A 130,258-nucleotide genomic window follows, 5' to 3' on the forward strand; every position below is an offset into this window, starting at 1 on the left:
GACATTCAGCTTAAGTCCAGAGCGCATGACCAGTTCTGGAACTTACTCGCAGAGGGAAAATACTCAAACATGAGAAAATGTGCTACCTCCTTGACTGTATTATTCGGCTCTACTTATTTATGTGAGCAAGTCACATAAAGATCATTAAGTCCAAGTACCGTTTCACGATGACTGATGATCATTTGGCAATGTGATTGAGGCTATCTGGCAGCCGACTTCTAGACTATGCATCCCTGGCTCATTCAATTCAGTGCAAGTCACCAGAGTAAACTCAGGTAAAGACAAAATATGTACATAGTTAATTGTGTTGTGTTATGCAATATGGACTCATGAGGTGAAGCAAGGCACATAAACATACATTGTACATATAAAGAATTCTCAGTGAATTTATGAATATAATAAATGAATATGTTTTGCATTTTCGTAGTTGGAAGATCATTTTGACTTGATCATTTTGTAAGTAGCTCGCATGCTGAGAAGTGCGAGCACCTCTGGTCTACACGTATATTGAGCCTCCAGTCAATCCCCGCTGACCACAGTCCAAGGACAGGAAAGGCTTCCTGTTAGATAGAGAGCGCTGAACATCCGGGATGGCAGATTTGGTTTGGTTAAAATGTATATTTTATTTGATCTCCCTTTGACCCATTTTAAAGTTGTTTCAGTTAAAAAAAAAAAAGCAAAAGTACACGTGGATTAAGCCCTGGTGAATCCCCTTTGACCATAGAGAGACCGGGGGTCTGATTGGCCTTGCGCTCGTCCAACGTATATTGGAAAGTGGATTACTGCAGGTGCAGTTCGGTTAAAATTTAACACTTTATCATTTGATCTCCCTTTGACCTATTTAAAATTTGTTCTAGTTTTTAATATTTTCTGCTTTCTTTGCAATGGAGTTTTCCCCCCTGGTTTTGTTATTGTTTTTGTCATTTAAAAAATATTTTTGTGTATATGAAATCCAGGATAGGTAAATCTAGAGAGACACTAATTGGACTAATGGTTTCTTGGGGGTGTGGCAGGGAAGGTTGGGGGGAAATGGGGAGCTAATAATGAATATAAGAAAAAATGTTGTAAAACGGATCATAGTGATGGCTGTACAACTCTTTAATATGACTGAACTACTGAACTGTATGATATGTGAATTACATGCCAATAAATTTTTTTTTTAAAGAATCAAAACGGAGTTAAGGCGCCTGCTTAGAGGGCAGTTTTACATAAAGTGCTTTAGAATATATGCTCCTATACAAAAGTAAAAACCAAAAGAGAAGAAATTTTACTCCACCACAAATGGAACCCCAGAAACAGGCATGATTAAAACAAACTATTTGAAGCGCAGGTTCCCAGAAAACATTGCTCTGCCATTGTCTTGAGGCCCTTGTGTAACAAACTGAACAGCACACAGGCCTACAGGTGTGTGCCCTCCATCAGCTAAGTAATCCCACACGTGTGCTAACTACTGTCTGCCAGCCAACTCTGAGTTTGTAACTTTTAGTTCCTGCTTCAACTGCACGAGAAGGCTTGTTTATTCCTTGTCCGATGGGATGGCCACCTTCACTTTGTGAATTTAGACATCTTCCTGGCATGTATTATCTCTGAACTTCAAATAAATCTCTTAATTTTACATTTACAGCGTGTATTCTCAGAGTAAGGCAGATTACGCCTCAACATAATGAAAACTGAAATCTTCACAACTGGGCCAATAAGCAACATCATGATACACAGAGAAAATATTAAAGGTGTCAAGGATTTAATGTTACTTGGATCCACAATTAATGCACAAGGAAGAAGCAGTCAAGAAGTCGGGTGATGTATTGCATGGTGCAAATTTGTTGCAGAAGACAACTTTCATGTGTCAAAAAGCAAAAGACATCTTTCATGTGGCAAAAAGCCAAGATGTCACTTTGAGAATTAGGGTTGGCCTGACCTTAGAGATGACATTTTCAATGGCCTCATATGCATGTGAAAGGCAAACAATGAATAAGAAAGACCAAAGGACTATTGCTTTTGCATTGCAGTGTTGGCTAGGAGTACGGACTAGACCATGCATGGGAGAAAAATGAATAAATCTGTCTGGAAGAAACACACCTGAAATGCTCATGAGAAACAAGGACTGATAGACGTTATCTCACATCTTTTGGACATGTTCTCTGGAGGGACTGGTCCTTGGAGAAATAAAATCCTGCGTGGTAAAGTAGAAGACGAGCAAGACAGGAAGGCCCTCAGCAAAAGGCTTTCGTTAGAGGCTGGAGCAGTGGGTTCAAACAGTGCAATGACTGTGAGGCTGGTTAAGGGCGGGGCAGTGATTCACTGGGTCACTATGAATTGGATCTGACCCAATGGCATAACCATAAAATTCTGAAGTGATACAGCCTGGCCCACGAGGCCGTGAGGATGATGTCCCTGAGTAGAGCAGCCAGTCCACAGAGAGAACAACATGGCTGGCCCCACTATGAGAAATGATGCCAATCAGTGACTAAGGGCGATACAGGGGACTGCACCGGAGACATAGTGTGGGAATTGCACCTGACCTGATCCCACCACACCGAGGCAAAGCACTGGGGGAGTGCAGTGGAACAGCAAGGAATGGAGTGGCAAGATCCCCAGGGAATGCTGAAAGTGGACTTTGGGGCCAGGGCATGGTGCCCCAACAGACTGGACTGGAAAACGCTCCTAAGGGCCAGCAAACGATCCTTGAACGAACTACAAGCCTTTCTTTTGTGAAGTGTTTTGTTTTGTTCTTTGTCAGTGGTTTGTTTTTGGTGTTTTATTGTCTGGTTGTATACTGTTGCTTTGTTTTCCTCTGTCTTGTTTTCGTGCATGTTAGTGTCTCCACACGTCTGTCTCAATAGGACAGGCTGGATGAACTATCTGGAGGAAAAACAATAGGACAGACAGTTCCGGGGGGACAGACAGATCCAGGTGGGGGAGGGGGAGGAGGGTAAGGAAGTGGTGTTAATAAACACAGGGACAAGGGAACATGGGACCCAAAATGGTAGTGAGGGGGGAGTGACAGGCCTGATGGGGAACGATCAAGGGTAAGGCTGCGTAGAGAAGAGGTATAGCTGTAGCTCAGGTGGGGATGGAGCATGGTGGTGGGGCAGGAGGAAAGTCAAGGGAGAGGGAGGAAGGAGCTGGGAGTCAAGGGGCATTTATGGAGGTCTAGACAAAGACGTGTACATGCAAACATATATATGAGGATGGGGAAATAGAGCTAATTGTCTACATTTATAGGTTTAATATTAAGGTGGCGGAAGGACCTTGGGCCTCTACTCAAGCACTCCCTCAATGCATGAATACTTTCGTTTATTAAATTGGTACTCTATGATGCTCACTCTCCCGACACAACTACTGAAGCCAAAGTGGGTGACCAAGTAAATGTGGTGAAGAAAGCTGATGGTGCCCGGCTATCAAAAGAGATAGTGACTGGGGTCTTAAAGGCTTGAAGATAAACAAGCGGCCATCTAGCTCAGAAGCAACAAAGCCCACATGGAAGAACACACCAGCCTGAGTGAGCGAGTGATCCCAAAGGGATCAGTTATCAGGCATCAAAGAACAAAAAATCATCATATCATTGGCTGCACACCTCCATGATAGGATCGCTGAAGACAAATGGGTGCATAAGCAAATGTGGCGAAGAAAGCTGATGATGCCCGGCTATCAAAAGAGATAGTGTCTGGGGTCTTAAAGGCTTGAAGATAAACAAGCGGCCTTCTAGCTCAGAAGCAAAAAAGCCCACATGGAAGAAGCACACCAGCCAGTGCGATCACGAGGTGCCAAAGGGACCAGGTATAAGGCATCATGCAAAAAAAAAAAAAGAATATGCGTGTGTGTGTGTGTGTATATATATATATATATATATATATATATATATATACCACATTGAAAGAAGGGGGAAGTGCAGAGTGGAGACCCAAGGCCCAAGTGTCGGCCACTGGAGATCCCCTCATAGAGGGGTTTAGGAGAGGAGATGGGTCAGTCAGGGTGCAAGGTAGTACCGACGAAGAGCACAGCTTTCCCCTAGATCTTGGATGCTTCCTCCCCCCAACTACCATGATCCAAATTCTACCTTGCAGGGCTGGATAGGGCAGAGGTTGTACACTGGTGCATATGAAGGCTGGAGGCACAGGGAATCCAGGGTGGATGATACCTTCAGGACCAAGGGTGTGAGGGGCGATGCTGGGAGAGTGGAGGGTGAGTGGGTTGGAAAGGGGGAACTGATTACAGGGATCCACATGTGACCTCCTCCCTGGGAGAGGGTCGGCAGAGAAGGGGGGAAGGGAGACTCCGGATAGGGCAAGATATGATAAAATAACAATGTATAAATTACCAAGGGCACATGAGGGAAGGGGGAGCGGGGAGGGAGGGGAAAAAAAAAGAGGACCTGATGCAAAGGGCTTAAGTGGAGAGCAAATGCTTTGAGAATGATTGGGGCAGGGAATGTCTGGATGTGCTTTATACAATTGATGTATGTATATGTATGGACTGTGATAAGAGTTGTATGAGCCCCTAATAAAACGTTTAAAACAAAACAAAAAACAACAACAAAAAAGAAGTAATTGTCTAGGAAAGAATGATGGCAACATGTGTACAAATATGCCAGAACCAATCAATGTATGGATTATAATAAGATTTGTAAGAACCCTCAATAAAGTGATCTTTTAATAAAACTAAAAAAGAGAAAAAAAATTCTGAAGTGATAAATTAAACTGTAACTTATTAATAAAGAAGTCATGAAGCATTTACCCTGAACTAATTAGACTTAATTTTTCTGATGTTTGCAAAGTGAGGCTTACAATAGAAATGGACTTGAGCTATAGAAAATAAAGTTATAATTCAGGCATGCCTATCTTTGAACCAGGAAATTGGAATGTTGTGTGTGTGTTTGTAGCAAATATAAATATATCCATTAAATTTAAAAAGTAGCTCTCTTCAACAGGGTGGGATTGGAGAAAGGAAAATGATAATTTTTTTCTTTATACAACTCTGTATTTTACATGTTACTATATGCACATGAGCGCTGTATGCATTTAAACAGTAAAGATGATATTTATAATTATGTATATACTTAGAAACATGGATAGTATCTATGGTATAAGAGTAGGAAATCAGAATATAAGATATGTATATTACATATCTTGTATGTGAGAAAAGACTCACTGGGAGTACTCTACTGAAAATAGTTCTTCAAATTCACTGACTCATTCATATTATACAGATGTTTGCTGAACACCTATTATGGATAAGCTAACAGTCCTAGACACAGCAGGGAGTCAAACAGTCAAATGTGTCTCCCCTCGTAGAACTTGTACAAGTGTGTATCAGCGGAGACAGCGAGCAAATGGCAAATATAATGTCTTTTAAAACAATTCACTGCCACTGAATTGATTCTAAATCATAGTCCCCTTATATGTAAGATTTCCAAGGCTGTAAATCTTAATAGAAGCAGATACCTTCATGTTTCTACCAAGGAGTGACTGGTGGGTTTGAACTAATCTCGCAGTTAGCAAGGTGACCCAAATGTACCAGCAGAGAACCTTAATAAATATGTTCTGAGGTGAAAAATGAGCCCTACATGGGAAAACCACCCTTGTCTGTGAGTTTGTCACACTGCCGTGGCTTTTTGTGTTGCTGGGATGCTGGGAGCTATGTCACTGGTATTCCAAATGCCAGCAGGGTTGCCCAGAGTGAACAAGTTTCAGCAGAGCTTTCAGACTATGAACAGACAATGCAGAAAGACTCAGCTCCCCACTTCGAAGGAAAGACCCTCTGAAAATTGCATGCATAACTTTGAAACACTGTCAGATGGAAACAGAAAATTGTCAGAGACAGTGTTGGAGGATGGGCACCCGGATTGTGACTGAGGAGGAGTTGATTTCTAGGAGCGGAGTCTACCATGATGACATGCCAGTTAAAGCCTGGGGAGTGGAGTCATTGGGATCTTCATTTGTTAATGGGGCACAACTCATTTGCTAATGATTGGAACATGGAATGTGCAAAGTATGAATCTAGGAAAATTGGAAGTCATAAAAAATGAAATGGAACACATAAAGATTGATATCTTAGGTGTTAATGAGCTGAAATGGACTGGTACTGGCCATTTTGAATCAGAAAACGATCTGATTTACCATGCCGGGAATTACACAATCAAGAGGAATGGCATACCATTCATTATCAAAAAGAACATTGCAAAATCCATCATGAAGTATAATCCTGTCAATACAACTATTACTCAACTTTATGCACCAAGCACAAAAGCTAGTGATGAAGAAATTGAAGAATTTTACCAACATCTTCAGTCTGAAATTGATCAAATGCAATCAAGATGCATTGATAATTATTGGTGATTTGAATACAAAAGTTGGAAACAAAGAGGAAGGAACAGTAGTTGGAAAAGATGGTCTTGGTGATAGAAACAAAGCCAGAGACAGCATTACAGAATTTTGCAAGAACAATTACTTCCTCAACAATGGATATATTCATTATATTCTAAGTGGACTACATAGAAATATAATTGATTACATCTGTGGGAAGAGATTATGGAGTAGCCCAATATTAACACCTAAAATCAGGGCAGGGGCTGACTGTGGAACAGACCATCAATTGTTCATATGTAACTTCAAACTAAAACTGAAGAAAGTGAAATAAATCCACTAGAGCCCAAATATGGCCTTGAGCTTATCCCACCTGAGTTTTGAGAACATCTCAAGAATAGATTTGATGCACTGCACAGTAACAACAATGGGAGGACATTAAAACCATCACTTATGAAGGAAGCAAAAGCATTAAAATGGTAGGAAAGATCAAAGTGGCTATCAGAAGAGACTCTGGAACTTACTCTTAATAATAGAGTAGCTAAAGTAATGTAAGAAAGGATGAGGTAAAAAGCTGAACAGGAAATTTCAAAGGGCAGCTCAAGAAGACAAGACCAAATATTATAATGAAATGTAAAGCCCTAGAATTAGAAAACCAAAAGAACATGCTCAGCATATCTGAAATGAAAAGAACTCAAGAGTAAGCTCAAGGCTTGAGTTACAATCTTGAAAGAGTCTATGGGCAAAATATTGAATGATGCAGGAAACTTCGAGAAGATGGAAAAAATACACAGCGTCACTGTACCAAAATGAGCGAGTCAACAGTCTGCCATTTGAGCAAGAACCAATGGTGATGAAGGAAGAAGTTCAAGTGGCACTGAATGCATTAGTGTGGGAAACAGAAGGATTTCTCCCAAGCTGCCTTCCCCAAATATGTGCCAAACTTAGCTGCTTGCGAATGACTACACACTTGGAGGTCATCAGGAGTAGATCAGGGGTCATTCTCCCTAAGAGCTGTCAGCCATCTAGAGGAAGCAGATACCACTGTTTATGCCACAACAAATAGAGCCCACTCCCTTCTGATAAGCATAGTAGTTGTCTGTTTCCTTGTAGGAGACCCCAAGGATGACTAAGGCTAGGCTGCCATTATGAACTAGGGTCCGCCCATCTTGTCACATGTATACCCCTAGACCTTCCCATTCCTATGGGCACACCCCTAGCTTATCCCCTTCCTGTCACATTTATGCCTATCATACATCCCCTTCCTATGATGTGTATGTCTATTGTACTGCCCCTTCCTGTGATGTGTGGTTACCTGTAATCATGCCCCACCCTGAAGGAGATATAGCCCTTGGTTAGCAATAAGCGGGGTGCTCTAGCCTCACGTTTGGATCTTCAACCTCCTGCTAAGTCCTCCAGCCTCCTGCCAGGTCTCCACCCCACCTCCCCTTGGCCCACACTGTGTGTGGACTTGGCTGGTAACATCATGGCCATCCAGGAGGTGAGCATGCTACCATGAATTGTGTCTGAATCCATTATTTGACTCTTCTATCTCTCATGCTCTCAATGACTTTAATATAATATTTATATGTACCAACCGTACAATTGTGCTTATTGAACCCATGATTAGTGGTAGGAGGCTGGCACCCCAACTCATACCACACATTAGCCAAAACACGAGGCTTCAGGCATGGATGGAATACCAATTGAGATACCTGTACATTTGGAAAACAACTATTGGGCCAACTGATTGGTGTAAGGTAGTCAAGAGGCGCCAGAGACCAAATCAGTTGAATTAGAGCAAACAGGCTATATTGGGGAGAAAAACCCAGCCTGGGCGAAGTCCCACAATCCATAGTGTCCGGGCCGAGGGAGTCGCACTCCAGATTACAGGAGGGGTGTTTATATAGCTGGGGAAAAAGTGAGTGGGCTGTCTTGAGTCCATATAACATAGTCCGGGATTGAAAGATGCAGGTATGTCTGGGTTTCTGGAATGTAAGGTGTCTTTCTGGTTTTGGGTATATTCATTTAGGGGTGCAGAGCGGTGGGTCGAGAACAAAGCAGGCACTGAGCCAAACGGGCCATGAGTAAAATACAGAAAAAAAACGTGTAAAGCTGCTGACAGGTTACATAGTCAGCTCAGGTCAGCTCTGCAGGGGTGTGTGGGAGAGTCAAGGCTACTTGCTGGTAGTGTTTCAGCCAGCTCTGGTCAGTTCTGCACGGGTGGGGGAGAGTCAAGGTCACTTGCTGCTAGAAGCCAGCCTGGTATTGATCCGGCCATATAATTGGAAGAGATCCATTTGTGCCCATTCCAATAAAAAGCGACCCAGCAGAATACTCAAAGTATAGAGCAATATCATTGATATCACATGCAAGTAAAATTTTACTGAAGATCATCGAAAAACAATTGCAGCAGTACATTGACAGGGAATTGTCAGAATTCCGGAAACAAGGGTTATCATTGTTGATGTCAGATAGGTCTTGGGTCGCAGCAGAGTACCAGAAGGATGCTGTGTTTTATTGACTGTGCAAAGGCACTTGACTGCCTGGATTACAACAAACTGGATACACTTGAGAAGAGAAATTCCTGAGCACTTCACAGTGCTCATGAAGAACTTGTCTATGGATCAAGAGGCAGTTATGAAAACAGGATGAGGACATACTGCACCGTGTAAAATCAGGAAAGGTGTGTGTCAGGGTTGTGTCCTCTCATCATACTGAACAAATCATCAGAGAAGCTGGATTATATGAAGAGGAATGTGGCATCAGTATTGGAGGAAGTCTAATTAACCACCTTCGGTAGGCAAATTATCCAACTTTGCATGCTGAAAATGAGGAGGACTTGAAACACTTGCTGATGAAGGTCAAGGATTGCAGCCTTCAGCATGGATTACAACTCAATGTACAGAAGACCAAAACCCTCCCACCTGGACCAATAGGTGACATCATGGTGACTGGAGAAAAGGATGAAGTTGCCAAGGCTTTTGTCTTGCTTGGATCCGCAATCAATGCGCATGCAAGCAGCAGTCAAGAGATCAAAAGGTATGGTGCATTAGGTAAATATGCTGCACAAGAGCTTTTTCGGAGTATTGAAAAGCAAGAATGTGACTTTGAGGACTATAATGTGCTTTACCCAAGCCATTGTATTCCCATTGCCTCACATGCATGTGAAAGTTGTACATTAAATAAGGAAGACAGAAGAATCAATGCATTTGAGTTGTGATGCTGGAGAAGAATATTGAAAGCACCATGCATGGACTACTAAGAAAATGCGGGAAGTAATACCAGAGGGCTATAGAGGCAAGTATAGCAGACTTTGTCTTACATACTTTGGACATATTGTGTGGAGAGACTAGTCCTTTGGAGAAGGACATGGTTGGTCAAGTGGAGGGGCAGCAAAAAAGAGGAAAGTCCTCAAAGAGATGGACTGACACAGTGGCTGCAACAATGGGCCCAGTCATAGGAACAATTGTGAGGATGGTGTTTCCTTCTGTTGTGCACAGGGTTGCTATGGGTCATAAACCACTCAAATGGCACCTCATACAACAATAGGGGGGTGGTGGAACAAGATTAACAGAGACTAGCAGTGCTGGGGGCCAGGGAATAGATTTAAATAGGTTGGTCAGAGAATACCTAATGAGAAAGTTAACATTTGAGCAAAGATTTGGAGGGACTCATGCAAATATCAGGGAGTAGAGCTTTTTGTTAGGGAACAGCCTTAACAGAATTTTAAGTAACAATAATGAGGGCATTGGGTCTAGAGGAGAGTACGCAAATAAGATAGGGGTAATGAGGCAGGTCCGTGCTGGGTTCCATAGGGTATTTTAAGAATATGGCTTTCCCGCCCCAGCAAATTCAGGAACCACGATGGGATTCTGAGCAGAGAACCGACAGGATTTCCCGGGCTGTTGTGTGGAGACTAGGCTACCAGTTGGCGATGAGGGAAAGGTATTGATTGACCCTGGTTGTGCAGATGAGGGATGGAAGAGTCAATAGGTTTTCTTGATAGGCGGGGTGAAGGGTGTGCTGCAAAGAGCAGTCAAGGCTGGCTTCTGGGTTCTTGGCTTGAGCAAATGAGGTAATGAAGGCAAACGAAGATAGGTATTTGTTTGGTGGACTGGTTACATTTGAGCAAAGTTGCAACATAAATTTGACTTTCTTTTAAAAATGTTTCTAATTTTGTGGTAACTTTTTCAGCTGGGGTTGCCGGGTGGGTAGTGGTGTGTGGTGGGGGAATGGGATCTTTTCAAGACTGTTACATTCTGGAGAACCAAAAGTTTCCAAGTTGGGAGTGTTCTGGAGAAGCCACATTGAGAGTTAAGTCAGAGCGAAGTTCAGGTTCCAGTATTCACAGAAGGTGGGGGAAACACAACCTGTAACTGTCCAGAGTCCTGGCAAGGGACTAGAATATGTCACTGAAGATATGGCATTTAAACTCCACACATTAGGGGTGGCTCTCCTTGGATTTAACCTGAACTCAAGAGCAAGTTATTCCAATAGGGCAGATTTAGATAGAACAATCAAAGCATTTTTGGAACTTCGGAGTTCAATGTGAAGGCGTGGTAAAGATTTCTTTTTGAGGAAACAAGGGGCCAGAGCAGTTCTAGAGATGGGCTCTGGTGCCAGACACTGGATTCAAGACCTGTGGGTATTACGCTAATAGCTGTAAAGTATTTAGCACAACTCAGAATATATACTTATTCAAGGGCTATTCTGGGTAGAAAGAACACTCATTTCATGAGCAGCCTCACCCTCTCTCGTTTTAAACCCGAGGAAAATGGGCGTCATTCCGGACTGACAAGAAAGCAAAACAAAAAGCGAGGAACAAATTAATTTCTCCCAGTATTGCTACACAGCGCTCTCAGTACAGGGACGGTAAGTACAGCTCGCGTGCTTTCTTACGGGCTGTTTCCAGCCCTTCCTAGAATTGCCCCCCACCCGACCCAGGTCGTTGCTAGGCGACCTCAGGGCAGAGGGAAAGAGGCTGGGCGGCTCAGTAGGCTCCGCCCCACATGAGGGCCGGCGACACCGCCCGCCGCGCCGCACCCCGCCTTCAGGTCCTGCTCCCGCGTCAACACGGGCGACGAGCGGAGGCCCGACGCGCATGCGCTCTTCTTCCCGCGCGGCTACACCGCGCCGCGCTCCGCCCCTTCTCGCGCCCACCTTCCTTCTCCCCCAGGCCTCGGTCTGCCCCCACGGCACCCTAAGTCCCGTGACCAGTGACTACAGACCGACTGCATGCCCTCCAGACACTCCGCCCGTCTGCTCGTAGTGGCGGCGATGCAGGGCGGGAGCGTGCGGCCGGGGACCGCGACTGGACGCAGGGAGCTGACAGCTGCTGCAGGCTCACTTCCGGGCGGCTGGCGGAAGTGGCTGCGGTGGATGGTGGGAGGGGAAAGGGAGCGAGAGGGGAGGGCCGGGCCGCCGGGGGTCGAGGGGGTGGGGCCTAGGCCGGTGGTGGGGACCCGGCCTGGGCACCGGACTCGGACCTGGGCTCGGGGGCCAAGGCTCCTAGCGGAAAGGTGGCGGGCGGGATCCAGGTAACGACCCCAGCGCGGACTGGGTGGTGGTTGTCCGTGCCGTGGAGGGGTGCGAGTAGAAGTCTAGTAGGGAGGGTCGGAGTGTCACCCCCTTTCTCGTGAACTCACAGCTCTAGGTTTGAGGGAGAAGGGTGGGAGGAGTTAAATTTTTACGGAGTTGGGGTGGGGGGTGTCATCATGTACACACCACGCCCCTACAGGAAGTGTGTGTGTGTGTGTGTGTATGTGTGTGTGAATAAACTTAGTGGGGAGGGGGAGTCAACAAAGGTGGGCGCCTGAACTGAGAAACTGGAACACTGGGTCCACTACAGGCAGACTCGGGCCTCGTGCATTCCAGGAGAGTGCTCTCGGGAGTGGCCTTGGGAAGGAGTTTGACAGGGATTGGGAATTACATCCCTGGCATAGTTTGGGGAGCAGAGGAGGTGAGGGCTGAAGGATTGGGAGCGAGCAATGAGTGCAGAAGGTGCCAATATCTCGGTCCAGAATAGCTTCAGTTGAGTTGGAGCGAGCTTGGGTATTTAAAACCCTGTATACATTAAGAAGCTTGGAAGATGTAGGGTGATCAGTAGGTGGGTCGCTAGACAGGAGGACTTTCTTTTCTATGTTTCTTAGAAGAGACTCCATACATAATTAGTGGTCCTGGCTACTTTTTTTAGTGGAATTATACACGATCCTTTTTAAAATCCGGAGCCCTATATGTATATATCAATATTTGAATGAAGCAGGTATATTATTACCTTGAGTGTTTAGTGAAGGATTTTGTTATTACTTGTTTTTTACTGCTAGGTAAGAGTAAAGGTGTGTAATTGAGACAGGAGAAGAACTTGAAAGTCTTAGGCACCTTTTTGGGTGTCTACAAGAATGGAGAATGCCATAATGTTTAAATTTCCACAGGTTAACAGAAACCAGCCTCCTGGGCCATGCCGGTTTTAAGGCCTGCTTTTCATGATCCTGAGCAGAAGATAGAAAGACCAGTTCCAACAGTGGATGACTGCCCCTCTCTGAGCAGGAGATGGGGTAGCACTTGAGATCGGTCCACCACCAGACTTCAGGCTTAATTTGCCAGTTGAATGAAGGGATGTAACAGAGGCCTGGGAGCGACACTAAAGCTTGCAGCAGGGGGGGGAGGGGCCTGGATACACCCCTTCCCCCCCCAGACTCCTCCTCCGTCACGGCCCACTCATGGACTTTGGACCAGTATTACAGGAGATAACTGCATTTCCTTTTGTGGATCTAATTTGGAACGCTGAGCGTTGGAAATGGAGTCGGCATAGGAGTTTGATGATCTCCAGGGGGCAACTGAGAGGAGAGGAGCAAGGTAAGGCATCTATCTCCTTTCCCACTTGTTGTCTTGATGTTCCTGTGTAGAAAGTGCTGGGTGTGGCAAAGTCAGGAGAGATTGTCCTTCAGGTCAGGGTATCTCCCGTGTCCTGATAAGATAAACATGCACAAGGCTTCACTACCACATTGTTCTCTCAGTTCCCAACCTCTCCTTACCAAGGAAAGCGAGGTACCCTGTAAGGAGAAAATGAAACAAAGTTAGGCTTTTGAAGGGAGGTTGGATTAGTTACCTCTAAGAGCTTTTCTAACACTGAGATAATAGGCTTCGAAGTCATTTTGTACTAAAACCCTGGGATGGATTACCCATGCAAAGGCAGGCTGCTCTATTTTGGGTAGCAAACTGAATAGGGTTGTCAGGTGGGGAGGGTAAAAGATGATTTAGATAACTTCCCAAGTTCTCTCTCCTCCTCCTTCCCCTCTAAGGGAGCTTAGGCCCTGAAACCTCCTGGAAAGAATGAGAAACAGAACAAACACAGGTTTAGGAATCATAGGATGTGTGTTCCAGCTCTGACTTTCTTAGATAATTGACAACTCTAGATACTGTTGATGAACCCCTGCTGTGGTCCCTTCAGACACAAAATGGGATAACTAGCCTTTGCCAGCCCCCTCAAAGGTCGTTGAAAGGAACAAACACAATAATGAGGGACTTTGAAAAGGGGCATGTATATCTCGAACAATATGATTGATGTTATGTGCTTAATTGTTACATAGCAGAAAGTTCTGAATTCAGAATCCAGTTCTTTTATTGAATTACTGTGCTTGCTTAAGCTCTCAGCTCTAGAGCACCTAGAGCCTAGAAGATGTCCTTAACTAAAAGCCTGCCTGAATTTCCTGCTGCTGCTTAAATCCTAACTGGGCTTGCCAAATTGTAGGAGGTGAACTGGCCTCAAGGAAAAGTGACACTGCTGCATTGGCTTCTGTGTTGTCTTGGGGACTGTTGTGAAGTTGACAGTGTGACGCTGTAGGGTAGCTGATGAAAGAGGGGTGAGGGAAGTTTGGGGCCCTGATGATGCTATGTTCACAGAACTTGGCCTTCTAACCTAAAGGTCGGTGCTTCAGCTCTAACAGCTACTTCTCATGATGTCACAGCCTGCTCTTAGGGATTTATGCTTTGGAAATACTTAGGGCCGTTCTACTCTGTTAGGGGCTGCTGAGTAGATGGTGACCTCGTGTAACAGAGGAGAACTGTGCCCCAGGGGTTTCTTGGATGTAATCTTTATGGAGACTGATTGTCTGCACTTTAAGATGACAGGGTTTTTTGTCTTGTTCATGCTGACATCTACTGTTGTGTGCTGACAAGTTCATTCCAACTCATAAAGAGCCTATAGGACAGAGTAGAACTGTCCCCTGGTGTTGCCTAAGCTGTAATCATATGGGAGTAGATCACCAAGCCTTTTCACTTCTCTTAACCTTTTATATTTTCACAGGCTGAATTCCCCAAGCGAAACAGACTTGTTGTTGGGTATCTTCTCACTTCCTGCCAACTCCTTTGCACCCCATTTTACTTATGTCAAAATACCTGCTTTTCTCAGTGGCCACAATGGGTGGAGCATAGTGTTAGGAATTTAGAGATGTAGAGGATATGCCTTCTGAATGATATCTTCACCTCTCACCAGCTGACTAACACCTGGATCCCTGGAAGCTGGTAATAAGGACTGAGGTCATTTGCAAGCCCCAAATCCCGTATCTGCGACTCGGCTCTTCCCTTCACCTTCCTTGTCAGGAGTTTTAAGATTGGCAGGCAGGCCGGGACGTAGTCACCTGTCTAGAGCTTTTCCTCCTTCTGTGGTGCTGATGCCTGGGAAGCCCCTTTGAGGCCAGGCCGCTGCTTTAGAAGGTCGTTTTCTGGGTGAGAATGTCATTTGCTGAGGCAGAGGTTGTGTGCAGTACCCTGGTGCCGCCTCAGCCATCTGGGGGAGCCCACACTGTGTCAGAGGCTTTCCTCATTGGACCTTGGAGCATGCTGTAACGCAAGTGTCTAGGAATACTTCTAAGCACTCCAAGTACCAAAGAGTTGAGTTAGAGTTGTGTAGTGCTTATATTATGTAAAGAGAGCGGCCGTTGTGCCAGTTTTCCTTCATGGCATTGTTTTGAGGACAGAGCAGAGATTATTTCCCCCAGTTTGATAGGAGTGTGGAGTGGCCGATGTTGTCATCGCTTGTCTAGTACTGTTGTGCTTCAAGGCGTATTTAGATTCTGCTGCAAATTTCACAAGAGAGGAACTCGTTGCCCTGTGGAAAAGCCTCTCTGGTAAGATGTCTCTCCCTTATTGTGGGGCATTCCTTTCCCCTGGAACTTCCCCTGGAAGCCTTAGTTCTCTCCTGTGCTTGCCTCATCCACAAGACAGTCCTCTTTAGACAGACCCCAGTCCTTCTCACAGAGAGGCATGGATCCCACGGCACTGTCCTCTGGACTCTGCCCAGACACCATACAGTTTGTGGTGGTGAAGTCACTTAATGAGGACCAACGATGGACTTAACCAAAAGTTGTGTGGGCATTTTAACTGACGTTGTTTACACCCTTCTTTCTCCCCAGAGGAATAGTAAGTGACTAACCAAGTTACATTTCCCAGGCATTGTGTCCCTCAGGGATCACTGTGTCACCCTTTTCTTCTTTCTTTGACCTTGCTGAGCTGAACTTTTGGGTCTCTCTGGATGTGAAGAACGGTAGGGGTAGGGGAGGGCTAGGGGAAAATAGAACACTGATTTTAAACTTTGCTGGTTTTCTCCTACTGATGGTTTCAAGCCAATATCTCTTAAAGTTCAGAGCATGATTCTTTTCCAAATTATAAAAAAAGAAAAAAGAAAATCATGATGTGTTGGGCATGGTTACAGGTGTGACATTTTCTGGGACAATTTTCACTTCTTTTCCGCCCTCCTTTGAGTGGTTATAGGGTGGGCAAGATGAAGTGTTGCCGCTTCTACTTCTCTCTCATCCTGTGACCCGATTCTTATATTTCTTCCACTTTTATGCAGTCCAATCACAGCCTCCCACCAAGCATCTGGTACCTGGTTTCTTTCTCCACACTGAAACCTATATGACCGGAACTCTGGACCTGTTTTTCTAATTGGCACTCGTTACCCCAACTTCTTGCTTCTCATAACTGCTCTTTTCCCGTGCTTCCATCCAGTCATTCGGTCCGTCACCATTCTCTTAACAGGCTCCTTCTTGGGACAGCTCTTGGACCCAGGGACTGTTTACTCTTAGGTCTTCCTGTTAGCCTTGGTACGTAGAGCCCTACCAAGTAAACAAAGGATTATAGAAATGAGCTGGGCCTATGATGCCCAGAGATTTCCTTCTCCTGTTCTACCACTGACCTGCCTTCATTGGAGAAGGGTGACTGTTAGGGCTGGGAGGCATCGCACATCTCTTCATATGATGGTTGGACCACCCTTACCTTTCAGCACCCCGTCATGCCCTTCCTCCTGGAGGGTGATCGAAGCTCTTGGTACCTTAAATGTCCACCCCAGTGTTTCCTCACTTTTAGGAAATGTTATCATTTTCCCTCTTGCCTTGACACTGAGTGTGTGCATGTAAGAGACCCACAATCCCCAACTCCCTTCATAAGAAAGCAGAGAGAGGGGGGAGAGGTGCAGAGACACTAGCTGCTGGCTGGCACATGTGCGTGGGCTGCAGTTTCTCATCACTGTCTATGCAGTCAGCTGAGTTGGAGAGTTTGGAGACACACATACACATGGAGCGTACATGCAGCGTGCGCGCGCACACACACACACACACACACACACACACACACACACTTCAGCTCCACTGATGCGTCAGCGCAGGCATTTCTCTCTCATCCTCCAGCGCTGGGTTCCCCTGCTGCTTCTGCCCCACTGGGCATCTGTTGTGCTGGACACACAGCACTATCCCTGAGGGCACTTGTGCTCAGGAGCCCAAGAGGGAATAAATACCAGCTTGGGAGTCAGGAAGAGTTGAGTTGAAAACCTGACCATACCCCTTGCTAGGTTGGGGACTTCAGCCAGGTCTCTGCTGTTGAATGGGATGCTCTTGTACTCTGCAGAGCTGTCTGGAGGCTTAATGGAGAGGTTGTGGGAAGGGGGTCTGACATGTAGAGGCTTGTGCCTGGTAGCCCCTTCCTCAAACTCATTGCCATTGAGTCATTTTGATTCAGTGACCCTATAGGACATGATAGAACTGCCTCTGAGTTTCTAAGCCTGTGACTCTTTAAGGAAGTAGAAATCCCCGTCTTTCTCCCTCAGAACCTATAGGACAGGGTACAACTTCCCCGGTGGATTTTTGAGACAAAATCGTTACAGGAGCAGAAAGCCTCATCCTTCTTTCTCAGAGTGGCTTTTCCAACTGGTGACCTTGTGCATTATCCACACTACCACCAGAACACCTTCTGCAATTAATCTGGTTTTAGCACCTCACCTCCATGTCCTTTATGACATGCTTCACCTTTGTTTCTCTAGAACACAGCACAATTCCTGGTTTCAGGTAGAAATGGGTTAGCAGCCAAAGTCCATCAGTTCAGGCTGCTGTGGGGCTCTGGAACACAGGGTGGGATGGGATGTGAACTGGGGAACGTGTGTGTCCTGATCACATCATGGCCCTGGCCTCAAATCCTTAAGCAGACAGTAGTTTCTCAGCTTTCCACCCTCACTTCTCAGGTCAGCAAGTGAGAGGGCTAGGTGGTGGGTGGTAGGTGAGGCTTTTGCAGAGTTGGGTAGAAGAGGGACGTGGTGAAAGGAAGCGGGGCTGGCGATGCAGATAGTAGGTGGAGAATAGCAAGCACTTCTGTGAGCCAGCAAATGGCTCATCCTCTAGCATTTATCTGGCCTTCACTGAGTGGCCTAAGGAAACCTGTTTCTACCTCTGGATCTGGTGCTGCAACACCCCCCCAGTCCCATCCCAACCCCCAGTCAGGGCTCCTAGCCGCTGGCCTTCTGTGTTTCCCACCTGCCCTCTCATACTCTGCTCAAGATTCAGGTCACAAGCATTTTCTCTGTTGCACAGATGCCTCTCTCAACCACGCGGATCCCGAATCAAACCTCCCTCTCCTCCCACAACTGACTTCCTCCCTCAGGTTTCTTCTCTCTTCCGCCCCTAAGTACCTAGCAGCAAGTGTTCAAAGCCCTTCCCCCACCCCACCCCAAGGTTACCATTGATTCCTTTCCTCCTCAGGCCTGGTGGGTCTGCACCTGGGGGAGCGTGTGCTCCCCACCACCCGAAGAGAGAGTTTTCATTTTATTTAAAGAAAGAAAAGAAACAACAGCTGGCCTTCGGCTGGTTCTGGCAGCAGGTGTTTCCTCTCTGGCTCTCCTTTGGGCACCCGGTTTCTGTTCTCGTTCCCTGCACCACGGCCCCTGGGTGCCCTCCACTCCGCGGCTTCCTGCTGGCAGCCTGGCCTGTGCTGAGCGGCTGGTCTCCAGCCTCGACCGCGTAGCTGGTGAACGCCCCCCCCCCCTCCTTTAGGCCCAGGGCAGCGGACTTGGGGAGGGGAGCCCCGGGGGCCTAATCTGGCTCGGCGGGATGAGGGGTGAAGGTGTGTCTCGGAGGGAGGGAACGGCCTTCGGCGTTGCCTCTGGGAGTTGGTATGGGACCGAGGGCATCAGCCGCGGCCAGGAGCCGCTCCAAGTTGGGCGCCCTCGGGGAAACTGTTGGGAACGGGTTGGAGCGGCTGGGAGAGGAGCTGGTGCCCGCAGGAGGGGGCGGGAGGTGTGTCTTGAGTGGCAGGGCGGGCGGAGGGCCCCGGGCCCGGCTGGGACTAGAGGGTGGGCGCCCGGCCGGCCCCGCCCCTCGGCCCGCCCTCGCCCCGCCTCTGGGGAGGGCCAAGTTGTCCGCCGGCGGCTGGGCAGCCACGGTGCAGAAACGGTCGGCCGGGCGGAAGGCGTCGGCGCTCGCGGGCCCCTGGAGCGTGCGGAGCTGAGCACCGGGCTCGTGCCCCGCGCCCCGGCGGGCGGGCGGGCCAAGTTCAGGAGCGGGGAAGTTGGGAGAACCTGGTGAGTTGGGTTCAGGAACGCCCACAGCCGACAGTTCGGGGACTTGTCCCCGAGAGGGAGGCCCCGCGGGTGCGGAGAGGAGAGGGCGCCACGGATGCCCTGAGCCCGGGCTTGCCACTTTTCCAGCCTTTCGGGTGCCCAGCAAGTTCTGGTGCCCGTGAGCCCGAGCGTGAGGGGGTTGGCTTGGGCCGGTTGGCGCCCCAGCTGCGCTTCCTTCCCCCTGCGAGGAAGTAGGAACTTGGCGTTCTGCTTTGGGATCCCGGGCCTCCAGCTGTTGGAAGAGGGGCGGGCTTCCGCGATGGGGAGGCAGTTGTGAAACTCGGCCTCTCAGCAAAAGTTTGCGTGGGCCCGGGAGGCGATGGGATCGCGGGGGAGGGTTTGTGGGGCGGAAATAGGAGATGGAGGTACCCCAAGTTCCTTTTCTCCTCGTCCACGAGGGTAAAATTGACTCAATACTTAAATGTGTAAATTGACCAGAAACTTTTGATTGTTTGCGCGCGCGTGTGTGTGTGTGTGTGTGTGTGTGTGTGTGTGTGAAGCAAGGGACTCCTGAGACAGTGTGAGATGTACAGACTGTCTTAATACACTGAAACTTCCAGATATTTCTCAGAGAACTGAGTTAGTTAAGGTTGACCCTCGCCTCTGTGATGTGTTCACAGTCATGGCTCTATTTTGTTTGTAATATTTTCAGGCTATGTATCCTTCGGCCCAACTTGCTCCCATTTTCCAGAATTTGCCTCCTGGCGTGAGTCAGTGCTACCGCACCTTTCCATTACTGAAACCGTGGAGCTCACTCCCCAGGCTCTCTCCATCTGGGTCTTAGCGGTATCCTTCTCCAGGAGAGAGAAAGAGAGAGAGGGGGAGAGGGAGAGATAGAGATTATCGGGGTGTTGCGGTGCTGCCCACCGTCGAGGAACCCACCAGCTGCTCTGCAGAAGAGACTTGGACCTGCGCCCATAAAGATTTCGCTTTAGGAAACCCTGTTGGGGCAGTCCTATGCTGTCCTACAGGGTTGCTACCAGTGGCATTCCTAAAATAGACGGAAAATGGATTTAAAAGATAATGGGATTTTCCACAAACTTTTTGAAGCCTCCTTGTCCAAGTCAGACTTGCCTCTACGGCACACAACTGCAACAACAGCAATCTTGGAGATGATCCAGATCAACCCCTCTGATGTCCTTACGGATGAGGGAGTAGAGGCTCAAGAGATCAGGCACCTTGTTCAGAGTTACCTGACTGGCTAGTGCTAGTTTGCCAGGATCCCAGGCCCTTGGGCTCTCCTTTTCCAGAGGGAAGAACCTCATTCCTTTCTGCCTAAGTCTTATTCTCTAAGCGCTTGAATTATTTAGTGTAGCCTCTGACTCCTTTTCAGTTCTTCCATCCTTCTGAAATTGTGGAACCTAGTACTTGATACAGGTCTAATGATGGATAAGAAAGTAATTCAGTTAGTTCTAAGCAAGACATAGATCAAAGGAAACGCCTGTCAACATTCCTACCAGTCTCAAACTTAATTTTAAAGCTGGATACGCCTTCCCCAGAAGCCCTGGGGACGTAGTGGGTTACGTGCTGGGCTGCTAACCACAAGGTCAGCAGGTGAAAATCACAAGCTGCTCCCTGGGAGCTTTTCTGCTCCCATAAAGCCTTTCGGTCTCAGAAACCACAGGGGCAGTTCTACCCTGCCCTGTAGAATCACTATGAGTTGGAATTGACTTGATGGCAGTGAGTATGACTTCCCCATTATTGTTCCCAGTTGGCTATTTGGTGTTTACTTGCTGTGTAAGGAGGATCCCCTGGTTGTGTAGTGGTTACAATTTGGCCCAGTAACGACAAGGTCAGCAGTTCCAAACCACCTGCTGCTCTGAGCAAGAAAGATGGCTCTTTCTACTCCCGTGAAGAGTTACAGTGTAAGATACAGCAAAGTAATAATGATTTATAAAGTTTCAAGGGTTCATCAGGGAGGGTAGCGGGGAGGGAGAAGAAAAATGAGCTGATACCAAGGGATCAAGCAGAAAGCAAATTTTCTTAGAATGATGGTGGCAACAGATGTGCTTGACAACAACGTATGTACGTATGGATTGTGATAAGAGTTGTACGAGCCCCCATAAGATGATTTAAAAAAAAAAGAGTTACAGTCTCAGAAACACACATGGGTACTGCTACCCTGTCCTATGAGGTCAGTATGAGTCAGCACAGATGGCATTGAGTTTGTTTTCTGTGTAATTGCCTGTGGGCACAGCTGTCCTGATTAAGGAACTGTGTATCTGGAGTCATTCCTGTTCCGTCCAAGTATCCTGAGCCTAATCTGTAACCTGTTACTCCCCTAGTACACACCATGGTTGTGAGTGGGGTCAGTGAGTTCTTTGTGGCCCTGCAATGAATTGTAGACCCCAGTCCTGCTGTTGGCTGCTGCCACCAGCAGTTTCAGTCGCAGCAACAGCAACGGACAGCTGTGGTGATGAGAACGGCAGGAAGTAGGCTTCCATAAGGTTTTAATCCGGTGCTCACACAACATCTACGTCAGGTAATGTCATCTTTCACAGAATAAATGACACATGCCTGTATAGTTATCCGTCATTTAACACCAATGCACAGTACGTTTTAACTGTCTGTATTCCTATTCTGTTATTTGATCCAAAAGTGTCTTTACGGGATAGGCATGTATTTGTGAAACTGTCACCACAGTCAAGATGTCCCCTAGTGCCTTTTGAAAACATCTCCCTCCTCCCTGGCCCTCTCCCCGTGCCCCAGGATGTTTTTGTTTTCCACTATAGATTAGTTTGTATATTCTAGAGTTGTATACAAATGGAAGCATGCTCTAGGCATTCCTTTTGGTCTGGTGGCTTTTTTCATTCCACATAATTATGTTGAGATTTCATCCATGTGTTGGGTGTATCATAGTTTATTTCCCTTTATTGCTTAATCATATTCCATTCTATAGATAAACTACAATTTAGTTCTGCATTTGCCTGTTTTATAGGCCTTTATGTTGTTTCCAGTTTTTCATGATTGTGAATGAAGTTGCTATCAACAGTCCCATAAAGGTCTTTATGAACACATATTTTTATTTCTCTTGGGTGCATACCTAGGAATGGCCTTGCTGGGTCCTACAGTAGCTCCATGTAGCATTTTGACATCCTGTCAACTATTGTAAAACATCTGACCTGTATTTCACATCATCTGCAGAAACTACCATGACAGACTTAATGGAAAAGTGGAAACGATATAGGTTATAGAAGAAAACATGGGTAAAGGTCTTTTTGACCCCGAGTTAGGCAGAGATTTCGTATGTGCAATGTGTGTTGCTACTCTGTCCCTCGTGGTGGGGCTTCCGCCTCTGCTGCCTTGCTCACCACTTCAGGCAGGGACCACACATGTGCTCAGCTGATGGTGGTTCTTTCTTGATGGTTTTCCAATCCCTGTACCTGCTTCTGAGCTAGCTCGCCAGCTTACCTAGTGGAATGGCAAAAGTGACCAATTCCCAAGTAGCCTCCTCTGCTCTTTATTTCCATGCTCCTCCCTGTCACTGCGAGCAAGTTTCAAAAGACTATGGAAAGAAGAGCGACATTAAGCAGTCGCATTGCATCACACATGTCAAACATCCACGAGACAGAGAAAAACCCTAACACACTTGATAATTGAATGTCATTAAAATTAAGAACTTCTGCTCTTCAATAGACACTTAAGCAAATAGAAGGGCAAGATTGTGTTTTTTCCCTGCTAGTCTGATGAGTGATACATGGTATCTCGATTGGTTTAATTTGCATTTCTCTTGTTATGAGTGAAGGTGAACATCCCTTCATAGTCCTAAAGGCTGTTTTGACGTACTCTTGTTCTTTTGCCCAGTTTCCTATAGAATTTTGGGCCCCCAATTATGTTAACTACCACCTTTATCATATACTAGCTTTCTGTGTGTAGCTGGGCTTATTTCTGGACTTTTATTTTACTGGATTGTCTATTTATGTAAGTTGGGGGCTGACTTGATGGCAGTTAACAATAACAACAACTGCCACGCAGTTTAATTATAGAGATGTAGTATGCAGTGCTCCAATATGTGGTATTAGTCTCCCTTTATGACTCATTTTTATTATTTTCCTAGATACGCTTACATTCTTAGTTAGTCACTTTAAGGTCAATTTTTCCAGCTACATTAAAAAACCTATTGTTAGTGGGATTGCATCTGACATCCTAATGGAAGAACAAGGATGTTCAAGTCTTCTATTGTAACTTCTAGGAATTATCGCTTTTATAAAGGGCTGTTAGGCTGGGTTCTCTAGAGAAGCAAGACCATATATATATATATGTATATATGTATATGTATATATACACCTATATATATAGCTCTCTCTATATGTGTGTATATATATATATATAATTAAAAAAATGGCACACACACTTGTAGATAAATCCAGTCTGGTTCTAGTCTGTGGATCGTGTTAAGCAAGAGGCTTTTCCTAACTCCCTTAGTTGTGGGAAGCTAACAAACCAGGAAGCAGAAAGATGAAGCAGGAAGAGTACAAGCTGATGGATGTGGAGGCAGGTGAATCTAGAGTCACCAGGTCAGGCTTATGGCTGTAGTCCAGTGAATCCAAGGTTGACAAGTCTTAGATGGCAGACTGCTGATGGCTCTCAGGGTTGGCAAGCAATGACAAACTGTTGGCTCCAGTCCAAAGAACCTGAGGTCAATAAGCCAGATGGAGAATCCAGACAAGCGAGAAGCAAGCAAGTGTCCCCACAAGATTCACTTATATAGGAACTGGGCCACACCCCCAAGGAAGCTTCCTTTCTATTGTGCCAAGGGGTTGAATAAGGGAGTGCATTCCAGCTTGATCATCTTAAAATTTATTGGCAGCTCACAGCAGATCCTGTTATGGAGTTGATTACACTATGTTAGTAACGTCATGGAATATTACTAGGTCTTAACTGTCAAACCACTGAGAATCTTGACCTAGCCAAGTTGACACAAAAATCACCACAAAAGCTTTGGAATGTTTCCTGATAAGTTTATTCCTAAGTGTTTTATTGATTTTGTCGTGGTGTCTGAAAGCAAGGTTTCTTCATCTCTTAGGAGAACAGTGGGTTCTTATTTGTGCATAGGAAGGATAATGGTTTTTTTTGTTTTGCGCCCCGGCTAATGGTTTTCTAATGTTAATTTTTACTGATACTTTGGTCAGTTCTTTGATTGTATGGGCTGGCCTTATCCTTGCTTATCTAGAATTTTTTAGGCATGTTCTTATAGCAGCAGCAAATAAAGATAGTTTTGTATTTTTTCCACTTCTGCCTGTAATTGTTTTCTCTTGTGCCATTGCTTTGGCTGATATTTCTAGCAGAGTGTTAAATAGTAGTGGAGATAGTGGGCATCTGGCTTTGTTCATCACATTAGTGGGGGTGCTTTCAGTGTTTCCTTGTTAAATAGAGTGCTGGCTTTGGTACTGAGATGTGCTACTGGGTTTTTTAAAAACATGTAATTTTAGGGCAGTTTGATATAAGGAATGGGAAACAAATTTTCTAGCTCTCCTGCCCCCACCACCTTTGAGCTCCCAATGGAAGATGGGAACTGAAATCTGCCAGGTGGGGAAGGGAGAGTTCTGTTCCTGCGTTCCCTCCCCTTCCATCAGCATCCCTCCCTCCTTCCCTCTCAAACATGCATTGCTTTGATGAGTCACAGTATCACTCCTGGAGAGGTAGAGCATGTCTGTTCTCCCATGTATGTCTGCTCTCCCATGCCGATTAGCCCCTTGGTTAGAGGAAAGGCAGCTGGTTATTCTAAGAAGGCTGGAGTCAACCTCCTGGTCTCCCTGTCCCACATGTTCCCCTGTCCCTGCCCCACTCCCACGGGTGTGCAGTCACGTGCCCCTGTTGTGACAGTTCTCTCTTTCCTCTCCTTAGGTACATGGCTGCTTCCTGATTCTGAAGGCCAGCGGGAGCTTCCCTAGAAGGGTGATCGAGAAGTGAACGAGGCATACAGAGGGCAGCCTAGAGCCCTGTCTTTGCCCCCCACCCTCCCTTGTGGGGGCCAGGATGCTGAAGAAGCAGTCTGCAGGGATTGTGCTGTGGGGCGCTATCCTCTTTGTGGCTTGGAACGCCCTGCTCCTCCTCTTCTTCTGGACACGCCCGGCACCTGGCAGGTTGCCCGCAGACAGTGCTCTTGATGATGACCCTGCCAGTCTTACCCATGAGGTGATCCGTCTGGCCCAGGAAGCTGAGGTGGAATTGGAGCGACAGCGGGGGCTGTTGCAGCAGATCAAGCAGCACCATGTTCAATGGCGGCAGCAGTTGAAGGTGCCCACTGTGGCGCCTCCCGCACAGCGTGTGCCTGTGACCCCACTGCCAGCAGTTATCCCCATCCTGGTCATTGCCTGTGACCGTAGCACCGTCCGGCGCTGCCTGGACAAGTTGCTGCATTACCGGCCCTCCGCCGAGCGCTTCCCCATCATTGTCAGCCAGGACTGTGGTCATGAGGAAACTGCCCAGGTGATTGCCTCCTACGGCAGCGCCATCACACATATCCGGCAGCCTGACCTGAGCAACATTGCTGTGCCACCTGACCACCGCAAATTCCAAGGCTACTACAAGATTGCCCGGCATTACCGCTGGGCGCTGGGCCAGATCTTCCATCGATTCAAGTTCTCAGCAGCTGTCGTGGTTGAGGATGACCTGGAGGTGGCACCAGACTTCTTCGAGTACTTCCAGGCCACCTACCCGATGCTGAGGGCTGACCCCTCACTCTGGTGTGTGTCTGCCTGGAATGACAATGGCAAGGAACAGATGGTGGACTCGAATAAGCCCGAGCTCCTGTACCGCACGGACTTTTTCCCTGGCTTGGGCTGGCTGCTGCTGGCTGAGCTCTGGGCCGAACTGGAGCCCAAGTGGCCCAAGGCCTTCTGGGATGACTGGATGCGCCGGCCAGAACAACGACAGGGAAGAGCCTGTGTGCGGCCTGAAATCTCAAGAACGATGACCTTTGGCCGCAAGGGTGTCAGCCATGGGCAGTTCTTTGACCAGCACCTCAAGTTCATTAAGTTGAACCAGCAGTTTGTGCCCTTCACCCAACTGGACCTGTCTTACCTGCAGCGGGAGACCTATGACCGGGACTTCATTGCGCGTGTCTATGGTGCTCCCCAGCTCCAGGTGGAGAATGTGAGGACCAATGAGAGGAAGGAGCTGGGAGAGGTGCGGGTGCAGTACACGAGCAAGGACAGCTTCAAAGCCTTCGCCAAGGCCCTGGGTGTTATGGATGACCTCAAGTCAGGGGTCCCCAGGGCTGGCTATCGGGGCATTGTGAGTTTCCAGTTCAGGGGCCGCCGCGTCCACCTGGCGCCCCCGCAGAGCTGGAGTGGCTATGACCCCAGCTGGAATTAGTCTGCCTCCCTGCCCCTCCTTAGCCCTGCCCTTGCCATATCATAGGTGGAGGCAGGGCCACAGTCCTCAGGCTGCGTCCACCTGTCTGTTTCCCTCTTGGGTCCTTTTATTTTCTTTTTAGAGTGGCATCTGAGGGCAAGATGATAGGGCAAGGGCGCTCCCTCCTCCCGAGGGGGCAGGCCGGGAGAATGTTTCTGGGGTATGTTGGGAGGTATTTGTCGAGAAACCACTGTGTGGTAGAGGGAAGCTTGGGTTTCTACATCCAGTGTTCAACCAGGGCGTCTGTAGAGAGGCTGATGACTTTAGTTCGCATGACCAGGCCCCTTTACCCCTGATCTGGCTCTTTTGTCATCCCTCCCCACCCTTTCCTCATCTTTCACCAGGATTTGTGTGTGTGTGTGTGTGTGTGTGTGTGTGTGTGTGTGTGTGTGAGGGCGGTCACTGGATTGTGTGAGAAAGGCGATGTACCTGCGGCCAAAACAAGACTAACCAAAGGGATTTCACCATCGGGTTGGAGTGGAGTTGTTTTTGTCAGGATTGACTGCCACCTCCTCTTGTTTCTTCCACTGGGGTGCTTTTCCTTTCTCTTCCCATCCCTGTGGCCTCGGTTCTCTCCCAGCACCCTGCAGTTTGTGGTTCTAGGATGAAAAGCTGCAGGGGAACAGCCAGACCTCACTCAGCTCTTCACCAGCTGTGTGAAGTGAGCGTGGGGAAGAGAGAGCCTCAGCTGTGCTGGGACAGCCTACTCCTCATCTTTTCTCAAAGAGACAGACTAGTCTCCTGCAGCCCCTGCCCCAGACATCGATGCCTTCCCTGTTCCTAGGAAGGTTCAGCGCCGGCTTGTTGAAAGCGATCATTCGCTCCTCTTATACCTTCTTCCCTTAGGATTTGGTGCACAAGCTCCTCCGTGAGGTCTTTGGCTTCTGGTGTCTTCCTCAGTGCGAGGCATCAGAGTCAAGAACAGGACCACTCCAGCTCTGGTGCCAGGGCTGGCTTTCATGCCCCCCAACCCCACATTTCCTTATCCTAACGGGTTAGGACGCAGGTGGCAGGTTGGAGAGGAATGTGTGTGCTGTTGTTTCTTGCCTGACCTCAATTTCATGTAAGAAAGTTGAAGCTACAGAATTATTTTCAAAAATAAAGTAAAGGCTGTATTGTCTGAAAAACAGTTGTGTGTGTATATGTCTTTGAAAAAAGGCGAGGTTGGAAAACGCTGTGAAAGGTTGTGGGAAGAGAAAGGAAAGGAAAAGGCTACTCAGGGAAAAGACTGGAAAAGCAAGAGGCAAGTTGAATGAGCAAGGAAGGAGTGGAAAGGGGCAAAAGCTATTGGCAGCCGAGGGAAGGTGAAAGAAAGGCCATGCTTGAAGACAGAGGGGAGAGAGCCCGCGATGACTATTCCCTAGAGGTGAGTATATGCGAACCTCAGCAGAATAGTCATTGAGCCCCCTTAGGGGTTCTAAACCGGAGTAACCCTCACAGGGATGAGCACCTTTGCTGACCACCCGCTGCAAGGTTAAGTAGTAGTTATCGGACACTTGTGAGTGCCAAATAATCTGGTAACTAGGTTGACCATGGCAGTGGGCATTCCATTTCCCGTGTTTCTGGTGAAAATGCCTTTTGTTATTGTCATCCAGAACACACACTAACCATGTAACAAGCAAATGTTCCAGAAGCTACCATGTCGTGTACAGGGCATTCTGATAGTTTTCATTCTACTGATTTTTCTTTAACTATACCTTGCAGCATGAACTTGATTTCATGAGGGTCTTTGGAAAACGTTGATTGTTTGCTAGTTGTGGTAGCAGACCTAGCTCCGTACCTTTGAAGCATTTTTGTGGAGCTACATTGGGAAGTATGGGGGTTCCAGAACACTTCGCTGTGCTCTTGCAGGTCCTGTACAAACCTGCGCACAGACCAAGAGGCAGGCATTTGAACACAACAGAGGGACATAGGTTTTAAAATCATGAAAGGTGTGCGCCAGGTTGTAGCTTCACAATACTTCCTGCATCTGTATGCTCCGCAAATCCCAGAAGCAGGGCTCTGTGAAGAATGTGGCATCAAGATTGGAGGAAGGCTTGTTGGGAAAAGGCCAAACGCAGAGGGCACCACTCTGCTCACTGGAAAGTGAGGATGACTCGAAGCACTTACCTATGAAGATCAGAAACGACACCTTTTGATATGGATTACAACTCTGTAAAGAAAACCCAAATCTTCACCACTGGGTCAATAAATAACATCCTCATAAACAAAAGTTTAAAGTGGTCAGATAAGTCATTTTCCTGGAAGTCCGTGCACTCACTGCCATCTGGTGGGGGAAGACAGCACGTCGTGCCCCTCCAGCAGCAGAAAGCCCATCTTTCTCTCAGTCTCTGGTGGTTCGGAACTGCTGAGTCAGTATTAGCAGACCAACCTGTAACCACTACACCACTAGGGCTGGGATCAGCTGTCACGAAATAATGACATACTGTGCTGGGCAGATTAGCTGCAAGATTTTTTTTTTAAGATTTCTTTAAAGTGTTAAAAAGCGAAGGTGACATTTTGAAGCCTCAGATGTGTCTGACCCAAGCCATGGCATTTTCAGTCATCTCATATGCATGGAAAGACGGGACGATAATAAATGCCCAAGAACTGATGCCTTTGAATGATGGCTTTGGAGATAAAAAACCACAGACTGCTAGAGAATGAAGAAATATGTCTTGGAAGAAAAACAGCCTGAATGCTCTTTAGAAGCAGAGATGGCAAGACTTCATTTCATGTGCTTTTGAGAGACCAGTCTCTGGAGAACATCATGCTTGGTAAAACAGAGGGTCAGCTAAATAGGGCATCATGCTCGATAAAGACAAAGCTAAAAAGCGAAAGATCCTCAACAAGATGGATTGACACAGTGGCTACACATTGGGAATGACAGGACGGAGCATTGGACAGTTTCCTAACAATTTACCTTCCCTTCTTGCTTGTAGAGATTATGTGTGCTTGCATGTAGGGAGTTATGGTCCATAATTTTCAGAACAGGAAGTAGGCCTAGAGAAGCATGGGTCAGCGTTCCTGACCACCGCATGAAGAGTACTTGGCCTGCCAGATTGCATGCTCTTAGCTTTTTATTTAACTATCGCCAAGTGCCAGGAATTGTTCCGAGTGTTCTACAATTGATATTGACACCAACTCATTTACTCCTCAAAGCAATCCTGGAAGGTAAGTATTATGACTGCGACTGGTTTACAAGTGAGGAAGTGAGGTTCCCTTGCCCAACGTCACAACACTGCTTAGGGCAGAGCTAGAATTTGACTCTAGACCCTTTGATCCTTCAGTCCATGTTGTTAAATACAATGTGTTGCTCTAAGACAATAGTCTAGGAACACTGATGGTGCAGCAGTGAATTGCACATTGAGCTGCCAACCACCAGGTCAGCTGTTCAAGACCACCAGTCTCTCAATGGGAGAAAGATGAGGCTGTTTACTCCCGTAAATATTTAAAATCTTAGAAATCCTTTCCTATAGGTTTGCCATGAGTCATAATTGGCTCGATGGCAGCAAGTTAGAGCTCAGACAAAGTCTGTCCAGCCCTTTGTCCATGGTACCTTGCCCCCAGCCTCACTTTGACCTCTGGGCTCCCTTTCCTCGGTGTCCAGAACCTCGATGCTACATTCTGAGACCAAGCAGTAGAGCGAAACTGCAGCTTGAGTGGCAGGCTGGGCTGGGCACCCGCGAGAGGTGGTGGAGGAGGAATCCTGTGGGATTTGGGAAACTGTTAGAGGCCAGAGGACATTCTTAGATGATAGAAATCTGGCTGCTCAGATTTCACCTGAAGTGAGAAGCACTTCCAAGAGTCGGCATCTTTTACTGTGTGTTCCTAGAAAGGGCTCATTCAGCAAGTAAGGCACCCTTGGGTGCTGCTCTGTGTGTGACCACTGCTGCCACTTAGGGACCAGGGATCTTCTGTGGGTAGGAAAGCAAGCAGAAATAAAAAGACCAAGTGTAAAAGCATTAAGCATTGCAGAATCCCGCTAAACTTGAGCTCAGAGATTTAAAGATAATTCCAAAGAGGTCAATCAGGTTACTACCACGTCTTTGTTATTTGGAGGCTAACAGAAACAGTCCTTTGCCCACTGGCATGTATCTGTCAGGCTGCAAGCCTATCAGTGTGTGTGTCTCGGGGGAAGGGGGTGAGGGTGGGGACTCAGCGGCCCCATGGGGAATCCAGTGTTCTTGTGGGCACAGCAGTGACTGTCTCTGCTTCTGCTGCTGTGTGTGTGTTTTTGCTTCTAGAGATGACAAATGTTTTCCTCATCCGTCTCCCATTCATCACCTGCCTCCCCTGTGTCACCACCCCATCTCCCTTGTTTCTGCAGGATTCAAGATGGCTATTTTTGCCTCTCTTCCTGGAATCTCTTGAGCTTTGTCATACTCTCTTATCTGGGTCACTGGTGGGATCTCATTTGGAGGGTGAATCATTCCTGAGTAATGCAATGGGTCACTAACCACAAGATCAGCAGTTTGAAACCACCAGGAGACCCTTGGGGGAAGATGAGGTTTTCTACTCCCATAGAGGTGGTCTCAGAAACCCACAGGGGCAGTTCTACTCTGTCCTGTAGAGTCTCTAGAGTCAGAATTAACTCAATGACGGTGAGTGACTAACATTCAGGTATACATATCTTAGCCTGGTTTCTCCAGACAAGGAAAGCTAGTCATGCACATATAGCAATATAGAGAAGTCTACTTCAAGGTAATGACTCATACAAAATGTGGGTGCTGGCAAGACCCAAATCTATGAGTCAATTAACAGGCTGACAACCTCTGCTAGTTCACCTGGCTGAAGGAACTGATGAAGCCGAACTTTGTGGATCAGGTGGCAAGCCACAGGTGTCTGCTGGCCCACAGGGATTCGGGGCATTGATGAAGCTATAGCTTCAGTGGTAGACCAGAGACGTCTGCAGGTCTTACATCTTGAGAACCTGAGTTCAGAAAACAAGAGTACTGAGTTGAGAAAATGAGAATCAGCTTTGGCAGAACAGCTATTTATAAATTGGAGGCAGGCCACATTTTAAAGGAAACTACCCTTTCCAACTGATTGGTTGCTCACACTAGAACACAAACTAGAAGATGATTACACAGCGTCTGTCAAACATCTGAGAATTACAGCCTAGCCGAATTGACACACCAATCATCACAATATATGACGATTTTTGTGAAATATTTATATATGCCCTATATATGTGTGGGGCTGCTAACCACAAGCTCAGCAGTTCGAAACCACTAGCCACTGTACAGGAGAAGGGTTTTTCTCTCCTCCTGTAAAGACTTACAACCTTGGAAACTCACTGAGTCAGTTCTACCCTGTCATATTAGGTCACTATGACTCGGTATTGATTTGATGGTGGTGAATTTGTTTTTGGGAATTAGATCTATGTAACACTTTTACTGGCATTTTACATATCATACAATTCAATAGTTAAATCACATCAAGAAGAGTTGTACAATCAGTTTTAGAACATTTTCTTCATTCTTGTACTTATTGACTCCTATTTCCCCCAAACTCTCCTGCCACCCCTCCCCCAAGGATCCACTAATCCACTCACTGTCTCTATCGATTTACTTATCCTGGATTTCATGTACAGGAAAACATATCAAAGAAAACAAAGTAAAAATTAACAATAACAAAGTCAAACAGAATCTTCAGTTGCAAAGAGCAGAAAATATGAAAAACTAGAACAAATTTATAATGGATTCAAAAGGAGATCAAATGCTCAGGTGTGAAATTTTAACCTAACTGCATCTGCACTAATCTCCTTTCCAGTGTATTCTGCAGGATAGCCGGGCTAGTCACACTCCTGGTCTGTGGTCAGCAGGGGTGTGATCTTCATGTAGTTCCTCTTCACTTCTTTTTAAGAACTTTAAAATGGGTCAAAACACAGATCAATATATATTACTTTATAACGACGTTTTTCCCTTAATGTCAAATATTCATCTTTAACATTCTTTAAATCATTTTTCCTTTATCTTAAATATCTTTTGTACACTATGTTTTAAACTTCCTGATGGGCTCTCCATAGAGATCACAAGAACCTGATCCGTGTTCCCCACGGCCTGTTCTCTACACATGTGCCATTTGGCCAGCGCGAGACTCACAGCAAGTTTATACTTACAGGTCTGGGACCCTGTGCTATGAGGGGCTGGCATGACGTCTCCTGTACAAGAATACAGAGACCAGATCCATGGTGGGCCAGATCATATGGCATACAGAAGTCGAACAGAACCTGGACCACTGCCTACATGTCTGACTCTGAGCCGGTCACTTGTCCTTTCAGAACTTCTCCCTGTGCATTGGGGACAGCACTACCTCCTCCTGGGGTCATTGTGTGAGAGCAATTTGAACCCTTCAAAGTCCTCTCTTTTTCCCGGGTGCTCACTTTTGATCCTGCCCCACCTATGTTCCTCTCATAGGAGTCCAGAGCGAGCAGGACATGTGTTGTTATCAGTGTTGGGTAGAAGGAGGCCAGGCAGTAGGGACACTGTTACATCTATCCCTACCACGGCCTCCCTTGGCTTACATAGAACTTGCCTATATTAGATAAGACAGTGTGTCAGAATTAGATTCAGCTGCAAAACAGCAGAAAATGTGGACTGGCATGGATTGCCAGGAACCCAGATGCCTGCTGATTTCCTGTTTCACATCCTCAGAATGAGATCTCTATCCTGGTGTTATTCATCCCTTCATTATTGCTAGAGCTCAAGCCTTTGTGTTTATGTTTTAGGCAAACAAAGAAAGGGCCAAGAGGTGGGTGCCAGCTGCCTAAGCTTCCTTCCTGGAAACTCATAGATGGTCTGGGTCCAACTCACTGGCCAGAACTTAATCACACAGACACTCCTATCTGCAAGACAGGCTGGGAAAAGGTGGTTGTTTTTAGCTGAATCAAATTAATTTTTCAGCGGAATCTCTTACTAAGGAACAAAGGTGCGTGTGCAGGCAACTGTAGACATCTCTGCCACATGGCAGACCTGGGACTCCAAACTTGTGACGGTGGTGAGGGGGATTTGGAGGGGCAGGATGGTGGGGAGCTGTGGGGGACTGGGACCAGGCATCCTTTGCTTGATCACCATGCAGCATTATTAGTCTTCTTACCCTTTCTTTGGGATTCTGACTTGGAGAGGGGTAGAATTACGCTCCATATGGTCCCCTAGACCCAGTTGAGTATATGAGAAACATGTGTCCTTGTGTTCAGGGGGAACAGTTTTCTTTACGGTCAGACATGACAGCCTTACAATGTCTTAAAGGCCCCAACCAGCCCTAGACATGTTGATTGATAAGGAAAACTTATTTTTTTCCATCTTAAATATTTTCAGTGTACATATCCCATTTGCTCCCTGGCTTTTTGGCCTGCAGATCCCATTTGTTAAGAGGGTTAAATCCAAAATTCCCTTCACGGGGCTTGGCACCCTCTGGGTGATCCCTGCGCAGCATTATTCTCCTCGTTCTTTTCTTCCTGCGGGAAGGAGAAGGGGCTTACATGGTCAGGGTCAGTGCCTTAAGTCAGGTAGCCCTTCCAAACAGGTACACTATACAGCCATATTAAAAGATCACTATCTTGACCTGAAAATACTCTCAACTTGTTTAGCTGTCACAGAGACCCAACATGACTGTAGTCCTAACAAAATGGCTACTTTCTCCCTCAAAATTCCAGGTAGATATTTCAGTTTAGTACTGCAGATCCATACCCGCAAGGGATTTGGTCTTCTATTTGGTTATTAAAAAATAGTTTTATTACCCCTTCATCCACATCATAAAATTTAATAGTTCAATCAGATCAAGAAGGGTTGTATAATGATGACCACAACCAATTGTAAAACATTTCCTTCTTCCTTGTATTCATTGTTATTAGTGTGATTATTCTAATTCTGGCAAAAACATATTCCACACATCCTCCAATCCAGCACCTTCTGCCTGTGTCACCCAGTGCCATTGCCATGCTTTTCCTGTTGTTTCCGTTTTGTTACTCTGTCCCTGTACCTTCTTCAACACCTGGCTCCCAGAATGTGGTCCAAGATGGTGCTCAAGATTTGGCAACCAGAGGGAAAGAGGAAGAGGGAAGGCAAGCGTCTTTCTTCTTAAGAATGAAATCAAGATTTTGTGTCTGCCACCGTCCCGCATCTTTCATTGACCAGAACACAGTCACCTGCTTCTCTTAGTTGCAGGAAAGACAGAACTGTAGTCTCAGCATGGCAGTTGTGTGTTCAGTTCAAACTTCTCTTACTAAGGAACCAATGGATATTAAGGGCCAGTCTTCCTTGAGAATGGATAAAGAGGCAGGTATGTTTTGTGTCAACTTGGCTGGGCTAGAATTCTCAGTGGCTGGCAGTAGAGACCTTCCTCATGGTGGCATCTCATATAATACTGTAACCAACTGTTGGAATCTGTTGTGAGCATCAAAGCAGTTGTGAGAGGATGAGGGAGGAGAGCGGCCCCCTCTCTCAGATCACTGTCCAGCTGCAATTGAAAGAAAGGTTTCCCCAGGGGTGTGACCTACTTAAGGAGACTCCATGGGAAGGCTTGCCCTCTTCATGCTGGTGTGGATTCTGCATCTGTTGCATCAATCCCTGGTTCTGTGGATTTGAGCCAATAGTCCAACATATTGTCTGTTGACCCTACCTGCCATGTTGCCTGCTGATCCTAGATTCATTGGCCACAAGCCTGACTTGCTGACCTGGATTCATCCATTCTTCCTCTACCAACCTGTGGGTCAGCCTGCTTCCTGATTTCTGGTTTGTGAGCCCTGGAAGCTACTCAAATAGCTAATCCTTCAGACTAACATCCGACCCATAGCCTTGAACCAGACTGGACTTAACCGCTTCTGCAATGGTGTGAACTAATTTCTTGGTATAAACTTCTTCAGCCAAACATAGGCATCATTGCGTAGTGTGGCAAAAAAAAAAAATTCCACCTGGAAATTTTGCTTATTTTTAAAAATTTCTGTTTAGGAAAAATGCTCAAGATCCCAAGTGAGGCAGGTGAGCAGTGATGGGGCTTCACCTAAAGTCCTTAATTCCCTCCCTGAGGAAAGCAATAAATAAGCACACCACAGTGGAGACAGCTGCGTAGGCCCCACACGGAGTCATGCAGAGAGGCTGAGACTGTGCGCCCCTGAAGGCTATGTCCTAAAAGGGGAAGCAACTTATATCTCACTTGCCAAAACACCCATGTTTGTAGTTTCGTGTCAGCCCCTAACAAATTATCACAGACACGGCAGGCACAATTGTACAGCTATCATATGTAAAGATTACAGTCAAGTCATAGAGAATAAGAGAGATAAGAGAGAAAGGAAAATGAAGGAGTCAGATGCATTTCAGGATGGCATGCTCACCTCAGCCCCTCTTGGTGGTCCACGTGGGGATGTGGGAGGTGGGAATGGCAGGAAACCGAGAGTGATTTCTTTCTAACCAAGGCTTATATATCTTCGGGGGCATACAAGCCCCTGATTACAGGTAAATACATATGGCACCAGAAGGGGTTGTACTACAGGTAATACAGTAACCAGAGGAGTAAATCTCAGGGGTAAATACAGGCAATAGGAAGGGGAGGGATTGGGGGTATGCATATGACAAGATGGGCGGATCCTAGATTCAGTAGCCTAACTTTGGATGTCACTGAGCAGGGTTGACCTGTTCTAAGCTCTCCAGGGAAACAATCACTATCCTATCAATGGGGCCCCACCTATAGTGGACCAGACAGGAGTCTGATTGCTCTGGATGGCTGAATGCCTTCAGGGCGAACATCTCTAAGCATCTGACCTCCCACCACATACTGGCAAACAGCCTCTTAGGTTTGGCATAGCTTTGGGGGAGACAAAGCTGGAGAAAAGTCTTTTTATATCCCACAGTTGCAGGTTGTCATAGCTTCATGCAAGAAGGCAGACTACCAAAGTCTACCTTGCTGGAGCGCAGCAGCCAACAGCCAGCTTCATCTGCCAGCGCTTGATCTCCAGTTCTGGGGAGCCCGAGAGAGTTGCAGCCCCTGCAAGCAGCTGCCTGGGACTGCACGAGACCCACGCAACAGCCGCCCAGCATGGCCCCTCTGAAATCTCTGGCTCACAAATCATCAGCCAAAGAAAGTGATGGTTTTAAGTGGCTCAAGTTAAGCTGTCATAATGACAGAAACATTCGGACAGTGTGTTTTGTCATTGAGATGGTAGAGGTTTCATATCACCAAAATGGAATGTTTGAAGAAATATTTTGAAAATAAGAAAATTTAAGCACTTTCTCATCAATACCCAGGGGTGGGCATATGTAGGAGACTAGTTCTATAATTTAGGTAGAAATGGTCCTTGGCTTAGTGGCTGCGGGCCCTTTTTTTAAATTTCCTCTGAAAACTTTTTCAGTTTTATACTGAAAGCATCCCTCAATTTTATTATGAAGGATTTCACAGCTGTGGAGGGATTCAAGCACTAGTACCATGAAGGACCTAGTCCTTCAACTGAGATAATTTAATAATTAATGTGTCCCCCATATGACAAATGGTATAATTTTTGGGACCATTAAGCAGAAAGTTATAGAATAAAGATCTTATTTTTCAAAGAAATTCTTTTTCTGATGATAGAAGTAATATAAGCTCAAAGCGGAGATACTGGAAAATATGTGGGGTTGGAGGAGTTGGGGCGGGGAGGAGGGGGGGGTCGTGCAATTTGCTTTCTGAGCTGCATTTGGTTTTCATTAGGCAGGGGTGCCCTCCACTGGCAGCTACGTGAATTGTCAAGCACTGAGGTTTTTCGCTGAGGGTTTGGGTTGAAATGTTTGCTCTCTTGTCTGTCAGTCAAGAAAGCGGAGTTTCAGAAACGGAAGACCAGAAACGTATGTTTTCACACCTGGGGATCTTGACAAAGTTACCTTGGAGTAGCTAGTCTGATTGGACTCTCTTAGCCAGTTTGTTCCCAGGCTCAAGTCCATCTGGTACCCCTGGATGGCAGACACGTGGGGCTACAGTCGCTCTCTTCCACAGCTCTCTTCCAGAGATTCTTACTTTCTCCCTCCGGTTCATTCTTCTCCCTTTTCTCCAAACACACCCGGTCTGGTTTACTTTCTTTTGGTGTAAATTCATTTCGCCCGTGTTCATTTTTTAAAAAAAATCTATGAACTCATTGAAAAGGAGCACATTCAAGTAACCACATCTACATATTAAAGTGTCTATACTATTTATGAAAAGAATCCCCCCCACGAATATTAGGAATAACGAGAAAGACTGCAGTTGCATTTCGATAAAGCGATAGTTTCTGAGGACATGGGGTAGGAGGTCTCATTCTCCCAGCAGTTAAATAAATAATTTAAAAAAAAGAAACACACCCCAAAACCCTTTTATTTGTGAATGAAGTGAAGGTTTACAGAGCGGAGCTTTCAACACGTCTACACATTCTGATTACTCCGCTGCATAGCGATCCCTCCATGTTACTGCTCTCATTCCTTCCCCGCATTGCCTGTTGGCTTCCCTCCTCCTTTTCTAGCCCACGGATCTTTGTTCCTGGGTCAATGCTGCACTTTTTATTTAAATGGTTGGCTGTTCTAATACAGCGGTGAGTCCAGTTCCAGACCGGAAAGGTCAGGGCCATAGTCTTGGGGGTCTCACTATCTTCACCTGACTGGTAAGCCCAGCACGCAGGATTCTGACTGTTTCTTTGTGGTTGTTATTGCTAGGTGCTGTGGCGTGTCCTCAGACCCCTAGTGGCCCTACGTCCTGCAGAAGGAAACACTGTGTGGTCCGGTGCTGTCCTCACTACTATAGTTATGTGTGAGTCCATTTTACTAGCCACTCCGTCAATCCATTTTGTTGAAGGTCTCCCTTTTTCGCTGACCTATTGCCAAGCATAATATCCTTTCCAGGGACTAACGGATCCCTCTTGATAACAAAGAATGCGAGACAAAGTCTCATCATGTTTACATCCGAGGAGCAGTCTGACTGTAGTTCTTTCAAGACTACAGATCTCTTTGTTCTTCTGGCAATCCATGACCCTTTGGGTTCTCTTCCCAATTATCAAAATTCAAATGCAACAATTGTTCCCTGGTTTCAATGATTAATCATCCAACTTTCATTTGCATATGAGGGAGCTGTAAATACTATGGTTTGTGTCTCACTTTAGTTATCAAAGTGACATATTTAATCTTTAGGCGGTGCAGTAGATTTGCCCAATAAAATACATCATTTGGTGTCTTGACTGCTGCTTCTATGAAGCACTGATTGTGCATCCAAACAAAATGAAAAGGCTGACAACTTCACTTTCCTTCTGTACTTTATGATGTCGTCTATCGGTCCAGATGTCACTGTGGTGTGTTTATTTACATTGAGCTGCAGCCATTGATCTTGACCAGCCAGTGCTCCTCACTTGCAGCAGCAAGCTTGCGTCATGGGATATCCCAGGTTCATATAGAAAGCCTGCCTCCAATGCAGATGCTGAATGCTTCCTACAGTCCAGCTTCTCTGATTATTGGGTCAGTATACAGACTGAATAAGCATGGTGAAAGACTACAACCCCGACACACATTTTTTCCTGATTTTAAGCAATGCAGCATCCTATTTTCTGTACAAATGGCTGCCTCTTGATTCGTATGAGACCAACGAAGTGTTCTGGAGTTTCCATTCTTCTCTTTCAAGTTCATGATGATCACAAACTCGAATATCTTCCCATAGTCAAGAAAACCCAAGTAACCATCTTTCTGGTATTTCCCTTTTTCCAGCCAAGGTCCATCTGCTACCAGTAATGATAACTTTCATGCCACCATTGTGCCACGCCTTCTTTTGAGTCCAGACTGAGTTTCTGAGCATTCCCTCTGATGCACTGCTCCCGCTATTGTGGGGTTACTGTCAGCAAAAGGTTACTTGTAAGATTTTTACCAAATTCTGCATATGCTAAAGCTAATGGAAGAAAGGATAAAGTCAAAGAATTGAGCAGATAATTTAAAAGTGCGGCTCAAGGAAACAAAGCATTAAAATGAAATGTTCAAAGACCCCATAGTTTGAAAACCAAAAAGGTACATGCTCAGCATGTCTTGAGCTGAATGACTTGAAGTTAAAATTCAAGACTCAAGGTACAATATTGAAGGAGATTTTGTGCTAAATAATGAACTGTACATGGTGCATCAAAGGAAGATGGAAGGAATACACAGAGTCATTGTACCAAAAGGAACCAGGCAATTTTCAACCATTTCAAAAGTAATACATTGACAAGAACCAATGGTATGGAAGAAAAAAAATCCCAGCTACAGTGAAGGCATTAGCAATAAATGCAGCTCCAGGAGTTGATGGAATGTCAGTTAAAATGTTTCCACAAGTTGATGAAGCCTTGAGAGCACTCACTTGTGCATTCCAAGAAACTTGGAAGAAAGCTCTCTGGCCGGCCAACAGACTGGAAAAGATCCATATTTGTGCCCATTCCAAAGACAGGTGATCCAACAGAAAGCCAAAATTATTGAACAGTATCATTATACCATATGCATGTGAAATTTTGCTGAAGATAATTTTTTTAAAGTTGCAGTACTGCATTGACAATGGGTTGCTAGAAAATCAAGCCAGATTCAGAATAGAGTACGGCACAAGGGATATGATTGCTGATATCAGATGGATCTTGGCTGAAAACAGAGAATACCATGAAGCTGTCTTTTATTAATTATGTAAAAATATTAGTCTATGAGGATCATACCAAACTATTAATACCATTTTGAGAAGAATGAGGAATCCACACCACTTTATTATGTGGACCTGTACATTGACCAAGAGGCCTTCATTCCAACAGAGTAAGGGGATATTGCATGGTTTAAAACCAGGAAAGATGTCCATCAGGGTTGCATCCTTTCATCACACTTATTCAATCTGTATGTTGAGCAAAGAATCTGAGAAGCTGGACAGATAAGCATCTGGATTGGAGGAAGACTTATTAGCAACCTTTAACACGCTGCTGACACACACTTGAAGTTGAGCTAAAAGTGAAGGGAAGTTGAAGCACTTGCTGATGAAAATAAATGTGGATTGTAACTCACTGTAGAGAAATCCAAAGTCCTCATAACTAGACCAATAAACAAATTTATGATACTCATACTCATTTCCCTGCCATAGAGTTGATTCTGACTCACAGTGCCTATAGCACAGAGTAGAACTGCCTCTGAGTTTCCTAGATCACCGCTTTTTAGGGGAGCAGAAAGCCTAATCTTTTCCCCAAACATCATATTAGATGAAGAAAATATGGGAGTTGTCAATCATTTCATTTTGCTTGCATTCCAAAATAAACACTTCATAGAAATGATAGTGAAGAAATAAAATAACATACTACATTGGACAAATCTGTGCACAAGGCCTCTTTAAAGTGTCAAAGAACAAGGATGTCACTTTGACGACTAAGGTTTGGCCCTTCCAAGCCATGGTGTTTTCAGTCACCTCAAATTCATGTGAAATTTTGGACAATAAAAAAGGAAGACTTCTTATCTCACTATCATGCTCAGTCCCCACCAGAGTTTCAGCAATTCCTCTTTGTTACAGGGGGAAAGTAAAAGGAAATAGAGGAAAGAGCTGGGAGGCAAAGGGCATTTATAGAGGTCTGGATAAAGATACGTATATATGCAAATATATTTATATATGAGGATGGGGAAATATATCTATGTGCATATATTTATAGGTTTAGTATTAAGGTAGCAGAAGAACATTGGGCTTCCACTCAAGTACTCCCTCAATGCAAGAATACTTTCTTCTATTAAATTGGCATTCTATGATGCTCACCTTCCCGACACAACCACTGAAGACAAAGTGGGTACATAAGCAAATGTGGTGAGGAAAGCTGATGGTACCCGGCTATCAAAAGATATAGCATCTGGGGTCTTAAAGGCTTGAAGGTAAACAAGTGGTCATCTAGCTCAGAAGCAACAAAGCCCACATGGAAGAAGCACACCAGCCTGTGCGAGCACGTGGTGTTGAAGGGATCAGGTTATAAGGCATCATCAGAACAAAAAAATCTTACCATAGTGAATGACCCGGGGAGTATGGAGTGGAGACTCAAAGCCCATTTGTAGACCACTGGAGATCCCTTGCAGAGGGGTCTCGGGGAGGAGACAAGACAGAGAGGGTGCGATGTAGCAACAATGAAAAATACAACTTTCCTCTAGTTCCTAAATACTTCCTCCCGCCCGTCCCCCCCCCCACCACCCCCCACCCCCACTATCATGATCCCAATTCTAACTTGCAAGTCTGGCTAGACTAGAGAATGTGGATACCGATAGGAACCAGAAACACAGGGAATCCAGGGCGGATGATCCCTTCAGGACCAGTGGTGAGAGTGGCAATACTGGGAGGGTGGAGGGAGGGTGGGTTGGCAAGGGGGAACTGATTACAAGGATCTACATGTGACCTCCTCCATGGGGGATGGACAATAGAAAAGTGGGTGAAGGGAGAATTCGGACAGGACAAGATATGACAAAATAATAATTTATAAATTTTTAAGGGTTCATGAGGGAGGGGGGAGGGGGAGCGGGGAGGGAGGGGAAAGTGTGAGGACCTGATGCCAGGGGCTTCAGTGGAGAGTAAATGTTTTGAGAATGATGAGGGCAATGAATGTACAGATATGCTTTACACAATCGATGTATGTATGGATTGTGATAAGAGTTGTATGAGCCCCTAATAAAATGATTTTCAAAAAAAGGAAGACTTGAGCAAAATTGATATATTTGGATTATGATGTTGTTGAAGGATATTGAAAGTACCATGGACTGCGAGAAAAACAAACTACACTGGCTTGGAAGAAGTGCCACCAGAATGCTACTGAGAAGCAAGGATAGGGAAACACGTACTGCGCGCTTTGGATTTATTCTCAAGAGAGACCTAGAGAAGGACATGATGCTTTGACAAATAGAAGGTCGGTGAACAAGAGGTATCTCCTCAAGGATATGACTTGACACAGTGGCTGAAACAAGGGTCTCAAATTCAACAATTGTGGGGATGCTCAGATTCAGGCAGTGTTTCATTCTGTAGTGCACAGTCACTATGAGTCAGAACTGAACTGCTGGAATTTAACAATAGCCATTATACTGATGAGACAAAAGAACCTGTTAAAAATATCATAATCGTGGTGATTAAGATTTCTCCTTGTTTAGTCAACATGTTAATGGAGGTTTTAAGTGTTTCATCAATAATAGAAGTAATAAGGAAATGAGAAGATTACACTGCCCTGATTTTCAGATCATTGCATCTTTATATGTGTTACCCAAGAGATAACACATCTTTTTTTTTTTTAATAAAAAAGCACTGGAACAAATAAGACACCCAAGCAAGAAATTTTTAGTTAAAAAACCAACAGATAAAAAAAAGTTTTTTCTTAAATATCAATAATAGTCATGTATAAAATGTTACGAGACAAAGTAAGAAACCAATGCTGAAAATTTTTAAAAAATCATTTTACTGGGGGCTCTTATTACAATTGATACACACATCCATTGTGTCAGGCACATTTGTACGTTTGTTGGCATCATTATTTTCAAAGCATTTTCTTTCTACTTGAGCCCCTGCTATCAGCTCCTCATTTTCCCTTCCATCTCCCACCTCACCTCCCTCATTAACCCTTGATAAATTATTATCATTTTCATATCTTACATCATATGCTGTCTCCCTTCACTTAATTTTTTGTGTTGTTTGTTCCTCTGGGTGTGTGTGTGTTTATATGTCCACCACTGTGATGGGTTCCTCCTTTCTCTCCATAACTTCCCTATACCCTCGTGGTATTGATACTTTCATTGTTGTTCCTGAGGGGTTTATCTGTCCTGGATTCCCTGTGTTTCAAGCTCTTATCTGTACCAGCATACATGCTTTGGTCTAGCTGGATTTATAAGGTAGAATTGGGGTCATGATAGGGGTGGGGGTGGGGGAAGCATTAAAGAAGTAGGGGAAAGTTATATGTTTCATTGGTGCTTTACTGAACCTTGACTGGCTCATGTCTACCTTGTGACCCTTCTGTAATCAGATGTCCAATTGTCTACAGATGGGTTTTGGATCTCCACTCCACCCTCCCCCTCATTCTCATCGATATAAATTTTTGTTCTGGGTCTTTTGATGCCTGATACCTGATCCCATCGACACCTCATGACCATACAGGCTGGTGTGCTTCTTCCATGTAGGCTTGGTTGTTTCCCAGCTAGATGGCTGCTTGTTTATCTTCAAGTCTTTAAGACCCCAGATGCCATATCTTTTGATAGCCAGGCACCATCAGCTGTCTTCACCACATATGCTTATGTACCCACTTTATCTTCAGCGATTGTGTAGGGAAGGTGAGCATCATGGAATGCCAGGTTAATAGAACAAAGTTTTCTTACTTCTGTAGAGGCCCAATGTCCATTTGCTACCTTACTACTAAACCTATAAATATTTGTACATAGCTTTATTTTCCCATAGTCATATATAAATCTACTTACATATGTACATGCCTGTATTTAGACCTCTATAAATGCCCATTTGCCTCCTAGTTCTTTCTTCTATGTCCTTTTGCTTTCTTCTTGTGTCCCACTATAATGTTCAACTTTCATTCTGGTTTTAGTAATTCCTTTTGGTTACATTGCCCTTGATCAAGTCCCACCAAGCCTGTTAGGAGAGATGTTCAATGTGCACCACAAACACACTATAACATACATTACACAATATTTTTTGGTAAAGTACAAATGCCTTCATAAAAAATAAAAATATACGTGACTAGATAACTCTAGAAGAAAATGGAAGTCAATAAAGGTGAATTGAAAAGGTGAATGACCTCATGAAATTCAAATTAAAATGACAGTGGAATATAATTTCATATCCCTCTGAATACCAGACATTTAAAGATTTTTATAAAGATAGAAACAAGACAAGCTAGTAAAGAACAATTTGGCAATATCTTTTAATGCCAGGGATCCTCATTCCCTATGACTCAAGAATTCTATTCAGTGATAAAAGGTTTAGAAACATTGCTGTACACAGGAATACGGGCTAAGTATAATTACATTTTCTGTATAATCATTTGCATTATTTGAAGTAGGAAAATAATTGAGACAACACAGTAGTTCCTCGGGAAAAAAAAGATTCTACAATGATATTTTATGCCATGGAATTCTATGTCACAATGGAAATGAAGGAACTCTTCAAATTTTCTATTAGTGGAGAACCATTTCGAGAGGCTAGTGACAGTCATCTTAATTTATTGTCAATTTTTTTCATATTAATACCTCATTGCTGTCTATTTTTAATAGGGTGAATGGAAAATATAATCATACTTGGAATCAAAGGAATTTTATTTCTATTTTTCTTCTTTTAGCTTTCCATCAGAGTCCAACTCATAGCCTGACTATAGGATTGCATAGAACAGTCCTGGAGAGTTTCAAGGCTGTGTATCTTTATGGCAGTGCGGCTCAGCTGGTGTGTTCAAATATAGAGCTTTGTGTCAATCGCTGTGCTGGTGCAAATACCAGTCTTCCACTGAGTGGCCTGTCAGAGGAATCACCCATCCCCCAGTCTGGGAGCAAGATGGTGAGGCACAGATGGAATATTCCTTCCCAAATCAGATCCCCTTGTGCAGGAGTTCCTAGTCTGTTCTGGACCATTCAAAACTGAAGACACCTTCAAAGTAGTTGGCCATCCATAATCACAGCTGCTATTGCCGATGGCTTGCTTACCTGTTGGTACTCTTAACAACTACATGGTATTGCCTCTTAAGGCTCTTCTCCTGTAAAATGAGCTAGTTCTTTTACAATTTTCCTTTTTGCTGAGCCCCACAATGTGAGGCTTAATTTATTTGTATCAATTGCTCCATCTTCCTCAGGCTAATCAATATTATTAATACTTACAAATTATAAATATCTCAAAGCCTAGTTATAATGAAACAGACACAATAACCCTTTGTTTATGAAATATTTAAACCAATTATAGTCATTATATAAATTTGTATATGATGTGACCTTTGTGGCTATTTATAGGTAAAATCATGTTGAACAATATTTCTGGAAATTCTTAATTCACAGACCTTCTTGCTTTATCCTTTTCCCTCTCATATTTGCAAGTAAAAATTTTAAGAAATCTATTTGTTAATGGCCAATAGATAACTGAAGCTATTTGAAAATTTCAGAGCCCATGGGTTGAATGCTCTCTGGAAAAAAAGGCTGAGAACACAACTTTTTGGTTCCCTATCTCCCCAGTAGATTTCCCAACCCAATTCTCTAGCCCTTTATAACTACTCTCTTCTTTTCTCCACACTGTTTTATGCCATACGAGACTGACCTGTGTTTTAGGGTACAAAAGAGAGCCCATATCAAATATAATTTATTAAATCTTAAAGAAGACAAAGACACAGACATATCATCCAGATGAGGGAGGCCAGTAGATCAACACAAGGTTAAAATGGTGTCCGTGAACTCACAGTGGGGAAGCAAGATAAATAGGGCATTGGAAGGCAAAGTAAACGATCATAAAAACATGATTAGTGGCAGATTAGCACATCACAATTATAGGTGGGAAGCACAAGTACAGGTGGGACCAAGATTGGGACACGTACGCTGTTAGATAGAAGGGCTTACAAGATTTTTCCAGGGCTTCTAACCAAGGCAGTCAGGGCAAGCTTGATAAAACATGACTCATAACCATGTGACCACCTGTACCATACACAGTATGGTGAGCTCCATCACATCTAGGCAAGCCCTTAAGAGAGAGACTGACCCTCTGTGGGCTGGCGGGAGAGAGGTAGAGGCAATCTACTCTCTAAGGCATTGGCCTGAGGGCAAGATGATCCATATCCTTGATTAATGATCAAAAAGCAGTCAATGAAGGTTTGATTCATGTGGGCACCCTACAAATGGATCCCCACATTAGGGCTGCTACAGCCATCATTTGTCTTTTGCCAATCAGGGTGCTCATAATTTAAACTCTAACACTGATGTATGGACTGTTTACATGAGATCCCCTGCTTTCTGTCTTCCAGTTGGTTTCAATCAGTGAGAAGACCAGCAAGTGACTGAATTTGGATGAAAAGATGTCAGGATTCACTTTACACTTGCTGTGCCCCTCCAAACAAAGTCTCTGTTCTTGCCAAGTATTCATCTCCTGCAGCTTTCTTTCAGTTCTGGTAGATTCTCCCTCCTCTGTGCTTTCAGGCCTCCCACTATTGATAGGCCCAGTGAAATCCACCATCCATTGGTGGTTTCCCCATCCTGCCCATATACCTTATATCCCCGATTCTGGGTGTATTTATTGCTGGAACACCAACGTGTACACCAACTCCACCAGAGGAATAGAAACAGCCCACATGGATATGATACAGTCTACTTTGGTTTTGTGTTTCTTTGCCTTTGTACCTTCTCAAACCAAGCATACTGGTAAATCCTCCTGAATATATTTGGCACCAAAATAATTGCACCCTTATGCAATTACCCACTTTCCAGCTTTGCCTCAGGTTTGACTATTTCCTATTATTATTATGTTTAGTGTCACAGACTAAGAGTGTGCACCAAGGACTGTGCTCTCCTCTTAGGACACAGACTACATTTCCCAGTGCTGGAAAATTGCATATGGGCATATGTCTGAGTTTGTCTGAAGAGATGTGGGCAGAAGTGATGTGAGCTACTTCCAGATCTGATTTATCAATTCTTACAGGACTGGTGCTTACTCTACTTCTCACCTGTCAATAGATTAAAGAGAACCTACGAATGAGAAGAGTGATGACAAGGAAGGACTCTGGGTCATGAGTGGAAGGATAGAAGAAAGTCTTCACTGACCTATGAGGGGTATCCAAGAGAAATGGGGTGGGGAGGGGAAACTCCGCTGGATGGAGCTTTTGTAGTTTGAATTCCCCTCCCTATGCAAGGGAGGAGAATTCAAATAACTTGCTCTGAGTTAGTGCACCCAATGGCATGGCCCGGGAAATTTCTCTGATCACAGTGAATTTTTTCATAAAAGCAATTTTGTTCAAACCTCATTTTTTTTTTTGGTGGCTGATTTAACAGAACAGCGTGCAGCTGTGAAATTTGTTTCCTGCTTGGGAAAAATGCCACAGAAATGGTTGTGATATTGAACACAGCTTACAAGGACAGTGTTATGGGAAAAACTCAAATGTATGTGTGGTTTTCTCCTTTCAAAAAGGGTGAAATGTCAATTGATGACAAATCTTATTCTGGACTTCTGTCAACTTCCTGAACGGACAGAAATGTTGACAAAATTTTGCACTTGTGCTTGAAGACTCACAACAGACCTTTGAAAAGACAGGGAAATTATCAGAGCTATCTTGGAACTTGGTTCATTACATTTTAACAGATAATTTAGGAATGAGAAAGATCACTGGGAAATTTGTGCCTCAGGTTCTGACTGACCAGGAAAAAAAAAAGAGTCGAGTGAAAACATGCCACGTGTTGTTTTGCTTAAATTTTTGGAATATGTTACTCCACTCTCTCCTCTTCTTCCTAGTTTCTGCTGATAGGCCTGAGCATATTCTTATTTGGGAACCTTTATATGTGATTGCTTGTTTTTCCCTAGTTGCTCTCATGATTTTCTCCTTTTCCTCAACGTTGGATAGTTTAACTATTATTTGCCTTGGTGACTTCTTCTTGGGTTGGTGTTCTTTAAGCCTCCTGAATGGTTGCCTGGTTTTCATTCATTAAGTTGGGGAAGTTTTCCTCCAAGAATTCTCTCACTATTGTTGCAGATGACTTCTTTGTTGTGTCTTCCTCCGGTAAGCCAATAATTTTAATGTTGTTCCACTTCATAGCATCAGACATAGCTCTTATGTTTTCTTCAGCTTCTCTGATGATCTTATTAGATTTTTGTTCCCATTTGTTAAAGTCTGCTTGGCTGTCCTCCACATCACTGATGCGGTTCTCTGATTCCTCCAACCGATTCTCAAGGTCTGTGTTTCTGCTACTGGTTTTTGTTATCTCCTCCCTAAGCTCCTGTATTTCCCTTTGGTGTATGGCCTTTATCTCGTCTATCATTTCATCCTTTTTCTGTATTGTTTCCCTCATAGCCTGTATGACTCCAAGCAGCATTCTGAAAATTTCTTTCTGTGGCAACTCAATGTCTACTTCTTCTATGTTTGTTGTTATTTTCAGGACATCTGCCATTGCCTTTTGTTTCTCCTGTTTTTTTGACATCGTTGGGGCTGATGACTGTGTTGCGTTCTTTTAGAAGGAAAACAACACAAACACAAGAATACTCTACCCAGCCAAATTATTGATCAAGATAGATGGAGAAGTAAGAGTCTTCCCAGACAAGGAAAAATCCAAAGAATATGTTAGAAGTAACCCAGCCCTAAAAAAGATCTTTGCCGACCCAGTATGGGCAGAAGAACAACACTCACCAAGCATAAATAAGAGACCACCACGTAGAACAATCTCACCTAGAGGGCAACAAAGAGAAAACAGACCCCAAGATAGCATTGGCTTAAGGATGGAAAGAATCCAAGAATGATACAAACACACACACACATGCAAAACACAATAATGAGAAAGGAAAGTAGGAAAACTCCCAACACAAAAGGTATAAGATGACATCACAGAGTCCACAGATGGAGATAATAACCTTGAATATCAATGGCCTGAGCTCAGGCATTAAAAGACTGAGACTAACAGACTGGCTAAGCAAACACAACCCATCAATCTGCTGCCTACAGGAGACACATCTGAAAAGATAAAATAGGCTGAGAATCAAAGGCTAGAGAAAGTCATATCCAGTAAACAGCAATACAATAAAAGCATGGGTTCCAATCCTAATCTCAGATAAAATTTTTTAAAATTTTAAACGTTTTATTAGGGGCGCATACAACTAAGGATAAAATTGACCTCAAAGTGAAAACCATAAAAAGAGATAAGGAGGGACACTCTATAATGCTGAAGGGAATGGTAGACAAAGAACCACTAAGCATTGTAAACATATATTCCCTGAGAACCCCGCTGAATATGTCAACCAAACACTCCAAAATATTAAAAATGAAAGCACAGCCTCAACAATTATAGTGGGCGACTTCAACACACCACTCTCTGGGAAAGATAGATCACAGGGAAAGAAACTCAACAAGGGGGCTATAGATCTAAACACCACAATTAGACAATTTGACCTGATAGATATTTACAGAGCATTTCATTCAAATACAAAAAACTTCACTTTCTTTTCAAATCCATATGGCACATATTCGAAGATAGACCACATGCAGGGGCATAAGGTGAATCTCCATAAATTTAAGTACATTGAAATAATACAGACCTCTCTATCTGACCACTGTGCCTTAAGGCTGGAATTCAACAAAACGAAGACAAAGAAAACAAGAGCAAACAATTGGAGGATGAGTAACTCTCTAATGCAAAAGGAGTGCATACTGGTACAGATCAGAGATGAAATTAGGAAATTTCTAGAAACCAATGAGAATGAGCGCACGATGTACCCAAACTTATGGGACACAGCAAAGGCAGTTATAAGAGGAAGTTTCATAGCAATACATGCACACCTGAGAAAGGAAGAGACTCATGATTGATATGCTGGCACAAAATTTACAAAAACTAGAGCAGAGTCAGCAGGACAATCCTACTAATAGCAAAAGAAAAGTTATTATAAAAATCAGGGCTGAGATTCAGGAGAGGGAAAATAAGAAAACTATGGAAAAAATAATACTGCTAAAAGTTGGTTCTTTGAAAGAACAAATAGAATCGATAGACCATTGACAAACCTAACCAAAGAAAGAAGGGAACAAATTTCAATAGCAAGAATAAGGGATGAAAGAGGGGTCATTACAACAGACCCTACTGAAATCAAAAGGATAGTTACACAGTACTATGAAGGATTGTACTCCAATGAATTCAGCAATTTGGAAGACATGGACAAATTCCTGGAAAAACAATCCCTCCCTAGACTATCCTCGGTGGACATCAAGAATCTCAACAAACCCATAGCAATAGAAGAAATAGAAAAGGTTATCAAGGGATTACCAACAACCCCCCCACCCCCGCCTCCCCGGAGAGATGGCTTCACTCGAAAATTCTACCAAGCATTTAGTGAAGAACTAACACCAATCCTACACAAACTCTTCAAGAACATATAAAAAGATGGCAAACTCCTGAACTCCTTCTATGAAGCCAGTATAACTCTGATACCAAAACCGGGCAAGGATCCCACAAGAATAGAGAACTACAGACCAATATTCCTAATGAATATCAATGCAAAAATCCTTAACAGAATACAAAAGTATATAAAATAAATAATTCACCACGACCAAGTGGGATACATATCAGGTATGCAGGGATAGTTCCACATATGAAAGACCATTAGTATCATTCGCCACTTTGACATGAAAAACTATAAGAACCACATGATAATATCCATAGATGCAGAAAAAGCATTCAACAACATCCAACACCAATTCCTGTTTAAGACACTAGCGAAGATAGGAATGGAAGGAAAGTTCCTCAAGACAATACAAGCTATATATGAAAAACCAACAGCCAAAGTGGTAGTCAATGGAGAAAAGACTAACACAATCCCACTGAAAAAGGGGACCAGACAAGGATGCCCCTTGCCCCCACTCTTATTTAATATCATGCTGGAGGTTTTAGCCAACAGCATAAGGCAAAGAGAAGACATCAAAAGTATTCGTCTGGGGAAGGAAGAGGTGAAACTATCGTTATTTGCAGATGACATGATTTTATATATGGAAAATCCCAAAATTTCCACAAAGGAGTCCTGGAAGCAATAAAGGTGTTTGGCAGAGTAGCAGGATACAAAATCAACAAACAGAAGACCATTGGACTGTTATACACATTGGATAAGACCACAGAAAAGGAGATAAAAAAGGTGGTTCCCTTCACAATAGCCAAATTCAAATATCTGGGGATATGTCTCACTAAAAGAACAAAAGATCTACATGGGGAAAACTACAGAACACCATTACAAGAAACCAAGAGCGACCTCAACAAATGGAAGAATGTTCCATGCTTGTGGATTGGAAGACTCAAGATGTCAAGATATCAGTTCTGGCAATGGCACTATGTAAGTTTAATGCAATCCTGATACAATTACCCTCATCTTTCTTCAAAGAAATGGAAAAACTGATTACCAACTTCATATGGAGAGGGGAGACGCCCAGAATTAGCAGAACTCCTCAAGAAGGACACAGTTGGAGGGCTTGCTTTACCTGACCTTAGCACATATTATACAGTCACAGTAGTCAAAACCGCACAGTATTGGTACAACGACAGATATGCAGACGAATGGAAAAGAACTGACACCCCAGAAATAAAATCATCAGCATACAGACAACTGATCTTTGAGAAGGCCCAAAATATATCCAATGGGAAGCAGATGCCCTCTTTAACAAGTAGCGCTGGGAAAAATGGATACCTACCTGCAGAAAAATGAAGCAAGACCCTTATCTCACTCCATGCAGAAGAATAAACTCAAGGTGGCTCACAGACCTTGAAGTTAAACCCCAAACTATTAGGGCCATCAATGAGGGAATTGGGAACAAATTGAGAACTTTGACACAGGGAATACATAGGCTATCAGAAATAGGGAAGGACACAAACACAGAGGAGGCACAAATTGACAAATGATATATACTGAAGATAAAACACATGTCTACATTGAAAGAATTCACCAAGAGAGTAATAAGAGAGTTCACGGACTAGGAAAACATCTTTAGCAATGACACATCAGACAAAGGCCTTATTACTGAAATCAACAATACTCTGTTAGCTTTCAAAAAGAAAAAAACTAATTACCTACTTGAGAGTGGGTTAAGGACTTGAAAAGAAGTTTCACAGGGGCAGAAATCCAAATGGCCAGCAAATATATGAGAAAATGCTCCCGATCTTTAGCTAGAAGAGAAATGCAAATTAAAACACCAATGAGGTATCACCTAACAACCTCAAAGGTAGCCCAATTCAAAAAATCAGAAAGCAACAAGTGTTGGAGGGGCTGTAGGGAGACAGGAACTCTCATCCACTACTGGTGGACTTGTAAGTCTGTACGACCACTATGGAAATCAATCTGGTGATATCTAAAACAGATGGAAATAGAATTACCATATGACCCAGCAATCCCCCTACTGGGCATATACCCAGAAGAGGCAAGAAACAAACCAATACCAGACATCTGTGTGCCAATGTTCATTGCGACACAGTTCACAATTGCAAGGAGTTGGAAGCAACCCAAATTTCCATCAACTGACGATTGGTTTAAAAAACTGTGGTATATACATACAATGGAGTACTATGCCTCGCTAAAAAGCAGTGATGAATGTATGAAGCACATTGCGGCATGGGAAGATCTGGAGGAAATCATGCTAAGCGGAGTAAGTCAGGCACAAAAGGACAAGTATGTGAATCCGCTGAGGTAAGAATTTAAAAAAAGAATGCAAAAGAGGCATAGGGAAAAAGCTTCTGTATACAAACATTCTTGGTGCGAAGACGGTTTAGTATGGCAGGGACCAGATTAAATGCAGGGATGCACATGGTAGACAACTGGGGAGGAGTAAAGGAAAAAAATGTTGAAAATAAGGAAGAAATAGGTAGCGGGGTACGGGGCGCTAACCCACCCAAGGGGGAGGGTATTGTTTATATCTCCACAGGGAAAGAGGGACCAGACTTCAACCCAGTGCCCCAGTGTGTGAATGCATCATTCCAGCGTGGAGTAGGGAACCAGTGGAGAGGTCTGCGGGGCTGGCCCCAGACCCAACTACTGAGTGGATGCCTTCCCCTCCCCCCAGAAGAATTTATTTCAAAGGACGGCATTGAATCTGCAGCTCCCAGAGAGGGACATATCTGATCAGAGCACACAGGAGCAGATGAAGGGGGAGTAGGAGAGAGTGGAGCACATCCTGGCCCAGCAGGCCTTGAGGAAGATGACCCCAATTAGAGCAGCCAGTCCACAGAGAGGACCACATGGCCAGCCCCACTATGAGACATTTTGCCCCTCAGTGACCCATGGACCTGTGGGGGACAGCACCAGAGACACAGTGTGGGAATTGCGCCCGACCTGATCCCACCATATGGAGGCAAAGCACTGGGGGAGTGCAGCGGAACAGCAAGGAAATGGAGTGGCAAGGTCCCCAGGGAATGGTGAAGGTGGACTTTGGGGCCAAGGTGTGGTACCCCAACAGACTGCATTGGAAACCACTCCTAAAGGCCAGCAAATGATCCTTGAACTAACTACAAGCTTTTCTTTCTTGTTGTGTTTTGTTTTGTTCTTTGTCAGTGGTTTGTTGTTGTTTTGTATATTGTTGCTTGGTTTTGCTCTGTCTTGTTTTTGTGCATGTTATTATCCCTGCAGGTCTGTCTAAATAAGATAGGCTGGATGAACAATCTGGAGGAGAAAACAATGGGACCAACAGTTCTGAGGGGCCATGGGGTTGGGGGATGTGGGGGGAAAGGAAGTGGTGTTAACAATCCCAGGGACAAGGGAACAAGTGATGCAAATTGGTTGTGAGGTGGGTGTGTTTGGCCTGGTAAGGCATGATCAACGGTAATGTAATGAAGAGGTGTTGCTGAAACCCAGGTGGGGACAGAGCATGGTAGTGGGACAGGAGGAAAGTCAAAGGAAATGGAGGAAAGAGCTGGAAGGCAAAGGGCATTTATAGAGGTCAAGATAAAGATATGTACATATGCAAATATATTTATATATGAGGATGTGGAAATAGCTCTAGGTGCTTATATTTATAGGTTTAGTATTAAGATAGTAGGAGGACATTGGGCCTCCACTTAAGTACTCCCACAATGCAGGAATACTTTCTTCTATTAAATTGGCATTCTATGGTGCTCACCCTCTGGACACAACCGCTGGAGACAAAGCGGATGAATAAGCAAATGTGGTGAAGAAAGCTGATGGTGCCCGGCTATTAAAAGGTATAGCATCTGGGGTCTTAAAGGCTTGAAGGTAAACAAGTGGTCATCTAGCTCAGAAGCAACAAAGCCCACATGGAAGAAGCACACCAGCCTGTGCGAGCACGTGGTGTCGAAGGGATCAGGTAAAAGTCATCATCAGAACAAAAAAATATTACCATAGTGAATGAAGGCGGGAGTGCAGAGTGGAGACCCAAAGTCCATTTGTAGACCACTGAAGATCTCCTTGCAGAGGGATCTAGGGGAGGAGACAAGCCAGTCAAGGTGATGTAGCACCGATGAAAAATACAACTTTCCTCTTGTTCCTAAATGCTTCCCACTCCTCCCCCCACCCACTATCCTGGTCATAACTCTACCTTGCAAGCCTGGATAGACCAGAGGATGTACACTGGTACAGATAGGAACTGGAAACACAGGGAATCCAGGGTAGATGATCCCTTCAGGACCAGTGAGTGGTATGAGTGGCGATACTCAGAGGGTAGAGGGAGAGTGGGTTGGAAAGAGGGAACCGATTACAAGGATCTACATGTGACCTCCTCCTTGGGGGACAGACAACAGAAAAGTGGGTGAAGGGAGAGGTCAGACAGGGCAAGATATGACAAAATAATAATTTATAAATTATCAAGGGCTCATGAGGGAGGGGGAATGGGAAGGGAGGGGAAAAATGAGGACCCGATGCCAAGGGCTTAAGTGGAGAGCAAATAGTTTGAGACTGATGAGGGCAATGAATGTACAGATGTGCTTTACACAATTGATGCATGTATGGATTATGATAAGAGTTTTGTGAGCCCCTAATAAAATGATTTTTTTTAAAAGACAACATGCCATGCTTTGAAGAACAGCTCCAAAGTGACCCAGACTTTTCCACCCAAGGTCATTACAGGTGAGGAGATACAATGCTATTCTTACAACCCCCAAAGCAAACCTCAATCAAGCCAGTGGAAGATGTCATCATTGCCTCAACCCCAAAAGTTCATCAAGTGAAATAAAAAATCAAGATGATGCTCATTTTCTTTTAATCTTTCATCTATCAACTTTCTGTACCTTACACTTGTCAGAGGAGGGAAAGAAAAATGATAGTGTCTCAGTGAATTTGGAGTTCATTCCACCAGATCAGATTGTTAATCAAGCTTTCTTGACTTAGTGGTTCTGATAAGATTGTGTAACAGTGTGCAACAAAAAAGGCCAGACTTGTGGCAGACAGGGGACTGGTTTTACCACCACGACAATGCATTTGCTCATGCAGCAATGTGTCATATTTTTCCCCCCTTCACACCAACAAAAGAGTATGCCTTTATTGCTTCATACACCTGACTCACCTGACCTGGCTCTGTGTGACTTCGTTTTGTTTCCTTGAATGAAGCATGGGACATAAAAGGACAGCAACTTGACTATGTAGAAGATGAAGGAAAAAAATGTGGGAGGTGCTGTCAGCCATCCAAACAGAGGAGTTTGAGAAACGTTTCCAAGAATGGAATCCCAGATTTGAGAAATGTATTAAGTGTAATGGAGAATATTTTGAAGATGATAAGATTGTCATATAAAAAATTAACTACATAGCTTTGAAAAAAATCCAGCATTTTTTAGGTACCCCTTCATATATTGAACTGAAATCAGAATGAGAAATCCAGTTTCATGGGATTAAGGCCCCGAGAGTTGTGGAGTTTCTTTTATGCAGTTTGTTTCATTTATTAACACCTTCTATTTGTCACATAGAACTCTCTTGCCCAGTTTTCCTAATTTCCTCACCCCGCACCGCCTCCATTTCATTATGCAATCCTTTCGGCACTGGCAGCTCCATTGGGATTTCCTATTTATATAACTGGTGTGTGGGGAGGCTGTGTCAGTAGCACTCAGAGTGAGTTCTCCCTCATGTGTGCTGTTGCATTAAGGAACCAAGGCCACCTTCTCAATGTCTCTAAGCTTCTCTTGCACTTGTCAGAGAGGGAAGGAAAGCTGATAGTGTCTCAGGCCTAGAGGTTCTCTTGTTGTTAGGAAAAGAAGACTCCAGTGGACAGATTCTGACTGGTTGATTTTGATCTCACACATGGTGTTAGATATCCAGGCTGTGTGGCTAAGATACATCTTAGGGGAAGAAAACATAGCAAGGGTCCTCTCAGATCTTGGAATTTATGATTGCTTGGCTTTACTTGTTCTTTCTAGAAAGGAAGCACAACGATTTGAATGATTAGAAGACTTCAATCTTAGTCCTGGCTTTTCTTCTGCTTTTTGGAAGCTTTGAGTAGTTCATGAATTATTTGTAATTACATTTCATCAGGAATTTAGTCATATGTGATCAACCCACTCTAGGAAGGTGTAGCATGTGGGAAACAGGACCAGAAAGAGAGTGTAGGCAGACATATTCTCTATGCTCATCATAAAGGGTCTGGAAGGCCAAGCCTCTGGTGGAGGAAAGCCTTTGTGAGTTGGAGATGAATCCCAGTCACATTCTCCTTACTAAAAATCATCCTCACAAACACCTCCCCCCCAAATAATAGTGCTACTTTTAAGATGACTCTTACAAGCCCAAGGCTGCTTACTATGTGCCTTGAGGCTATCTTCTGTTAGAGCAATCAGGTTCAGTTGTCTCCGCCCCCAATGCAAGCCCAATGCAGTATCCCTCCTGATACTCCGCCCCCAATGCAGTATCCCTCCTGATACTGCTCATAGATTCTCCCCTGGAGGGAGCTCAGGGACATCCAAGATTAAACCACCATTTTAGCTCTAGTATCTGCCCACCGTGTTATGTATGTACTCACCAGGGCTTGCTAGCCCTAAGACTGTATAAGAATGCTAGAGAATACCATCACTTTTTCTCATTCCTGCTTCATAGAAAGGTGAGTACCTTGCATGTTTCGTCAGTCTTACTATTTTCCCTCAATTGCATGGCCACTCTTCAGGACCCTCTCTGTTGTAATGCTGGACCTTACAGTAGCAGAGGGGCCACAAGGACAGTTGAGGAGGAATTTCAAGTGTCCACTATGAACTTCCTCACTCACCCCAAGCTTATAGAGGATGGGAAAGTAGAGAAATAGAATCTGTAAATATAATTACCATTTTTTAAAAAAAGATTTGTGCCGAGAATTTCATTTTCCCAAAGGCAGAGAAGAGCATTAATGCAACCACTTTCAGAATCTGAGTTTGTGCATAGTTGGAGGATAGAGAGGATTGGAAGAGAAAATATGAGTCGCTATAATGTGATAGGCTTGAACTCAAAGGATTTGCCCAGGTAAAGTGGACAAAAGCAAAACAAAACAAAACTTACTGCCATCGAGGCAATTCCAACTCAGTGACCCTGTTAGACAGGATAGAGCTTCCCCATGGAGTTTCCAAGGCTTTACATTTTTTATGGGAGTAGACAGCCTCATATTTCCCTCGTGGAGCTTCTAGTGGGTTCTCACTGCAGGCCTTGTGGTCAGCAGCTCACTGTGCGCCCACGCACATCCAGACCTCCCTGGGTGTTTTCTAGACATCAGATAACAATGGTATTTGAAGGAGTTTTCTAAGTGGCTCTCCTAGAAGGGTGACACAGGCCTCTGTAGAGGAGAATCTGCCGGGAACGGACATATTTCTAAGGACTGAGGAGGAAGAACACTATAAGGCTTTTCTGCATCAAAAGAGTATTGGGTGCAGATCATCAGTGGTGGAGCACTCTTGAAGGAAAATGAAAACAAAGGTCAGATTTAATCAATAATCCATCAATTCTTTTCAGGAGAGGGTTATCCTACTTCCCTTCCCTTGCCTTGCAATGCCTCTTCTGCCCTGGAGGGGTCAGAGCCTACATCACAGAGGGGAGGTAAAAGGAGACAGAATAATGAAGAGAAGAAAGCCCTCTTTCATTTTACCAATTGACAGTGTTTGCTAGACAGAGAAAAACCAAACCAAACGTGCTGTCATTGAATCAATAGTGACGCAGAAACCCCTTGTGGGTTTCTGAGACTGTAACTGGGGAGTATAAAGCCCAATCTTTCTCCCATGGAGCTACTGGTGCTTTCGGACTGCTGACCGTGAGGATTGTAGCCCACCTCATGACCACTACACCACCACACCACCTGGGGTTCTAGACAGAGAAGGGCAAGGGGAGAAGTGAAGATGTTAGTAGCCTTAGAAAAGAGAGGTAGAGACATGTTTCTGTATATACCGCTCCAGCACAAAGAAAGGTTAAAGGCAGGTAAAACACATTTCCCAATCAGCAGATGTGTTAGTCTGGGTCCTTTAGAGAAACAAATCCATAGAAACCCATGTATTAGAGAGAGTTTTATATATATAAAGGTTAAGTGCACATCAAGAAAACATCCCAACCCAGTGCTGCCCAAGCCCACAAGTCCAACATTAACCCATTAACCCACATGTCCAACACCAATCCACAAAGTCCTCTTCTCACAAAATACACACTATGACACCGACTGCAGAAGGAAAGCCGAGTCAATGAAGGTGTAAGCATCTCAGCGCTGGCAGGGGTCTCCTAATAGCAGCTCCAGCACCCAGAGCTGCATCAGGGTAGGTCCATGTGGCTTCTCCTTAGGGATGTCTTGCAAGAAGTGAGCCTTTCCAGCTGAAGCAGGGAACTGGCTAAGGCAGCTGCACTCTGGTCCAACTGTCACAAAGCAAGAGACCCAAGAACTAGAAAGGTGAGGCTCACTGAGCCATTTATCTCTTTGCACTTCAATTAACCTCATGTGTGTTTATCAGCCAGGTTGGCACAATAAACTTTATCAGCGTATGAGACAGGAGATAGCTAAAAAGCTGGGTGGAGAAAGAATGTTCACATTACTGCCACAATGACTGCATTTGGGATCAGGAGACCAGAGCACAACATGACGTCTGGCATGCAGTGGTGCAGGGACATATGTACCTGGCAAGAGAAGGTGCACTATAGAAAACTAGCTAATACAACTGGACATCCCCTTACAGAAGGGTCTCAGGGAGGAGACGAGCCACTCAGGGTGCTGTGTAGCAATAAGGAAACATACAACTTTCCTCTGGTTCCTAAATGCTTCCCTTCCCACCCACTATCATGATCCTAATTCTACCTTGCAAATCTGACTAGACCAGAGGATGTACACTGGTACAGATAGGAACTGGAAACACAGGGAATCCAGGACGGATGATCCTTTCAGGACCAGTGGTGTGAATTGTGATACTGGGAGGGTGGGGTAGAGAGGGGGAACCAATTATAAGGATCTACATATAACTTCCTTCCTGGGGGATGAACAACAGAAAAGTGGGTGAAGGAGATGTCAGGCAGGGCAAGATATGACAAAATAATAATTTATAAATTATCAAGGGTTCATGAGGGAAGAGGAGCGGGGAGGGAGGAGGAAAAATGAGGAGCTGATGCCAGGGGATTACGTGGAGAGTAAAAGTTTTGAGAATGATGAGGGTAACGAACGTACAAATATGCTTTATATAATTTATGTATGGATGGATTGTGATAAGAGTTGTATGAGCCCCCAATAAAATGATAAAAAATGAAAGAAAATTAGCCAATAGCAGAAGCCCCATCGGGAAGTCAGGCAATGAAAGGTCCAGCTCTACAGTCCACCAGAGCTTTTAGACTAGCCAAGGGCCTTTTAAAAGACACCCCAGTGGCAGTGTTCTGAGTTGAGGGACTGAGCACGAGATTAGCCGTTGGAAACCACCAGCCAATTCCGTGGAAGAAAACTCAGGCATTCTACTCCCCAACTCCAGTATCGAGTTGTCGTCTGAGAACTGACTCGATGGCAGTAGGTTTGGTTTGGTGTAAATGCAATCTGAGCCTGATCAAGGTTTAAGTTTGAGTGAGTGAAGGATCATTACCACCCACATGTTAACTTTTAAGGCAAAGAGTTGGAAACTCACAAGGGCAGTTCTACCCTGACCTATAAGGTGTCTGCATCTGTTAGGTTTCTGGAGTGGGTAATATGTTGATTCTTGGATCCACACTATGTGCATTGTGAACTAAAAATCCATAATTTGAATCTGTGTACAGAGCTAATTTTTTTTCTCTGGTAGCTCGAGGCCCTGTGACAAAGCTTCAGCCTGGGGTCAAAATCCTTGGGGGCAAGGGATTGGTTTCAATGACCTTGCTGAGGGAAACAATGGCATAACCAGCCCTGCCCGCTCCATTGGTCACAAAACTGCGACCATCAGAGAACCAGACCCAGTAAGCTACAGCATGCGGTTGGTCTTTAAAGTCTGGGCAAGGCAGCTTATTAGTAGACAGTAGCTCAAATCAAGAATGGAGGGGCTCAGAGTCCACCCCACGGTCGTCAAGGAGTAATATAACTGGATTGAGGGTTCTATTAGTCTGGACAGTGACATCAGGGTTCTCTATAAGAAGGATTTGGTACTTGAATAGGTGGCTACAGAAAGCCTTTAGCTTGTAACACTTCGGAGAGCCTATGGTCAGTCAGGACCTCTAAAGTTGCTCCTATGGTAATCTTAACTGCTTCTCTGACTATGAGTGCCATGGCCACTATTGCACGGAGGCAAGCTGGCTATCATAAAGAACATTTGGAAAGAGATAGTGGGACTAGAATAAGGCATATGGCCATGTAGGTGTGAAGCTTTGGGAATACATCTCAGCCTAGAAGGGCATTGGACATTCAGGGACTATGAGAAGGATATGGGAGAGGTAAAAGTTGTCCCAGAGGCAACTTAAGGGTTCCATAAAGTGTTGTACTACAGGCTTTCATGACACTTCCATGATGGTGCAAGTGCATGGTGCCAGGGGTCTGGGGAAGAAGGTAAGGACAGAGTAGGCAGCCCTGTATCTAGGAGGAAACTTACTGGCCTACCAGCCATATTTATGTTTACCTGAGGCTATAGACTCCTAATGGCCATCTCCTGCTGCTGGGCCATCTGGGGCGGGTGGTTTCAATCCTCAGTTAGCAGCTGCACAATAGCTAGGAGGCTCCTCCCCTCATGGGTGTCTCGTAGGACAGAGCTCTGCCCAATGGCCAGTTTGTTTTCAGTCGTAACATGGCTTCCGTGGAGGCCTATTCTGGTTAGGGCAATCCCTTGCTCAGTGAACCAGGCAGTGGCACACATGAAACTTGGTGCCTTGTTCAGGGGTCTTGGAAATCTGGGCGGCAATAATGGGCTTTGGTTAGCTATGGCGGCCAGTACCTGCGCATGCCTAACGTTCTCCTTTCTCTCCTTTACCTGAGCCTGTTCTCCCCCCTCTTTGTCACTATTGTAAAAGGTTGCATAGTGTCCAGCTCTTCTAGTGTAACTACTTCAGACTTTTGCACTAACTTCTGGATGTATTTCCAAATACCTGGTGTGGCCTTGTGCAGAATTTCTCTTTGCGTAGGACATTCCCTTTATATATGTCCATGTTTACCGTGGTGTGATTCCCCAGAGCTTCTCTCAGCTGTTCTAAGAAACTTACAGGGTTTTCATTAGGCCCTTGGTTAGCCTCCCTGGTGGTCTGATTATGTCAGTAATTTTGTTAATTGAAGAGCAGAGAGATAAATGGCTCAGCGAGCCTCGCCTTTCTTGTCTCTTGCTCTTTGATCATCTGACCAGTGTGCGGCTGCCTTGCTTTTTCTGTGCCTCAATGTACCGGTTACACTACCTGTGGGACACCTAACCCATGGACTGTGTCGTTGTAATTTGAGGTTCCTTAAGGGACTTCTCTGCAGTGTAATCCTGAGTGTGGCTCAGGGTTACCGCTTCTGACAGTGAACATTTACCCCAAGCCACACTCACAATTGCCGCCAGGGAGGTTAATAGCTGTCACTTTGTGCAGTTGATGACCTTTTGCCACCCTGACTTGTTTTTATACACTCTAGAAAATGTTCCCATTCCCATTTGTCATTGGGATCATTATAATCTCAGGGGGGGGGGTTGTCAGTTGGAGGCACAGCTGGTTCTTCTATTGGATACTTATCAGTCATCAAATGTAAACCTTCTGCAAACTTCCTAGCTCCCTTCATCACTCACTCTTTCTCAAAGTCAGCCATAGTCTGTCCCCAAATGATCATTACATCCTTCCAAGGCAAGTCATTGGCTAGGGTTAAGTACTGAAAGGCCTCTATGCACTGTTCTGGACTGTCTGAATAACTGCTTAGTTCACTCTTAATTTGCCTAAATTCCATTAAAGTGAAAGGCTTGTGACTTACCTGGGGATCAAATTCCCCAGCTGCCTCTATCAAGGGTAGGACTTTGACAGGACCACCTTCCGCCCCCCCCCCCCCCCCGCTTCTACAGGTTCAGGGACTGAGGGTGGTGTGGCCGGGCTGGGGGTAGAGTAGCCTTCAGCTTCTGGGCCCCTTACGGGGTCCTTGCTACACTGGAAACAAAGGTCTCTACTGCGTCTCCAAAGGAAAAATGCTTCAATGCAGGGAACTCTGCCCACTTCCCCAGCCCTTTGCAGAAACATTCTAGCTGAATCAGGGTCAGCAGGGAAAGTGTGCTGTTCTTTGGCAAGGAGTCCCCCTCACCTAGAACGTACTGAGGCCAGATGGTGTTGCCGAAAGAAATTAGCGTCTGTTACTCTAGTGTCTGTGGGTCACATCTATGCCAATGCAATATGACACAATGTAATACCACACCCTTGGGGACAGATCCTTCATTGCCCATCTAGAAAACAAAACAGTAGGAATATTAGCGAGCCCAGCGCCCCAGGGTCATAATCTGAAGTCCCAGCATGTGCCGCACCTAAGGCCCTGCGAGATGTGAGCTTGAACAGATTGTTCAAGGGCGTGTGCTCAGTCTCTGCTGGCAAACTGGGCCCCGAACATTTTCTAGACAGCATGCAAAGGATTTGTGGGCCACCGGCTTGGGTGACCTTACAGGGCTGACGAGGGAATTACTGGCATGAATAATTCACTGGGACGTCCGAAGGTGGGACCACTGCTTAGAGTGGCCTTAAAATTGCCTTCCAAGGTGACAACTGGCTTATGAGTGGCCTTTCCACAACCTTCGAAGGGGACAAGAGCCCTGTCAATATCCTCAGTGTACATTCAGCCACTCTAGGGAAATTGGGATCCTTGGATGTAGACATACTGCCGCAGGGGAACTGTAACAGGAATGTAAATGGCCGGGAGGCCAGAGGCCCATGGCAGGGGCGCAGGTGGGCTTAAAAGCCTTCGAGGAAACAGCAGGGTTAGCAGTTACTCGGTGGCCTTCTTTCAGCTCCTCTTGTCAAGACTTGGACAAAGGGAAAACCAACCAGCAGGAGAACCAAAAGAACAAATGAGCAGACAACCAAGGCCAAACACCGAAACAGGACCAAGCTACTTGTTTGTGAGCATGAGGAAACAGTCGCGGGGCATCTGTGGGAAAACCTGGGGGAACTGGGTGGGGCCAAAACCTGTGAGAACTGGGTGGGGATGGCCACAAAGTCCCCATCCTCCACTTGGTTGGAGCACTGGATACCATATTGGTGAGGTCCTTGGAAGACCATGGCTCAGTTGCCCTGAAACAAAAGGCAGACACTGGGGGATGCCACCTTGGTGAGGTCGGCGAGTCACATGTTCGGCTCCCCTGCAGGAGAGAGCAGGGGGAACACGCATCCTGCAGAGTAAGGGATTCACTCATGCAGCAGTTTGCTGGCAGGAACACAGAGCGAACCATGGGAAAGCATAAAGACTTTGGGGACCAGAGTTCTCCCAAACTGTAGGCTGCAGTCTTCTGACCACATCACAGGAAGGGGGGCTTCTGGAAACCTGGAGGCAAGGATTGCAGAGGAGAGCAGAGAGGCAGACACGCAGGGGGACGGGAAGGGACTCCAGCAGCCATACATTACACCAGGCCCCAGGGCAGGCTGCAGGGGAGTTGGCTCTCCGATAGCAACAGATTCAAAAGGCAAGATGGAATCCTGTAAAATCCACAGTGGATTCTGAGAGGAGGAGAAGGCTCCATTTCCCTTACAGAGGCCGGTGTTTTTCAAACTGTGCACCTTGGAGGTGAAAATCTGACACTTAAGATGTTCAACCCAGCAGCCTGAGTTTCTTAGTCTCTCAGAGGTGGTGAGGTGACGTCTGAAAGGTGCTCCAAAAGAGACAGTGAGGCAGAGATGGGTGCCCTCGCCAGGGAGAGAAATGTGTCCCGAGATGGGCTTCCCTTAAAGGTGTAGTCCAAAGATTTTCATCTGACTCACAGGGCAGCACAATATTGTGTCTCAAGTGGGTAATACTTTGGTTCTTGGCTTTGCATGATGGAAGAATTCACGCCAAAGCCCGTTTTGTGATCCAAGAGGGTTTTGATGAAGGACGGGACACGTTTCAGGTTTTACAGTCACAAAGGGGTTCATTACTGGGCCTGAACAACCTCTTGGAAGGAGCACCCACAAGTGCAGAATTGGGGTGGGGGGATCCCAGGGACTGAAGGGTTGAGAGAGCAAGAGGAAAGAAGGCAGAGAGGCCAGAGAGCCAGGGGGCCAGAGTGGCTGTGAGCACCTGAGTAGGCTAGAGCTAGTGCATATGGGCCCCAAGCAGACCAGGAGTGGGCTCTGAGGGGACACACTCAGGTGGTGCATGTGCACCCCTAACCTCCGACCTGCCACTGACCAGGAACAGGGAGAGAGAGAGTAAGAGTAGGGTTAGAGCAGACGAATGTGCGCTTGTGTGGGAGAGGGAGCCCTGAGCAGCCTTCCCACAGCCAGCATCTTTCAAACCTCTGGCTGGGGAGGCATGGTTCATGGTATTGGTTGGTCCCATTGGCTGGGTGGAGCTCACCTGGGTGATGTCATCAGCCTGGACCTAGTTTGGCCTGCCCAGGTGTACCTCCCACCTGGCTCAGAGGCTTGAGTGTGAGCATGCTCAGTTTGGAGACTTCATAGGTGTCTAATGGTTGCCGAATTTCTTTCCAACCTCCTCTATGGGGCCTTTGCAGACACGGGTGGGACAATCACCTGTCCCTAAACTAGCTACCTCACACATGCACCTAATGGCAATGAGTTTGTTTGCTTGTTTGTTTTTAGTTCTTTTGGACTCCCACCCACCAAAATATCCCCCTCAATAAGCTCACTCTTTTTCAACAGGTTTTCTCTGACCCTGGTCTGAATTTTGCCCCTCACCTGAAACCTCTTTTAGGAAGGAGACAATAACAGAGGAGTGGAGAGGTGGCCTTCTTGCAAAAGGACCTTTCTGAAGATAAAGGGGAAAAGATTTACTTATGAGTGAAGTGGCAATCATTGATTATTACGTGAGACTGGAGAATTTAAATACTCACTCGAAAGAGTTTCAGGACCTTGGAATGACTACAGGTTTTTACCATCTAAAAGTGATAGGACAAAAGGTGTGAAGCTGCCTAATCTCAGGCAAGGGGAAGGACCATTCCCCTTGACCAGGGTTAGAGCGATAGTGAAACACAAACATAAATTTGACTTAATAGTTATAATCTGAGTTCCAGTCAATCAATGCTCTCATTACTAATGCATTTCAATGTAGACAAATAGGCAATCCATATTTTCATATGAACTCTACTGATTTCTAAATTTCTGGAAAATAACTCCAATAAAAAAACATCCTTTCAGGTGGCTGCCAGTTTGTGACTTCTGAATACCAAGTTATAACTCTCTTTCATCTTCTGAACTCCTCTTCCTCCTCCTCCTCCTTCTTCTTCTCTCTATAGTAAAATTGAAATGGCATGTGGGGTGATGGTGATAGCCCCTGGAGAAATGTAGTTAAATTTAGCCTCTTATTTTTTCATGTGCTTGACACAATGGATGGATGTATGGATTGTGATAAGAGCTATACGAGACCCCAATATGATTTAGAAAAAATGTGTATTTTTATTAATTTTTGATTATGATTAACAAAGAACAGGGTATGTGCATAAAAACTTCCAATCAGGTCTTCAGAGCAGTATCATTCACAATAGTCGAAAGGTATAAATAGTCTAAATATCCATTAACAGGTGGATGGATGAACAAAATGGAGTACATACTTTCAATGGAATATTTTCTATTTTTCATAAAAAGAAGTAAAGTTCTGACACATATTGCAGCATGGATATACCTTGAAAACCTTATAGTAAGGGAAAGCTCACTGCCTGTAAGTCAATGCTGATTCATAGTCACTGTCTGGATTAATTTTTTTTGTTTCTGTTTTGTTTTTAACAGCTTTATTGGCACATAATTTAAATAGGATACACTTCAGTGGTTCAGCATTCAATCATATCAAGGAAAATTGTATAATCATCATCCTATCAATTATAGAACATTCCCCCAACCCATGGTTAAATAGCTTTTTAAAATCAGTTCTAGTACTCCCTCCCTCCCCACCCTCATTTCCCACTCCTGAAATCCCTCTTCCCTCCCTATCACCCACTCCCACCCCTGCATCCCCTATCAACCCTGTATCAGTTAGTATCACTATGCATCCATTCCTCCTGTGGGTCACAAACTGGGAAACCCAACAGAAACAGTAAAAATTAGTAATAAGGTGGCAAGAATAATATAATAATAATAATATAAAAACCAAAATGCAAATACTGAGTAAGATAGAAAAGACCCTAATCAACATTCCAAAAACCAGGGAAGAAATTTCTGTCATGGAACAAATGAGAAAGAAATGCTTGCACACAGAACCAACTCAGGCCAGGTCTATAGGGGGGTCATCTGGCCAAGTGTCTAGTTCAGCATATTCAAGATTACAATGGCCTGTCTGCCAGCAAGGCTGTTTGTGACTCTTGCCTGTGGCTAGTGGATGTGTCAGTGGCTCAGTCTGACCAGATGTTCGGCAGGTGGGTTTGGGGCTCGCATTGCCCTTCGCAACCTTCTACAACTTGGGTATTCATAATTTTAGCTCGAATACTCTTCCCTTTGCCATATTTGGATTTTTAAATTGTCATCTTTGGATCGCACAAGCTCGTGCACTTCATCCTCCTTTAGACTGTAACTGCTGATGGGCATAGAAAGGAGCCCTGTTGGGTTAGTGGGTTACACATTTTTCTGCTAACTACAGGTCAATAGTTTGAAACCACCAGCAGGAGAAAGATGAGGCTTTCTACAACTTTAAAGATTTACAGTGTTAGTGAAATAGACAAGCTCATGTCACCCCATTTCAGCAGAACTATCACAAAAGCACTTTGCTCTGAATGCATGCATCCCCCTCTGCTTGGCCAGACTTGACTCTGTTTTTAGAGTCACAAGGGAATGCAGGTCTGTAAGTGCCCTGAGGGCAATTCTTATTTAAACTACTTCTCTCTCCTTATAAAGAGAAGCAGTAAGTCTTTCTCTCTGGGACAGTTGTGTTTATTTCTGCTCACCAAGAAGACAAGCTGCAGACAGGAGTAGGATCATAAAAATAAAGTGCCTGAAGGTTTACCTAAATATAATTTTGTTTTATTTCTGTCAATACCTCTTACTTAGTGATATATGAATTTTAACTTGTTTTTGTCTTCTGCTTTCTGTATTCTGCCCTCCCTGAGTAAAGAGACTTGGCCAGCGAAGAAGGGCACTGCAGTATGGTGGACAGTTCCTTTAAATGTCCCCCCTGCAGTCCAGGCTAGCCTGATTGAAAATAAAGACTTCCCATCATTTGAATCGAACATTGCAGTGGTCTTCATTGACTCGAACCCACATGAGAAACCCACAAAAGTAGTTCTTCTCTGGTGTATTGATAGAAGGGGTGAAAGAGTTAGTCTGCTATATGCAAACATACTAGAAATGTAACATAGTTTAAGATTCAGTTTGTTAAAAATACAAAATAAAATAACCTCTTCCCGTGCAGTAAAAATTCCCTATAACTTACCCAGTGGGGATTTTCTGACTGAGGAAGGAGATTAGCAAGGCCATTAAAATAAGTGCCAGAACAGAGGTACAGATGTGCTTGACCCAAGGGATGTATGTGTGGATTGTGATAAGAGCTTTAAAAGCCCCCAATAAAACGATTAAAAAATAATAGTAATAAGTAGCCAGACACAAAGCGTCCTCATTCAGAGGCCTCAGGGGTACCAGTCTAGTAAGGCCAGACACAGAAGGACCCCCCAATTGAGATAAACAAGGGCACATGCAGCGTCGGGGCAAACATCCCTGAGTGTCCCCTGCAGAAATGTGGGTATAGAAAACCTCCTAATGGTGACTGCAAACCTGCCTTCTTAGAGCATCAGTTGCATCCATAATCATTGCGAAAGCCTGCTAACCTCCTCCTGTGACATTGTAAAACCCTGCTAACTCTTCCTGTTATCTGAAGATAAGGGTGCTATAGCAAAGGGTGGTGAAGAAGCAGATGGTGCCCCGCTGTCAACTGGAAGAGTGTCTGGGGTCTTAAAGGCTTGTACTCAAGCAAGCAGCCATCTAAGTGAGGAATCAACAAAGTCCACATGGAGGAAGCACACCATCCTGTGAGATCTGAAGACGCCAATAACAAAATCCAAATACGACAAAGGGCGAAAGGGTTGTTTGACCTCCAAAGGGGTTGTGACCCACAGGTTGAGAACCGCTGCAATCCCTTCTAGCCACTGGCAGGGAAACAGCTTCACTATCAGATAGAGATGATTATAAACTTGATTATGGTGGATCAAACATAGTCAGTTTACCTTCTCTTAACCCAACCTGAACGATCTGGACTCAAGTATTTATTGCTTGTTTCACAACAAAAATGTCTTCTCTGGCTTTTAAAATATTGATGGTGACCATTTCTTTCTTAATCTTTATTTGTATTTGTATATTATTATTTTATTCCTGCCATTTTGTTTTTGTTTCTTATTGTTCCCAGCGAGTCCCCAGTTTGTGAAACATACAGGGAGCAGATGCATAGAGATAATACCTGATAGGGATGTGGGTTGGAGCTGGTGGGAAGTAGGGAGGGTGAGGGGAATGGGGAGCAAACAAGGAATCCAGGAGTGGGGAGAAATTCCTGGAACTGTTGGTGATTGTGTACATACAACTCATTTTAAAAACAATTTAACCGTGAAAGTGTCTGATTTGTGAAAACTATATCAAGAAAACCACTTTAAAATGTTGATATAATGTGGAAATACAGCCGTCATTGAAGCATGTGTATAAAATTGTCTAATGGGATCCTAATTTGCTATGTAAACTCTCACCAAGACACAATCAAATTTTAAAAAATCCTGCTTCTGTCACACAGTGTAAGGTATATACGTTGTTTGATTTTTGAAACACGTTGGAGGTAGAATCCCCACTGTTTCTTTCTGTCAGTGTTTCCGGAGTAACCTTAGAATTTCTCATATTAACTTAGTCCCAGTCTTTGGCTGAAAGAGTGAGGGACATCTTGGACTCCTCTCTGCTAGTTGCCTGGTCAGAACGGACTCCGTAGCAGTCTATGTGGAAAGAACACACATTAGTGATTATCTGGAGCAGAGCTTGTGAATGGCCCACTGCGATCGTTGATTGTGCCAGCCTGGCCGATAAACACCAGTAGGATTAACTGAAGGGCAGAGGGATAAATGGCTCGGTGAGCCTCGCCTTGCTTGTTCTGTGCCTCAGTTTAAAGGGGTACACTCCCTGTGGGATGCCTAGCCTGTGGACCTTGTCGCTGTAAGTTGAGGTCCCTTTAAGCCCACACGATTGGAATGTTCATCTCTGGAGCTGGGGACTGACAGTTGATGACAGTTGGGGACCTGCCTTGCTATTTGCTGCCTGGGTATATATAGCCCAGCTCTCTCTACAGAAGGGGACTGGCACCTGTCAGCTCTCAAAACTTGAAGGACTGCTAGTGACTCACTGCTTTATAATTTAACTGTTAATTTCTTGTATTATTTATCTGTATATAATTTAATGGTTCATTTCTTGAATTATATATCTATCTTTATAAATATATTTATATATAATTACTAGCAATCTGGTTTGTCTCTCTAAAGAACCCTGTCCAATACACCCACAGTTTCTTTCTGGGAAAACTGAATGTTTGTATTACAGAAATACTGGCTTCTGCTGAATGGATGGCTGCCACATACATTTGACACACATGGTGCCATTACTGCACAAAGCCGTGCTCCAGGAGAGGTTGTATTTTTCTCCCCTGATAAGGAATCTGAGGCTCACGTTTCTTAAGAAAGTTTTCCAGGTCACGATGCTATTAAATAGCAGATTTACTGGCAAATTTTTGTTGATCTTAGATGGATAGAAATATTTGATTATTGGGTTTTTCATGGGAAATGAAAAATCAATAATCCATGCTCAATAAATAATTTTAATTGACTTGATAAATGAAGAAATATTTTAACATTCTTTGTGGGTTAAAACAAAGTATAAAGAAATTAAAAATATTAATATAGTAAAGATTGTGATAGAGAAAGAATATAATACATCAAAATTGTCATCAAGGACATAAATTATATGATTGAATCAATGATACAAATGAATGAAAATGTATGAGGACTTCAGAGATGGAAGATATTGGAAATATGTGGAGAATATGGTAGACTTCAAATGAGACAGGGGGTTAGGAGAGAAGGGTGAGTGTGATTTGGATCGAGTCAGAAGGGAGGGCATTCCAGGTGGGGAGTGGCATGAGCCAGTGCAATGGTGTACTTTAATCGGGTGCTGCGCAGCTCAGTTTGTTCCGGGTTGTGAGGAAGTGGAGGAGCGAGAATTGAGGGAATCAATTGTTGCCCGTCAGTTCATTATAATTGCCATGCTGAACCCAGAAGTCTCCAAGGTCTCATTTGGTAAACAATTCTCCTTCTACTGCTCTAAAGCGGGCATTGGGAATGCCCCTGGGGCAGAACCTATCTTGGGTCAAGAGGTGGTTTGATGATAGACTAGCTCTGTCCTGGTGAGAGTTGCCTAGGGTAGGTGCATGCGGGTGTAGTGGGAAGGATGGTCCCACCTTGTGGATTATGGGTCTCATTAGTCTCTCCTACTGGGGTAGGAAACCATATGTGTATTGGACAGGGTTCTCTAGAGAGACAAACCAGATTGCTAGTAATTATATATAAATATATTTATAAAGATAGATATATAATTCGAGAAATAAACCATTAAATAATATACAGATAGATAATATAAGAAATTAACAGTTAAATTATAAAGCAGTGAGACACTAACAGTCCTTCAAGTTTTGAGAGCTGCCAGGTGCCAGTCCCCTTCTGTAGAGAGAGCTGGACTGTATATACCCAGGCAGCAAACAGCAAGGCAGGTCCCCAACTGTCATCAACTGTCAGTCCCCAGCTCCAGAGATGAACATTCCAATCGTGTGGGCTTAAAGGGACCTCAACTTACAGCAACATAGTCCATAGGCTAGGCATCCCACAGGGAGTGTACCCCTTTAAACTGAGGCACAGAACAAGCAAGGCGAGGCTCACCGAGCCATTTATCCCTCTGCCCTTCAGTTAATCCTACTGGTGTTTATCGGCCAGGCTGGCACAATAAACTGTAGCAATATGCAATCATGAGTTTTCAAGAAAGAAGTTCGGACCATAGCCCTCCACCCTACGGATGAAGTCAGGACCAAGAACATGCCTTCTTGGGGATTCTTCTACCTTTGAAGCCAGTATGCTTGAGAGAGGTGAGTGTGAACGTTCCTTTCCTGGAACTTTTGGGTTAGTAGAGCCTGAGTGGACTCCCTTGATTTCACAGTCAGACAACTGCATAAACATGGGAAATCATTGACCAATTATAGGACTTTCTGGTTACTTAAAGAGTAAGAGTTAACTAAAGTAAATGTTCAGATCCATTCTAAAACTCAAATTCTGGATTCCAATGGCTTTAATATGCAAAGTAAACAAAAAAGAGGCACAATCAGAGTTGTTGAAGATAAATCAAAGAAGACTTCTTGGAGGAGTATACAACAGGAAGAATCCATCCTATTTGGAGAAAATGTTCTGGGTATAGAATCAGAGATCAAACAATCTGTTAATTTAGCTTTTGGACTGAATTGAAACTGTGGCTTTCGGGTCTCAGAACAGAAACTGATGGATTATTGTTGGGCAATTAAAAAGGAACCTTGGGGTCAGGATGGTATCTGTATAAGGGGACATTGTGTGGAGGAAGTGAAATTAGATTCAAATGTAAAGACGATGCTCTCACAATAAAGGTGGTCAGAAAGGAGTTTGTGGAATCTCCTCTTTTGCTCAGACTCTGAAGCTACACTCACTGCCATCCCTCAAGTCTCTTCCCATTGAGAGTGACCCTCTAGGAGAGAGTAGAACTGCCCCTGTGGGTTTCCAAGACCGTAAATCTTCACAAAAGCAGAAGATCACATTTTCTGACTTGAATGTGGGTGGATTGTCATCAGGCAATATTATTAAATTAGTGGACTGGTATGAAGGTAGTCGTATTACACATTGTTGAAACATTTAAAATATATAATATCTAATCCCAAGAAGTTCATTATTAATAGAGATCATACACGGATAAATGGATATACATCAAAACAGAAGCAAGCAGACATAGAGATAAACACAGACATGGTTCTTTGTAATCTAGAAAATCATCAGTCCAAAATGTGCATGTATCAAAATTATTTGTGTGTGCCTAGGGGATTAGGAATAGAGTTTATGTTTTAATCTTTAAAAAAAAAGTTTTTTAAGATCAGAAAAATACAAAAGCTCAAAATTGGATCAGAATTTGAAAACTATTATATTCAACATGCCAGTTAATACAGGGACATTTTAAAATAACATCCTGAAAGGTCATCTTTCAGCCACCGAGTGAGCAGGAAATCTTCAAGTCATGAGAATATCACATTTCCAGGCAGTCCATTTTTAGACTGCTTTTTATTTTTATTTTAAAGTTTTCATTATATTGAGACACAATCTATGCAATAAATTCTATTAACTTGTCCTAATTATGGCCTTTGGAGGAGCACAAAGCAAGTTTATCAGCTTTCGGGGAAGATCTTGAAATATGCAAAAGAGCTATCATATTTGCCTTTAAATATTATCATTTCCAATCTTGAAAACAGCTCTTTCTCATGTGAGCTATTTCCAGATGCCATACAAGTTTGGTTTCCTGAAGCCTGCATTTTTCAAGGTTTTATTCCAGTCTACTGCCAAGAACCTGCAGAACACTCAGAAATTGTATCTGAGTAACGCAGAGTGTTGGACACTATGATTATTTAAGGGTAGAGGGATCATTTGTGAGTATTTGGAGAGGGGATTGAGAAAAAACAATTAGGCAGACGTAATATCATTTTTTTTACTGGATTGATAGATATGGAACATGTGAAACATTATGGACAGGTGAGTCTACTGGGATATATGAAGTTCAGCATGGTTCATGTCATGAGGGCTCCCTTCAGACAGTGGAGAATGGGCGTCGGATGGCGTTTCTTCTGTGCTCCTCTAAGGAGACCCCTCCCCTCACGGCTATTCAGCTGCACGTAGGGGGACTCTTCAGACGCTGATACCGGCTGCTCAGCTTCTGAGACGACGAGACCGAGGATGGACTTGTCTCACGGTCAGACTCACTAGGTTGAGGACTAGTAACTGTGTGGGCTTTACAAGAGACTCGTCTTTGGGTCCATGTGAGCTCTAACTTGCAACCGCTGTGGGAAGCTGGAAGGGGCTCTGAGGGATTTTCTGAGTTTCCTGTTCAGGAGGGATTTAAGATGAGTGTTTCTTTTTATAGTAATCATGTATCACACGAGGAAGACCCTAGCAATGGATATCGCAGGAAGACTGAAGAAAGTGAAGCTCTGTGAGGGATTGGAAAACCATCCTAACTGCAGCAACTGGTCATGAGTGACAGTTAAAGGGCCAATTAATGGAGAGTGTGGCAAGCTGTGCTGAATACAGGGCGCCATTGGCACCGATCTGGTGACAGGTCTGATGTGATGTGATCCTGGGAGATTAGCCCATTGTCACCAGGACCCTGGCCAATGGCTGGGGATTAAGAAGCAGGACATATCTTCCAACAAGGCCTATCACAAGAGGGCAGGCCTTTGTTAAAGAGAAGACAGTCAATAGGATGACAGGATAGAAAAACAGCTCAGAAGTTTGTGGATACTGATACTTTTGCTGACACAGCAGAAGTCACATGAAAGTCATCAGACCCCAAACAGGACAACCTCCATACCCCACTTCTGAATAAGAACAAAATTGGTCTCAGATTTCATGCCTTCCTCATGACTGGTAAAGAGCTGGTACAGGCGAGTGCAGGCGCCGGGGACTTCCTTACTTATCACTTTCATGTGCCACGGTGCCACGGTGCCAGAGCACTGAAGCACAATCATGAAGTAGATAGAGGCAGCTTTGCGCTCTGAAAGATGTAGTATGGTGAAATAGAGGAATACTTATTTTGGGCCAGTTAATTGGTGCGTGTGTGTCTATAATAGCCCACGCACCATACTGTGCTTAGCCGCACTCTTGGGTTCAACTCTCTCGATGCTGGGTGCACCCCCTCATACTCTGTAGTTGTATAAACCGAAAACAACTCCACACATGACAACACGTCTTCTGAGAAACAAAATTTGCCCAGTTTCAAATCACTACCTTAGTGGAAATGACATGAAAGCTGTGACCTGAAAGCGCAAGGAGGGATGGAGGCTGATGATCCATTTTCTGGTGTGGAGAACTGTGCAGTGTGATGACAGTTCCCTTGGAGAGGAAACACAAGAGGAGAAGCAGTTCTGTTGGGCTGATGTGATGAGTTTTGACCTGCTGAGTTTGAAGTTCCCAGGGGTAAGCACAGGCAAGAAGATGGGTTACAAACATTTGAAATTCAGAAAAGAGATATTGGGTGCAGAGATCAGTTTGGGGTTCTCAGTATGGTGACCTGTGATTCAAGCACTTGGGTGGAGGACACTTTCCAGGAAGAGTAGAGAACAGAAAGGGTATCTGGGATGAAACCCAGAGGAGGAAGCACACATGTGAGGGCTTCACAGAGAGAGAGGAGGCCGCTAAAGAGACCCTGGGAATGGCCACTGAAGTAGAAGAGACCCAGGAAGGGGGAGAAGGAGGCTTGCGTAGAAAGAGGCAACAGGCAAAATGCAGTAACAAAGATGACGCTGAAAAATGTCTCCTGGGTGTTTCCAGAAAGAACTGTGAGGACAATGTCCATATATCAGCAGACTGGATGGTGAATGACAGGTGAAGATTTTCACACATTGAGCACAATCAGCTCTTTAAATAAACTTATCTATGAAAATGCAATTCAAGACAAATAAATTGAATGAAAACGAAGGGATAATAAACAATGATGATTAAAAGATGTAGAAATGGAGCAAGGGTTTCATTACAAAAATATCTAGAACATTTATGTGTACCAGGCATAAAGCCAACTCAGATATTTATTGAGAATTATTTTATTCACATGGCACCATGCTGAAAGATAAAGACACAATGATACGTAAAGTATATATACTTGCGTGCAGACAGCTCAGTATTCAAAATGTGTATATTATATATCCTTGATGCAGCTTACAGAAGGCATCATGCCATTTAATTCCTGCTGAAATGTAATGAAACAACTAGATCAATTAAGGATCACTGAGTGAATTTTCCTGACACAACGTCCAATGTACCAAGGGGCATAGTTGGTCACTAGCTGAGCAGGTCTGATGTAGAGACTCCACAGATGTTGTATTTGACTATGGTTGCCTTTTTAAAAATAGCTTCAGTGTATTGATTAGATTAGATGTAACCATTGTTATTAATTTACATTTTTATCCAAAGTTTTCACACGAGTATGAAGAATGGCTTTCAAATACTCTTCTGGATTCAGTTAATCCATCATGGACCTTAGATGATATAATATACATTTTGAGATATGATATACAGATATAGATACAATATAATACAACATTTATCAATTCAAGGTTTTTCATGTGTAGCAACATTAATTTAATAAATTATGTTACATAACCTTCATCAATTTCTGTTGCAAAATTTCCTATGACAATAAGCAGGATGACAAAACTACCTTAATTGAATATATAGGGTTATAATCACTGTTTTCATTTGTTTTTCTTGCTGGCACACTCTACAGTTCCTTTTACAATTTTTATTCTCCAAGAAATATCAATGCCAAAGGAGAGCAATTTTATGCATATTCCACTTCTATAGTTTGTGAAAGTATATTAGAAATTCATCTGTATATTTCTCAGTGTAAATAAAGTTCCATAAAATTTGAAAAGAGAGTGATAGCTGTGTATTCGAATCTATTTAACATTTATTATATGTTGTGACTACAGTAACACTAATTTAGTACCTCTGATGTACCATAAGGAGGCACAGTGGTTGAAGAGCTTGGCTGTACCAAAAGGTTGGTGGTTCAAGCCCACCATCAGTTCTATGGGAGAAAGCTCTGGCATCTTCCATGAAGACGTATAGACTGGAAAATCTTACAGGGGTAGTTCTATACTTTCCTATAGGGTTTCTATAAGTTGGAATCAACCTAATGTCAGTGGGTTTGGTTGGATATGGTTGGTTGTTACCAGCTTGTTCCATCAGTTTACCCAGAAACCTTAATATTTGTGCCAGGTGTTTCCTTGTCCTAAAGTAGAGATGACATATCGCCTCACTTTTAGGATTGCATTGTGGGAAAGGCCAAATGTAACAATATGAGGGCTGTTTGTAAAAATCTAAGTTGCAGTTGTAGTCCACATTGTTCTCTTTTGTGTCCTTAAGGTAAGATGTTAATATTTGCTTTGGTATTCTGTGTATTCCCTAGCCCATGGTGGTAGAGTGGTTACGAGCTGGGCTGCGCTCGGGCACCAGCAGCTCCTCGGGAGAGAGACTGGGCTCTCTACTCCCATAACCAGCTTCCGTCTCAGGAACTCACAGGGGGTGATTGAGTCAGCATTGACTCATGGCAGTGAGTTTTTATATACTCTCTACAACTGAGGGGAGCACAGATGAGAGAGGGACAAAAGCACACAAAGGGAATTTTAATGAAATGTTACATATGGCAGAGAGAAATATACAAAAGGATTGGGTTGGGAGGAGGGAACAACTAAGGTGGATTACTGAGTTTATAGGAAGTGAAGTGTATTAGCGACATGGTGAATTATGATATTTAGGATATTTTTTATAATCCACTCCCGCAATAGCCTCTACCATGCTAAAAATGGATGAGTCTCCACTCTTCTCAATCCTTGTGACAATTCTCAGCTAGCTTGAGCTGGGTTTCCAGGATTGGTGAGCTATGAGCTCCCAGAGATCACAGTTGAGAGTTCATCTTCACTATTCATGAATCCCAATCTGCGGAGCATGCTACCTGCGAGACCAAGCAACAGAGAACAGCCCAGCGTCCAAATGCTACAGTTTGACACCTTACATTTTTACCAGCAGCTCTCATATCCTTACATTTGACCCTTGCCAAAATACATGATCTCTACTTTAGGACAAGGAAATACCGGGTCCAAGACATGAAGGGGTCTGCATAACATGCAGGCAACCGAGATTGAGTTCAAGTGAACGTTATCCAGATTCAGCGATCTCCTTAGAAATAGTTCAGCAGGACAAAGTGGATGATACCGTTCCTGATTTAGGAGTGTTTAGGGCACACTGTCCCTGAGTCCGTCAGTGTGTCGAACTGTGGTGGCTTGTGTGTTGCTGTGATGCTGAAAGCGATGTCACTGGTGTTTCAAATGCCAGCAGGGGCACCAAATGTCGACAGTGGTGGCCACAATGGGCTCACACACAGGAACAATTGTGAGGATGCTACAGGACCAGACACTGTTTCAGTTTGTGGTCACAGGGTTACTATGGATTGGAACTGACTTGATGGCACCGAACAGCAAGTGAATATTACAAAATAATGTAGAAGTCTCCGTCCTTCATCAACCGGACCAAACCAACTGCTGTAGAATCAGTTCCAAATTATGAGGCTCCCGTGTGTTTTAGAGTAGATTTTTCAAAAGTTGTGACCTTTCAGAAGTACGTTTGTAGGTCTTTCTTCCTAGGTGACTTTGTGTGGATTAGAACCTTCCACCCCTCAGTTAGTAGCAGAGTGCTTCATTGTTTGTACCACACAAGCCTATCTCCTTCACAAGAAGCATTACCTTTTTTTCTGCTGTTTGGACAAGTGAAAGTTATGGGGAGTGTCTTAGCTATATAATGCTGCTATATCAGAAATACCACAAGTGAATGGCTTTAACAAACAAATTTAGTTTCTCACAACTCAGTGGACTAGAAATCCAAATTTAGGGTTTGAGCTCCAGGGGAAGATTTTTTATCTTTCTTGGCTCTGTAGAAAGACCCTTTGTTTCTACATCTTCTGTTCCTGGTGGATCTTAATGCGGCATCTCTCTCCTCTCATCTCTGCCTCCTTCACTTGCCTATCTAATCTCTTTTATCCCCAAAGAGTTAGATTCAAAACCTACCCTACACCAATCCTGCCTGATTAACAAAACAAGTCAACCCAGTCCCAAATATGCTTATGAGGGGTTAGGATTTATAGCACATATTTTGGGGTTGCACATTTAAATCCACAACATTTAACTGTTAGGTCCACCAAATTCATGTCTTGCCATAGGTACAACACACTCATTGCATCCCATCATTCCCAAAGTCCTTCATCAAATCAACTTCAAGCCCACGATTTCATTTTCTGAATCAACTATAGGCCAGTTTCTAGGCATATTTCATGCTGGGGTGAAACTCCTCTTTTCTGTGACCTGATGAAATGTAGCATTCAAGTCCTCTGCTTCCATAGTGCAGTGGTTGGCATGCTGCAGACATCTCCATTACAAATGGGAGAACTTAGAGGAAAAGAAGGAATGGGCACCCACCACGTCAAACCCCAGCAGAACAATCAACTTTAGCTTGAGAGTAGTCCTTTGTTCCTTGAGACCATCTAGGTAATGTCCCTACTCTCCAGGCGCTGGGTGTTGGCTACACCTTCGGGATGCTGGTTGGAGGCACCTCAGTTCTGGGGTTCAGCTCCTACGTCCAGATCTACTGGGATAGCAACTCTGCTCCCTTGACTTCGGCGGCCCCATTTTCCTAGTTATCTGACTAGAAGATAGATAACTTGGCCACACCCCTTGGCCCTAGTAGGCCCCATTCCCCTGTCCCTTGAGCATGGACTTCTTGTTCCCACATTGTTGTATCCTCAGGGACCTATTGCCTTGCCACACCTTAATGGAGGTCCTACATTTCAGATGCATGTATTTAATGACCCTGCTTTTTTAAATGGAGGAAGCTGTTGCCCACCCTTTGAAATCGGGAAGGCCTTGCTCACGATGCTTCTTCCAGCTGCTCTGCTGATCTTCCCCTGCTCCAGGAGTGGGCCTCTTCTTTCCTTGGAGGACCACAGATGGGGGTTCTTGGGGCGGATTTCCTACCTATAGGACTCCAAGATGCAGTCAGGTCCTTTTCCTTCCTACCTTCCCTGCGTCTTTCAGTCGAAGCTGATGGGTTCTGCTGTGGGAGTGGCTTAGATCCATCAGCCGTAGACTTAATCTATTCAAGAACAGATGGCACATCCTTGGTGAAAATTCTAGGATCTATGTCCTTGGTCTGTGCAGCAGACTGTTTCCAAACCTTCAAATTTTGTTTTCATTTTTCGCAATTCCTTTAAAGTCCCTCTCTGTCCTCTAGAACTTAACTGAAATAGCAAAGATAAACCTGGGGCCCCTTTCAGATCTTCTTGGGAATTTCCTTAGCCAGATATCCTATTTCATCACTTAAACATTCTAGCTTCCCCTACAAACCTGAGCACAATTCAGACAAGTTTTTGCCACTGCTTTAAAAAAAAAACACACCAGACTCCCTCCATTGTGCATTTACATGTTTATGGTTTTCTTTTAAAGCCTCATCAGAAGCCCATCTATCATCACCAGGATCCACGGGAAGGCTCAACTCTAGTTTTGGAGAAGGCTTCATTTTGGTGGGTTTCTCAGATTGGCCTCAACTGGAACTTGTCCTTTTGGTCTTCATTTCCATATTCTACTCCCTCACTCTCTTTGGCAATTCCGCTATCATTGCCCTCTCCCGCCTGGACCTGCGGTTGCACACACCCATGTACTTTTTCCTGTGTCACCTCTCCTTCCTGGATCTCTGCTACACCACCAGTACTGTGCCACAGCTTCTGATCCATCTTCATGGACATGATCGGACTATCACCTATAGAGGTTGTGTGGCTCAGCTCTTTATCTCCCTCGCATTGGGAGGCACTGAGTGTATGCTCCTGGTAGTGATGGCCTTTGACCGCTACGCTGCTGTCTGTCGACCCCTTCACTACATGACCATTATGCACCCCCATTTTTGCCAGATACTGACTGCCATCTCTTGGGTAGGAGGCTTCATGAACTCTCTGGTTCAGACAGGCCTCATGATGGCCATGCCTCTCTGTGGTCTCCATCAGCTGGACCACTTCTTCTGTGAGATGCCTGTGCTTCTGAAGCTGGCTTGTGAGGACACACAAGGCACAGAGGTGAAGATGTTTGTGGCCCGAGTCATCATGTTGGTGGTTCCTGCAGCACTAATTCTAACTTCCTATGTACACATTGCTCGGGCAGTTCTGAACGTTAACTCAATTGCTGGACGCAGGAAGGCTTTTGGGACATGTGGATCCCACCTCCTAGTGGTTTCCCTTTTTTATGGCTCAGCCATGTACGCATACCTTCAGCCCACGAGTAGTTATTCTCAGAGTGAAGGAAAGTTTGTTGCCCTTTTTTACACTATAATTACCCCTATGCTCAATCCTATGATTTATACCCTAAGGAACAAAGATGTGAAAGGGGCTCTGAGGAAGGTTCTGTGGAAAGGAAGAGTGTAGGGGTGGTAGGGGAGATGTAGGTTCAATGTAATTGTCTGTAATACCTTAGATCATGAAGCACATCCTGTTCCTGTGAGTGCAGGTAATCAGTACAACATCGCCCTTGGTAGACCTCAAGGTTTTAGTACATTACCTTCCTTGTTTTGGACTTGGAAATGAGAATCCCTTGGAACTCTTTTTTAGTTCAATATTTATGATTATTTTGCAGGAGGAGGTTAAGTATTGATTACAATTTTTCAAAGAATTGAAGTTGGAAAAACTTCAATTGTAAAGAAGTTGGAAGACTAGTCACTTTTGGGAAGGATTTGCTTTATAAGCAAGTCTGAGAGTGAGAGAAAACTTAATTCAAAATGATATCACCTGTTCTTTGGGCCTCAACTTTAATCTTACTTAAATACCAGCACCATTTCTTTTATTAATGTGGCATTGTATGATACTCGCCTTCCTGACATGATTTCTGAAGACAAAATAGGTGTATAAGCAAATGTGGGGAACAATGCTGAGGGTACCGGGCTGTTAAGAGATATAGCATCTGGAGTCTTAAAGGTTTGTTGTTAAACAAGTGACCAGCCAGCAAGGAAGGAACAAAGGCTACATGGAAGAAGCACACCACCCTGTGTGATCAGGAGATATCGAGGGAATAAGTATCAGGAGTACAAAAACAAGCAGCCAAATTGATGTGAAGGAGCATGGATGTAGTGGAGACCCAAAAACCCAATTGTAAGATAATTGGACAGCCCCTCTCAGAAGGGTCACATGGAAGGGATGATAAATCCAGGGTGTGATGTAGCACTGATGAAACACAAAACTATTCTCTAGTTCTTTAATATTTCCTCCCCCTACTATGATGGTTTTTATTTGTATTACATCATTAATCATGTTAGCCTTGCATGTGTTCATGTGTACAATTAATATTGCTTGTTATATGAAGTGACGATAGGTAACTCTTCAGAAACAGTAACAGGAGTAATGGTTCCCTGAGGGTATGGGAAGATAGCGGGATTGGGACATTGGGCCTCCACTCAAATACTCCCTCAATGCAAGAACACTTAATTTTATTAACCTCTCATTTCATGATGCTCACCTTCCTGACACTATCACTGAAGACAAAGAGTGTGCATAAGCAAATGTGGTGAAGAAAGCTGATCATGCCCGACTATCAAAAGATACAGCGTCTTGGGTCTTAAAAGCTTGATGGTAAGTAAATAGCCATCTAGCTCAGAAGCAACAAAGCCCACATGGAAGAAGCACTTCAGCCTGTGTGATCATGAGGTGTCAAAGGGATCAAGTATCAGGCATCATCAGAACAAAAAATCATATCATTGTGAATGAGGGGAAGTTTGGAGTGAGGACTCAAAACCAATCTTTAGGCAACTGGACATCCCATTACAGAAGGGTTGGGGAGGAGAGGAGCCAGTTGGGGTGCAGTGTAGCAATGATGAAACATACACCTTTCCTCTAGTGCTTCAATGCTTCCTCCCCCCCCATTATCATGAGCCCAATTCTACGTTACAAATCCAGCACAGACAGAAACTGGAAACACAGGAAATTCAGGACAGATGAACTTCTCAGGAGCAGTTGTGAGAGTGGTGATACCAGCAGGGTAGAGAAAAGGTGGGGTAGAAAGGGGGACCGATTACAAGGATCTACATATAACCCCTTCCCTGGGAGATGGAGGATGTTGGACAGTCTACGACATGACAAAATAATAATAACTGCTAAATTATCAAGGGTTCATGGGGTCAGGCGAGGAGGAAGGGGAAAATGAAGAGCTGATGCCAAGGGCTCAAGTAGAAAGCAAATGTTTTGAGAAAGATGAGGGCAACAAATGTACAAATGTGCTTGATACAATGGATGTATGTATGGATTGTAATAAGAATTGTACAATCCTCCAATAAATTGATTTTTTTAAAAAGAGAGAGGGGAATTTGATAATATTGTTGACCGCATAGCCCACTCGAAGGGCGTGAACAATAAAAGTGTATGTGAATGGATATATTGGATGGTGTCAGATATGGCAAATAAATAAATAAGCATTCCTGGTGAGTAGGATGAGGGAAGGAGGGGATAAAAGGAAGCTGGTATTATTGAGTTCAAGGAGAAAGAATGTATTTTGAAACATTGTGGTAGCAATTGTACAATACTGTTTGATGTGATTGAACTATGGAATGTTATGGTGTCTGTAAGAGCTCCCAATAAAATGACTTTTAAAAAAGAAGAAAGATTATAGCCACGAAAGCCCTATGGTACAGTTGCACTCTGCAATGTATGGGATCACCGTGACTCAGAATTGATTCATTACCAATGGATATATTATAGTCAAATCACCATGCTGTATGATATATTCCATCGTCATATTTATTATTCCAGCATGAAAAAAAGTATTAGTCTCCTTCTCCCCAATACTTTTATTGACCAAGAAACTAAAGATTTGATAATTATTTTGAGCTATCTGTTTCAAGATTTGTCCTCTTGATTGGATGGCTAGGAGTTGAGTCTGGCCGGTGTTATTCCAAATCCCCAGGCAGCCCCTATCATATGTATGTCCTTAAGGCTCTAACAGAACTGGTAGCTCATGAAGTCTTTTTTTTTTTTTTTCATAAAGTCTTAATGGAAGAAGCAGGCTCCCCCTCCCCCCTCCTGAATGATGTTAAGAATATATTCTTACAAGGATAAAACACACAATGATCCCTATACGTTATTTGTTGCCTTTTGTTCTGAGCGTATCAAACCTGCTAATTAGGTTGTGTTAGTCTGGGTACTTTAGAGAAACAAATCCACAGAAACTCATGTACAAGAGAGAATTTTGTATAAAGATTAAGTGCCCATCAAGAAAACATCCCAACCCAGTGCTTCCCAAGTCCACAAGTCCAACATTAACCCATATGTCCAACACCAATCCACAAAGTCCTCCTGCATCTCACAGAACAGACACAATGATGCTGACTGAAAGAGGAAAGCCGAGCCAGTGAATGTGTAATAATTTCAGCGCTGGCAGGAGTCTCCACACAGCTGCTCCAGCACGCAGGGCTGCATCAGGATAGGTCCATGTGACTTCTCCTCAGGGATGTCTTACAGGAAGTCATCCTTTCCAGCTAAAGCAGGGAACTGGATAAGGTAGCTGCACCCCAGTTGGACCATCACAAAGCAAGAGACCCGAGAACTAGAAAGGCAAAGCTCACCGAACCATTTATCCCTCTGCCCTTCAATTAACTCCACAAGTGTTTATTGGCCAGGTTGGCACAATAAACTAACTACCACATGGGTTCTGAGCTATAAATGATGGTTGGTGTAGGATTTCAAATTGGGATTCTGTGGCCAACACCGCCCAATCCAACCCAGCTTGTGGGGGCTCTTGTAGAAGTTTCTGAGCTAGAAACTTCAGCCAGGTCAAGGTCCAGAGAGGCTGTGGAGTCTCTCCAAGCCACTCCCTGTGGTTCACGGACACAGGCTGCCAGCCGAGCTCAGCCGGACAGCTCTGTCCACGTGGCACAGTCACATCCAGCCTGGGTCCCGACAGCAGAAGGCCATTTGTCAACTGCGAATGTCTGCGTCACAGTAGAGACAGTTCAGAGTGACAAACTGCATGGCATGCACACATAGGCGCATGTGCACACATGTACACACGCACAGGTACACAAATTTAATACAAGCCAAAAGCCTAAAAAAATAAAAATAAAATTGGGATTCTGAATTTCAGCATAGGTATTTTTTACCTAATGGGAAAGGTAGAATTATTTGACTGGAAGAACAGAATTGAACAAACTATTTTGTGGTTAAGGAGTTATTCTTTCATTTGACTTGCAGAGATTATGCTCACTTAGTTTTATGAAAGGAAGAACATCTCCTACACACACATTTTTCAGAGGTCACTGGCACATTTGGACATCAGCCATTACATTTTTACAAGCCAGGTCCTGTGGGAAGTCAATGCCATCTCTATGGGAATCTGTACCCCTTGGGTCTCCTTGGAACTTCTTATCTGTGGCAGACACTAATTGATCCTCAGAGATCATGGGTCCCTGCAGCCATTCCAGAACCCAGTAGTGATCCTCGTGTTCACTCAGTTGCCCATCTGTAATAGATTGAATTATAGTCACCCTAAAAAAATGTACTGCAACCTCTATGCCTGTGGCTATAATTCCCTGTGGGAATGGGTTGGCTTTGTTACGTTAACGAGACAGAATTAGTGCAGAGTGTATCTTGAGTCCATTTTTTAGGATACTCCCATTGCTATGGAGTCGATTCTGACTCGTGGTAGCTCTATAGGACAGAGCAGGACTATCGCATGGGATTTCTGAGGCTGCGATCTTTACAAGAGTAGGCGACCCAAAGCAGATCTGTTTTCCTGGGAGGGCCTGGGGGCCTTGAAATGCTGACATATCAGTCAGTAACTGGGCACTTAACCACTGTGCCAATAGGGCTGTGTGGTTTTTTTTTGAGATATAAAAGAGATTAAACAAGCAAACAGAGGAGAGATGGGGTAAGGTAGATGTCAAGACACATGGAGGTCTTCAAGGAACCAAGAAGAAGCTGAAGAGACAAGGACCTCTCTTCGGGACCTTTCCATATATCTGGTGCTGGAATGTGGACTTCCAGCCTCATAAAGTGTGAGAAAATGAATGTGCTGGTAAAGCCATCCATTTGTGATATTTCCTCTATAGCATTACTAGGTAATTAAGATATTATGTGAGAGAGTAATTCTAAGGTTATTGGCCTGTCTAGAGTAAAGAACCTAGTTTAGTTTTTAAAAAACTAGCTATTTCTAATGTATTGCTTTTAAATTTTTGAGTCTCTAGAACTTTAAATGGGATTCTGAACTAGAAATAATGGTGCAGGTAGGATTTAAAATTGGGACTTTTCTCTTGAAAAAGGAGGGAGATCTGGAAGATAAGAAGTTGAGTGGGTTTGGCTCTCAAGAGAAAAATTAAAGGATGACTTAAGGAGATTTTAGGAATATTTCAGTGATTACCAGAGAAAGTAGTTACTATATTTTAAAAGAACATTCCTGAATTTATTACTTATTATACTTTAAATGTTTTATTGTATTTTACTAGTATGCCTTGTAATTGAAATCATAGGAACTGCAGAGGAAGGGTTAATTGATGAAGGTCAGATATATTCCTCTCAGAACCAGTATCAAAAGAGAAGACATCTCCCTTCCAGGAGGTGGCGATGATGATACTGGTGAGTGTGTGTTTATATGTGTGTGTGTGTGTGTGTGTGTGTGTGTGTGTGTGTGTGTGTGTGTGGTGAGAGAGAGAGAGAGAGAGAGAGAGAGAGAGAGAGAGAGAGAGAGAGAGAGAGAGAGAGAGAGAGAGGAGGGATGAGCAAGTGTGCACACACAGGAGACAGAGGTAAACGTGACCTCAAAGAAACCCAGTGTTCAGAGGACTGAACATCAGGAAGAGACTGAGGTAACACTCACCCGGAGATGAATTTCATGGCCCAGGGAAGCACTTCTCTCCACTGCACTCTCCACCCTTTCGGATGTGGAGGGGGGAAATGGCTAAACGTCTCCTCAAACACTGTTCTTATAGCTGAATGCCCTTAGCCATAGGGTTATATTCTTCTGTTGGGGCCACTATAGAAATAGATTGGAAAAAGAAAGAAGGAAGTAAAGAAGGTTGGGAGGAAGAAAGAAAGAAAACGGTCGGGAGGGGAGAAGTAGATTGAGCACTAAGGGAACTTTTGTCCTCATTGCGCTGACTGGTCACTGACTTTTGGTAGTGGAGGTCTCATGTTCAGCATGGGATGTTGTCCCGTGGTTTCTCAGCTTTTAGAAAAAGATGTAACACTCTTTTCCACTTGATTCTGGGAGCATCAGAAGATAATTAGAAACATCAGAAGAATACGTATGGGTGTATCTTTATAACTTTGAGCTCAGGGCACTCTATACAACTTCCATGAGAAAAATTTATGCAGGATTACCTGAACACTATTACCTGAGGAATATTTTTTTCTACTGTTCCTGTTAAGCCAGCTTCATTTGATCCTTGCTGAATTGCTTTTATGAAATTGGATTGTGTTTTGACAGTTTCCCATCAACATATATTAAAAGAAACACTACTATCAAACGTATGGTTCTGCTTGCTGTAAGGACTCTGAGACTGTTAGGAACAGCCGTCACACATCTTTCTCTCTGGGATTATTATCAAGAATATTCATGTGCCTTTTGAGCTACTTTGATTTTGTTCCCCTTATTTAAAAAGCTCACACACACTGTACCTCCCCCTCCTGGTAATTATCTAAGTCTTTATTTTGGTATAAAGAACTTTGTCTTAATTTTATCCAGTATAATTTTGGATCATATAATAATTGTCTTTTTTATAATTGACTGACTTCACTCTGTGTGTTCTCCCAATCACTCTCTGCCATGAGGTGTTTCACAGTTTCATCACTATACTTTAACAATGCGTAGTATTCCTCTGTGTATGTGCAGCAAGCTGTGGAGTTTTCCGCAGTATGGAATAACACCTACAGAATTAGTGTCTAATCCTCTCTGAACTCTGGGGAGAATTTCTTGGGGTAAGTCATCTGGCGCTGGAATTTTTCTTTAAGTTTTTTTAATGACGAATCTACATTTGTTAAAGGATAGAGAAGCACTGCCTCTGGATTTCTGGGACAGTAACTGTTTATGGGAGTAAAAGTCTCATCTTTCTCCTTTGGAGCTGCTGGTGGTATTGAACTGGCCTTGTCATTACCAGCCCAATATGGTACCCCCTCCACCACCACCAACAACCCCTCTGCTAATTTGGATAATACTGTGTTTCTAGAAATTTGTTCACTTCACCTAAGTTTTCAACTTTGATGGTGTACAGTCTTTCATAGAATTATTTTCATTTTAATTTCATTCAGTTAGGTTGTGACGCTGCCCCTTTTGATTCCCGTATTTGATTCCTCTCTTCCTTTTCCTTTGTTAAATATTGACAGTAGGTTGTCAATTTTTAAAATTTGTTCAAAGAACCAACTTCTTGTCTTGTTGATTTTTTCTATTGCTACTGTTTTTGTTTAATTTATTTCTGCTCTGATCTTTATGATGTCTGCTGGTGAATGAAGGCTTATTTTGTTATTCTTGTTTTAATTGTTGAAGATTCTGGCCTAAGGTGTTGAATTTAGTCACCTCTTCCTTTTTCGGTGTGTGCATTTACTGTTATAACTTGTCGTCTGTACACTGCTTCTGCTGTGTCCCAAAGTTTTTGGTATGCTGTAGTTTTGTCTTTTTTTTAATCAAGCAATTGTGAAACTTCTTTCCTTATTTCTTCAATTACCAGTAATTTTTAAGCAGACTGTTGTTTAGTTTCCATGCATTTGATATTTTTCCCCTTGATTTTCCTACTGTTTTCTTTTCTTCTAATTTTATACGGGTGTGGTTTGAGAAAATGGTTTGTAATATCTCAATGTTTTTAAATGTATTAATGTTTGTTTTGTGGCCTAACATATGGTCCACTCTGGACAATTCTCCATAAACACTGGAAAAGAATGTGTACTGTGCTATTGGAGTGCTCTGCACACATCTAAGTTTATTAATTGTGTTGTTTAGTTCTGTGCCTTTACTGATTTTCTTTGCTGCTTCCTGGTTCTGATCTGTCTTTCCTTGTATTGAAGTGTCCTAAGTTTGATAAACATATTTGGAGGGTCTTCGTTGGGTCCATATGTATTTATTATGGTTAGGTCTTCCTGTTCTATGTCCCTTTCATTATTATTCAGTCTCTTTCTTTGTCTTTCATGATGGGTTTTGCCTCGTTGTCCACTTTATCATAGATTAATATTGCTACTCCTGAATTTCATTTTTTTCATTATCCCCCCCCCACTTACTTTGATTTTCAGTCCATTTTTAATTTTTGTGTCTAAGGTGTGTTTCTTGTAACCAGCATATGGATTGGTCCTGTTTTCTTACCCAATCTGTTATTCTTGCTAACCTATGTTTCTTTATGGGTGCATTTAATTTATTTACTTTCAGTGTCTTTATTGATGTGAGTTTGTTGCTCTCCTTTTGCCCTTTGTGTGCATGTCTGTGTGGTGTTATTGGTTTATTTGTTCTTCATAAATTTCTGTGTTGTGTTTGTAGGGTTTTTTTTCCTTTTTGCCTTGTTGTTATCTTATTTTTTTCCAATTTTGTAAATTTTTTTTATTTTGATGAGGCTTTCCCTTTTTCTTTGATATTTCCTTATTCCTTATTATTTTCCCTTGAAGTTTAAGACAGTTTGTTCTCTCTTGAAAACTCCACATCTTCCTTTCCCTTGGAATGTTTTGTATCTACACTTTCCCTCTGTCTTCTTTGTATTTGTCTTCATTGTGAATTGATACTGCTAGTTTCCTGTTTTAAATCTTGTTTTTCTTTTTTGACTACTGCTTAAAATGGGTTGATTTGGGGGGTTGTGGTGTATTGTGTGTTGAGCTCAGGTTTATATTTTCTGTTGTTGAATCTCCATCAAAATATTTCTTCTTAGTATTTTTGGTAAGATTGTTCTTACTTTTATAAATTCCTTTAATTTTTCCTAATCTAGAAAATTCTTCCATTTTCCCTCCCCCATATTTGAAGGACAATTTTGGAGGATATAAAATTCTGGTTCGCAAATTTTTCTTTCACTTTTATATATGTCATTCTAATGGCTTCCTGTCTACATGATTTTTGTTCACAGCCCAAGGTTCTTCTCATTTGTTCCCCTTTGTAGTAACTTTTCTTCTTTCCCAAGGTGCTCTCAGAATCCTCTCTTTGTCCTTGACTTTGGAAAGTTTGACTATGATATGTTATGATGATTTTCTTTTGGGATCTATCCTGTTTGTGATTCTTTCAGTTTCTTGAACAGTTACACTGTCTTTTTTTATGATGTTAGGGAAGTTTTCTTACAGAAAGTTTTCTTACAAGGTTGTTTTCTCTGAGTATTCTGGTTTGTTCATTTTTCTCCCTGTTCTGGAGCACCAAGGAGGTATAAGTTATTGTTATTGTCTTGATATTGTCTCACATGATCCTTAGAATTTATTGCGGTTTCTTTTGTTCTTTTTGTAGATTGCTATTCTTTTAGATTACAGCCCATAGATTTGTCTTTAAGCTCATTATTTCAGCTTCCCATTGCTTCAACTTACTGCTCTATTTTAAAAGTGTTGTTTAGTTCTATTATCCTATTAATAATCATCTGCATTTCTCTCTCTTTTTGGTATGGTTTCTAAATTTCCATTTATTTTTCCTGTAGCTCTTTCTATCTTTTTATCAATTTTTTGAAAGTACCTGAACATTCTTCTGAATTCCTTTTCTGGTAGTTACTCTGTCTTTTATTCCCCAGGAAGTTCTTTTAGTCATTGTTTGTGCCAGCCTGTTTCCCTTCTCTGTGGGAACCAAAGCTGTCTGTTGTCTCTGAGACATAGTGAAGCAATTGTTGGAGGTGAGCGAATGAATGGATCATGTAGGGACAGCTGACTCAGTCAAATGGTGTGAAGAAAGAATTAAAAACGTAAACATTATCAGCATGTTTAAAAATAGAGTACACTAAAAAAACAACCACATAAATGTACCCAACCCCCCTCCCCCCCCCACACACCCAGGACCAGTAGCTGCATTCTTTTTCACTCACCAGTGTGTGATTATCAAAGTCCCATCCAGTGTTAATGCAGCTTGAATGTAATCACCAATGTGTGAGGGTGGAATTTGGCATCTTTTCTGGCCAAAAGAGTGCTGAGGGGAGTTAGGGATTATTTCCTATCTTTTATGTCCTATATTATGTCCTATGTCTCTCCACTGGTGGTTCATCAAAATAGCAGAAGAAGAGAAACACACACACACACACACACACACACACACACACACACACACACACACACACACGGCTGCTGGTTTCCCCCAGACTTCTGTCCTATGACTCCCTTTGTAGACTCCTGGGGAGCAAGCAGGACAGAGAGTGGATTTGAGATTGTACAGTAAGTAGATCCTTGGAACTCGATGCTAATTTGTTCTAGAAGGAGCATCCAGATGTGATGCAGTCGAGTTCCGTATCAATTTTTCCCACAAGAAAGAATTGAAAACAGATTAATCAGTTCTTGACCACCAATTGTTTACCCCAACCTTTCCTTTTAAAGGAAACATTATGCCGAACTTTCAAAGTAAATAAGTTCAGAGTTAAGTAATACAATTTAAATAAGAAACAGTATTTTAAAAGTTTTTAACAACAACAGTATGCCCATGTCTTGAGAATGATGAGGATCTGAGTCTATGGACATGTATGTGGAGAGGAGGTATGGAGAGAGAGTTACTGTTTGGAAGGAGAATCCTCTTCCATAAAATCAACTGGTAGCTGCTGCAGGAGTTCTTTTTCCCTGCTTTGCACTTTATCACTAGGAGCTGGCTGCGTGTCATTGTGGTCTGCTGGTGGCATTGCCTTAACGGTTTTCTAAGAGGGTTTCTTATATTATCATCAGCAATACTGATAACATGGTCAACCATTTCCATATCATGATGATTCTTTTTTAAAAACTCTTAGGACCTATGTTTTCTTAGTTAAAACTACGAAAATTACAGCAAAACGCTTATAACTTAGCTGTAAAATGTTTTTTAAAATGCATGCTAGCAGCATCAACTAACGCTGAGTGAGTGAGTGAAACACAAACTGCCTTTGTTTACAAAAATCATGTGCGTCACGTCGGATTACGAGGTTTTGTTCAAGTTCCAATGGAAAAATTTTCTCAACATTTTGCATCAAAATCCAATTATGTCGAGTACCGATACAGTCAAATACCGGGTTTCTACTGTATTATCCAGCAAGCAGCATAGACTACTCTTGTGAATTTGTTTAAAAATGCAAATTCTCTATCCCAGACCACAATTACTGAATCAGAAATATTGAAGGTAGGGCACAATAATTTGTGTTTTAACAGGGTCTTCTGATGAGTCTGTTGCATCTATGTTGGAACCACTGCTGTTACATTTATTCACTTGGGCTTTTTTTGTTTTTTGATAAAAATTAAGCCCCAGTAGGGATTGAATGAACTCGCTATGTGAAGATTCTGAAATATAAAGGGTTCTATATGTTTTTAGATATTATTTTCTACTGTAAAAGGGGAATCAAATTTGAAAGGGAATAGTTTGTGTAGGGAATCACAACTTAACTTAAGCATTAAAATCAACATTTCTACTGAAGGTTACAAGTCATGGAAATTGCTAGTACTTGCTTCGTTGGTTCTGCAGAAATATAACTATCAGCCTTCCACTGAGTTATGCTCAAATAGATGCAGTAAAATGGGTGTCAGTGCCGCTGTGAAGGCATGCTGCAGACAGGGCAGGAAGGGTTCATCTATTCTTTCCACACCAGGTTATTGGGATCAACAGGATGAAAATCTTTCAAAACCAAAGTGAGTCCCTTTCTTTTTCCTCTCCAGTTACCTCTTTGAGACGCGTCTATCTACCCTATTTCCCCGAAAATAAGACAGTGTCTTATATTAATTTTTGCTTCCAAAGATGTGCTAGGTCTTATTTTCGGGGGATGCATTATTTGTCCATAAAGAAGAATATGGAACACGTTTATTTTTTATTGTTTTATTAAAAATGACTTTGCACTTCCTGTCTGCTCCGGCTGTGCTGCAGCCAACAGTGAGCTGTGCAGCAGCGCCCACCGCTTTGGTCCAGATTTACAGTAGCTTGGGGAAGCTTATTTTTGGGGAGGTCTTACTTTCAGGGGGATACCTCATATGCCAGTGAGAGGCAAAATTGTAAATAGATCTTATTTTCTGGGGATGTCTTACTTTCGGGGAAACAGGATATCATCAGCACAGAGTTCTGAAAATTTGGGGCCTGGATAAAGTCACCTTATTAACTATATCTTAGATAAATTACTGTCCTTGGCCTGATTGGAGGCTCTGATTATTTGTTTGATGATTAATTGACAATTGGATATGAGTGCATGGGATATGGATTGAAGGTGCTTCTATGAAGGACAGAGTGCTGAGCAGTTTAGAGACAGGAACATAGAGAAAAGAGGGGAGGAAGAGTTGTGGTATGAGACCATAGTGATTCCTGCAGATGTGTGTTCACTTTCTCCTCTGCTTTTGTCATTTTCTATAGTTTATGAGATTCCTAAAGTAGTCATCTGTCTTCTGCTAGGCAAAAGAAAGGAAAAGACATAATCAGGAATTTTCCACTTAAGATAGTGAGAGGCAACGTTCTCACCCAGGAAAGGCAGAACACAATGCTGAAATTATGTCCTCTTTCTCTTCTTCACAGGCCACTCAGGAGGTGATGGGAAGAGATAATTCTACTTCTGGAGGAGACTTCATCTTGGTAGGCTTTTCGGAGCAGCCATGGCTAGAAAAGATCTTGTTTGTATTCATCTTGATATTTTACCTTCTTACAGTCATGGGTAATGGGACCATTATCCTGGTATCCCACCTGGACTCCCAGCTCCACACACCTATGTATTTTTTCCTCACTCACCTTTCCTTTATTGACCTCACGCATGTGACCTGCTTCAGTCCTCAGATGCTGTTCAACCTTGCGGGGTCAGACAAGTCCATCGGTTTTGTAGGCTGTGTGGTCCAGCTTCTTATCACCCTGGGTCTGGGGGGCACGGAGTGCATCCTTCTGGCCATGATGGCATATGATCGCTATGTTGCTGTCTGTCAGCCCTTGCACTATGTCACCCTCATGCCACCACAGCTGTGCTGGATGTTGGCCAGCATATCCTGGGTTGTTGGTTTCAGTAACTCATTGATACACACCCCTATCACAATGACCTTTCCCCGATGTGGCCACCGTCGGATAAACCATTTTTATTGTGAGACACCCCCAGTGCTGCAGCTGGCCTGTGTGGACACCGCAAGTTACAGGAAGGAGGTTACAGTGCTGAGTAGTGTCTTCCTTGTATTTCCTCTCTCACTAATCTTAGTCTCTTATGGTCGAATTGCCCATAGTATGTTAAGGATGAAGACACCCGGGGGGCGACAGAAGGCCTTTGGGACTTGTGGCTCCCATCTTATGGTGGTGTCTATCTTCTACAGTACTGTCATCTATATGTACATGGCCCCAAAGCCAAAGTTTTCTCAAGATGTGACCAAATTTGTGGCACTCTTATACAACTTGATTCCACCTGTAATGAATCCAGTAATCTATACCTTGAGAAACAGAGATGTCAAGGAAGCACTAAGGAAGCTGGTGATGGGGAAAGAAAAAAAGGAGGACACAGACTTTTCATAGATTTTTCCATATTAGAGAAAAGGAAGACATTTCCACAGGAAATTTGGGAGGACGCTATGGATTTGGGATTGAGTATTGGGCTTGTCAATGACTTTGCAATCTGTCACAGTCTCTCTGTGAGTCCGCCTGCCTTTTAATGGCGACTTTGATAGTTATGCATGTGATTTGGAGGAACAAGTGTCTATGTGTAGAATTTCTTTTTGTGAGTAAAAATACTCAAACAAGACAAGGCCCCTAACATTGTGAATTTCTTAAGGTTTGTCTTCTTAATTTTCTGCTTCTAGTCCAAGTTTTTCTTCTTCAGTATCATCTTTTTTTCTATATTTTGTTTTCCTTCTATTAATAAACTGTCTCTGTGTTCCTTTTTCATACTTCATATGAATCAACTACCTGAAATGTCTTTATTTTTGTTATCAATGTTGCACTTACTAAAAATTTAAAGCGATGATTAATTAAAAAAGCATGCTAAAATAAAAAGGATATCCCTTCCAGTCAATATATTTTCATCAGCCTTTTACATTTGTATTTACTTTTCACTTTGTATTTACTAGGGAATCTCAGCAATTCACGCATTCTATTCCTTAAATTTTCATTTTTAAGCTTTGTCTTCTCTATGGCAAATGGAAATACAGGTTCTCTGTCCCCCCCCCCCCCACATCATATATACAATCTCCATATCTCCATCCTTCCAGTATAAACTGGTCTTCATCAATGCATGTCTTATGTGCATTAGTATTATTGAATGCTCATTAAAATTTGGCTACCTGGTAAGTTATAGTTATTCAAGATTTCTTTAAAAATTATTGCTTTTAATGTAGTGAAGAAAGCTGATGGAGCCTGGCTATCAAAAGATATAGCATCTGGGGTCTTAAAAACTTGAAAGGTAAACAAGCGCCCATCTAGCTCAGAAGTAACAAAGCCCACATGGAAGAAACACATCAGTCTGTGTAATCACAAAGTGTCGAAGGGATGAGATATCAAGTATCAAAGAACAAAAATCATATCATTGTGAATGAGGGGCACGCGGAGTGGGGACTCAAAGTCCATCTGTAGGCAACTGGACATCCCTTACAGAAGGGTCATGGGAAGGAGATGAGCCAGTCAGGGGTCAGTGTAGCAAGGATGAAACATACAACTTTCCTCTAGTTATTAAATGCTTTCTATCCACTATCATGGTCCCAATTTTACCTTACAAATCTGGTTAGACCAGAGGATGGACACTGGTACAGATAGGAACTGGAAACACAGGGACTCCAGGACAGATGGACCCTTCAGGACCAGTGGTGAGAGTGTCGATACCGGGAGGCTTGAGGGAGGGTGGGGTAGAGAGGGGAAACCGATTACAAGTATCTACATATAACCTCCTCCCTTGGGGACAGACAATAGAAAAGTGGGTGAATGGAGAAGTTGGACAGTGTAAGACATGACACAATAATAATTTATAAATTATCAGGGGTTCATGAGGGAGGGAAGAATGGAGATGGAGGGGGGAAAATGAGGAGCTGACGCTAGGGGCTTACATGGAGACCAAATGTTTTGAGAATGATGTGGGTAACGAATGTACAAATGTGCTGTATACAACTGATGTATGTATGGATTATGATAAGAGTTGTATGATCCCAGTAAAATTATTTTTAAAAATTATTGCTTTTTGCTGACAGTAAATGATAAGTTTTTTCAATGTTTTTTTTTTCCTTGTTTTGTTTCTAAGTACAGCACTGTACTAGTCTCCTAGGTCTCTGGTTACAAATCACCACAAATTAGGTGGCTTATGGTGCGGACCTGGTGGCAAACAGGTTAAAAGTTCAGCTGCCAATCTAAAGATTAGTGGTTTGAACTAACCAGTGGATCTGTGGGAAAATGATGTAACAGTTTGCATCCATGGATTGTAGCCATGGAACTCCAAGGGGGAGGCATTTATACCCGCTTGCCTTGAGTTGAGAGTGATTCCATTGAAATGGGATTGGTTTGGGCTTCATGGCTTCTGCTTTATCATCCTCAGAATTTCCATTATTTCTCTCCTTTATTTCAATTCCATTATTTCCATCATTTATCTCAATTCTTTCTTTTTTTATGGGGGAGCTTCCTTTAGTAACTTCCTGAAAAGAAAACCAAAGAAAAATAATTTTAAAAAATTTGAATAAAACCAAGGTGATTGAAAAGACTGCCAAAAAAGTAAGCTCTTCATTATATTACCAACATCTATTGTTCTAGTTACAAATGATGTTTTTAAAAACTTTAGAGAGCCTTACAGTTATACTAATTTAAATTTTTATTATGAAAACACATACATAGAAAATGGAATTTGATATTATTTAATATCAATGTATAATTTAAAAACAAGTAATAAAATTATCTATAAATTTATATTTTCCCAGTTTAATAAATGCACTACTATTAGTATCTTGGAGAGTTCCTGTGGTAGTTACATAATCTGGTGTCAATTTGAGAGGATTACGAGTGGAGGGGTGGAGTCTGGCATGTCAATCAAGATATAACCAATGAGGCCTCTGTGTGGGTATGACCTTCTTCTGAGAATTCTGGGAACTCTTGTATTTTCCTCCTTGGAGGCAGTAGACACCTTCTCTCTCTCTCTCTCTCTCTCTCTCTCTCTCTCTCTCTCTCTCTCTCTCTCTCTATCCCTCCCTCCCTTGGCGATGCTCTACTGACAAGACACATGGCACCATGCTGATAGACCCCCGTGCCCTGGGAGCTGGAGAAGCCATGTAGAGACCCCTGCCAGCACCAAGATGCTTATGATGCCATTGGATCCACAAGACATCCAACCCACTTGTGTGTGATCATCCATCATTTTATCATTGCTTGTATTTTGAGAGTCTGAAGAGGACTTTATGGATTGGTGTTGGACATATGGGCTGAGATTGGACTTGTGGACTTGATCTGGACTAGGCTGGGACATTTTCTTGATGTTCAATTGCTCTTGCAAATAAACCTCTTTCTTATACACATATGAGTGTTTATGAATATTTTCTCTAGTCTACCTGGGCTAACACAGCTCCTGTGCTTCTTTTCCCAAATACATCCTTTTGTCTCCTAAATTTGGTGCTAATAGTCCCTTGCCATTCATTGTAGTATGTGTGTGTGTGTAAAATACTGCTAAAATCCATAGACTTTATTACATAAAGATATCAAAATACAAAGATCTTATTTCTTTTAAAAACAATTTTATAGTAAATTTTATTCTACATGAAACATGCCCCAACATATAAGCAATATACAGAAAAATGTGTCGTATATTGCATCTACAGAAAACAAAACGAATTACTGAAAAAGGGTGGAGGGAAGAAACAAAGTGAAAAAAAATTGTGTGATTTTGTGCATTCTACTTTAATGCACCCAAAATTAGACACTAGACTGGACTGGCATCCTGCCTCACCCCAGAGACCTAGACAGGACAGTAAGGAAAGGGCACATTGGAAACTGTCCACCTGATGAGAGCCGGAAGCTGTGTTTCTTACCATATATTTCATCTACCGTGTGACCCCGAAAATAAGACATACTCATAAAATAAGCCGTAGCAGGGTTTCTAAGCATTCGCGCAATATGTAAGCCATCTCCCCCAAATAAGACATAGTGACAGGCTTGGCTCTGCAGTGCACCTGCGCAGAGTGGTCACAAAGACGGGCAGCCCTTCTCATCTGCCCAGTCGTGACAGCTGCTGTCTCAGAGGTGACCGCAGAGGTGCGGCAGCCCCCTCCACAAGGTCGGCTCCCCCCGTCAGGCCCAGGTCGTTCTGTGCGTGCTGCAAGCTGAGGCTTAGAGAGGGACATAGACACTGAGAGCGAAAGTCTCAGTGAAGTGAGGAGCAGGACACTCTGCTCTAAGTATTGCGTGTCCTCCGGGGGAAGAAGGAAAGCGATGGCTGCCGTGTGACTCAGCGCTGTGGGTCCATGTTCCAGCAGAAGATGACTTCACTATATTTGACTAAATGTAGATTGCTGTACCATACTTAGTAAAAATAAGACATCCCCTGAAAACAAGCCATGCTGTGTATGCTTGAGGAAAAGAAATGTGACAGTGTCTTATTTTCGGGGAAACATTTTAAAGTGATATTTCCATCTAACCCTTTCCCAAAGAATTTGGTATATTCACATCCTCAAGGGACACCAATTGTGCTATTTTAAATGTTCTTCGAGTTTTGGGAATCAAAATAAATCGGAATGGGCAAGGTCCAGGCTCTAGGATGGATGGGTAATGCTTCCCCATGAAATTCTCTCAGGACTGCAGCCCAGGACCAGTTCTTACCACTCTCAAAAAATGAACAGATGCAGCATTGTGAGGGGAAAGATCCTTTGTCGCACTCTCTTGGTCTCTTCCTCATCAATTCAATTTTTCAGTTTTCTTAAAACTTCTTCATAGGTTGAACCTTGTGATTCCACATTTCTCTCCCTCCCCTCCCCTAATCCTTTTCCAGGGACTAGACCCCCCTCCCAAGGGACCAATAATGGAAAAGTGGGTGAAGGGCGATGGAGGATGATGTAAGATATGGAAATAATAATCTATAACTCATCAAGAATTTGAGATGGAAGGAGGGCGGGGCAGAGAGAAATGAGGAGCTGATTCTAGGGGCTCAAGTGGGAAGAGAATGCTTTGAAAATGAGGATGGCGGCATATGTGTAAATGTGCTCGACACATTCGAGGAATGTATGGATTGTGATAAAAGATGTACGAGCCCCCAATAAAATATTTTTAAAAGAAGTAAAAGGATATCATGCTTGGTAAAGTGGAGGGATTGGCACCATGACTCCAGCAATGGGCTCAGGCATAGGGCAATTGGGAGGACACAGTGTTTCGTTTTGTTGTGTATAGGTTTGTTATGGATCAGAACCTACTCAATAGCATCTAACAACAACAAGAAGCCTTTTCAGGCGTAGAAGTCTAGTCTTTCTCCTGCTGACCTTGTAGCTGGTAGTCCAACACATCATCTCTACACCACCAAGGATCCTTTGAGCAAGGTTAGCGAGATGGAAACATTGTTTACAGAATTGTATGAATATGTGCACTTAAAATCAAAAATGGGAAAACATGTGAGATCACAACTATGTTAGCTGATATCAATAATATTTTATAGGAACTTTTTGAAGAATATGTAAGTATTCTTCAAACACACACACACACACACACTTCCATCTTTAAGTTCAATGCTGTATATGATAGGGTAATATCTAAACACATACGAAAAAATCCAGGTAATACATCTGGTAATATTCCCAGTCCTGCACCATCCTCACAATTGCTCTTATGTTTAATTCCATTGTTGCAGCCTCTGTGTCGATCCATATTGGTGAGCGTCTTCCTCTTTTTTGCTGTCACTCTACTTTTCCAAGAATAAGGTTCTCCAGGTACTTATCCCCCATGACAACCTGTCCAAACAACGTGAGACGGAATCTCACCATCCTTGCCTCGAAGGAGCATTCTGACTGTACTTCTTTTAGAGAGAATCATTTGTTCTTCCGGAAGTCCATGGTACTGTCAACATTCTTTGCCAGCACCATAATTCAAATGTCTCGATTCTCCTTTGGTCTTCCTTACTCAATGCCTAACTTTAACAAGCAGATGAAGAAATTGAAAATATCACGACTTGGGTGAGGTGCACTTTAATCCTCAGGTAATATCTTATATTTCAATACTTTAAAGAGGTCTTGTGCAGGAGACTTACCCAGTGCAATGTGTCCTTTGATATCTTGACTGCTCTTTCCATGAGCATTGATTGTGAATCCAAGCAGGACAAAATCCTTGACAATTTCAATTTTCCTGTGTTCATCAGGATGTTAACTACTGGACCAGTTGTGAGGATTTTGGTTTTCTTCACATTGACTTGTAAGCCATCCTGAAGCCTGTAATCCTTAATCTTCATCAGCAAGTGCATTAACACCTCCTCAGTTTCAGCAAGCAAGATTGTGTCATCTGCATATTGTAGGTTGTTAATAAGCCCTCCTCCAATCCCGAAGTGGCGTTCTTCTTCACATAAGCCAGCTTCTGTAATAATTTGCTCAGTATATGAATTAAATAAGTATGGTGAAATGGTACAATCCTAATGCACTCCTTTCCTAGCTTTGAACCATCTAACTTTTTTGTTCTGTTCACACAACTGCCTCTTAATTCATGGACAAGCTAGTCATTAGCACAACAAAATATTCTGTAATGCCCATTCTGCTCAAGGTTATCCATAATTTGTTATGATTTACACAATCTAATATGTTGGCATAGTTAATAAAACATAAATAATATCTTTCTGGTATTCTCTGCTTTCAGCCAAGATCCATCTGACATCAAAATGATATCCCTCGTTCTCTTCTGAATACATCCTGAATCTCTGGCACCTCCCTGCCAATGTACTTCTACAATCTTTGTTGGGCGATATTCAGCAAAAATTTCACTTGCATGTGCTATTAATGATATTCCAGAATTTGAACACCTGTTGGGTCAGCTATGTTTGGAATGGGTACCGATAGGGACTTCTTCCAGTCTCCTGGCCAAGTAGATGACTCCTGGCAAATTTCCTGGCATAGATGAGGCAGTGCGTTCAGTTATAGTCTCTGAAACCCTCAGGGGCAGTGAGTGAGTGCTTCCAGTGCTTCATCACCTTCTTGAAACGTTTCAATTAGCCTTCCATCAATTCCTGGAGTCTTGTTCTTGGCCAATGCTTTCACTGCAGCTTCAAGTTCTTTTTTCAGTACAATTGGTTCTTGATCATATGCTACCTCTTGAGATGGGTGAGTGCTAACTACTTCTTTTAGGTGCAATGACCCAATATCTTTTTAATCTTATTTTGACACATCCTGCAGCATTCAATATTTTCACCATAGAATCTTTTTCGGCTGTTGTTGTTTTTAATCATTAGGGGCTCATACAACTCTTATCACGATCCATACATACATCAATTGTGTAAAGCACATTCTCTCTACTTAAGCCCCTGGCATCAGCTCCTCATTTTGCCCTCCTTCCTGGCTCCCCCTCCCTCATAAACCCTTCATAATTTATAAATTATTATTGTCATATCTTGCCCTGTCCAACATCTCCCTTCACCCACTTTTCTGTTGTTCATCCTCCCCAGGGAGGAGGTCACATGTAGATCCTTGTAATCAGTTCCCCCTTTCCAAACCACCCTTCCTCTACACTCCCATTATCGCCACTCACACCACTGGTCCTGAAGGGATCATCTGCTCTGGATTCCCTGTGTTTCCAATTCCTATCTCTACTAGTGTACATCCTCTGGTCTAGCCAGACTTGCAAGGTAGAATTGGGATCCTGATAGTTGGGGAGGGGCGGAAGCATTTAGGAACTAGAGGAAAGTTGTATTTTTCATCGTTGCTACCTCACACCCTGACTGGCTCATCTCCTCCCAGAGATCCTTCTGTATAGGATGTCCAGTTGCCTACAAATGGGCTTTGGGTCTCCACTCCGCACTCCCCGCCTCATTCACTATAATAAGATTTTTTTGTTCTGATGCTACCTGATATCTGATCCCTTTGGCACCTCATGATTTCACAGGCTGGTGTGCTTCTTCCATGTGCACTTTGTTGTTTCTGAGCTAGATGGCCGCTTGTTTACCTTCAAGCCTTTAATACCCCAGACGCTACATCTTTGGAGAGCTGGGTACCATCAGCTTTCTTCACCACATTTGCTTATGAATGCATTTGTCTTTAGCGATCGTATCATGGAGGTGAACACACAATGATATGATTTTTTGTTCTTTGATGCCTGATAACTGATCCCTTTGGCACCTCATGATCACAAAGGTTGGTGTGCTTCGTCCATGTGGGCTTTGTTGCTTCTGAGCTAGATCGTTACTTGCTTACCTTCAAGCCTTTAAGACCCCAGACGCTATACCTTTTGATATCCAGGCACCATCAACTTTCTTCACATTAACTTATGCACCCACTTTGTCTTCAGCGGTTGTGTTGGGAAGGTGAGGATCATAGAATGCCAATTTAATAGCAGAAAGTATTCTTGCATTGCGGGTGTACTTGAGTAGAGCCCCAATGCCCTTCTGTTATCTTAATACAAAACCTATAAATATATGCACATAGATCTATTTCCCCATGCTCATATATAAATATATTTGCATATGTGCATGCCTTTATCTAGACCTCTATAAATTCCCTTTGCTTCCCAGTTCTTTCCTCTATTTTCTTTCCTCCTGTTTCTCTATCAGATCAGTCCCCACCTAGGTTTCAGCAATTCCTCTTGGTTGCATTACCCTTGATTATGCCCCACCATCCTTCCCACACCCTCCTCACCCCTGATTTCAGGCACTTGTTGTTCCTTTGTCCCTGGGTTTGTTAACATCACTACCTTTCTCCCCACCTACCACTCTCCTATGTCACCCTGGAACTTTTTGTCCATTGTTTTCTCCTCCAGATTATTCATCCAGCCTATCTCATTTAGACAGAGCTGTGGAGATAAAAACAAGACAGAGTAAAACCAGACAACAATATACAACAACAACAACAAATCAATGACAAATTAACTAAACAAAACACAACAAGAAAGATAAGCTTGTAGTTAGTTCAAGGATTGTTTGTTGGCCTTTAGGAGTGCTTTCCAGTCCAGTTTGTTGGGGCACCATATCCAGGCCCCAAAATCCACCTTCAGCATTCCCTGGGGACCTTGCCACTCTGTTCCCTTGCTGTTCTGATGCACTCCCTTAATGTTTACCTCGGTGTGGCAGGATCAGATTGGGTGCAATTCCCACACTGTGCTTCCGGTGTTGTCCCCTGTAGGGCTATGGGTCAGTGAGGGGCATCACGTGTCATAGTGAGGCCAGCCATGTGGTCCTCTCTGTGGTCTGGTTGCTCTAATTGGGAACATCGTCCTCATGGCCTGGTGGGCCAGGATGAGCTCCACTCTGTCCTCCTCCCTCTGTATCTGCTCCCGTGTGCTCTGATCAGATATGTGCCCATAGAATCTTTTAATCTGGTTACTCAACGCTTGAATTTTTCTTACATTCTTTGAGTTTATGATATGCTAAGCATATTCTTCCCTTTTGGTTTTGTAATGCTAGGTCTTTGTACATTCCATTATAATAGTTATTTTTGCCTTCATAAGCTGCCTTTTGAAAATTTCTGCGCAGGTCTTTGATGTCATCATTTCTTCCATTTTCTTTAGCTACTCTATAATTTAGAGTAAGTGTCAGAGACTCTTGTGACATACACTTTTATCTTTTCTTTTTTTGTCTTTAATAACTTTCTGCTGTCTTCTTGTATGATGTTATCACCCAGCTCATCAGGTCTTATGTCATTAATGTTCAATGAGTCAAATCTGTTCTTGGGATGTTCTCAAAATTCAGGTGGGGTAGACTCTAGGTTGTATTTTGGATCACATGGACTTGCTTTCAATTTTCCTCAGGTTAAATCTACACTTACATATGAGCAATGAATGGTCTGTTCCACAATGGTCCCCTGGCCTGGTTTTAGCTGCTGAGAACAGCTTCTCCATTGTCTGCCCCACCCCCCTCCAATTTAGTCAATTTGATTTCTTTGTATTCCATCTGTAGTTACTTTTTTATTGGAGAAAAGAACAATTTGTGATGTAGAAATCACTGGCCATGCAATTATCATGTGATCTCCAGGTTCATTTCTGTTATCAAGACCATATTTCCCACCTACTATTCTTTCCTTTTTGTGTCCTATTTTTGCATTCCAATTGCTAACAATTGCCAATGCATTTTGATTGTATATTTGGTCAATTTCAGACTAGAGAAATTGGTAGAGGTGCATAACATTAAATAATAATTTGATTGATTGGATTTCTTTGTGTGCAGAAACATATAATACTACCACAGAAAGCATTGTACTTCAAGATAGAGCTTTTGTACAATTTGTATCACAATCATTTTTTAAACATGTTTTTCTATATGGACTCCTTGACATAGTCAAAAGTCTCCCTTTACCCCCACCCCTTTACCCCTGCCCCCTCCCTGTCAAAAACTTTATTCTACTTGCTGTCCCTATAGGTTCATCAATCCTGGTTTTTGTTTGGGCTGTGTCTGGACTGTGCAGCCACTTCCCCCAGCACTCCCAAAAGATAGCCTGCAGGACTGTTCAGCCCCTTCCCCCATATCTCAAGGCCAGAGCTGGACTGTGTAGTCCATGCCTCCAGCATTCTAAAGAGCTTATCTCTCTGGGACAGGTCTGTACAGCCTGTTCCCTCGGCATTATTCACAGACCATATCCTGACTCAGACCCTGCAACTACAGTATCAGAAAGCTTCCTTCCCCTTATCAATATATACATCCTTGACTCAAGCCCTGCATATGTCCCACTGCCTAACTGCCAGGCGTGATTTCCCTGACCTAACTCATTGGGTCACAGAACTCCCTGGGAGCTCAAGATGCTCCTGTCCCTTTCTCTGCTCTCCCCTCCCTCCGGGGAGTTCTTTCCCTCAATAAAATCTTGTGTTTGAAAACCTTGTGGATCCAGTGGTGGTGGAAGCATCTCAGAGCTGGCATTGATCTCTATATGTCTCCTCCAACTCCAGGGCCCTGCCTCCAAGTGGCTTGTCAACAGAAATGTCTTTCAGGGAGAGTGGGTGTCCTGCCTCCAGGCACACTCAGGAGAAGGCCATGCCCACACCAAAACCTCGTTCACTATGACCTGATTGACAGGTTAGACTCCACCCCTTTTCTCAAGTCGACAGTAGATTATGTAACTGCCACAGACATCATGCTTGGTAAGTGGAGGGGGTCGCAAACAAGGGAAAGGCTCACAATGAGAGGGATAGACATAGCCTTTGCAACGAAGGTTCAAGTGTGATATTGATGCAGAATCTTTGCTGTCTATAGGGTCACTATGAGTAGGAAACAACCTGACAGCACCTAACAACACAAAACACACATAGACATACATTCCTAAAATTATTTGTTTGCTTTTCTTTGGTCTTTGGGATTTCTTGTGATACTTGAACATTACATTTTTAATTGAACATTAATTACTTTGTTAGGATTTATTGATATTGCTATATGGAATTCTAGAAGCTTTTTAAAATTTTAACTTTTATTTCATGGTATAGATGAATATACCACACTTTATGTATGTATTCTGGTGTTGATGAGAATTTATATAAACAATGTAATCATGAATTGGTTGGACACATTCCTTGGGCACATGACTTTACAACGGGGATTTTTAAATGGCTGTAACAATTTTTACATCTACATAATAAGTATATTTTATATATAAGATTATTCTTTTAAAACCCTATAGATTGACACCAGAGACATTGTGAAAAAAAATTGTAATCAGTGATTGCAAAATTATATATAAATGTGTATTCACTTACAAGTTGGGCTGCGATCCTCAAAATGTGCAGTTTGAAACCACCAGCCACCTCACTGGGAGAAAGAAGGAGCCTCCTGCTCGCATAGAGAGTTACAGTCTCGGAATCTGCAGGGGCAATTTCTATTCTGTCCTACACGGTCGTCTTAAGTCAGAACTGACCAGAAGTCAGTGATTTTGGTGGGGCAGGGATGGGTGTTGGTGTTATTTACTATCATTTTACCAATACCTAATAGAGTAGAACATAATTTAAAATATTTATTAGCATCACATTTTCTTTTCTGAAAGCCTGTCAAAGTATTTTTGTCCACGTTTCGGTTGCATTATTTCTCTATGTAAGATTCATGTTTTAGAACTAATTTTATTTTATGGTCACCTGGTTTTGTGAGTACTAGGAGTGGTACATGTTTTTTCCTGGCATAAGGCAGGTCTCCAGAGGAGACAAATTAATTTTCTCCCATCAGGAGTACACAGGCACTCATGTTTTTCAAAATACTGGCCACACATGGGATTACTATTTAAAATTTTGACCTAGCTGGTGGGATAAAATGCTATTACAATTCAGTTTTAGTTTATATTTCTCTTATTGCAAATTATGCTGGGGATTATTTCATATGTAAAGTAGTTTCTCTCCTAGGAAATGCTTCATCATGTCTTGCATCCACTTTCCTATTGAACTCATTCTCTTCACTATAAACTTCTAGTTGTTACTATTTAGTCTGCCTTAACTAATTTTTTATTTATTGTATTGATAAATATGGGTTACAAATACTTGGTTCACAAACAGACTCAAACGTGTAATGGCTCCACCTTTATAAAACTTTACACCTAACTCTTCAAACATATTGGACAAGTATTAACATCAGAGTCATTTGGGAGTTTAGGTCAATGGAGGATGTCTTATCTTCAATAAGTGCCTTTCACAGCCATCTTGATATCAATACTAATTCTGCTGGCTGGAAAAAAAAAACCCAGCAAGGTGGGATTCTTTTTTTTTTTTTTTTTTTTTTTAAATTTTAACAACTTATTGGGGCTCATACAATTCTTTTCACAGTTCATATATATACATACATCAATTGTATAAAGCACATCTGTACAGTCTTTGCCCTAATCATTTTTTTCTCTTTTCTTCTTTTACATTTTATTAGGGACTCATACAACTCTTACCACAATCCATACATATACATACATCAATTGTATAAAGCACATCCATACATTCCCTGCCCCAATCATTCTCAAGGCATTTGCTCTCCACTTAAGCCCCTTGCATCAGGTCCTCTTTTTTTTCCCCCTCCTCCCTCCCCATTCCCCCCTCCCTCATATGCCCTTGGTAATTTATACATCGTTGTTTTGTCATATCTTGCCCTATCCGGAGTCTCCCTTCCCCACTTCTCTGCTGTCCCTCTCCCAGGGAAGAGGTCACATGTGGATCCTTGTAATCAGTTCCCCCTTTCCAACCCACTCACCCTCCACTCTCCCAGCATCTCCCTCACACCCTTGGTCCTGAAGGTATCAACCACCCTGGATTCCCTGTACCTCCAACCCTCATATGCACCAGTGTACAGCCTCTGTCCTATCCAGCCCTGCAAGGTAGAATTCGGATCATGGTAGTTGGGGGGAGGAAGCATCCATGATCCGGGGGAAAGCTGTGTTCTTCATCGATACTACCTCACACCCTAATTAACCCATCTCCTCTCCTAAACCCCTCTATGAGGGGATCTCCATTGGTCGACACTTGGGCCTTGGGTCTCCACTCTGCACTTCCCCCTTCATTTAATATGATATATATATACATATATATACATACATATATACATATACACATATATACACATACATACACACACTTACATCTTTTTTTTTTTGCATGATGCCTTATACCTGGTCCCTTGGGCACCTCGTGATCGCACTGGCCGGTGTGCTTCTTCCATGTGGGCTTATTTGCTTCTGAGCTAGATGGCCGCTTGTTTATCTTCAAGCCTTTAAGACCCCAGTCACTATCTCTTTTGATAGCCGGGCACCATCAGCTTTCTTCACCACATTTACTTGTTCACCCACTTTGGCTCCAGCCGTTGTGTCGGGAGAGTGAGCATCATAGAGTTCCAATTTAATAAAAGAAGGTATTCATGCATTGAGGGAGTGTTTGAGTAGAGGCCCAAGGTCCTTCCGCCACCTTAATACTTGACCTATAAATATAGACACATAGATCTATTTCCCCATCCTCCTATATATATTTGCATGTACATGTCTTTGTCTAGACCTCCATGAATGCCCTTTGACTCCTAGCTCTTTCCTCCATCTCCCTTGACTTTCCTCCTGCCCTACTAGCAAGGTGGGATTCTTATGCAAGGTTTCCTCTGGCTATGCTACATATTGCTGTTGCTCACATTGCACAGCCCCTTCAACTGCAAGGACACTGGGAAATAGGTTAGAGGCATACTAGGGGATACCTGCTCCCCAAAATGGAAAGTCTTTTTCCCCAAAGCTATGCATTTAAAATTTTTTTCACAAACAACCTTATCACATTCAAAGTACTCTCCATTACACTTAATACATTTGTCGAATCTGTGATTCCATTCTTGGAAACATTTTCAAATTTCATCGGTTTGGATGGCTGAAAGCACCTCCCTCATTTTTTTATTCAGTTCTTCTATGTGGTCAAATCACTGTCCTTTTATGTCCCTCTTCATTCACGGAAACAAAAAGAAGTTTCACAGAGCGAGGTCAGGTGAGTCAGGTGTGTAGGGTATGAGAGGCATGTTATTTTTGCCCCAAACTGGGGCACTGAGATGGATGCATGAGCAGGTGTATTGTCCTGGTGGCAAAACCAGTGCCCCATCTTCTACAAATCAGGCCTTTTTTTTAATCTCACACTGTTACGCAATCTTTTCAGAATCACTAAGTAGAAAACTTGATTAACAGTATGACCTGGTGTAACAAAAAACAAATGAGCATCATTTTTAGGGGGTACCCCCTCATATATCCAGAAAGACAAGAAGCTAAGGGCCATGGTCAGAGAAAATTTTCTGTACATTAAACATCCATGCAAACGCTTCTCACCCACACAACACATGCTCCCTTTTAAGAGACAAACTAAAGTCACTGCATCCAATTAAGAATCCAGACTCTATTGGTCCCATCTGTTATGAACTAAAAAGCAGAAACAAAAAACCCAAGCAACCATTTGCCCTTTGTAATCCAATATATAATGCGATAGCAGAAACATAGACATGGAAATAGAAACTGCTATTCAGATAAAGGAAAAATGCAAGGTTTCTTTTAATCATGGCACTGTTGGGAAAGTACAGTAACGATAGGTACAGATCAAGAGAGAACGGCTGTGGGGATGTTAAAGGTCTTATGATACTAACAGTTCTCTGCAGGGTCACTCGGGAGGTTTCATGTGAAGATAGGGTAACAGCAATGCAGGATTGTAGACAAGGGTTTGTGTATGGCAAGCAGGGGACGGCTAGCTAGGTTTCTTGTGTTTCCTGGGGATTTGTTATTTTGAATAATTCTCTAAATTTCAAGGCATAGAATCATAGGCATAATTGTGCACCCGAGGTAATTAGGGCACATGTAGATCGAGGACTGCAGCCTTCAGTATGGATTAAAACTCAATGTAAAGAAGACCAAAATCCGCACAACTGGACCAGGAGGTAGCATCATGATAAATGTAGAAAAACATTAACGTTTTCAAGGATTTCATCTTCCTTGGATCCACAATCAATGCTCATGGAAGCAGCAGTAAAGAGATCAAAAGATGTGTTACATCAGGTAAAGCTGCCTAAGATCTCAAGAATATTGAAAGCAAGGATGTTTCTTTGAGGACTAAGGTATGCCTGACCTAAGCAATGATATTTTCAATCATCTGATATGCATATGAAAGTTGGACATTGAATAAGGAAGATAAAAAAAAGATTGAATTTTAACTGGTGAATATTGAAAAGTACCACGCACTGCCAAGAGAACAAGCAAATATGTCTCAAAGGAAGTACAGCAAGAATTTCCTTAAAGTCAAGGATGGTGAGATTTTGTCTCCAGTTCTTTGAACATGTAGTTAGGAGAGACTAGTCCCTGGAGAAGAACATCATCTTGATAAAAAGGAGTGGTAGCAAAAAAAGAGGAAGAACCTCGATAAGATGGATTGGCACAGTGGTTTCAACAATGTATTCAAATTTAAGGACAATTGTGAGGCTGATGCAGGATGTATCTGCTTAAGACAGGGTTGCTATGAGTTGGAACCTGCTCCATGGTATCTGACAGCAATGACAGCAATGAAGCTGCACACTTTTCCAAAACCCACTTAAAATTGGTAAAGGTTAGGAGACTGAGGGTTGTTTAATTTTTGAGTATTTTAATTTATGTTGTTGGGTAAGCAAAGAAGCTGAAGAAAACTTAAGAGCTATGTCTGATGCTATGAAGAGGAACAATATTAGAATTATTGGCTTACCAGAAGAAGGGACAACAAAGAAGTCATCTGCAACAATAGTAAGATAATTCTTGGAGGAAAACTTCCCCAGCACAGTGAATGAAAACCAGTCAACCATTCAGGAGGCTGAAAGAACACCAGCTAGACTAAAAACCAAGAAGTCGCCAAAGCACATAATAGTTAAACTATCCAACTTGGGATGAAAAAGAAAAAAAATCATGGGAGCAGCTAGGGAAAAACAAGCAATTACATATAAAGATTCACAAATAACAATATGCTGAGACCTATTAGCAGAAACTATGAAGAAGAGAGAGAGAGTGCAGAAACATATTCCACAAATTGAAGGAAAACAACACAAATTCAAGAATACTCTACCCAGTCAAATTATCGATCAAGATAGATGGAGTAGTAAGAGTCTTTTCAGACAAGTAAAATCTCAAAGAACACGTTAGAAAAGAGCCAGCCCTACAAAATATCCTTGCCACCGTATGGGTAGAAGAAAAACACTTCAAGCATAAATAAGAGACCACCATGTAGAACAATTTCACCCAGAGGGCAACAAAGAGAAAACAGACCCCAAAATACCATTGGCTTATGGATGGAAAGATGTCAAGAATGATACACACAAACACAGATGCACAACACATGAGTAAGAAAGGAAGGTAGGAAAACACCAAACACAAAAGGTATAAGATGACATTACAGAGTCCGCAGATGGAGATAATAACCCTGAATATCAATGGCCTGAACTCAGGTACTAAAAGGCTGAGGCTAGCAGAATGGGTTAAAAAAACACAATCCATCAATCTGCTGCCTACAGGAGACACATCTCAACGCTACAGACAAAAATAGGCTGAGAATCAAAGCCCACAGAAAGGCATACCAAGCAAACAGAAATTCAAGAAAAGCAGGGGTTTCAATAGTAATCTCGGGTAAAATTGACCTCAAAGTGCAAACCATAAAAAGAGATAAGAAGGGACACTATATAATGCTCAAGGAAACGGTAGACAAAGAACCACTAAGTGTTTTAAACATATATTCCCGAAGGAGAGACCCACTGAATAAGTCAACCAAACACTCCAAAAGATGAAAAATGAAATCACAGCCTCAACAATTATAGTGGGTAACTTTAATACACTGCTCTCTGAGAAAGATAGATCACAGGGGAAAAAAACTCAACAAGGAGGCTATAGATCTAAATACTACAGTCAGACAATTTAAACTGATAGCTATTGACAGAGTTTTTCATCAAAATACAAAAAAGTTCACATTTTTTTCAAGCCCGCATGGTACATATTCAGAGATAGACCACATGCTGGGGCATGAGGCGAATCTACATAAATTTAAGAACATTGTTATCTGACAGATCTCTCTCTGTCTCTGACTACGGTGTAATAAGGTTGGAAATTAAAAGGAAGATGAAGAAAACAAGTGCAAACAATTGGAGGATGAATAACTATTTCAAAAGGAGTATGTACTGGCACAGATCAGAAATGAAATTAGGAAATTTCTAGAAAACAATGAGAATGAGAACATGACATAGCAAAATGTATGGGACACAGCAAAGGCAGTTATCAGAGGAAGTTTCATAGCAATACATGCACACATGAAAAAGGAAAAGAGACTCATAATTGATATCCTGGCATAAAATTTACAACTAGAGCAGAGTCAGCAGGACAATCCCACTAATAGCAAAATAAATGAAATAATAAAACTCAGGTCTGAGATGCAGGATAGGGAAAATAAGAAAACTATGGGAAAACATTAATGCTGTTAAAAGTTGGTTCTTTGAAAGGGTAAACAGAATTGACAGGCTGCTGGCAAACCTAACGAAAGAAAGGAAGGAACAAATTTCAATAGCAAGAATGAGGGATGAAAGAGCTGACATTACAACAGACCCTAATGAAATCAAAAGGATAATTATACAGCACTATGAAGGATTGTACTCCAAAGAATTCAACAACTTGGAAGACATAGAAAAATTCTTGGAAATACAATCCCTCCCTAGACTATCCCAAAGGACATCAAGAGTCTCCACAGACCCATAGCAATAGAAGAAATAAGCAAGGTAATCAAGGGATTACCAACAAAAAAATTTCCCTGGACCAGATGGCTTCACAGGAGAATTCTACCAAGCATTTATGGAAGAACGAACACCAATCCTACACAAACTCTTCCAGAACATAGAAAAAGATGGCAAACTCCCAAACTCCTTCTAAGAACCTAGTATAACTGACACTAAAACCGGGAAAGACTCCCACAAGAATTGAGAACTACAGACCAATATCCCTAACGAACATTGATGCAAATATCCTTAACAAAACACTGGCCAATCGAATACAAAAGTATATTAAATAAGTGGGATTCATACCAGGGATGCAGGGATGGTTCAACATACGAAAGAGCAAGTATCATTCACCACATTGACATGAAAAAGTATAAGAACCACATGATAATACCATTTGATGTAGAAAAAGCATTTGACAACATCCAACAGCAATTCCTGTTTAATACACTTGAGAAGATAGGAAAGGAAGTAAAATTCCTCCAGATAGTACAAGATATATGAAAAACCAACAGCTAACATGGTAGTCAATGGAGAAAAGACTAACACAATCCCATTGAAAAAGTGGTACAGACAAGGATGCCCCAGGCCCCACTCTTATTTAACATCGTACTGGAGGTTGTAGCTGAAAGCATAAAGGCAAAGAGAAGACATCAAAAGTATTCATCTGGGGAAGGAAGAGATGAAACTATCATTATATGCAGATGATATGGTATTTTATATATATATGAAAATCCCAAAAGCTCCACAAGGGGAGTACTGGAAGCAATAGAGGTGTTTGCAGAGTGGCATGATACAAGAATCAACAAACAGAAGTCCATATACACATCGGATAAGACCACAGAAGAGGAGGTCAAAAAGGTGATATCCTTCACAATAGCCAAATACAAATAGAAATATCTAGGGATATACCTGACGAAAATAAGAAAAGATTTATTTGAGGACAACTAGAGAATACTATGACAAGAAACCAAGAGAGACCTCAACAAATGGAAGAATATCCTATACTCAATATAGTAAAGATGCCAGTTCTGCCGAAGGCACTATATAACTTTAATGCAATCCTCATACAATTACCTTCATCTTTCTTCAAAGAAATGGAATAACTGATTACCAACTTCAAATGGAGAGGGGAGATGCCAAGAATTAGCAGAGAACTCCTCAAGAAGAAGGACACAGTGGGAGGGCTTGCTTTACCTGACTTTAGCACATATTATACAGCCACAGTAGTCAAAACTCCATGGTATTGGTACAATGACAGATACTCAGACCAATGAAAAAGAACTGAAAACCCAGAAATAAAATCATCAGCATACAGACAACCGATCTTTGAGAAGGTCCAAAATATATCCAAGGGGAAGCAGATGCCCTCTTTAACAAGTGGTGCTGGAAAAAAATGGATATTTACCTGCAGAAAAATGAAGCAAGACCCTTATCTCACTCCATGCAGAAGAATAAACTCAAGGTGGATCACACACCTAGAAGTTAACCCCCAAACTATTAAGGCCATCAGTGAGGGAATTGGGACCAACTTGAGAACTTTGGCACAGGGAATACAGAGGCTATCAGAAATAGGGAAGGACACACACACAGAAGAGGCACAAATTGACAAATGATATATACTGAAGATAAAACACCGTGTACATCGAAAGGATGCACCAAGAGAGTAATAAGAGAGTCTACAGACAGGGAAAACATCTTTAGCAATGACACATCAGACAAAGGCCTTATTACTAAAATCTACAATACTCTGTTAGCTTCCAAAAAGGAAAAAAAAAACTAATTGCCGAATGAGGAGGTGGGCAAAGGACCTGAACAGAAGTTTCACAGGGGCAGAAATCCAAATGGCCAATAAACATATGAGGAAATGCTCCTGATCTTTAGTCATAAGAGAAATGCTAACTAAAACAACGAGGTACCATCGAACACACTCAAAGGTAGCTCAATTCAAAAAATCAGAAAGCAACCAATGTTGGAGGGGCTGTGAGGAGACAAGAACTCTCAGCCACTGCTGGTGGACCTGTAAGTATGTACAGTCACCATGGAAATCGAGTTACCGTACAACCCAGCAATTCTCCTACTGGGCCTATACCCAGAAGAGGCAATAAACCATGCCCAGACATCTGTGCTCCAATGTTCATTGTGGCATAGCTCCCAATTGCAAGGAGTTGGAAACAACCCAAATTTCCATAAACTTATGAGTGCATTAAAAAACTGTGGTACATACATACAATGGAATACTGCGCATCACTAAAAAGCAGTGATGAACGTATGAAGCACATTGCTGCATGGGAAGAACTGGAGGAATTCACGCTAAGCAAAGTAAGCCAAGCACAAAAGGACAAGTACAATATGAGTCTGCTGAGGTACGTTTTAAGAAAAAATACAAAAGGGGCATGGGCAAAAAGCTACAGTATACAAACATTCCTGGGGTGAAGACCAGGTAGTATGGCAGGGACCAGACCAAATCCAGGGGCACATATGGTAGCCAAATAAAAAGGAGGGGGTAAGGGATAAAAAGAATAAAGAAATGGGTAGCAGGGAAACAGGGCAATAACCCGCCCAAGGGGAGGGAAATTTTTGTATCTCCACAGGGAAAGAGGAACCAGACTTCAACGCGGTGCTCCAAGATGTGAATGCAACATGCCGCATGGAGTAGGGAACCAATGGAGCGCTCTGAGGGCTGGGCCCAATCCCAACTATATGGACACCTGCCCTTCACGCCAGAAGAATTTATTTCAGAGGACAGCACTGAATCGGCAGCTCCAGGAGAGGGACGTGTCTGATCAGAGCACATGGGAGCAAATGAAGGGGGAGGAATAGAGATTGGAGCACATCCTGGCCCACCAAGCCTTGAGGATGATATTCCCACTCAGAGCAGCAAATCCACAGGGAAGACCACATGGCTGGTCCAACTATGAAACACAATATCCCTCACTGACCCATAGCCTTACAGGGGACAACACTGGAGACACAGTGAGGGAATTCCACCCGATCTGGTCCCACCACACTGAAGCAAAACACTAAGGGTGTGGAATAGAGCAGCAAGGGGAACAGAGCAACTAAGTCTCCAGGGAATACAAAAAATAAACTTTGGGGTCAGGGCTTGGCGTCCCAACAGACTGGACTGCAAAACACCCTTAAAGGCCAACAAACAGTCCTTGAACTTTTCTTTCTTGTGTTTTGTTTTGGTTTTGGTTTTTTTTTTTTGGCCATTGTCTTGTTTTATTTTGTTGCTTGGTTTTGCTCTATCTTTTTTTGTTGTTGCATGTTATTATCTCCACAGGTCTGTCTAATAAAATAGGCTGGATGAACAATGTGGAGGAGAAAACAACAGGACCCGGGGTGTGGGATTATAAAGAGAATTTCCCTAGATTTGTCTCCCCCAAAGACATGCCAAATATTAGGGACTTCTGTTAGTTTATTGGGGGAGGTCAGATACTTAGAGACCTCCTCCCTGAAGGCAGTCAGTCACCAGACAACAGTAGGCCCTACTCCTTGCTGCTAAGGACAATGGGCTACTACCTAAAGGCTTGCAGTCATTCATTTGGTTCCTGTAGGTGGAGTTCACACCCTACTGATAATGGTCTCTATAGTTGAGCCAGGGAATAGATCAAACCAGCTAATTGAAATCCAAAGCTAGGTTGCTATTCTGAATCTAGGATCCACCCTTCTTGTCACATGTATACCCCAATCCCTGCTCTTCCTAGTGAGTGTACATCCCTAAATTGTCCCTCTCATTGCTGTATAACCTATAGTGCAACCACTTCCTGTGACATCTGTAACTAGTGAGTTTTCACGCCCCCCCCCCTAGATATATAGGCCTGGGTTAGCAATAAAGAGCTCTCTCTCAGGCTCCCCTCTTGGCCTTTCCTCTCCCATCCTCTTTCCCTTGTTCCCTTCCCCCTCTCTCCACGTGGACCATCAAGCGGGGTTGAGGTGAGCATGCTACCATGAAATGTGTCTGACTCCATTATTTCTATCTTTCTTCTATCTCTCATGCTCTCAATGACCTTAACATAATATTTATATATCTCAACCATACAATTTTGCCTATCAAACCTGTGATTAGTGGTAGGAGGGGTTGGCCCCAATTCCAGCCACACTGGGGGGACAAGGGAGAGAGGGAGGTGGGGGTAAAGGTATGGTGTTAATAAACCCAGGGACAAGGAAACAAGTGATCCAAATCGGTGGTGAGGAGGGTGTAGGAGGCATGGTAGGGCATGACCAAGGGTATTGTAACCGAGAGGAATTACTGAAACCGTAATGAAGGCTGAACATGATAGTGGGACAAGAGGGAAGTAAAAGGAAATAGAGGAAAGAGCTAGGAGGCAAAGGGCATTTATAGAGGTCTAAATAAAGGCTTGTACATATGTAAATATATTTACATAGAAATAGATCTATGTGCATATATTGATAGGTTTAGTATTAAGGTAGCAGATGGACATTGGGCCTCGACTCAAGTACTACCTCAATGCAAGAATACTTTGTTCTATTAAACTGACATTCCGTGATGGCATCTTCTCGATACAATCGCTGAAGACAAAGTGGGTGAATAGGTAAATGTGGCGAAGAAAGCTGATAGTACCCAGCTTTCAAAAGATATAGGGCTGGGATCTTAAAGGCTTGAATGAAAACAAGCACCCATCTAATTCAGAAGCAACAAAGCCAACATGGAAGAAGCACACCAGCCTGCGTGATCACGAGGTGTTGAATGGATCAGGTATCAGGCAGCATCAGAAAAAAAATTCAAGTCATTGTGAATGAAGGGGAGTGCGAAGTGGAGACATAAAACCCATCAGTAGGCAATTGCACAGCCCCTTTCTGAAGAGTAGCGGGGAGATGAGCCAGTCAGGGTGCAGTGTAGCAATGATGAAACATACAACTTTCCTCTAGTTCCTAAATGCTTCTCCCCTCTCCCCTACTATCATGATCCCAATTCTATCTTGCAAGTCTGGATAGAGCAGAGGATATACACTGGTACAGATAGGAACTGGAAACACAGGGAATCCAGAACAGATGATCCCTTCAGGCCCAGTGGTGACAGTGGCAATACCGGGAGGGTAAAAGGAGGGTGGTGTGGAAAGGGGGAGCCGATTACAAGAATCTATATATAACCTCCTCCCTGGGGGACAGACAACAGAAAAGTGGGCGAAGGGAGACTTCGGGCAGTGTAAGATATGACAAATAATAATTTACAAATTATCAAGGGTTCATGTGATGGGGGGATTGGGGAGGGAGGGAAAAAATGAGGAGCTGATGCCAGGGGTTTAAGTGGAGAGCAAATGTTTTGAGAATGATGAGGGCAATGAATGCAGAAATGTGCTTTACACAATTGATATATGTATGGATTGTGATAAGAGTTGTATGAGCCCCTAATAAAATTATTTTTTAAAAGGAAATTGGACAGAAGACATGATGAAGTATTTCAAAGGAGAGAAACTACTTTTCTTTTTTTTTTTGAGAAACTACTTTTCATATGAAAGAATGTCCAGCATAATTAGCAATAAGAGAAATATAAACTAAAACTGAATTGTAATAGCACTTTATTCCCATCAGGTGGTCAAAATTTTAAATAGCAATACTTTCATATGTGGCCATTATTTTGAAAAACACGAGTGCTTGTGCACTCCTGGTAGGAGAACATTAATTTGTCTAATCTGGAAACACGTCCTAAGCCAGGAGAAAACATGTACCACTCCTACTACTCACAAAACCAGGTGGCCATGAAATAAAATTAGCTCTAAAACATGAAACTTACAAAGAGAAAGAATGCATCCAAAAAGTGGACAAAAATACTTCACCAGGCATTTCAGAAGAGGAAATATGATGTCAATAAATATTTTGAATTATTAGTTATTGGTAAAATGATAGTAAATAATTCCAACACCTGTCCCTACACCCCCAAAATCACTTCTGACATAAGACGATCTTGTAGGACAGCATAGAAACTGCTCCTGTGGGTTCCGAGACTGTAACTCTCTATGGGAGCAGGGGTACCTGGTGGTTTCAAACTGAACATCTTGAGGGTTACAACCCAACTTGTAAGTGAATAACACATTTATATACAACTTTGCAATCACTGATTAGAATTCTTTTTCACAATGCCTCTGTTTATAGATGTCTAGGGTATAAAAAGAATAATCTTATATATAAATTATACTTATTTTGTAGAAGTGAACAATGATACAGCCACTTTAGAGATCACCATTGTAAGTCAAAAGTATGCACAACCTGAGATTAGGATGACAGTTCATAAGTGCTCAGGGTTAACAAATGTAAAGTGGGACAGGCCTGGGAAAGATCAGAGTGTATGGCCACCTCCTTATGACCACTATTTTCACTTGAGAATCATTATCTGGGGAAACTTTTACATGTGCCCAAGGAATGGGTCCAACCAATTCATGATTACTTTGTTTATACAAATTCTCATCAACATCAGAATACACACATAAAGTGTGGTATATTCCTCTATACAGTGAAACAAAAGTTAAAATAAAAAATAAAACTTCTAGAATTCCATATATCGGTATTGATAAATCCTAACAATGTAATGTTCAATTAAAAAAACTGTAATGTTTAGTCTCACAAGCAATTCAGAAGACCAAAGAAAAGCAAACACATACTTTTAGGAATGTATATGCATGTGTTATTTGTGTTGTTAGGTGCTGTCAGGTTGGTTATTACTCATCGTGACCCTATATACCACAACAGCTTCTGCACCAATCTCACACTGAGGCCATTGTTGCAACCACTATGTCAATCCCTCTCATTGTGAGCCTTTCTCTTGTTTGTGACCCCCTCCACTTTACCAAGCATGATGTCTGTGGCAGTTACATAATCTACTGTCAACTTGAGGGAAAGAGTGGAGTCTAATCTGTAAATCAGGGCATAGTCAATGAGGTCTTGTGTGGGCATGGCGTTTGCCTGAGTATTTCTGGATATGGGACACCCACTCTCCCTGGGAGACATTCCTGTTGACAAGCCACATGGAGCTACTCTGATGAAAACAGCACCCTGGAGTTGAAGGAATCAATGCTAGCTCTGAGATGCTTCCACCACCACTGGATCCACAAGACTTTCCACCCACTGCCTTGTGATCCTCCAGCATTCGACATCATTGCATGTGCTGTGTGAGTCTGAAGAGGAATTTATACACTGATATCGGACATATGGGTTAATATCGGGCTTATGGACTTGATCTTGTCCGGGCAGAGATGTTTTCTATGAATTTGCTTCTGTAGTCAACCCAGACTAACACAATGTCCTTCTCCAAGGACCAGTCTCTCCCAATAGCATGTCTATCCTGATAAATGCATGCCTAGAATAGGAAAATATCTTTCCCTCCCTCCCCCACAAAATATGGATCGCTTCGAGTTGGTTGGTCAGGTAGCTGTGTTACAAATTTCTAGTCATAGAAGAATGAGCACTGCAGTGCTTAAGCAGCTGCTGAAACATTTTAATTGGTATTCCCTCAATTTCTGGAGCCTTATGTTTTTGCTAATGCCTTCAGTGCTGCTTAGACTCCTTCCTTAGTACAATCAGTTCTTGATATTTCTGAAATAGTTGAACATTGACCACTTCTTCGTAGTTGAATGACTTTGTCTTTCCCTCATCTTCTTTTGAAACTTCCTGCACCATTCAATATTTTCCCCATAGACACCTTCAACATTTTGATTTGAGGATCCAATATTTTTTTCAATTATTTCATCTTGTTATATGCTGAACATTTTCTTCCTGGTTTGGTCTTTTATCTCCATGTATTTGTGCATTTCATTATATTTTATGTTGTCTTCTGGGGTTGCCTTTTGACATTTTCCATTCACCTCTTTTATTTAATGATTTCTTGCATGCACTTTAGCTACTCCACATTTAAGAGTGAGTTTCAGAGTCTCTTCTGACAACATTTTGATATACTCATCATTTCCTATCTTTTTAAAGACCTTGTACTTTATTCATGGATGATGTTACTCATGTCACCACACAGTTCATCAGGTGTTCAAGAAGTCAAATATCCTGGAGATAGATGTGCTTGGCACTCAGATGGGATATTCTCAAAGTCATATATATTTTTAAAATAAATAATTTTATTTGGGCCTTTACATATATTTTAACAAACTATATATCCATTATCACAAGTGGACATGTACTATGATTGGCACCAACAATTTCTAAACAGTATATTTCTTCTTGAGCCTTTTGATATCAGCTCCTATTTTTCCCCTCCCTCCCCCACCCTGCTACCCCCATGCACACTTAGTATATTATGTATTGGTATTACTATTTATACATTTCTTACACTGCTCATTCTATCTCTTCACCTACTATTCTGGTATTCTTCCCCTGAGGGGGAGTTATTCTGCTGTCATTGTTATCCATTTCTCCTTCCTCCCCCTCATATTATGTTTTTTTTTGTTTTTCATATTATGGTTTTGGGGAACTTTTTTCATTTTCTGAAAGATACACAAGAGCAATTGATGGTTACTCCCTAGACTCCTTTTGGATGCTCATAGTGAGCTTTTCTGATGCCATTTTCCAAATATATACTCAATTTAATTCCTATGTATTCCATCTGGCAAAGTCCAAGTATATAGCCACCATTTATGTTTAGAAGAAGTCTTTGATTTTGCAAAATGCTATCATGTGATCTCCAGCTTTGCTTTTATCTCCAAGGCCATATTTCAAACTACTGTTCCTGCGCCCATGATTTGTTTGTCAATTTGTCATACATTCCTTGCTTGTGTTTGGCTGTGATGGTAGAGCCAAGACACCCATATTTTAAATACTAGCAGGGTCAAGACAAAGTAGCAAGCTTCAGCAGACTTTCCTGATTAAGAAGAAACTACAAGAATGAAAACGCTGTCCACTTCACGGGAATTAGCCACTGAAAACCTCATGGACAATATCAAAACACTGACAGGTACCGAAAACCTCATGAACAGAAGCAGATCATTGTCGGATATAGTGCCAGAAGATGGGCCCTTCCTGCCAAAATGTACTCAAAATACGACTGAGGAAGAGCTGCCTTCTCAATGTAGGGGCAACCATAATGCTTCAGATGGAGTAAAGTCTGTGAGAATAAAGGCTTTGCCCCCAAGAAGAACTTATTTCAGAGGACAGGACTGGTTCTGCAGCTCTGGGAGAGGGACATGTCTGATCAGAGCACACGGGAGCCATGAAGAGGGAGGAAGAGAGATTGGAGCCCATCTTGACTCACCAAATCTTGAGGATGATATTCCTGCTCAGAGCAGTAAATCCACAGAGAAAACCACATTGTCACCCCCACTAAGAGACAGGACATCACCCACTGACCCATAGCTCTACAGGGGACAACACTGGAGACACAGTGAGGGAATTCCGCTGATCTGATCCCACCACACCGAGGCAAAGCACTAAGGGTGTGGAACAGAACAACAAGGGGGACAGAGCAACGAAGTCCCCAGGGAATACCAAAAATAGACTTTGGGGCCAGGGCTTGGCACCCCACAGACTCGACTGGAAAACACTCTTAAAGGCCAACAAACAGTCCTTGAACTAAATACACACACAAAATAAATAAAGGCTTTGGGACTTTCATTTGCTGATGAGGCATGAATCAAAATGAGAAGAAACAGCTGCAAGTATCAGTTAATAATCAGAACTTGGAAAGTATGAAGTATAAATCCAGGAAGTTAAAAAACTGTCAAAAATGAAATAGAATTAATAAAGAACAATAGTCTAAATGTTAGTGAACTGAAATGGACTGGAATTGGCCATTTTGAATCAGAAAACCATATGGCTAACACTGCTTTGAATGACAGATTCAAGAGGAACGACACTGCATTTGTATTCAAAAGGGCATATCAAGATCTATCCTAAGAGGGGAAATGCCAATGCGGATCACCCTCTTGAAGGTGTGCTGTTGTTTTTTTGGGGTTTTTTTTCAGTATATGAAATACAGAATTGATGACTTATGGGGATATCCAATAGAACAAGGATTTGGGGTTGGGGTGGAGATGGGTATGAGGGTAGGGGGCAGATAAAAGGGAGATGATGTCAAGGAGTTCAGGAAGAAAAGGCATGTTTGGAGACAGATTTTTGAAAACAGTCATACAATTCTGCTTGACATGGTTGAACTATGGAATGATATGACATATATATTAGCTCCCAAGTAATCACAATATTTTTTAAAAAGCACAAATTGAGAAATTGGTTTTGGGTTGACACTAAATACTTCGTCCAACTTAAGAACAATTAGTTTCTACATCATGGTCCTGTTCCATACTCACCCTCAGGAAGGGAAAAGAGAGGACACAGGTGCTATAGCAAAATGTAGCAAAGAATTTAGATGGTGCCATCTATCAGACAAAATAGCATCTGGTTAAAAGGTGTGTTTCCAAATAAACAGCTCTCTAAGTGAGATGTCAACTAAGTCCACGTGGAAGAAGCATACCATCATCTGTCACTGAAGAATTTGAATCCATATAATCCAGAGTCAAAGGAGGGATTACTATCAGAGGGTAAATTATGAGAATCCGGGGTGCAGAAGGTGAAGGATGTCAGTGAGAGCCCAAGAGTCATTTGAGGAGCTACATAAGAAATGCTGGGTAATAACATTATACATGAAGACAGCAGAAATTCATTAAAGACAGAAAAAAAGAAAAGACCAAAAGTGGGTGTCAACAATGGAGTACTATGCAGCACTGAAAAGCACAGACGAGCACATGAAACACGTTACTTCGTGGGAAAAGCTGGGAGGAATTATGTTAAGCAAGGTAAACCAGACTCAAAAGGACAAGTATAACATGAGTTCCCTGAGGTAAGTACAGTCAGCATGCCAGGAATACAAGAATAAACATCTATCTCACAATAAATGGGTGGAAGCATAGATAGTTGGAGGGAGGGCAGGCCACATCTAGGGAGGTACATGAGAGCCCAGTATAAAGAAGGGGAAGTGGGGCAGTGGGAGGGAGAAGTGGGGTGGGGAGAAACCGAGTGGATGGTATGGGGGTGAACAGGGCACTAACCCACATGGGGGAGAGTATTGGTTGTGTCCCCACAGAACTGGAACATGCATACAGACCCCACCATGACACACCAAACAAGGAGGGCAACGTAAAGCACGGAGGAATACACAAAGAGACTGGACCATACGCTGACCCCATCCAGAATTAGCCCGACCCCACAATCAAAGGGAGTACCACAGAAAATGAAAATAGATCGTCTGGTGTGGGAAAGGAACTGACCTACTACACCACACCCAGAAGGAAGCTGAAGCAGAGGAAGGAGGAAGAACGGAGCGGAGCACACCTGGGCCCACCAAGCTCAGAGGACGATAGCCAGGCTCGAAGGGCCCATTATACAGAGAGGACCATACAGCTGGCCCCACGGCGAGATGTGACATCCTGCACCAACCCATGGCCCTACACGGGACAGCACTTGAGACATAGTGGGGGATGTGCGACTGAGCTGACCCTACCACACTGAGGCAAACACTGGGGGCATGCAATGGAGCAAAGGGGGAAGCAGAGCAAAGAGATCCCGAGGGAGTATAAAGGATGGACTCTGGGGTCAGGACGTGGCAGCCCATCAGACGCATCCAGAAAACACTCCTAAAGACCAAGAAACAGACCTCGAACTAGTAACAGAATTTTTTTCTCTTTTAAATTTCGTATGTCAGTGGCTTTTTTGTCTGACAGCGTGTCAGTGTTGGTGCTGTCGATGCCATGTTCTTATGTGCCACTTGGGTGCTGTCAAAGCCATCGGCATTTGTATACACATATTACTATATCTGCAGGTCCACCTAGATAAGATAGGCTGGACAAACAATGTGAGAAGAAAATAACAGGACCAACGTTCCGGAGGGACATGAGAGTGTGAGAGGTAGGGGAAGGGAGGAGGTCTTGGCCAACCCAGGGACAAGGGAACAACGAGTGGTTCAAAACCAGTGGAGGGAGGGGATGGGAGAACTAGTAGGGAGTGACCAAGGGCTAGGTAACTGAGAGGAATTACTGAAACCATAATGAAGGCTGAACATGGTAGTGGGACAAAAGGAAAGCGTAAGGAAATAGAGGAAAGGAGTAGGAAGCAAAAGGCATACACAGAAGCCTAAAAACAAACATGTACATATGTAAATATATTTATGATTATGGGGGAAATAGACCTATGTGCATATATTTATAGATTCAGTAGTATGGTAGCAGGTGGACATTGGGCCTCCTCGCACACACTCCCTCAATACAACAGCACCTTTCTCAGCAAAACGGTCATTCCATGACACCCACCTTCCTGACATGATCACTGAAGACAGACGTGGGCATAAGCAAACATGGTGAAGAAAGCTGATGGTGCCCAGCTATCAAAAAGGTATAGCGTCTGGGGTCTTAAAGGCTTGAAGGCAAACAAGCGGCCATCTAGCTCAGAAGCAACAAAGCCCTCAGAGAAGAAGCACACAGCCTAAAGGAATACAAGGTGTTGAATGGACCAGGTAGCAGACACCAAAGAACAAAAAAAAAATCATTGTGTGATCACCTTCCTCACATAAACACTGAAGATGAATGTGTGCATAAGTAAGTGTGGTGAAGCAGGCTGATGGTGCCCGGCTACTGAAAGTAAACAAGCGGCCATCTAGCCCAGATTCAACAAAGCCCACATGGAAGCAGCACACCGGCATGTGTGATCATGAAGGGCCGAGGGGACCAGGTTTCAAACAACAAAGGCAGGGGGGGGAAATCATATCACCGTGAATGAGGGGATTGCGTGATGGGGACCCAATGCCCATCTGTAGACAGCTGGACATCCCTTGTAGAGGGGTAGTGGGGAGGAAATAAGTCATTCAGGATTCAGTGTAGCAACAATGAAACTCAAAGCCTTCCTCTAGTTCTTGAACGCTTCCTCCCCCCAATTATCATGATCCCAATTCTACCTTGCAGACCTGGTTAGACCAGAGGATGCACAGCGGTGCAGTAGGGATCTGGAAACACTGGGAATCTAGGACGGATGAACCCCTCAGGACCAGCGGTGAGAGTGGTGACACCAGGAGGGAAGGGGGTGTAGAAAGGGGGAACCGATCTTGGGGATCTACATGTAACCTCTTCTCTGGGGGATGGGCAACAGGAAAGTGGGTGAGGGGAGACACCGGGCAGTGTAAGATAAGAAAATAATAATTTATAAATTATTAAGGGTTCATGAGGGAGGGGGAAGCGGGGAAGGAGGGGAAGGGAAAATAGGAAAATGACCTGATCCTAGGAACACAAGTGGAAGGCGAATTTTGAGAATGATGAGGGCAAGGAATGTATAAGGGTGTTTTACTCAATTGATGTATGTATGGATTGTGATAAGAGTTGTATGAGCCCACATAAAATGATTTATTAAAAAAGTGGGTGTCAAAAGAGACTCTGAAACTTATTGTAATACACAGAGTAGCAAAAGAAAATGGAAGAAATGATGACACCAAAGACCTGAACAGAAATTTTCAAAAGGCAGCTTGTGAAGGCAAAGATAATTATTATAATGAAATGTACAAAGACCTAGCATTACAAAACCAAAAAGGAAGACTATGCTTAGCATATCATAAACTGAAAGAATGCAAGAAAAATTCAAGCATTGAGTAACAAGATTAAAAGATTCTATGGCAAAATATTGAATGATACAGGTCGTGTCAGAAGAAGATGAAAACGATATAGAGTCATTGTACCGCAAAATACTAGTTAACAGTCACCCATTTCAAGAGGTAGCATATGATCAAGAACCAATTGTACTGAAAAAAGAACTTGAAGCTGCAGTGAAAGCATGGCCAAAAACAAGACTCCAGGAGTTGATGGAAGGCTAACTGAAGGGTTTCAAGAAGGTGATGAAGCACTGGAAGCACTCACTGCCCCTAGGGGTCTCAGAAACTGTAACTGAAACTACTGCCTCATCTATGCGAGGAAATTTGCCAGGTGACATCTACATGGCCAACAGACCGAAAGAAGTCTCTATCTGTACCCATTCCAAACAAAGGTGACCCAACAGATTCTGGTTCAAATTCTGGTATATCAGTAATATGACATGCAAGTAAAATTTTTGCCGAATATCACCCAACAAAGATTTTAGCAGTACATTGACAGGGAGGTGCCAGAGATTCAGGCTGTATTCAGGAGAGAACAAGGGATATAATTGTTGATGTAAGATAGATCTTGCCTGGAAGCAGAGAATATCAGAAAGATATTATTTATATTTTATGAGTTATGCTAAGACATTCGATTGTGTGCATCATAACAAATTATGGATAACCTTGAGAAGAATGGGAATTTCAGAATACTTCATTGTGCTGTTGAATAGCTTGCCCATGAATTAAGAGGCAATTGTGTGAACAGAACAAGGAAATACTACATGGTTCAAAGTCAGGAAATGTGTGCATTAGGGTTTTATCGTTTCATCATATTTATATAATTCACATACAGAACAAATAATTACAGAAGCTGGCTTATGTGAAGAAGAACGCCACTTCAGGATTGGAGGAGGGTTTATTAACAACCTACAATATGCAGCTGATACAATCTTGCTTGCTGAAACTGAGGAGGTGTTGAAACACTTGCTCGTGAAGATTAGGGATTGCAGCCTTCAGTGTGGATTACCACTCAATGTGAAGAAAACTCGATGTGAAGAAAACCAAATCAAAATTTCCAAAACTCAAAGAACATTTAAAACAGCCCAAGTTGTGTCCCTTGAGGATACCCTAATACCAAATTCTTTTGGAAATGGTTAGAGAGATGAAAATATCACCTTCAAATATAACCTAGATGAAATATATGATAAGAAACAATAGCTTCTGGCTCCCATCAAGTGGAGTGTTCCCCATGGGGCCTTTCCTTACTGTCCTGTGTAGGTCCCTAGGGTGGGGCAAAGGGCCAGCCCAACCTGTTGCCTAATTTTAGGTGCATTAAAGTAGACTGCACAAAATCACACTGATTTGTTTTATTTTCTTTCGTCCCTCCACCCTTTCCCAGTAATTCATTTTGTTTTCTGTAGATGCAATATACAACACATCTTTCTGTATATTGCTTATATGTTGGAACATGTTTCATGTAGAAAAAAATTTTCTATAAAATTGTTTTTAAAGAAATAAGATCTTTGCAATTTGATATTTTATATAATAAAAGTCTATGAATTTTTGCAACACTTTACCCTTTATCATAATATTTTTATATATTTACAGTTTAGTCATGTTATACACACACATACTACAGAGAATGTCAAGGGATTATTAGCACCAAATTTAGTAGACAACATGACGTATTTGGAAAAAGAAGCATAGTAGCTGTTTTAGGCCAGGTAGACTAGAGAAAAAAATTCATAAACACTCATATGTGTATAAGAAAGAGGTTTGAATCCAAAATCAATCGAACATCAAGAAAATGCCCCAACCCAGTTCAGATCAAATCCATAAGTCAAATATCAGCCCATATGTCCAACACCAATTCATAAAGTCCTCTTCAGACTCACTAAATACATGAAATGATGAAATGCAGAATGATCAAAGACCAGTGGGTTGGAAGTCTTGTGGATCCAATGGCTTCTTCAGCTACCAGGGCACGGGATCTATCAGCATGGTGCCATGTGCCCTGTCAGTAGAGCTTCACCAAGGGAGTGAGCTGAGAGAGAGAGGTGTCTCCCGCCTCCAAGGAGGAAACTACAAGAGTTCCCAGAATTCTCAGAAGGCCATGTCCATTGGTTATATCGTGATTGACAGGCAAAACTCCACCCCTTCCCTCGTAATCCTTTCAAAACAACAACAGATTATGCAACTACAACAGAGCTCTCCAAGATACTGATAATTATAGTAGATACTGATAGTTATTAAGCTCAGAAAATGCTTATAGATAATTTTATTATTTGTTTTACAATTATACATTGATGTTAAATAATATTAAATTCTATTTTACATGTATGTGTTTTCACACCAAAATTTTAAAATAGTATAAATGTAAGGCCCTCTAAAGTTTTTTAAAACATGATTTGTAACTAGAACAATTGATTTTGATAATATGTCTCATCAGTTTTTCTTTGGTAATCCAGTAAAGAAGAGTTTATTTTCTTTGACAGTCTTGTCAATCACCTTAGTTTTCATTCAAAATTTAAATAAATTGTTTCTCTTGGTTTTATTTACAGCAAATTACTGGAGTTAGTGCCACAAAAATGAGAAAATAAAAAAAGAAAATTGAAACAAAATAGAGAAATAATGGAAATTCTGAGGATGATAAAGATCATAACTCTTAGTATCAGAATTGCACACTGGACACAGATGGCAACAAATCTAGACTGAAATAAGCCAGAAAGCTCCAAACAGTTTCTCCAAATTGTATAATTTCCAGAATAATAAATATAAGTTACTATATTTTGAGAAAATTCAGCCATTCAATAGTTATTTTGTGGTTTATTTAATGTTCAAGAGTTCTACAGAAAATTGAATGATGTCTTCCAAAAACTCGTGTCCACCCCAGATTATTGAAATCTTCCTTATCTGAAAATATGGTCTTTGCAGATACAATAAATTAAGATATCATATTGGATTACCACTGCTCAACAAACTCACTGCAATCTAGTGAATTGTATTACCACTGCGCCCTAATCTAATAACCAATGCCTTTAAAGGAAGAGAAGAGACAGAGAAACCTAGAAAAGAAGGTGATGTGAAAATAGAGGAAGCTGATGTCCCTCACTGACCCATAGTCCTACAGGGGACAACCCCAGAGACACAGTAAGGGAATTGCACCCAATCGAACCCCGCCACATCAAGGCAAAACATTAAGGGGGTGCAACAGACAGTAAGGGAATGGAGAGGCAAGGTCCCCAATGAATGCTGAAAGTGGACTTTGGGGCCAGGGCATGGTACCCCAACAGACTGAACTGGAAAACAATCCTAAAGGCCAACAAAAAAATCCTTGCACTAACTACATGCTTTTCTTTCTTGTTGTGTTTGGTTTTGCTTTGTTTGGGTTTTATCATTGTTTTGTTGTATATTGTTGCTTGGTTGTGCTCTGTCTTGTTTTTGTGCATGTTACTATCTCCGCAGGTCTGTCTAAATAAGATAGGCTGTATGAACAATTGGAGGAGAAAACAACGGGACCGATAGTTCCATGGGGACATGGGAGAAGGGGAGGTGGTGGTGGTGGGGGGGGGGTAGTGGTGTTAATAAACCCAGGGACAAGGAAACAACAAGTGATCCAAATCGGTGGTCAGGAGGTGTGGGAGGCCTGGTTGGGCATGATCAAGGGTAATGTAATTAAGAGGAATTGCTGAAACCCTGGTGGGCACTGAGCATTATTGTAGAACAGGAGGGAAGTCAAAGGAAATAGAGGAAAGAGCTGGGTGGCAGAGGGCATTTATAGAGGTCTAGATAAAGACATGTACATATGCAAATATATTTATACTTGAGGATGGGGAAATAGATCTATGTGCATATATTTACAGGGTAGTATTAAGGTAGCAGAGGGACATTGGACCTCCACTCAAGTACTTCCTCAATGCAAGAATACTTTCTTCTATTAAATTGGCATTCTATGATGCTCACTTTCTGGACACAACCACTGAAGACAAAGTGGGTGAACAACTAAATGTGGTGAAGAAAGCTGATGGTGCACGGCTATAAAAAGATATAGCGTCTGGGGTCTTAAAAGCTTGAAGGTAAACAAGCAGCATCTGGCTCAGAAGCAATAAAGCTCACATGGAAGAAGCACACCAGCCTGTGTAACCACAGGTGCTGAAGGGATCAGTTATCAGTCATTTAAGATAAAAAAAAATCATATCATTGTTTGCTCACCCCCCTGAAACGATTGCTGAAGACAACTGGGTACATAAGCAAATGTGCCAAAGAAAGCTGATGGTTCCTGGCTAACAAGCAGCCATCTAGCTCTGAAGCAACAAAGCCCACATGGAAGAAGTATACCAGCCTGTGTGATCACAAGGTGTCAAGGGATCAGGTATCAGGCATGATCAGAAAAAAAAAATCTTACCATAGTGAATGAGCGGGGGAGTGTGGAGTGGAGACCCAAAGCCCATTTGTAGGTCACTGGACATCCCCTTACAGAAGGGTCTTGGGGAGGAAACGAGACAGTCAGGGTGCGATGTAGCATTGATGAAAAATACAAATTTCCTCTAGTTCCTAAATGCTTCCTTCCCCCCCCCCCACCCCCGGCCACTGTTATGGTCTGGATCTTACCTTGCAAGTCTGACTAGACCAGAGGAAATACACTGGTACAGATGGGAACTGGAAACACAGGGAATCCAGGGCGGATGATCCCCTCAGGACCAGTGGTGTGAGTGGCGATACTGGGAGGGCATAAAGAGGGTGGGTTGGAAAGGGGGAACTGATTTCAAGGATCTATATGTGA

General features: G+C 42.9%; 3 protein-coding genes across 5 annotated transcripts; all 3 read left to right on the forward strand.

Annotated features, from left to right (window-relative positions):
* Positions 1 to 11,552: 11,552 nt before the first annotated feature.
* Positions 11,553 to 27,677, forward strand: MGAT1 (alpha-1,3-mannosyl-glycoprotein 2-beta-N-acetylglucosaminyltransferase). 3 transcript variants are annotated; one of them, XM_075542087.1, is made up of 3 exons: positions 11,553 to 11,690; positions 12,740 to 13,163; positions 25,039 to 27,677. In XM_075542087.1, the coding sequence occupies exon 3, from the start codon at positions 25,171 to 25,173 to the stop codon at positions 26,509 to 26,511; it is 1,341 nt and encodes a 446-aa protein (XP_075398202.1). In that variant the 5' UTR covers positions 11,553 to 11,690; positions 12,740 to 13,163; positions 25,039 to 25,170; the 3' UTR covers positions 26,512 to 27,677. The 3 variants fall into 3 exon arrangements, with proteins under 3 accessions (XP_075398202.1, XP_075398201.1, XP_075398203.1); XM_075542086.1 differs by lacking the exon at positions 11,553 to 11,690 and adding an exon at positions 11,715 to 11,845; XM_075542088.1 differs by lacking the exons at positions 11,553 to 11,690; positions 12,740 to 13,163 and adding an exon at positions 18,981 to 19,152.
* Positions 27,678 to 34,769: 7,092 nt separating this feature from the next.
* Positions 34,770 to 81,251, forward strand: LOC142440258 (olfactory receptor 2Y1B-like). The gene is made up of 4 exons (XM_075542742.1): positions 34,770 to 34,815; positions 35,484 to 35,513; positions 79,958 to 80,906; positions 81,176 to 81,251. Exons 1-4 carry the CDS (start codon positions 34,770 to 34,772, stop codon positions 81,249 to 81,251), a joined length of 1,101 nt encoding a protein of 366 aa, XP_075398857.1.
* Positions 81,252 to 93,154: 11,903 nt separating this feature from the next.
* LOC142440259 (olfactory receptor 2G3-like) lies at positions 93,155 to 94,108 on the forward strand. Its single transcript, XM_075542743.1, has one exon. It carries the CDS (start codon positions 93,155 to 93,157, stop codon positions 94,106 to 94,108), a length of 954 nt encoding a protein of 317 aa, XP_075398858.1.
* Positions 94,109 to 130,258: the final 36,150 nt, after the last annotated feature.

This window comes from Tenrec ecaudatus, chromosome 2, assembly GCF_050624435.1.
Source record: "Tenrec ecaudatus isolate mTenEca1 chromosome 2, mTenEca1.hap1, whole genome shotgun sequence".
In the NCBI taxonomy this organism is placed as follows: Eukaryota; Metazoa; Chordata; class Mammalia; order Afrosoricida; family Tenrecidae; genus Tenrec; species Tenrec ecaudatus.

Excerpts from the sequence above, each read along its gene's own strand:
- LOC142440258 (XM_075542742.1), top strand. The coding sequence starts at position 34,770 with ATGGATATTAAGGGCCAGTCTTCCTTGAGAATGGATAAAGAGGCAG. Across the intron at positions 34,816-35,483 it reads GAGAATGGATAAAGAGGCAG|GAAAAATGCTCAAGATCCCA; the intron begins GTATGTTTTGTG and ends ATTTCTGTTTAG. Across the intron at positions 80,907-81,175 it reads GGGGCTCTGAGGAAGGTTCT|TTGGAAAAACTTCAATTGTA; the intron begins GTGGAAAGGAAG and ends AAAGAATTGAAG.
- LOC142440259 (XM_075542743.1), top strand. The coding sequence starts at position 93,155 with ATGGGAAGAGATAATTCTACTTCTGGAGGAGACTTCATCTTGGTAGGC.
- MGAT1 (XM_075542087.1), top strand. The coding sequence starts at position 25,171 with ATGCTGAAGAAGCAGTCTGCAGGGATTGTGCTGTGGGGCGCTATCCTC.